Source organism: Schistocerca nitens, chromosome 11 (assembly GCF_023898315.1).
Source record: "Schistocerca nitens isolate TAMUIC-IGC-003100 chromosome 11, iqSchNite1.1, whole genome shotgun sequence".
NCBI classification, from domain to species: domain Eukaryota; kingdom Metazoa; phylum Arthropoda; class Insecta; order Orthoptera; family Acrididae; genus Schistocerca; species Schistocerca nitens.
The window spans coordinates 45,505,380-45,649,558 of NC_064624.1; positions in this window are offsets into that span (position 1 = coordinate 45,505,380).

Sequence of the window (144,179 nt, forward strand, 5' to 3'; positions counted from 1 at the left end):
CACTAGTTGTGTATCTTAAGGGACATATAGATACTTTTGCAAGGGGTTTCTTGAAGTTGGTGATGTGATTATGTTGGTGACGAGGCATTGGCTAACTTAAGAGAGTCATAGTGCTCCCTGCCAGTTGCTCACCCAAATACACATTTTTAGATACTGAGGCCAGTCTGCCTGAAGCGATACGCCACTAGTTGTGTATCTTAAGAGAAAAAAACGTTACTATTGCCAGCGTTTTCTTGACTTTGAAGATGTGATTATTCTGGTGACGAGATATTGGCTACCCTAAAAGAGTTACAGTGTTTCCTGCCAGTTGCTCACCCAAATACACATTCTTTAGATACTGTTTCCAGTGTGCCTGCAGAGATACGCCACTAGTTGTGTATCTTAAGGGACATATAGATACTTTTGCCAGGGGTTTCTTGAAGTTGCTGATGTGATTCTGCTGGTGACGAGTCATTGGCTACCTTAAGAGAGTCATAGTGCTTCCTGCCAGTTGCTCACCCAAATACACATTTTTAGATACTGTGGCCAGTCTGCCTGAGGCGATACGCCACTAGTTGTGTATCTTAAGAGAAAAAAACGTTACTATTGCCAGCGTTTTCTTGACTTTGAAGATGTGATTATTCTGGTGACGAGATATTGTCTACCCTAAAAGAGTCACAGTGTTTCCTGCCAGTTGCTCACCCAAATACACATTCTTTAGATACTGTTTCCAGTGTGCCTGCAGAGATACGCCACTAGTTGTGTATCTTAAGGGACATATAGATACTTTTGCCAGGGGTTTCTTGAATTTGCTGATGTGATTCTGCTGGTGACGATTTATTGGCTACCTTAAGAGAGTCATAGTGCTTCCTGCCAGTTGCTCACCCAAATACACATTTTTAGATACTGTGTCGTCTGCCTGAAGCGATACGTCACTAGTTGTGTATCTTAAGAGAAACATCGTTACTTTTGCCAGGGGTTTCTTGAAGTTGCTGATTTGATTCTGCTGGTGACGAGGCATTGGCTACCTCAAGAGAGTCATAGAGATTCCTGCCAGTTCTTCACACAAATACACATTTTTTAGATATTCTTTCCTGTCTGCCTGATAGATACGCCACTAGTTGTGTATCTTAAGAGTCATTGTAACTTTTGCCAGGGGTTTCTTGAAGTTGCTGATGTGATTATGCTGGTGACGAGGCATTGGCTACTTTATGAGTGTCATAGTGATTCCTGCTAGTTGCTCACCCAAATACACATTTTTTAGATACTTTGGCCAGTCTGCCTGAAGTGACACGCCACTAGCTGTGTATCTTATGAGAAGCTTCGTTACCTTTGCAAGGGGTTTCTTGAAGTTGGTGATGTGATTATGTTGGTGACGAGTCATTGGCTACCTTAAGAGAGTCATAGTGCTTCCTGCCAGTTGCTCACCCAAATACACATTTTTAGATACTGTGGCCAGTCTGCCTGAGGCGATACGCCACTAGTTGTGTATCTTAAGAGAAACATCGTTACTCTTGCCAGCGTTTTCTTGACTTTGAGAATGTGATTTTACTGGTGACGAGATATTGGCTACCCTAAGAGAGTCACAGTGTTTCCTGCCAGTTGCTCACCCAAATAAACATTCTTTAGATACTGCTTCCAGTGTGCCTGAAGAGATACGCCACTAGTTGTGTATCTTAAGGGACATATAGATACTTTTGCCAGGGGTTTCTTGAAGTTGCTGATGTGATTCTGCTGGTGACGATTTATTGGCTACCTTAAGAGAGTCATAGTGCTTCCTGCCAGTTGCTCACCCAAATACACATTTTTAGATACTGTGTCGTCTGCCTGAAGCGATACGTCACTAGTTGTGTATCTTAAGAGAAACATCGTTACTTTTGAAAGGGGTTTCTTGAAGTTGCTGATTTGATTCTGCTGGTAACGAGGCATTGGCTACCTCAAGAGAGAGTCATAGAGATTCCTGCCAGTTCTTCACACAAATACACATTTTTTAGATATTCTTTCCTGTATGCCTGATATCTACGCCACTAGTTGTGTATCTTAAGAGTCATTGTAACTTTTGCCAGGGGTTTCTTGAAGTTGCTGATGTGATTATGCTGGTGACGAGGCATTGGCTACCTTATGAGTGTCATAGTGATTCCTGCTAGTTGCTCACCCAAATACACATTTTTTAGATACTTTGGCCAGTCTGCCTGAAGTGACACGCCACTAGCTGTGTATCTTATGAGAAGCTTCGTTACCTTTGCAAGGGGTTTCTTGAAGTAGGTGATGTGATTATGTTGGTGACGAGGCATTGGCTACCTTAAGAGAGTCATAGTGCTTCCTGCCAGTTGCTCACCCAAATACACATTTTTAGATACTGTGGCCAGTCTGCCTGAGGCGATACGCCACTAGTTGGGTATCTTAAGAGAAACATCGTTACTCTTGCCAGCGTTTTCTTGACTTTGAAGATGTGATTTTACTGGTGACGAGATATTGGCTACCCTAAGAGAGTCACAGTGTTTCCTGCCAGTTGCTCACCCAAATACACATTCTTTAGATACTGTTTCCAGTGTGCCTGAAGAGATACGCCACTAGTTGTGTATCTTAAGGGACATATAGATACTTTTGCCAGGGGTTTCTTAAGTTTCTGATGTGATTCTGCTGGTGACGATTTATTGGCTACCTTAAGAGAGTCATAGTGCTTCCTGCCAGTTGCTCACCCAAATACACATTTTTAGATACTGTGTCGTCTGCCTGAAGCGATACATCACTAGTTGTGTATCTTAAGAGAAACATCGTTACTTTTGCCAGGGGTTTCTTGAAGTTGCTGATTTGATTCTGCTGGTGACGAGGAATTGGCTACCTCAAGAGAGTCATAGAGATTCCTACCAGTTCTTCACACAAATACACATTTTTAGATATTCTTTCCTGTCTGCCTGATAGATACACCATTAGCTGTGTATCTTAAGAGTCATTGTAACTTTTGCCAGGGGTTTCTTGAAGTTGCTGATGTGATTATGCTGGTGACGAGGCATTGGCTACCTTATGAGTGTCATAGTGATTCCTGCTAGTTGCTCACCCAAATACACATTTTCGAGATACTTTGGCCAGTCTGCCTGAAGTGACACGCCACTAGCTGTGCATCTTATGAGAAGCTTCGTTACCTTTGCAAGGGGTTTCTTGAAGTTGGTGATGTGATTATGTTGGTGACGAGGCATTGACTACCTTAAGAGAGTCATAGTGCTTCCTGCCAGTTGCTCACCCAAATACACATTTTTAGATACTGTGGCCAGTCTGCCTGAGGCGATACGCCACTAGTTGTGTATCTTAAGAGAAACATCGTTACTCTTGCCAGCGTTTTCTTGACTTTGAAGATGTGATTTTACTGGTGACGAGATATTGGCTACCCTAAGAGAGTCACAGTGTTTCCTGCCAGTTGCTCACCCAAATACACATTCTTTAGATACTGTTTCAAGTGTGGCCTGAAGAGATACGCCACTAGTTGTGTATCTTAAGGGACATATAGATACTTTTGCAAGGGGTTTCTTGAAGTTGGTGATGTGATTATGTTGGTGACGAGGCATTGGCTAACTTAAGAGAGTCATAGTGCTCCCTGCCAGTTGCTCACCCAAATACACATTTTTAGATACTGAGGCCAGTCTGCCTGAAGCGATACGCCACTAGTTGTGTATCTTAAGAGAAAAAAACGTTACTATTGCCAGCGTTTTCTTGACTTTGAAGATGTGATTATTCTGGTGACGAGATATTGGCTACCCTAAAAGAGTTACAGTGTTTCCTGCCAGTTGCTCACCCAAATACACATTCTTTAGATACTGTTTCCAGTGTGCCTGCAGAGATACGCCACTAGTTGTGTATCTTAAGGGACATATAGATACTTTTGCCAGGGGTTTCTTGAAGTTGCTGATGTGATTCTGCTGGTGACGATTTATTGGCTACCTTAAGAGAGTCATAGTGCTTCCTGCCAGTTGCTCACCCAAATACACATTTTTAGATACTGTGTCGTCTGCCTGAAGCGATACGTCACTAGTTGTGTATCTTAAGAGAAACATCGTTACTTTTGCCAGGGGTTTCTTGAAGTTGCTGATTTGATTCTGCTGGTGACGAGGCATTGGCTACCTCAAGAGAGTCATAGAGATTCCTGCCAGTTCTTCACACAAATAAAAATTTTTTAGATATTCTTTCCTGTCTGCCTGATTGATACGCCACTAGTTGTGTATCTTAAGAGTCATTGTAACTTTTGCCAGGGGTTTCTTGAAGTTGCTGATGTGATTATGCTGGTGACGAGGCATTGGCTACCTTATGAGTGTCATAGTGATTCCTGCTAGTTGCTCACCCAAATACACATTTTTTAGATACTTTGGCCAGTCTGCCTGAAGTGACACGCCACTAGCTGTGTATCTTATGAGAAGCTTCGTTACCTTTGCAAGGGGTTTCTTGAAGTTGGTGATGTGATTATGTTGGTGACGAGGCATTGGCTACCTTAAGAGAGTCATAGTGCTTCCTGCCAGTTGCTCACCCAAATACACATTTTTAGATACTGTGGCCAGTCTGCCTGAGGCGATACGCCACTAGTTGTGTATCTTAAGAGAAACATCGTTACTCTTGCCAGCGTTTTCTTGACTTTGAAGATGTGATTTTACTGGTGACGAGATATTGGCTACCCTAAGAGAGTCACAGTGTTTCCTGCCAGTTGCTCACCCAAATACACATTCTTTAGATACTGTTTCAAGTGTGCCTGAAGAGATACGCCACTAGTTGTGTATCTTAAGGGACATATAGATACTTTTGCCAGGGGTTTCTTAAGTTTCTGATGTGATTCTGCTGGTGACGATTTATTGGCTACCTTAAGAGAGTCATAGTGCTTCCTGCCAGTTGCTCACCCAAATACACATTTTTAGATACTGTGTCGTCTGCCTGAAGCGATACATCACTAGTTGTGTATCTTAAGAGAAACATCGTTACTTTTGCCAGGGGTTTCTTGAAGTTGCTGATTTGATTCTGCTGGTGACGAGGAATTGGCTACCTCAAGAGAGTCATAGAGATTCCTACCAGTTCTTCACACAAATACACATTTTTAGATATTCTTTCCTGTCTGCCTGATAGATACACCATTAGCTGTGTATCTTAAGAGTCATTGTAACTTTTGCCAGGGGTTTCTTGAAGTTGCTGATGTGATTATGCTGGTGACGAGGCATTGGCTACCTTATGAGTGTCATAGTGATTCCTGCTAGTTGCTCACCCAAATACACATTTTCGAGATACTTTGGCCAGTCTGCCTGAAGTGACACGCCACTAGCTGTGCATCTTATGAGAAGCTTCGTTACCTTTGCAAGGGGTTTCTTGAAGTTGGTGATGTGATTATGTTGGTGACGAGGCATTGACTACCTTAAGAGAGTCATAGTGCTTCCTGCCAGTTGCTCACCCAAATACACATTTTTAGATACTGTGGCCAGTCTGCCTGAGGCGATACGCCACTAGTTGTGTATCTTAAGAGAAACATCGTTACTCTTGCCAGCGTTTTCTTGACTTTGAAGATGTGATTTTACTGGTGACGAGATATTGGCTACCCTAAGAGAGTCACAGTGTTTCCTGCCAGTTGCTCACCCAAATACACATTCTTTAGATACTGTTTCAAGTGTGGCCTGAAGAGATACGCCACTAGTTGTGTATCTTAAGGGACATATAGATACTTTTGCAAGGGGTTTCTTGAAGTTGGTGATGTGATTATGTTGGTGACGAGGCATTGGCTAACTTAAGAGAGTCATAGTGCTCCCTGCCAGTTGCTCACCCAAATACACATTTTTAGATACTGAGGCCAGTCTGCCTGAAGCGATACGCCACTAGTTGTGTATCTTAAGAGAAAAAAACGTTACTATTGCCAGCGTTTTCTTGACTTTGAAGATGTGATTATTCTGGTGACGAGATATTGGCTACCCTAAAAGAGTTACAGTGTTTCCTGCCAGTTGCTCACCCAAATACACATTCTTTAGATACTGTTTCCAGTGTGCCTGCAGAGATACGCCACTAGTTGTGTATCTTAAGGGACATATAGATACTTTTGCCAGGGGTTTCTTGAAGTTGCTGATGTGATTCTGCTGGTGACGATTTATTGGCTACCTTAAGAGAGTCATAGTGCTTCCTGCCAGTTGCTCACCCAAATACACATTTTTAGATACTGTGTCGTCTGCCTGAAGCGATACGTCACTAGTTGTGTATCTTAAGAGAAACATCGTTACTTTTGCCAGGGGTTTCTTGAAGTTGCTGATTTGATTCTGCTGGTGACGAGGCATTGGCTACCTCAAGAGAGTCATAGAGATTCCTGCCAGTTCTTCACACAAATAAAAATTTTTTAGATATTCTTTCCTGTCTGCCTGATTGATACGCCACTAGTTGTGTATCTTAAGAGTCATTGTAACTTTTGCCAGGGGTTTCTTGAAGTTGCTGATGTGATTATGCTGGTGACGAGGCATTGGCTACCTTATGAGTGTCATAGTGATTCCTGCTAGTTGCTCACCCAAATACACATTTTTTAGATACTTTGGCCAGTCTGCCTGAAGTGACACGCCACTAGCTGTGTATCTTATGAGAAGCTTCGTTACCTTTGCAAGGGGTTTCTTGAAGTTGGTGATGTGATTATGTTGGTGACGAGGCATTGGCTACCTTAAGAGAGTCATAGTGCTTCCTGCCAGTTGCTCACACAAATACACATTTTTAGATACTGTGGCCAGTCTGCCTGAGGCGATACGCCACTAGTTGTGTATCTTAAGAGAAACATCGTTACTCTTGCCAGCGTTTTCTTGACTTTGAAGATGTGATTTTACTGGTGACGAGATATTGGCTACCCTAAGAGAGTCACAGTGTTTCCTGCCAGTTGCTCACCCAAATACACATTCTTTAGATACTGTTTCAAGTGTGCCTGAAGAGATACGCCACTAGTTGTGTATCTTAAGGGACATATAGATACTTTTGCAAGGGGTTTCTTGAAGTTGGTGATGTGATTATGTTGGTGACGAGGCATTGGCTACCTTAAGAGAGTCATAGTGCTCCCTGCCAGTTGCTCACCCAAATACACATTTTTGATACTGAGGCCAGTCTGCCTGAAGCGATACGCCACTAGTTGTGTATCTTAAGAGAAAAAAACGTTACTATTGCCAGCGTTTTCTTGACTTTGAAGATGTGATTATTCTGGTGACGAGATATTGGCTACCCTAAAAGAGTCACAGTGTTTCCTGCCAGTTGCTCACCCAAATACACATTCTTTAGATACTGTTTCCAATGTGCCTGCAGAGATACGCCACTAGTTGTGTATCTTAAGGGACATATAGATACTTTTGCCAGGGGTTTCTTGAAGTTGCTGATGTGATTCTGCTGGTGACGATTTATTGGCTACCTTAAGAGAGTCATAGTGCTTCCTGAAAGTTGCTCACCCAAATACACATTTTTAGATACTGTGGCCAGTCTGCCTGAGGCGATACGCCACTAGTTGTGTATCTTAAGAGAAACATCGTTACTCTTGACAGCTTTTTCTTGACTTTGAAGCTGTGATGTTACTGGTGACGAGATATTGGCTACCCTAAGAGAGTCACAGTGTTTCCTGCCAGTTTCTCACCCAAATACACATTTTTAGATACTGTGGCCAGTCTGCCTGAGGCGATACGCCACTAGTTGTGTATCTTAAGAGAAACATCGTTACTCTTGCCAGCGTTTTCTTGACTTTGAAGATGTGATTTTACTGGTGACGAGATATTGGCTACCCTAAGAGAGTCACAGTGTTTCCTGCCAGTTGCTCACCCAAATACACATTCTTTAGATACTGTTTCCAGTGTGCCTGAAGAGATACGCCACTAGTTGTGTATCTTAATGGACATATAGATACTTTTGCCAGGGGTTTCTTAAGTTTCTGATGTGATTCTGCTGGTGACGATTTATTGGCTACCTTAAGAGAGTCATAGTGCTTCCTGCCAGTTGCTCACCCAAATACACATTTTTAGATACTGTGTCGTCTGCCTGAAGCGATACGTCACTAGTTGTGTATCTTAAGAGAAACATCGTTACTTTTGCCAGGGGTTTCTTGAAGTTGCTGATTTGATTCTGCTGGTGACGAGGAATTGGCTACCTCAAGAGAGTCATAGAGATTCCTACCAGTTCTTCACACAAATACACATTTTTAGATATTCTTTCCTGTCTGCCTGATAGATACACCATTAGCTGTGTATCTTAAGAGTCATTGTAACTTTTGCCAGGGGTTTCTTGAAGTTGCTGATGTGATTATGCTGGTGACGAGGCATTGGCTACCTTATGAGTGTCATAGTGATTCCTGCTAGTTGCTCACCCAAATACACATTTTAGAGATACTTTGGCCAGTCTGCCTGAAGTGACACACCACTAGCTGTGCATCTTATGAGAAGCTTCGTTACCTTTGCAAGGGGTTTCTTGAAGTTGGTGATGTGATTATGTTGGTGACGAGGCATTGGCTACCTTAAGAGAGTCATAGTGCTTCCTGCCAGTTGCTCACCCAAATACACATTTTTAGATACTGTGGCCAGTCTGCCTGAGGCGATACGCCACTAGTTGTGTATCTTAAGAGAAACATCGTTACTCTTGCCAGCGTTTTCTTGACTTTGAAGATGTGATTTTACTGGTGACGAGATATTGGCTACCCTAAGAGAGTCACAGTGTTTCCTGCCAGTTGCTCACCCAAATACACATTCTTTAGATACTGTTTCAAGTGTGGCCTGAAGAGATACGCCACTAGTTGTGTATCTTAAGGGACATATAGATACTTTTGCAAGGGGTTTCTTGAAGTTGGTGATGTGATTATGTTGGTGACGAGGCATTGGCTACCTTAAGAGAGTCATAGTGCTCCCTGCCAGTTGCTCACCCACATACACATTTTTAGATACTGAGGCCAGTCTGCCTGAAGCGATACGCCACTAGTTGTGTATCTTAAGAGAAAAAAACGTTACTATTGCCAGCGTTTTCTTGACTTTGAAGATGTGATTATTCTGGTGACGAGATATTGGCTACCCTAAAAGAGTTACAGTGTTTCCTGCCAGTTGCTCACCCAAATACACATTCTTTAGATACTGTTTCCAGTGTGCCTGCAGAGATACGCCACTAGTTGTGTATCTTAAGGGACATATAGATACTTTTGCCAGGGGTTTCTTGAAGTTGCTGATGTGATTCTGCTGGTGACGATTTATTGGCTACCTTAAGAGAGTCATAGTGCTTCCTGCCAGTTGCTCACCCAAATACACATTTTTAGATACTGTGTCGTCTGCCTGAAGCGATACGTCACTAGTTGTGTATCTTAAGAGAAACATCGTTACTTTTGCCAGGGGTTTCTTGAAGTTGCTGATTTGATTCTGCTGGTGACGAGGCATTGGCTACCTCAAGAGAGTCATAGAGATTCCTGCCAGTTCTTCACACAAATACAAATTTTTTAGATATTCTTTCCTGTCTGCCTGATAGATACGCCACTAGTTGTGTATCTTAAGAGTCATTGTAACTTTTGCCAGGGGTTTCTTGAAGTTGCTGATGTGATTATGCTGGTGACGAGGCATTGGCTACCTTATGAGTGTCATAGTGATTCCTGCTAGTTGCTCACCCAAATACACATTTTTTAGATACTTTGGCCAGTCTGCCTGAAGTGACACGCCACTAGCTGTGTATCTTATGAGAAGCTTCGTTACCTTTGCAAGGGGTTTCTTGAAGTTGGTGATGTGATTATGTTGGTGACGAGGCATTGGCTACCTTAAGAGAGTCATAGTGCTTCCTGCCAGTTGCTCACCCAAATACACATTTTTAGATACTGTGGCCGGTCTGCCTGAGGCGATACGCCACTAGTTGTGTATCTTAAGAGAAACATCGTTACTCTTGCCAGCGTTTTCTTGACTTTGAAGATGTGATTTTACTGGTGACGAGATATTGGCTACCCTAAGAGAGTCACAGTGTTTCCTGCCAGTTGCTCACCCAAATACACATTCTTTAGATACTGTTTCAAGTGTGCCTGAAGAGATACGCCACTAGTTGTGTATCTTAAGGGACATATAGATACTTTTGCAAGGGGTTTCTTGAAGTTGGTGATGTGATTATGTTGGTGACGATTTATTGGCTACCTTAAGAGAGTCATAGTGCTTCCTGCCAGTTGCTCACCCAAATACACATTTTTAGATACTGTGTCGTCTGCCTGAAGCGATACGTCACTAGTTGTGTATCTTAAGAGAAACATCGTTACTTTTGCCAGGGGTTTCTTGAAGTTGCTGATTTGATTCTGCTGGTGACGAGGAATTGGCTACCTCAAGAGAGTCATAGAGATTCCTACCAGTTCTTCACACAAATACACATTTTTAGATATTCTTTCCTGTCTGCCTGATAGATACACCATTAGCTGTGTATCTTAAGAGTCATTGTAACTTTTGCCAGGGGTTTCTTGAAGTTGCTGATGTGATTATGCTGGTGACGAGGCATTGGCTACCTTATGAGTGTCATAGTGATTCCTGCTAGTTGCTCACCCAAATACACATTTTCGAGATACTTTGGCCAGTCTGCCTGAAGTGACACGCCACTAGCTGTGCATCTTATGAGAAGCTTCGTTACCTTTGCAAGGGGTTTCTTGAAGTTGGTGATGTGATTATGTTGGTGACGAGGCATTGACTACCTTAAGAGAGTCATAGTGCTTCCTGCCAGTTGCTCACCCAAATACACATTTTTAGATACTGTGGCCAGTCTGCCTGAGGCGATACGCCACTAGTTGTGTATCTTAAGAGAAACATCGTTACTCTTGCCAGCGTTTTCTTGACTTTGAAGATGTGATTTTACTGGTGACGAGATATTGGCTACCCTAAGAGAGTCACAGTGTTTCCTGCCAGTTGCTCACCCAAATACACATTCTTTAGATACTGTTTCAAGTGTGGCCTGAAGGGATACGCCACTAGTTGTGTATCTTAAGGGACATATAGATACTTTTGCAAGGGGTTTCTTGAAGTTGGTGATGTGATTATGTTGGTGACGAGGCATTGGCTACCTTAAGAGAGTCATAGTGCACCCTGCCAGTTGCTCACCCAAATACACATTTTTAGATACTGAGGCCAGTCTGCCTGAAGCGATACGCCACTAGTTGTGTATCTTAAGAGAAAAAAACGTTACTATTGCCAGCGTTTTCTTGACTTTGAAGATGTGATTATTCTGGTGACGAGATATTGGCTACCCTAAAAGAGTTACAGTGTTTCCTGCCAGTTGCTCACCCAAATACACATTCTTTAGATGCTGTTTCCAGTGTGCCTGCAGAGATACGCCACTAGTTGTGTATCTTAAGGGACATATAGATACTTTTGCCAGGGGTTTCTTGAAGTTGCTGATGTGATTCTGCTGGTGACGATTTATTGGCTACCTTAAGAGAGTCATAGTGCTTCCTGCCAGTTGCTCACCCAAATACACATTTTTAGATACTGTGTCGTCTGCCTGAAGCGATACGTCACTAGTTGTGTATCTTAAGAGAAACATCGTTACTTTTGCCAGGGGTTTCTTGAAGTTGCTGATTTGATTCTGCTGGTGACGAGGCATTGGCTACCTCAAGAGAGTCATAGAGATTCCTGCCAGTTCTTCACACAAATACAAATTTTTTAGATATTCTTTCCTGTCTGCCTGATAGATACGCCACTAGTTGTGTATCTTAAGAGTCATTGTAACTTTTGCCAGGGGTTTCTTGAAGTTGCTGATGTGATTATGCTGGTGACGAGGCATTGGCTACCTTATGAGTGTCATAGTGATTCCTGCTAGTTGCTCACCCAAATACACATTTTTTAGATACTTTGGCCAGTCTGCCTGAAGTGACACGCCACTAGCTGTGTATCTTATGAGAAGCTTCGTTACCTTTGCAAGGGGTTTCTTGAAGTTGGTGATGTGATTATGTTGGTGACGAGGCATTGGCTACCTTAAGAGAGTCATAGTGCTTCCTGCCAGTTGCTCACCCAAATACACATTTTTAGATACTGTGGCCAGTCTGCCTGAGGCGATACGCCACTAGTTGTGTATCTTAAGAGAAACATCGTTACTCTTGCCAGCGTTTTCTTGACTTTGAAGATGTGATTTTACTGGTGACGAGATATTGGCTACCCTAAGAGAGTCACAGTGTTTCCTGCCAGTTGCTCACCCAAATACACATTCTTTAGATACTGTTTCAAGTGTGCCTGAAGAGATACGCCACTAGTTGTGTATCTTAAGGGACATATATATACTTTTGCAAGGGGTTTCTTGAAGTTGGTGATGTGATTATGTTGGTGACGAGGCATTGGCTACCTTAAGAGAGTCATAGTGCTCCCTGCCAGTTGCTCACCCAAATACACATTTTTAGATACTGAGGCCAGTCTGCCTGAAGCGATACGCCACTAGTTGTGTATCTTAAGAGAAAAAAACGTTACTATTGCCAGCGTTTTCTTGACTTTGAAGATGTGATTATTCTGGTGACGAGATATTGGCTACCCTAAAAGAGTTACAGTGTTTCCTGCCAGTTGCTCACCCAAATACACATTCTTTAGATACTGTTTCCAGTGTGCCTGCAGAGATACGCCACTAGTTGTGTATCTTAAGGGACATATAGATACTTTTGCCAGGGGTTTCTTGAAGTTGCTGATGTGATTCTGCTGGTGACGATTTATTGGCTACCTTAAGAGAGTCATAGTGCTTCCTGCCAGTTGCTCACCCAAATACACATTTTTAGATACTGTGTCGTCTGCCTGAAGCGATACGTCACTAGTTGTGTATCTTAAGAGAAACATCGTTACTTTTGCCAGGGGTTTCTTGAAGTTGCTGATTTGATTCTGCTGGTGACGAGGCATTGGCTACCTCAAGAGAGTCATAGAGATTCCTGCCAGTTCTTCACACAAATACAAATTTTTTAGATATTCTTTCCTGTCTGCCTGATAGATACGCCACTAGTTGTGTATCTTAAGAGTCATTGTAACTTTTGCCAGGGGTTTCTTGAAGTTGCTGATGTGATTATGCTGGTGACGAGGCATTGGCTACCTTATGAGTGTCATAGTGATTCCTGCTAGTTGCTCACCCAAATACACATTTTTTAGATACTTTGGCCAGTCTGCCTGAAGTGACACGCCACTAGCTGTGTATCTTATGAGAAGCTTCGTTACCTTTGCAAGGGGTTTCTTGAAGTTGGTGATGTGATTATGTTGGTGACGAGGCATTGGCTACCTTAAGAGAGTCATAGTGCTTCCTGCCAGTTGCTCACCCAAATACACATTTTTAGATACTGTGGCCAGTCTGCCTGAGGCGATACGCCACTAGTTGTGTATCTTAAGAGAAACATCGTTACTCTTGCCAGCGTTTTCTTGACTTTGAAGATGTGATTTTACTGGTGACGAGATATTGGCCACCCTAAGAGAGTCACAGTGTTTCCTGCCAGTTGCTCACCCAAATACACATTCTTTAGATACTGTTTCAAGTGTGCCTGAAGAGATACGCCACTAGTTGTGTATCTTAAGGGACATATAGATACTTTTGCAAGGGGTTTCTTGAAGTTGGTGATGTGATTATGTTGGTGACGAGGCATTGGCTACCTTAAGAGAGTCATAGTGCTCCCTGCCAGTTGCTCACCCAAATACACATTTTTAGATACTGAGGCCAGTCTGCCTGAAGCGATACGCCACTAGTTGTGTATCTTAAGAGAAAAAAACGTTACTATTGCCAGCGTTTTCTTGACTTTGAAGATGTGATTATTCTGGTGACGAGATATTGGCTACCCTAAAAGAGTCACAGTGTTTCCTGCCAGTTGCTCACCCAAATACACATTCTTTAGATACTGTTTCCAGTGTGCCTGCAGAGATACGCCACTAGTTGTGTATCTTAAGGGACATATAGATACTTTTGCCAGGGGTTTCTTGAAGTTGCTGATGTGATTCTGCTGGTGACGATTTATTGGCTACCTTAAGAGAGTCATAGTGCTTCCTGAAAGTTGCTCACCCAAATACACATTTTTAGATACTGTGGCCAGTCTGCCTGAGGCGATACGCCACTAGTTGTGTATCTTAAGAGAAACATCGTTACTCTTGCCAGCGTTTTCTTGACTTTGAAGATGTGATTTTACTGGTGACGAGATATTGGCTACCCTAAGAGAGTCACAGTGTTTCCTGCCAGTTGCTCACCCAAATACACATTTTTAGATACTGTGGCCAGTCTGCCTGAGGCGATACGCCACTAGTTGTGTATCTTAAGAGAAACATCGTTACTCTTGCCAGCGTTTTCTTGACTTTGAAGATGTGATTTTACTGGTGACGAGATATTGGCTACCCTAAGAGAGTCACAGTGTTTCATGCCAGTTGCTCACCCAAATACACATTCTTTAGATACTGTTTCCAGTGTGCCTGAAGAGATACGCCACTAGTTGTGTATCTTAAGGGACATATAGATACTTTTGCCAGGGGTTTCTTAAGTTTCTGATGTGATTCTGCTGGTGACGATTTATTGGCTACCTTAAGAGAGTCATAGTGCTTCCTGCCAGTTGCTCACCCAAATACACATTTTTAGATACTGTGTCGTCTGCCTGAAGCGATACGTCACTAGTTGTGTATCTTAAGAGAAACATCGTTACTTTTGCCAGGGGTTTCTTGAAGTTGCTGATTTGATTCTGCTGGTGACGAGGAATTGGCTACCTCAAGAGAGTCATAGAGATTCCTACCAGTTCTTCACACAAATACACATTTTTAGATGTTCTTTCCTGTCTGCCTGATAGATACACCATTAGCTGTGTATCTTAAGAGTCATTGTAACTTTTGCCAGGGGTTTCTTGAAGTTGCTGATGTGATTATGCTGGTGACGAGGCATTGGCTACCTTATGAGTGTCATAGTGATTCCTGCTAGTTGCTCACCCAAATACACATTTTAGAGGTACTTTGGCCAGTCTGCCTGAAGTGACACGCCACTAGCTGTGCATCTTATGAGAAGCTTCGTTACCTTTGCAAGGGGTTTCTTGAAGTTGGTGATGTGATTATGTTGGTGACGAGGCATTGACTACCTTAAGAGAGTCATAGTGCTTCCTGCCAGTTGCTCACCCAAATACACATTTTTAGATACTGTGGCCAGTCTGCCTGAGGCGATACGCCACTAGTTGTGTATCTTAAGAGAAACATCGTTACTCTTGCCAGCGTTTTCTTGACTTTGAAGATGTGATTTTACTGGTGACGAGATATTGGCTACCCTAAGAGAGTCACAGTGTTTCCTGCCAGTTGCTCACCCAAATACACATTCTTTAGATACTGTTTCAAGTGTGGCCTGAAGAGATACGCCACTAGTTGTGTATCTTAAGGGACATATAGATACTTTTGCAAGGGGTTTCTTGAAGTTGGTGATGTGATTATGTTGGTGACGAGGCATTGGCTACCTTAAGAGAGTCATAGTGCTCCCTGCCAGTTGCTCACCCAAATACACATTTTTAGATACTGAGGCCAGTCTGCCTGAAGCGATACGCCACTAGTTGTGTATCTTAAGAGAAAAAAACGTTACTATTGCCAGCGTTTTCTTGACTTTGAAGATGTGATTATTCTGGTGACGAGATATTGGCTACCCTAAAAGAGTTACAGTGTTTCCTGCCAGTTGCTCACCCAAATACACATTCTTTAGATACTGTTTCCAGTGTGCCTGCAGAGATACGCCACTAGTTGTGTATCTTAAGGGACATATAGATACTTTTGCCAGGGGTTTCTTGAAGTTGCTGATGTGATTCTGCTGGTGACGATTTATTGGCTACCTTAAGAGAGTCATAGTGCTTCCTGCCAGTTGCTCACCCAAATACACATTTTTAGATACTGTGTCGTCTGCCTGAAGCGATACGTCACCAGTTGTGTATCTTAAGAGAAACATCGTTACTTTTGCCAGGGGTTTCTTGAAGTTGCTGATTTGATTCTGCTGGTGACGAGGCATTGGCTACCTCAAGAGAGTCATAGAGATTCCTGCCAGTTCTTCACACAAATACAAATTTTTTAGATATTCTTTCCTGTCTGCCTGATAGATACGCCACTAGTTGTGTATCTTAAGAGTCATTGTAACTTTTGCCAGGGGTTTCTTGAAGTTGCTGATGTGATTATGCTGGTGACGAGGCATTGGCTACCTTATGAGTGTCATAGTGATTCCTGCTAGTTGCTCACCCAAATACACATTTTTTAGATACTTTGGCCAGTCTGCCTGAAGTGACACGCCACTAGCTGTGTATCTTATGAGAAGCTTCGTTACCTTTGCAAGGGGTTTCTTGAAGTTGGTGATGTGATTATGTTGGTGACGAGGCATTGGCTACCTTAAGAGAGTCATAGTGCTTCCTGCCAGTTGCTCACCCAAATACACATTTTTAGATACTGTGGCCAGTCTGCCTGAGGCGATACGCCACTAGTTGTGTATCTTAAGAGAAACATCGTTACTCTTGCCAGCGTTTTCTTGACTTTGAAGATGTGATTTTACTGGTGACGAGATATTGGCTACCCTAAGAGAGTCACAGTGTTTCCTGCCAGTTGCTCACCCAAATACACATTCTTTAGATACTGTTTCAAGTGTGCCTGAAGAGATACGCCACTAGTTGTGTATCTTAAGGGACATATAGATACTTTTGCAAGGGGTTTCTTGAAGTTGGTGATGTGATTATGTTGGTGACGAGGCATTGGCTACCTTAAGAGAGTCATAGTGCTCCCTGCCAGTTGCTCACCCAAATACACATTTTTAGATACTGAGGCCAGTCTGCCTGAAGCGATACGCCACTAGTTGTGTATCTTAAGAGAAAAAAACGTTACTATTGCCAGCGTTTTCTTGACTTTGAAGATGTGATTATTCTGGTGACGAGATATTGGCTACCCTAAAAGAGTCACAGTGTTTCCTGCCAGTTGCTCACCCAAATACACATTCTTTAGATACTGTTTCCAGTGTGCCTGCAGAGATACGCCACTAGTTGTGTATCTTAAGGGACATATAGATACTTTTGCCAGGGGTTTCTTGAAGTTGCTGATGTGATTCTGCTGGTGACGATTTATTGGCTACCTTAAGAGAGTCATAGTGCTTCCTGAAAGTTGCTCACCCATATACACATTTTTAGATACTGTGGCAAGTCTGCCTGAGGCGATACGCCACTAGTTGTGTATCTTAAGAGAAACATCGTTACTCTTGCCAGCGTTTTCTTGACTTTGAAGATGTGATTTTACTGGTGACGAGATATTGGCTACCCTAAGAGAGTCACAGTGTTTCCTGCCAGTTGCTCACCCAAATACACATTTTTAGATACTGTGGCCAGTCTGCCTGAGGCGATACGCCACTAGTTGTGTATCTTAAGAGAAACATCGTTACTCATGCCAGCGTTTTCTTGACTTTGAAGATGTGATTTTACTGGTGACGAGATATTGGCTACCCTAAGAGAGTCACAGTGTTTCCTGCCAGTTGCTCACCCAAATACACATTCTTTAGATACTGTTTCAAGTGTGCCTGAAGAGATACGCCACTAGTTGTGTATCTTAAGGGACATATAGATACTTTTGCAAGGGGTTTCTTGAAGTTGGTGATGTGATTATGTTGGTGACGAGGCATTGGCTACCTTAAGAGAGTCATAGTGCTCCCTGCCAGTTGCTCACCCAAATACACATTTTTAGATACTGAGGCCAGTCTGCCTGAAGCGATACGCCACTAGTTGTGTATCTTAAGAGAAAAAAACGTTACTATTGCCAGCGTTTTCTTGACTTTGAAGATGTGATTATTCTGGTGACGAGATATTGGCTACCCTAAAAGAGTCACAGTGTTTCCTGCCAGTTGCTCACCCAAATACACATTCTTTAGATACTGTTTCCAGTGTGCCTGCAGAGATACGCCACTAGTTGTGTATCTTAAGGGACATATAGATACTTTTGCCAGGGGTTTCTTGAAGTTGCTGATGTGATTCTGCTGGTGACGATTTATTGGCTACCTTAAGAGAGTCATAGTGCTTCCTGAAAGTTGCTCACCCATATACACATTTTTAGATACTGTGGCAAGTCTGCCTGAGGCGATACGCCACTAGTTGTGTATCTTAAGAGAAACATCGTTACTCTTGCCAGCGTTTTCTTGACTTTGAAGATGTGATTTTACTGGTGACGAGATATTGGCTACCCTAAGAGAGTCACAGTGTTTCCTGCCAGTTGCTCACCCAAATACACATTTTTAGATACTGTGGCCAGTCTGCCTGAGGCGATACGCCACTAGTTGTGTATCTTAAGAGAAACATCGTTACTCATGCCAGCGTTTTCTTGACTTTGAAGATGTGATTTTACTGGTGACGAGATATTGGCTACCCTAAGAGAGTCACAGTGTTTCCTGCCAGTTGCTCACCCAAATACACATTCTTTAGATACTGTTTCAAGTGTGCCTGAAGAGATACGCCACTAGTTGTGTATCTTAAGGGACATATAGATACTTTTGCAAGGGGTTTCTTGAAGTTGGTGATGTGATTATGTTGGTGACGAGGCATTGGCTACCTTAAGAGAGTCATAGTGCTCCCTGCCAGTTGCTCACCCAAATACACATTTTTAGATACTGAGGCCAGTCTGCCTGAAGCGATACGCCACTAGTTGTGTATCTTAAGAGAAAAAAACGTTACTATTGCCAGCGTTTTCTTGACTTTGAAGATGTGATTATTCTGGTGACGAGATATTGGCTACCCTAAAAGAGTCACAGTGTTTCCTGCCAGTTGCTCACCCAAATACACATTCTTTAGATACTGTTTCCAGTGTGCCTGCAGAGATACGCCACTAGTTGTGTATCTTAAGGGACATATAGATACTTTTGCCAGGGGTTTCTTGAATTTGCTGATGTGATTCTGCTGGTGACGATTTATTGGCTACCTTAAGAGAGTCATAGTGCTTCCTGCCAGTTGCTCACCCAAATACACATTTTTAGATACTGAGGCCAGTCTGCCTGAAGCGATACGCCACTAGTTGTGTATCTTAAGAGAAACATCGTTACTCTTGCCAGCGTTTTCTTGACTTTGAAGATGTGATTATTCTGGTGACGAGATATTGGCTACCCTAAGAGAGTCACAGTGTTTCCTGCCAGTTGGTCACCCAAATACACATACTTTATATACTGTTTCCAGTGTGCCTGAAGAGATACACCACTAGTTGTGTATCTTAAGGGACATATCGATACTTTTGCCAGGGGTTTCTTGAAGTTGCTGATGTGATTCTGCTGGTGACGATTTATTGGCTACCTTAAGAGAGTCATAGTGCTTCCTGCCAGTTGCTCACCAAAATACACATTTTTAGATACTGTGTCGTCTGCCTGAAGCGATACGTCACTAGTTGTGTATCTTAAGAGAAACATCGTTACTTTTGCCAGGGGTTTCTTGAAGTTGCTGATTTGATTCTGCTGGTGACGAGGCATTGGCTACCTCAAGAGAGTCATAGAGATTCCTGCCAGTTCTTCACACAAATACACATTTTTTAGATATTCTTTCCTGTCTGCCTGATAGATACGCCACTAGTTGTGTATCTTAAGAGTCATTGTAACTCTTGCCAGGGGTTTCTTGAGGTTGCTGATGTGATTATGCTGGTGACGAGGCATTGGCTACCTTATGAGTGTCATAGTGATTCCTGCTAGTTGCTCACCCAAATACACATTTTTTAGATACTTTGGCCAGTCTGCCTGAAGTGACACGCCACTAGCTGTGTATCTTATGAGAAGCTTCGTTACCTTTGCAAGGGGTTTCTTGAAGTTGGTGATGTGATTATGTTGGTGACGAGGCATTGGCCACCTTAAGAGAGTCATAGTGCTTCCTGCCAGTTGCTCACCCAAATACACATTTTTAGATACTGAGGCCAGTCTGCCTGAAGCGATACGCCACTAGTTGTGTATCTTAAGAGAAACATCGTTACTCTTGCCAGCGTTTTCTTGACTTTGAAGATGTGATTATTCTGGTGACGAGATATTGGCTACCCTAAGAGAGTCACAGTGTTTCCTGCCAGTTGCTCACCCAAATACACATTCTTTAGATACTGTTTCAAGTGTGCCTGAAGAGATACGCCACTAGTTGTGTATCTTAAGGGACATGTAGATACTTTTGCAAGGGGTTTCTTGAAGTTGGTGATGTGATTATGTTGGTGACGAGGCATTGGCTACCTTAAGAGAGTCATAGTGCTTCCTGCCAGTTGCTCACCCAAATACACATTTTTAGATACTGAGGCCAGTCTGCCTGAAGCGATACGCCACTAGTTGTGTATCTTAAGAGAAACATCGTTACTCTTGCCAGCGTTTTCTTGACTTTGAAGATGTGATTATTCTGGTGACGAGATATTGGCTACCCTAAGAGAGTCACAGTGTTTCCTGCCAGTTGCTCACCCAAATACACATACTTTATATACTGTTTCCAGTGTGCCTGAAGAGATACACCACTAGTTGTGTATCTTAAGGGACATATCGATACTTTTGCCAGGGGTTTCTTGAAGTTGCTGATGTGATTCTGCTGGTGACGATTTATTGGCTACCTTAAGAGAGTCATAGTGCTTCCTGCCAGTTGCTCACCAAAATACACATTTTTAGATACTGTGTCGTCTGCCTGAAGCGATACGTCACTAGTTGTGTATCTTAAGAGAAACATCGTTACTTTTGCCAGGGGTTTCTTGAAGTTGCTGATTTGATTCTGCTGGTGACGAGGCATTGGCTACCTCAAGAGAGTCATAGAGATTCCTGCCAGTTCTTCACACAAATACACATTTTTTAGATATTCTTTCCTGTCTGCCTGATTGATACACCACTAGTTGTGTATCTTAAGAGTCATTGTAACTTTTGCCAGGGGTTTCTTGAAGTTGCTGATGTGATTATGCTGGTGACGAGGCATTGGCTACCTTATGAGTGTCATAGTGATTCCTGCTAGTTGCTCACTCAAATACACATTTTGTAGATACTTTGGCCAGTCTGCCTGAAGTGACACGCCACTAGCTGTGTATCTTATGAGAAGCTTTGTTACCTTTGCAAGGGGTTTCTTGAAGTTGGTGATGTGATTATGTTGGTGACGAGGCATTGGCTACCTTAAGATAGTCATAGTGCTTCCTGCCAGTTGCTCACCCAAATACACATTTTGTAGATACTTTGGCCAGTCTGCCTGATGTGACACGCCACTAGCTGTGTATCTTATGAGAAGCTTCGTTACCTTTGCAAGGGGTTTCTTGAAGTTGGTGATGCGATTATGTTGGTGACGAGGCATTGACTACCTTAAGAGAGTCATAGTGCTTCCTGCCAGTTGCTCACCCAAATACACATTTCTAGATACTGTGGCCAGTCTGCCTGAGGCGATACGCCACTAGTTGTGTATCTTAAGAGAAACATTGTTACTCTTGCCAGCGTTTTCTTGACTTTGAAGATGTGCTTTTACTGGTGACGAGATATTGGCTACCCTAAGAGAGTCACAGTGTTTCCTGCCAGTTGCTCACCCAAATACACATTCCTTAGATACTGTTTCAAGTGTGCCTGAAGAGATACGCCACTAGTTGTGTATCTTAAGGGACATATAGATACTTTTGCAAGGGGTTTCTTGAAGTTGGTGATGTGATTATGTTGGTGACGAGGCATTGGCTACCTTAAGAGAGTCATAGTGCTTCCTGCCAGTTGCTCACCCAAATACACATTTTTAGATACTGAGGCCAGTCTGCCTGAAGCGATGAGCCACTTGTTGTGTATCTTAAGAGAAAAAAACGTTACTCTTGCCAGCGTTTTCTTGACTTTGAAGATGTGATTATTCTGGTGACGAGATATTGGCTACCCTAAGAGAGTCACAGTGTTTCCTGCCAGTTGCTCACCTAAATACACATTCTTTAGATACTGTTTCCAGTGTGCCTGCAGAGATACGCCACTAGTTGTGTATCTTAAGGGACATATAGATAGTTTTGCCAGGGGTTTCCTGAAGTTGCTGATGTGATTCTGCTGTTGACGATTTATTGGCTACCTAAAGAGAGTCATAGTGCTTCCTGCTAGTTGCTCACCCAAATACACATTTTTTGATACTGTGTCGTCTGCCTGAAGCGATACGCCACTAGTTGTGTATCTTAAGAGAAACATCGTTACTCTTGCCAGCGTTTTCTTGACTTTGAAGATGTGATTTTACTGGTGACGAGATATTGGCTACCCTAAGAGAGTCACAGTGTTTCCTGCCAGTTGCTCACCCAAATACACATTCTTTAGATACTGTTTCCAGTGTGCCTGAAGAGATACGCCACTAGTTGTGTATCTTAAGGGACATATAGATACTTTTGACAGGGGTTTCTTGAAGTTGCTGATGTGATTCTGCTGGTGACGATTTATTGGCTACCTTAAGAGAGTCATAGTGCTTCCTGCCAGTTGCTCACCCAAATACACATTTTTAGATACTGTGTCGTCTGCCTGAAGCGATACGTCACTAGTTGTGTATCTTAAGAGAAACATCGTTACTTTTGCTAGGGGTTTCTTGAAGTTGCTGATTTGATTCTGCTGGTAACGAGGCATTGGCTACCTCAAGAGAGTCATAGAGATTCCTGCCAGTTCTTCACACAAATACACATTTTTTAGATATTCTTTCCTGTCTGCCTGATAGATACGCCACTAGTTGTGTATCTTAAGAGTCATTGTAACTTTTGCCAGGGGTTTCTTGAAGTTGCTGATGTGATTATGCTGGTGACGAGGCATTGGCTACCTTATGAGTGGTATAGTGATTCCTGCTAGTTGCTCACCCAAATACACATTTTTTAGATACTTTGGCCAGTCTGCCTGAAGTGACACGCCACTAGCTGTGTATCTTATGAGAAGCTTCGTTACCTTTGCAAGGGGTTTCTTGAAGTTGGTGATGTGATTATGTTGGTGACGAGGCATTGGCTACCTTAAGAGAGTCATAGTGCTTCCTGCCAGTTGCTCACCCAAATACACATTTTTAGATACTGTGGCCAGTCTGCCTGAGGCGATACGCCACTAGTTGTGTATCTTAAGAGAAACATCGTTACTCTTGCCAGCGTTTTCTTGACTTTGAAGATGTGATTATTCTGGTGACGAGATATTGGCTACCCTAAGAGAGTCACAGTGTTTCCTGCCAGTTGCTCACCCAAATACACATTCTTTAGATACTGTTTCCAGTGTGCCTGAAGAGATACGCCAGTAGTTGTGTATCTTAAGGGACATAGAGATACTTTTGCCAGGGGTTTCTTGAAGTTGCTGATGCGATTCTGCTGGTGACGATTTATTGGCTACCTTAAGAGAGTCATAGTGCTTCCTGCCAGTTGCTCACCCAAATACACCTTTTGTAGATACTGTGTCGTCTGCCCGAAGCGATACGACACTAGTTGTGTATCTTAAGAGAAACATCGTTACTTTTGCCAGGGGTTTCTTGAAGTTGCTGATTTGATTCTGCTGGTGACGAGGCATTGGCTACCTCAAGAGAGTCATAGAGATTCCTGCCAGTTCTTCACACAAATACACATTTTTTAGATATTCTTTCCTGTCTGCCTGATAGATACGCCACTAGTTTTGTATCTTAAGAGTCATTGTAACTTTTGCCAGGGGTTTTTTTGAAGTTGCTGATGTGATTATGCTGGTGACGAGGCATTGGCTACCTTATGAGTGTCATAGTGATTCCTGCTAGTTGCTCACCCAAATACACATTTTTTAGATACTTTGGCCAGTCTGCCTGAAGTGACACGCCACTAGCTGTGTATCTTATGAGAAACTTCGTTACCTTTGCAAGGGGTTTCTTGAAGTTGGTGATGTGATTATGTTGGTGACGAGGCATTGGCTACCTTAAGAGAGTCATAGTGCTTCCTGCCAGTTGCTCACCCAAATACACATTTTTAGATACTGTGGCCAGCCTGCCTGAGGCGATACGCCACTAGTTGTGTATCTTAAGAGAAACATCGTTACTCTTGCCAGCGTTTTCTTGACTTTGAAGATGTGATTTTACTGGTGACGAGATATTGGCTACCCTAAGAGAGTCACAGTGTTTCCTGCCAGTTGCTCACCCAAATACACATTCTTTAGATACTGTTTCCAGTGTGCCTGAAGTGATACGCCACTAGTTGTGTATCTTAAGCGACATATAGATACTTTTGCAAGGGGTTTCTTGAAGTTGGTGATGTGATTATGTTGGTGACGAGGCATTGGCTACCTTAAGAGGGTCATAGTGCTTCCTGCCAGTTGCTCACCCAAATACACGTTTTTAGATACTGTGTCGTCTGCCTAAAGCGATACGTCACTAGTTGTGTATCTTAAGAGAAACATCGTTACTTTTGCCAGTGGTTTCTTGAAATTGCTGATTTGATTCTGCTGGTGACGAGGCATTGGCTACCTCAAGAGAGTCATAGAGATTCCTGCCAGTTCTTCATACAAATACACATTTTTTAGATATTCTTTCCTGTCTGCCTGATAGATACGCCACTAGTTGTGTATCTTAAGAGTCATTGTAACTTTTGCCAGGGGTTTCTTGAAGTTGCTGATGTGATTATGCTGGTGACGAGGCATTGGCTACCTTATGAGTGTCATAGTGATTCCTGCTTGTTGCTCACCCAAATACACATTTTTTAGATACTTTGGCCAGTCTGCCTGAAGTGACACGCCACTAGCTGTGTATCTTATGAGAAGCTTCGTTACCTTTGCAAGGGGTTTCTTGAAGTTGGTGATGTGATTATGTTGGTGACGAGGCATTGGCTACATTAAGAGAGTCATAGTGCTTCCTGCTAGTTGCTCACCCAAATACACATTTTTAGATACTGTGGCCAGTCTGCCTGAGGCGATACGCCACTAGTTGTGTATCTTAAGAGAAACATCGTTACTCTTGCCAGCGTTTTCTTGACTTTGAAGATGTGATTTTACTGGTGACGAGATATTGGCTACCCTAAGAGAGTCACAGTGTTTCGTGCCAGTTGCTCACCCAAATACACATTCTTTAGATACTGTTTCCAGTGTGCCTGAAGAGATACGCCACTAGTTGTGTATCTTAAGGGACATATAGATACTTTTGGCAGGGGTTTCTTGAAGTTGCTGATGTGATTCTGCTGGTGACGATTTATTGGCTACCTTAAGAGAGTCATAGTGCTTCCTGCCAGTTGCTCACCCAAATACACATTTTTAGATACTGTGTCGTCTGCCTAAGGCGATACGTCACTAGTTGTGTATCTTACGAGAAACATCGTTACCTTTGCCAGGGGTTTCTTGAAATTGCTGATTTGATTCTGCTGGTGACGAGGCATTGGCTACCTCAAGAGAGTCATAGAGATTCCTGCCAGTTCTTCACACAAATACACAATTTTTAGATATTTTTTCCTGTCTGCCTGATAGATACGCCACTAGTTGTGTATCTTAAGAGTCATTGTAAGTTTTGCCAGGGGTTTCTTGAAGTTGCTGATGTGATTATGCTGGTGACGAGGCATTGGCTACCTTATGAGTGTCATAGTGATTCCTGCTAGTTGCTCACCCAAATACACATTTTTTAGATACTTTGGCCAGTCTGCCTGAAGTGACACGCCACTAGCTGTGTATCTTATGAGAAGCTTCGTTACCTTTGCAAGGGGTTTCTTAAGTTGGTGATGTGATTATGTTGGTGACGAGGCATTGGCTACCTTAAGAGAGTCATAGTGCTTCCTGCCAGTTGCTCACCCAAATACACATTTTTAGATAATGTGACCAGTCTGCCTGAGGCGATACGCCACTAGTTGTGTATCTTAAGAGAAACATCGTTACTCTTGCCAGCGTTTTCTTGACTTTGAAGATGTGATTTTACTGGTGACGAGATATTGGCTACCCTAAGAGAGTCATGGTGTTTCCTGCCAGTTGCTCACCCATATACACATTCTTTAGATACTGTTTCAAGTGTGCCTGAAGAGATACGCCACTAGTTGTGTATCTTAAGGGACATATAGATACTTTTGCAAGGGGTTTCTTGAAGTTGGTGATGTGATTATGTTGGTGACGAGGCATTGGCTACCTTAAGAGAGTCATAGTGCTTCCTGCCAGTTGCTCACCCAAATACACATTTTTTGATACTGAGGCGTCTGCCTGAAGCGATACGCCACTAGTCGTGTATCTTAAGAGAAACATCGTTACTCTTGCCAGCGTTTTCTTGACTTTCAAGATGTGATTATTCTGGTGACGAGATATTGGCTACCCTAAGAGAGTCACAGTGTTTCCTGCCAGTTGCTCACCCAAATACACATTCTTTAGATACTGTTTCAAGTGTGCCTGAAGAGATACGCCACTAGTTGTGTATCTTAAGCGACATATAGATACTTTTGCAAGGGGTTTCTTGAAGTTGGTGATGTGATTATGTTGGTGACGATGCATTGGCTACCTTAAGAGAGTCATAGTGCTTCCTGCCAGTTGCTCACCCAAATACACATTTTTAGATACTGAGGCCAGCCTGCCTGAAGCGATACGCCACTAGTTGTGTATCTTAAGAGAAACATCGTTACTCTTGCCAGCGTTTTCTTGACTTTGAAGATGTGATTATTCTGGTGACGAGATATTGGCTACCCTAAGAGAGTCACAGTGGTTCGTGCCAGTTGCTCACCCAAATACACATTCTTTAGATACTGTTTCCAGTGTGCCTGAAGAGATACGCCACTAGTTGTGTATCTTAAGGGACATATAGATACTTTTGGCAGGGGTTTCTTGAAGTTGCTGATGTGATTCTGCTGGTGACGATTTATTGGCTACCTTAAGAGAGTCATAGTGCTTCCTGCCAGTTGCTCACCCAAATACACATTTTTAGATACTGTGTCGTCTGCCTAAAGCGATACGTCACTAGTTGTGTATCTTAAGAGAAACATCGTTACTTTTGCCAGGGGTTTCTTGAAATTGCTGATTTGATTCTGCTGGTGACGAGGCATTGGCTACCTCAAGAGAGTCATAGAGATTCCTGCCAGTTCTTCACACAAATACACATTTTTTAGATATTCTTTCCTGTCTGCCTGATAGATACGCCACTAGTTGTGTATCTTAAGAGTCATTGTAAGTTTTGCCAGGGGTTTCTTGAAGTTGCTGATGTGATTATGCTGGTGACGAGGCATTGGCTACCTTATGAGTGTCATAGTGATTCCTGCTAGTTGCTCACCCAAATACACATTTTTTAGATACTTTGGCCAGTCTGCCTGAAGTGACACGCCACTAGCTGTGTATCTTATGAGAAGCTTCGTTACCTTTGCAAGGGGTTTTTTGAAGTTGGTGATGTGATTATGTTGGTGACGAGGCATTGGCTACCTTAAGAGAGTCATAGTGCTTCCTGCCGGTTGCTCACCCAAATACACATTTTTAGATACTGTGGCCAGTCTGCCTGAGGCGATACGCCACTAGTTGTGTATCTTAAGAGAAACATCGTTACTCTTGCCAGCGTTTTCTTGACTTTGAAGATGTGATTTTACTGGTGACGAGATATTGGCTACCCTAAGAGAGTCACAGTATTTCCTGCCAGTTGCTCACCCAAATACACATCCTTTAGATACTGTTTCCAGTGTGCCTGAAGAGATACGCCACTAGTTGTGTATCTTAAGAGTCATTGTAACTTTTGCCAGGGGTTTCTTGAAGTTGGTGATGTGATTATGCTGGTGACGATTTATTGGCTACCTTAAGAGAGTCATAGTGCTTCCTGCCAGTTGCTCACCCAAATACACATTTTTTGATACTGTGTCGTCTGCCTGAAGCGATACGTCACTAGTTGTGTATCTTAAGAGAAACATCGTTACTTTTGCCAGGGGTTTCTTGAAGTTGCTGATTTGATTCTGCTGGTGACGAGGCATTGGCTACCTCAAGAGAGTCATAGAGATTCCTGCCAGTTCTTCACACAAATACACATTTTTTAGACATTCTTTCCTGTCTGCCTGATAGATACGCCACTAGTTGTGTATCTTAAGAGTCATTGTAACTTTTGCCAGGGGTTTCTTGAAGTTGCTGATGTGATTATGCTGGTGACGAGGCATTGGCTACCTTATGAGTGTCATAGTGATTCCTGCTAGTTGCTCACCCATATACACATTTTTTAGATACTTTGGCCAGTCTGCCTGAAGTGACACGCCACTAGCTGTGCATCTTATGAGAAGCTTCGTTACCTTTGCAAGGGGTTTCTTGAAGTTGGTGATGTGATTATGTTGGTGACGAGGCATTGGCTACATTAAGAGAGTCATAGTGCTTCCTGCCAGTTGCTCACCGAAATACACATTTTTAGATACTGTGGCCAGTCTGCCTGAGGCGATACGCCACTAGTTGTGTATCTTAAGAGAAACATCGTTACTCTTGCCAGCGTTTTCTTGACTTTGAAGATGTGATTTTACTGGTGACGAGATATTGGCTACCCTAAGAGAGTCACAGTGTTTCCTGCCAGTTGCTCACTCAAATACACATTCTTTAGATACTGTTTCCAGTGTGCCTGAAGAGATACGCCACTAGTTGTGTATCTTAAGAGTCATTGTAACTTTTGCCAGGGGTTTCTTGAAGTTGCTGATGTGATTATGCTGGTGACGATTTATTGGCTACCTTAAGAGAGTCATAGTGCTTCCTGCCAGTTGCTCACCCAAATACACATTTTTTGATACTGTGTCGTCTGCCTGAAGCGATACGTCACTAGTTGTGTATCTTAAGAGAAACATCGTTACTTTTGCCAGGGGTTTCTTGAAGTTGCTGATTTGATTCTGCTGGTGACGAGGCATTGGCTACCTCAAGAGAGTCATAGAGATTCCTGCCAGTTCTTCACACAAATACACATTTTTTAGATATTCTTTCCTGTCTGCCTGATAGATACGCCACTAGTTGTGTATCTTAAGAGTCATTGTAAGTTTTGCCAGGGGTTTCTTGAAGTTGCTGATGTGATTATGCTGGTGACGAGGCATTGGCTACCTTATGAGTGTCATAGTGATTCCTGCTAGTTGCTCACCCAAATACACATTTTTTAGATACTTTGGCCAGTCTGCCTGAAGTGACACGCCACTAGCTGTGTATCTTATGAGAAGCTTCGTTACCTTTGCAAGGGGTTTCTTGAAGTTGGTGATTGGATTATGTTGGTGACGAGGCATTGGCTACCTTAAGAGAATCATAGTGCTTCCTGCCAGTTGCTCACCCAAATACACATTTTTAGATAATGTGACCAGTCTGCCTGAGGCGATACGCCACTAGTTGTGTATCTTAAGAGAAACATCGTTACTCTTGCCAGCGTTTTCTTGACTTTGAAGATGTGATTTTACTGGTGACGAGATATTGGCTACCCTAAGAGAGTCACAGTGTTTCCTGCCAGTTGCTCACCCAAATACACATTCTTTAGATACTGTTTCCAGTGTGCCTGAAGAGATACGCCACTAGTTGTGTATCTTAAGAGTCATTGTAACTTTTGCCAGGGGTTTCTTGAAGTTGCTGATGTGATTATGCTGGTGACGATTTATTGGCTACCTTAAGAGAGTCATAGTGCTTCCTGCCAGTTGCTCACCCAAATACACATTTTTTGATACTGTGTCGTCTGCCTGAAGCGATACGTCACTAGTTGTGTATCTTAAGAGAAACATCGTTACTTTTACCAGGGGTTTCTTGAAGTTGCTGATTTGATTCTGCTGGTGACGAGGCATTGGCTACCTCAAGAGAGTCATAGAGATTCCTGCCAGTTCTTCACACAAATACACATCTTTTAGATATTCTTTCCTGTCTGCCTGATAGATACGCCACTAGTTGTGTATCTTAAGAGTCATTGTAACTTTTGCCAGGGGTTTCTTGAAGTTGCTGATGTGATTATGCTGGTGACGAGGCATTGGCTACCTTATGAGTGTCATAGTGATTCCTGCTAGTTGCTCACCCAAATACACATTTTTTAGATACTTTGGCCAGTCTGCCTGAAGTGACACGCCACTAGCTGTGTATCTTATGAGAAGCTTCGTTACCTTTGCAAGGGGTTTCTTGAAGTTGGTGATTGGATTATGTTGGTGACGAGGCATTGGCTACCTTAAGAGAGTCATAGTGCTTCCTGCCAGTTGCTCACCCAAATACACATTTTTAGATAATGTGACCAGTCTGCCTGAGGCGATACGCCACTAGTTGTGTATCTTAAGAGAAACATCGTTACTCTTGCCAGCGTTTTCTTGACTTTGAAGATGTGATTTTACTGGTGACGAGATATTGGCTACCCTAAGAGAGCCATGGTGTTTCCTGCCAGTTGCTCACCCATATACACATTCTTTAGATACTGTTTCAAGTGTGCCTGAAGAGATACGCCACTAGTTGTGTATCTTAAGGGACATATAGATACTTTTGCAAGGGGTTTCTTGAAGTTGGTGATGTGATTATGTTGGTGACGAGGCATTGGCTACCTTAAGAGAGTCATAGTGCTTCCTGCCAGTTGCTCACCCAAATACACATTTTTAGATACTGAGGCGTCTGCCTGAAGCGATACGCCACTAGTCGTGTATCTTAAGAGAAACATCGTTACTCTTGCCAGCGTTTTCTTGACTTTCAAGATGTGATTATTCTGGTGACGAGATATTGGCTACCCTAAGAGAGTCACAGTGTTTCCTGCCAGTTGCTCACCCAAATACACATTCTTTAGATACTGTTTCAAGTGTGCCTGAAGAGATACGCCACTAGTTGTGTATCTTAAGCGACATATAGATACTTTTGCAAGGGGTTTCTTGAAGTTGGTGATGTGATTATGTTGGTGACGATGCATTGGCTACCTTAAGAGAGTCATAGTGCTTCCTGCCAGTTGCTCACCCAAATACACATTTTTAGATACTGAGGCAAGTCTGCCTGAAGCGATACGCCACTAGTTGTGTATCTTAAGAGAAACATCGTTACTCTTGCCAGCGTTTTCTTGACTTTGAAGATGTGATTATTCTGGTGACGAGATATTGGCTACCCTAAGAGAGTCACAGTGTTTCGTGCCAGTTGCTCACCCAAATACACATTCTTTAGATACTGTTTCCAGTGTGCCTGAAGAGATACGCCACTAGTTGTGTATCTTAAGGGACATATAGATACTTTTGGCAGGGGTTTCTTGAAGTTGCTGATGTGATTCTGCTGGTGACGATTTATTGGCTACCTTAAGAGAGTCATAGTGCTTCCTGCCAGTTGCTCACCCAAATACACATTTTTAGATACTGTGTCGTCTGCCTAAGGCGATACGTCACTAGTTGTGTATCTTAAGAGAAACATCGTTACCTTTGCCAGGGGTTTCTTGAAATTGCTGATTTGATTCTGCTGGTGACGAGGCATTGGCTACCTCAAGAGAGTCATAGAGATTCCTGCCAGTTCTTCACACAAATACACAATTTTTAGATATTCTTTCCTGTCTGCCTGATAGATACGCCACTAGTTGTGTATCTTAAGAGTCATTGTAAGTTTTGCCAGGGGTTTCTTGAAGTTGCTGATGTGATTATGCTGGTGACGAGGCATTGGCTACCTTATGAGTGTCATAGTGATTCCTGCTAGTTGCTCACCCAAATACACATTTTTTAGATACTTTGGCCAGTCTGCCTGAAGTGACACGCCACTAGCTGTGTATCTTATGAGAAGCTTCGTTACCTTTGCAAGGGGTTTCTTAAGTTGGTGATGTGATTATGTTGGTGACGAGGCATTGGCTACCTTAAGAGAGTCATAGTGCTTCCTGCCAGTTGCTCACCCAAATACACATTTTTAGATAATGTGACCAGTCTGCCTGAGGCGATACGCCACTAGTTGTGTATCTTAAGAGAAACATCGTTACTCTTGCCAGCGTTTTCTTGACTTTGAAGATGTGATTTTACTGGTGACGAGATATTGGCTACCCTAAGAGAGTCATGGTGTTTCCTGCCAGTTGCTCACCCATATACACATTCTTTAGATACTGTTTCAAGTGTGCCTGAAGAGATACGCCACTAGTTGTGTATCTTAAGGGACATATAGATACTTTTGCAAGGGGTTTCTTGAAGTTGGTGATGTGATTATGTTGGTGACGAGGCATTGGCTACCTTAAGAGAGTCATAGTGCTTCCTGCCAGTTGCTCACCCAAATACACATTTTTTGATACTGAGGCGTCTGCCTGAAGCGATACGCCACTAGTCGTGTATCTTAAGAGAAACATCGTTACTCTTGCCAGCGTTTTCTTGACTTTCAAGATGTGATTATTCTGGTGACGAGATATTGGCTACCCTAAGAGAGTCACAGTGTTTCCTGCCAGTTGCTCACCCAAATACACATTCTTTAGATACTGTTTCAAGTGTGCCTGAAGAGATACGCCACTAGTTGTGTATCTTAAGCGACATATAGATACTTTTGCAAGGGGTTTCTTGAAGTTGGTGATGTGATTATGTTGGTGACGATGCATTGGCTACCTTAAGAGAGTCATAGTGCTTCCTGCCAGTTGCTCACCCAAATACACATTTTTAGATACTGAGGCCAGCCTGCCTGAAGCGATACGCCACTAGTTGTGTATCTTAAGAGAAACATCGTTACTCTTGCCAGCGTTTTCTTGACTTTGAAGATGTGATTATTCTGGTGACGAGATATTGGCTACCCTAAGAGAGTCACAGTGGTTCGTGCCAGTTGCTCACCCAAATACACATTCTTTAGATACTGTTTCCAGTGTGCCTGAAGAGATACGCCACTAGTTGTGTATCTTAAGGGACATATAGATACTTTTGGCAGGGGTTTCTTGAAGTTGCTGATGTGATTCTGCTGGTGACGATTTATTGGCTACCTTAAGAGAGTCATAGTGCTTCCTGCCAGTTGCTCACCCAAATACACATTTTTAGATACTGTGTCGTCTGCCTAAAGCGATACGTCACTAGTTGTGTATCTTAAGATAAACATCGTTACTTTTGCCAGGGGTTTCTTGAAATTGCTGATTTGATTCTGCTGGTGACGAGGCATTGGCTACCTCAAGAGAGTCATAGAGATTCCTGCCAGTTCTTCACACAAATACACATTTTTTAGATATTCTTTCCTGTCTGCCTGATAGATACGCCACTAGTTGTGTATCTTAAGAGTCATTGTAAGTTTTGCCAGGGGTTTCTTGAAGTTGCTGATGTGATTATGCTGGTGACGAGGCATTGGCTACCTTATGAGTGTCATAGTGATTCCTGCTAGTTGCTCACCCAAATACACATTTTTTAGATACTTTGGCGAGTCTGCCTGAAGTGACACGCCACTAGCTGTGTATCTTATGAGAAGCTTCGTTACCTTTGCAAGGGGTTTTTTGAAGTTGGTGATGTGATTATGTTGGTGACGAGGCATTGGCTACCTTAAGAGAGTCATAGTGCTTCCTGCCGGTTGCTCACCCAAATACACATTTTTAGATACTGTGGCCAGTCTGCCTGAGGCGATACGCCACTAGTTGTGTATCTTAAGAGAAACATCGTTACTCTTGCCAGCGTTTTCTTGACTTTGAAGATGTGATTTTACTGGTGACGAGATATTGGCTACCCTAAGAGAGTCACAGTATTTCCTGCCAGTTGCTCACCCAAATACACATCCTTTAGATACTGTTTCCAGTGTGCCTGAAGAGATACGCCACTAGTTGTGTATCTTAAGAGTCATTGTAACTTTTGCCAGGGGTTTCTTGAAGTTGGTGATGTGATTATGCTGGTGACGATTTATTGGCTACCTTAAGAGAGTCATAGTGCTTCCTGCCAGTTGCTCACCCAAATACACATTTTTTGATACTGTGTCGTCTGCCTGAAGCGATACGTCACTAGTTGTGTATCTTAAGAGAAACATCGTTACTTTTGCCAGGGGTTTCTTGAAGTTGCTGATTTGATTCTGCTGGTGACGAGGCATTGGCTACCTCAAGAGAGTCATAGAGATTCCTGCCAGTTCTTCACACAAATACACATTTTTTAGACATTCTTTCCTGTCTGCCTGATAGATACGCCACTAGTTGTGTATCTTAAGAGTCATTGTAACTTTTGCCAGGGGTTTCTTGAAGTTGCTGATGTGATTATGCTGGTGACGAGGCATTGGCTACCTTATGAGTGTCATAGTGATTCCTGCTAGTTGCTCACCCATATACACATTTTTTAGATACTTTGGCCAGTCTGCCTGAAGTGACACGCCACTAGCTGTGCATCTTATGAGAAGCTTCGTTACCTTTGCAAGGGGTTTCTTGAAGTTGGTGATGTGATTATGTTGGTGACGAGGCATTGGCTACCTTAAGAGAGTCATAGTGCTTTCTGCCAGTTGCTCACCGAAATACACATATTTAGATACTGTGGCCAGTCTGCCTGAGGCGATACGCCACTAGTTGTGTATCTTAAGAGAAACATCGTTACTCTTGCCAGCGTTTTCTTGACTTTGAAGATGTGATTTTTCTGGTGACGAGATATTGGCTACCCTAAGAGAGTCACAGTGTTTCCTGCCAGTTGCTCACCCAAATACACATTCTTTAGATACTGTTTCCAGTGTGCCTGAAGAGATACGCCACTAGTTGTGTATCTTAAGAGTCATTGTAACTTTTGCCAGGGGTTTCTTGAAGTTGCTGATGTGATTATGCTGGTGACGATTTATTGGCTACCTTAAGAGAGTCATAGTGCTTCCTGCCAGTTGCTCACCCAAATACACATTTTTTGATACTGTGTCGTCTGCCTGAAGCGATACGTCACTAGTTGTGTATCTTAAGAGAAACATCGTTACTTTTGCCAGGGGTTTCTTGAAGTTGCTGATTTGATTCTGCTGGTGACGAGGCATTGGCTACCTCAAGAGAGTCATAGAGATTCCTGCCAGTTCTTCACACAAATACACATCTTTTAGATATTCTTTCCTGTCTGCCTGATAGATACGCCACTAGTTGTGTATCTTAAGAGTCATTGTAACTTTTGCCAGGGGTTTTTTGAAGTTGCTGATGTGATTATGCTGGTGACGAGGCATTGGCTACCTTATGAGTGTCATAGTGATTCCTGCTAGTTGCTCACCCAAATACACATTTTTTAGATACTTTGGCCAGTCTGCCTGAAGTGACACGCCACTAGCTGTGTATCTTATGAGAAGCTTTGTTACCTTTGCAAGGGGTTTCTTGAAGTTGGTGATGTGATTATGTTGGTGACGAGGCATTGGCTACCTTAAGAGAGTCATAGTGCTTCCTGCCAGTTGCTCACCCAAATACACATTTTTAGATAATGTGACCAGTCTGCCTGAGGCGATAAGCCACTAGTTGTGTATCTTAAGAGAAACATCGTTACTCTTGCCAGCGTTTTCTTGACTTTGAAGATGTGATTTTACTGGTGACGAGATATTGGCTACCCTAAGAGAGTCATGGTGTTTCCTGCCAGTTGCTCACCCATATACACATTCTTTAGATACTGTTTCAAGTGTGCCTGAAGAAATACGCCACTAGTTGTGTATCTTAAGGGACATATAGATACTTTTGCAAGGGGTTTCTTGAAGTTGGTGATGTGATTATGTTGGTGACGAGGCATTGGCTACCTTAAGAGAGTCATAGTGCTTCCTGCCAGTTGCTCACCAAAATACACATTTTTAGATACTGAGGCGTCTGCCTGAAGCGATACGCCACTAGTCGTGTATCTTAAGAGAAACATCGTTACTCTTGCCAGCGTTTTCTTGACTTTCAAGATGTGATTATTCTGGTGACGAGATATTGGCTACCCTAAGAGAGTCACAGTGTTTCCTGCCAGTTGCTCACCCAAATACACATTCTTTAGATACTGTTTCAAGTGTGCCTGAAGAGATACGCCACTAGTTGTGTATCTTAAGCGACATATAGATACTTTTGCAAGGGGTTTCTTGAAGTTGGTGATGTGATTATGTTGGTGACGATGCATTGGCTACCTTAAGAGAGTCATAGTGCTTCCTGCCAGTTGCTCACCCAAATACACATTTTTAGATACTGAGGCCAGTCTGCCTGAAGCGATACGCCACTAGTTGTGTATCTTAAGAGAAACATCGTTACTCTTGCCAGCGTTTTCTTGACTTTGAAGATGTGATTATTCTGGTGACGAGATATTGGCTACCCTAAGAGAGTCACAGTGTTTCGTGCCAGTTGCTCACCCAAATACACATTCTTTAGATACTGTTTCCAGTGTGCCTGAAGAGATACGCCACTAGTTGTGTATCTTAAGGGACATATAGATACTTTTGGCAGGGGTTTCTTGAAGTTGCTGATGTGATTCTGCTGGTGACGATTTATTGGCTACCTTAAGAGAGTCATAGTGCTTCCTGCCAGTTGCTCACCCAAATACACATTTTTAGATACTGTGTCGTCTGCCTAAAGCGATACGTCACTAGTTGTGTATCTTAAGAGAAACATCGTTACTTTTGCCAGGGGTTTCTTGAAGTTGCTGATTTGATTCTGCTGGTGACGAGGCATTGGCTACCTCAAGAGAGTCATAGAGATTCCTGCCAGTTCTTCACACAAATACACATTTTTTAGAAATTCTTTCCTGTCTGCCTGATAGATACGCCACTAGTTGTGTATCTTAAGAGTCATTGTAACTTTTGCAAGGGGTTTCTTGAAGTTGCTGATGTGATTATGCTGGTGACGAGGCATTGGCTACCTTATGAGTGTCATAGTGATTCCTGCTAGTTGCTCACCCATATACACATTTTTTAGATACTTTGGCCAGTCTGCCTGAAGTGACACGCCACTAGCTGTGCATCTTATGAGAAGCTTCGTTACCTTTGCAAGGGGTTTCTTGAAGTTGGTGATGTGATTATGTTGGTGACGAGGCATTGGCTACATTAAGAGAGTCATAGTGCTTCCTGCCAGTTGCTCACCGAAATACACATTTTTAGATACTGTGCCAGTCTGCCTGAGGCGATACGCCACTAGTTGTGTATCTTAAGAGAAACATCGTTACTCTTGCCAGCGTTTTCTTGACTTTGAAGATGTGATTTTACTGGTGACGAGATATTGGCTACCCTAAGAGAGTCACAGTGTTTCCTGCCAGTTGCTCACCCAAATACACATTCTTTAGATACTGTTTCCAGTGTGCCTGAAGAGATACGCCACTAGTTGTGTATCTTAAGAGTCATTGTAACTTTTGCCAGGGGTTTCTTGAAGTTGCTGATGTGATTATGCTGGTGACGATTTATTGGCTACCTTAAGAGAGTCATAGTGCTTCCTGCCAGTTGCTCACCCAAATACACATTTTTTGATACTGTGTCGTCTGCCTGAAGCGATACATCACTAGTTGTGTATCTTAAGAGAAACATCGTTACTTTTGCCAGGGGTTTCTTGAAGTTGCTGATTTGATTCTGCTGGTGACGAGGCATTGGCTACCTCAAGAGAGTCATAGAGATTCCTGCCAGTTCTTCACACAAATACACATCTTTTAGATATTCTTTCCTGTCTGCCTGATAGATACGCCACTAGTTGTGTATCTTAAGAGTCATTGTAACTTTTGCCAGGGGTTTCTTGAAGTTGCTGATGTGATTATGCTGGTGACGAGGCATTGGCTACCTTATGAGTGTCATAGTGATTCCTGCTAGTTGCTCACCCATATACACATTTTTTAGATACTTTGGCCAGTCTGCCTGAAGTGACACGCCACTAGCTGTGTATCTTATGAGAAGCTTCGTAACCTTTGCAAGGGGTTTCTTGAAGTTGGTGATTGGATTATGTTGGTGACGAGGCATTGGCTACCTTAAGAGAGTCATAGTGCTTCCTGCCAGTTGCTCACCCAAATACACATTTTTAGATACTGTGGCCAGTCTGCCTGAGGCGATACGCCACTAGTTGTGTATCTTAAGAGAAACATCGTTACTCTTGCCAGCGTTTTCTTGACTTTGAAGATGTGATTTTACTGGTGACGAGATATTGGCTACCCTAAGAGAGTCATGGTGTTTCCTGCCAGTTGCTCACCCATATACACATTCTTTAGATACTGTTTCAAGTGTGCCTGAAGAGATACGCCACTAGTTGTGTATCTTAAGGGACATATAGATACTTTTGCAAGGGGTTTCTTGAAGTTGGTGATGTGATTATGTTGGTGACGAGGCATTGGCTACCTTAAGAGAGTCATAGTGCTTCCTGCCAGTTGCTCACCCAAATACACATTTTTAGATACTGAGGCGTCTGCCTGAAGCGATACGCCACTAGTCGTGTATCTTAAGAGAAACATCGTTACTCTTGCCAGCGTTTTCTTGACTTTCAAGATGTGATTATTCTGGTGACGAGATATTGGCTACCCTAAGAGAGTCACAGTGTTTCTTGCCAGTTGCTCACCCAAATACACATTCTTTAGATACTGTTTCAAGTGTGCCTGAAGAGATACGCCACTAGTTGTGTATCTTAAGCGACATATAGATACTTTTGCAAGGGGTTTCTTGAAGTTGGTGATGTGATTATGTTGGTGACGATGCATTGGCTACCTTAAGAGAGTCATAGTGCTTCCTGCCAGTTGCTCACCCAAATACACATTTTTAGATACTGAGGCCAGTCTGCCTGAAGCGATACGCCACTAGTTGTGTATCTTAAGAGAAACATCGTTACTCTTGCCAGCGTTTTCTTGACTTTGAAGATGTGATTATTCTGGTGACGAGATATTGGCTACCCTAAGAGAGTCACAGTGTTTCGTGCCAGTTGCTCACCCAAATACACATTCTTTAGATACTGTTTCCAGTGTGCCTGAAGAGATACGCCACTAGTTGTGTATCTTAAGGGACATATAGATACTTTTGGCAGGGGTTTCTTGAAGTTGCTGATGTGATTCTGCTGGTGACGATTTATTGGCTACCTTAAGAGAGTCATAGTGCTTCCTGCCAGTTGCTCACCCAAATACACATTTTTAGATACTGTGTCGTCTGCCTAAAGCGATACGTCACTAGTTGTGTATCTTAAGAGAAACATCGTTACTTTTGCCAGGGGTTTCTTGAAATTGCTGATTTGATTCTGCTGGTGACGAGGCATTGGCTACCTCAAGAGAGTCATAGAGATTCCTGCCAGTTCTTCACACAAATACACATTTTTTAGATATTCTTTCCTGTCTGCCTGATAGATACGCCACTAGTTGTGTATCTTAAGAGTCATTGTAAGTTTTGCCAGGGGTTTCTTGAAGTTGCTGATGTGATTATGCTGGTGACGAGGCATTGGCTACCTTATGAGTGTCATAGTGATTCCTGCTAGTTGCTCACCCAAATACACATTTTTTAGATACTTTGGCCAGTCTGCCTGAAGTGACACGCCACTAGCTGTGTATCTTATGAGAAGCTTCGTTACCTTTGCAAGGGGTTTCTTGAAGTTGGTGATGTGATTATGTTGGTGACGAGGCATTGGCTACCTTAAGAGAGTCATAGTGCTTCCTGCCAGTTGCTCACCCAAATACACATTTTTAGATACTGTGGCCAGTCTGCCTGAGGCGATACGCCACTAGTTGTGTATCTTAAGAGAAACATCGTTACTCTTGCCAGCGTTTTCTTGACTTTGAAGATGTGATTTTACTTGTGACGAGATATTGGCTACCCTAAGAGAGTCACAGTATTTCCTGCCAGTTGCTCACCCAAATACACATTCTTTAGATACTGTTTCCGGTGTGCCTGAAGAGATACGCCACTAGTTGTGTATCTTAAGAGTCATTGTAACTTTTGCCAGGGGTTTCTTGAAGTTGGTGATGTGATTATGCTGGTGACGATTTATTGGCTACCTTAAGAGAGTCATAGTGCTTCCTGCCAGTTGCTCACCCAAATACACATTTTTTGATACTGTGTCGTCTGCCTGAAGCGATACGTCACTAGTTGTGTATCTTAAGAGAAACATCGTTACTTTTGCCAGGGGTTTCTTGAAGTTGCTGATTTGATTCTGCTGGTGACGAGGCATTGGCTACCTCAAGAGAGTCATAGAGATTCCTGCCAGTTCTTCACACAAATACACATTTTTTAGACATTCTTTCCTGGCTGCCTGATAGATACGCCACTAGTTGTGTATCTTAAGAGTCATTGTAACTTTTGCCAGGGGTTTCTTGAAGTTGCTGATGTGATTATGCTGGTGACGAGGCATTGGCTACCTTATGAGTGTCATAGTGATTCCTGCTAGTTGCTCACCCATATACACATTTTTTAGATACTTTGGCCAGTCTGCCTGAAGTGACACGCCACTAGCTGTGCATCTTATGAGAAGCTTCGTTACCTTTGCAAGGGGTTTCTTGAAGCTGGTGATGTGATTATGTTGGTGACGAGGCATTGGCTACCTTAAGAGAGTCATAGTGCTTCCTGCCAGTTGCTCACCCAAATACACATTTTTAGATACTGTGGCCAGTCTGTCTGAGGCGATACGCCACTAGTTGTTTATCTTAAGAGAAACATCGTTACTCTTGCCAGCGTTTTCTTGACTTTGAAGATGTGATTTTACTGGTGACGAGATATTGGCTGCCCTAAGAGAGTCACAGTATTTCCTGCCAGTTGCTCACCCAAATACACATTCTTTAGATACTCTTTCCAGTGTGGCTGAAGAGATACGCCACTAGTTGTGTATCTTAAGAGTCATTGTAACTTTTGCCAGGGGTTTCTTGAAGTTGGTGATGTGATTATGCTGGTGACGATTTATTGGCTACCTTAAGAGAGTCATAGTGCTTCCTGCCAGTTGCTCACCCAAATACACATTTTTTGATACTGTGTCGTCTGCCTGAAGCGATACGTCACTAGTTGTGTATCTTAAGAGAAACATCGTTACTTTTGCCAGGGGTTTCTTGAAGTTGCTGATTTGATTCTGCTGGTGACGAGGCATTGGCTACCTCAAGAGAGTCATAGAGATTCCTGCCAGTTCTTCACACAAATACACATTTTTTAGACATTCTTTCCTGTCTGCCTGATAGATACGCCACTAGTTGTGTATCTTAAGAGTCATTGTAACTTTTGCCAGGGGTTTCTTGAAGTTGCTGATGTGATTATGCTGGTGACGAGGCATTGGCTACCTTATGAGTGTCATAGTGATTCCTGCTAGTTGCTCACCCAAATACACATTTTTTAGATACTTTGGCCAGTCTGCCTGAAGTGACACGCCACTAGCTGTGTATCTTATGAGAAGCTTCGTTACCTTTGCAAGGGGTTTCTTGAAGTTGGTGATTGGATTATGTTGGTGACGAGGCATTGGCTACCTTAAGAGAGTCATAGTGCTTCCTGCCAGTTGCTCACCCAAATACACATTTTTAGATACTGTGGCCAGTCTGCCTGAGGCGATACGCCACTAGTTGTGTATCTTAAGAGAAACATCGTTACTCTTGCGAGCGTTTTCTTGACTTTGAAGATGTGATTTTACTGGTGACGAGATATTGGCTACCCTAAGAGAGTCACAGTGTTTCCTGCCAGTTGCTCACCCAAATACACATTCTTTAGATACTGTTTCCAGTGTGCCTGAAGAGATACGCCACTAGTTGTGTATCTTAAGAGTCATTGTAACTTTTGCCAGGGGTTTCTTGAAGTTGCTGATGTGATTCTGCTGGTGACGATTTATTGGCTACCTTAAGAGAGTCATAGTGCTTCCTGCCAGTTGCTCACCCAAATACACATTTTTAGATACTGTGTCGTCTGCCTGAAGCGATACGTCACTAGTTGTGTATCTTAAGAGAAACATCGTTACTTTTGCTAGGGGTTTCTTGAAGTTGCTGATTTGATTCTGCTGGTAACGAGGCATTGGCTACCTCAAGAGAGTCATAGAGATTCCTGCCAGTTCTTCACACAAATACACATTTTTTAGATATTCTTTCCTGTCTGCCTGATAGATACGCCACTAGTTGTGTATCTTAAGAGTCATTGTAACTTTTGCCAGGGGTTTCTTGAAGTTGCTGATGTGATTATGCTGGTGACGAGGCATTGGCTACCTTATGAGTGTCATAGTGATTCCTGCTAGTTGCTCACCCAAATACACATTTTTTAGATACTTTGGCCAGTCTGCCTGAAGTGACACGCCACTAGCTGTGTATCTTATGAGAAGCTTCGTTACCTTTGCAAGGGGTTTCTTGAAGTTGGTGATGTGATTATGTTGGTGACGAGGCATTGGCTACCTTAAGAGAGTCATAGTGCTTCCTGCCAGTTGCTCACCCAAATACACATTTTTAGATACTGTGGCCAGTCTGCCTGAGGCGATACGCCACTAGTTGTGTATCTTAAGAGAAACATCGTTACTCTTGCCAGCGTTTTCTTGACTTTGAAGATGTGATTTTACTGGTGACGAGATATTGGCTACCATAAAAGAGTCACAGTGTTTCCTGCCAGTTGCTCACCCAAATACACATTCTTTAGATACTGTTTCCAGTGTGCCTGAAGAGATACGCCACTAGTTGTGTATCTTAAGGGACATATAGATACTTTTGCCAGGGGTTTCTTGAAGTTGCTGATGTGATTCTGCTGGTGACGATTTATTGGCTACCTTAAGAGAGTCATAGTGCTTCCTGCCAGTAGCTCACCCAAATACACATTTTTAGATACTGTGTCGTCTCCCTGAAGCGATACGTCACTAGTTGTGTATCTTAAGAGAAACATCGTTACTTTTGCTGATTTGATTCTGCTGGTGACGAGGCATTGGCTACCTCAAGAGAGTCATAGAGATTCCTGCCAGTTCTACACACAAATACACATTTTTTAGATATTCTTTCCTGTCTGCCTGATAGATACACCACTAGTTGTGTATCTTAAGAGTCATTGTAACTTTTGCCAGGGGTTTCTTGAAGTTGCTGATGTGATTATGCTGGTGACGAGGCATTGGCTACCTTATGAGTGTCATAGTGATTCCTGCTAGTTGCTCACCCAAATACACATTTTGTAGATACTTTGGCCAGTCTGCCTGAAGTGACACGCCACTAGCTGTGTATCTTATGAGAAGCTTCGTTACCTTTGCAAGGGGTTTCTTGAAGTTGGTGATGTGATTATGTTGGTGACGAGGCATTGGCTACCTTATGAGTGTCATAGTGATTCCTGCTAGTTGCTCACACAAATACACATTTTTTAGATACTTTGGCCAGTCTGCCTGAAGTGACACGCCACTAGCTGTGTATCTTATGAGAAGCTTCGTTTCCTTTGCAAGGGGTTTCTTGAAGTTGGTGATGTGATTATGTTGGTGATGAGGCATTGGCTACCTTAAGAGAGTCATAGTGCTTCCTGCCAGTTGCTCACCCAAATACACATTTTTAGATACTGTGGCCAGTCTGCCTGAGGCGATACGCCACTAGTTGTGTATCTTAAGAGAAACATCGTTACTCTTGCCAGCGTTTTCTTGACTTTGAAGATGTGATTTTACTGGTGACGAGATATTGGCTACCCTAAGAGAGTCACAGTGTTTCCTGCCAGTTGCTCACCCAAATACACATTCTTTAGATACTGTTTCAAGTGTGCCTGAAGAGATACGCCACTAGTTGTGTATCTTAAGGGACATATAGATACTTTTGCAAGGGGTTTCTTGAAGTTGGTGATGTGATTATGTTGGTGACGAGGCATTGGCTACCTTAAGAGAGTCATAGTGCTTCCTGCCAGTTGCTCACCCAAATACACATTTTTAGATACTGAGGCCAGTCTGCCTGAAGCGATACGCCACTAGTTGTGTATCTTAAAAGAAACATCGTCACTCTTGCCAGCGTTTTCTTGACTTTGAAGATGTGATTATTCTGGTGACGAGATATTGGCTACCCTAAGAGAGTCACAGTGTTTCCTGCCAGTTGCTCACCCAAATACACATTCTTTAGATACTGTTTCCAGTGTGCCTGAAGAGATACGCCACTAGTTGTGTATCTTAAGGGACATATAGATACTTTTGCCAGGGGTTTCTTGAAGTTGCTGATGCGATTCTGCTGGTGACGATTTATTGGCTACCTTAAGAGAGTCATAGTGCTTCCTGCCAGTTGCTCACCCAAATACACATTTTTAGATACTGTGTCGTCTGCCCGAAGCGATACGACACTAGTTGTGTATCTTAAGAGAAACATCGTTACTTTTGCCAGGGGTTTCTTGAAGTTGCTGATTTGATTCTGCTGGTGACGAGGCATTGGCTACCTCAAGAGAGTCATAGAGATTCCTGCCAGTTCTCCGCACAAATACACATTTTTTAGATATTCTTTCCTGTCTGCCTGATAGATACGCCACTAGTTTTGTATCTTAAGAGTCATTGTAACTTTTGCCAGGGGTTTTTTTGAAGTTGCTGATGTGATTATGCTGGTGACGAGGCATTGGCTACCTTATGAGTGTCATAGTGATTCCTGCTAGTTGCTCACACAAATACACATTTTTTAGATACTTTGGCCAGTCTGCCTGAAGTGACACGCCACTAGCTGTGTATCTTATGAGAAACTTCGTTACCTTTGCAAGGGGTTTCTTGAAGTTGGTGATGTGATTATGTTGGTGACGAGGCATTGGCTACCTTAAGAGAGTCATAGTGCTTCCTGCAAGTTGCTCACCCAAATACACATTTTTAGATACTGAGGCGTCTGCCTGAAGCCATACGCCACTAGTCGTGTATCTTAAGAGAAACATCGTTACTCTTGCCAGCGTTTTCTTGACTTTGAAGATGTGATTATTCTGGTGACGAGATATTGGCTACCCTAAGAGAGTCACAGTGTTTCCTGCCAGTTGCTCACCCAAATACACATTCTTTAGATACTGTTTCCAGTGTGCCTGAAGAGGTACGCCACTAGTTGTGTATCTTAAGGGACATATAGATACTTTTGGCAGGGGTTTCTTGAAGTTGCTGATGTGATTCTGCTGGTGACGATTTATTGGTTACCTTAAGAGAGTCATAGTGCTTCCTGCCAGTTGCTCACCCAAATACACATTTTTAGATACTGTGTCGTCTGCCTAAAGCGATACGTCACTAGTTGTGTATCTTAAGAGAAACATCGTTACTTTTGCCAGGGGTTTCTTGAAATTGCTGATTTGATTCTGCTGGTGACGAGGCATTGGCTACCTCAAGAGAGTCATAGAGATTCCTGCCAGTTCTTCACACAAATACACATTTTTTAGATATTCTTTCCTGTCTGCCTGATAGATACGCCACTAGTTGTGTATCTTAAGAGTCATTGTAAGTTTTGCCAGGGGTTTCTTGAAGTTGCTGATGTGATTATGCTGGTGACGAGGCATTGGCTATCTTATGAGTGTCATAGTGATTCCTGCTAGTTGCTCACCCAAATACACATTTTTTAGATACTTTGGCCAGTCTGCCTGAAGTGACACGCCACTAGCTGTGTATCTTATGAGAAGCTTCGTTACCTTTGCAAGGGGTTTCTTGAAGTTGGTGATGTGATTATGTTGGTGACGAGGCATTGGCTACCTTAAGAGAGTCATAGTGCTTCCTGCCAGTTGCTCACCCAAATACACATTTTTAGATACTGTGGCCAGTCTGCCTGAGGCGATACGCCACTAGTTGTGTATCTTAAGAGAAACATCGTTACTCTTGCCAGCGTTTTCTTGACTTTGAAGATGTGATTTTACTGGTGACGAGATATTGGCTACCCTAAGAGAGTCACAGTATTTCCTGCCAGTTGCTCACCCAAATACACATTCTTTAGATACTCTTTCCAGTGTGCCTGAAGAGATACGCCACTAGTTGTGTATCTTAAGAGTCATTGTAACTTTTGCCAGGGGTTTCTTGAAGTTGGTGATGTGATTATGCTGGTGACGATTTATTGGCTACCTTAAGAGAGTCATAGTGCTTCCTGCCAGTTGCTCACCCAAATACACATTTTTTGATACTGTGTCGTCTGCCTGAAGCGATACGTCACTAGTTGTGTATCTTAAGAGAAACATCGTTACTTTTGCCAGGGGTTTCTTGAAGTTGCTGATTTGATTCTGCTGGTGACGAGGCATTGGCTACCTCAAGAGAGTCATAGAGATTCCTGCCAGTTCTTCACACAAATACACATTTTTTAGACATTCTTTCCTGTCTGCCTGATAGATACGCCACTAGTTGTGTATCTTAAGAGTCATTGTAACTTTTGCCAGGGGTTTATTGAAGTTGCTGATGTGATTATGCTGGTGACGAGGCATTGGCTACCTTATGAGTGTCATAGTGATTCCTGCTAGTTGCTCACCCATATACACATTTTTTAGATACTTTGGCCAGTCTGCCTGAAGTGACACGCCACTAGCTGTGTATCTTATGAGAAGCTTCGTTACCTTTGCAAGGGGTTTCTTGAAGTTGGTGATGTGATTATGTTGGTGACGAGGCATTGGCTTCCTTAAGAGAGTCATAGTGCTTCCTGCCAGTTGCTCACCCAAATACACATTTTTAGATACTGTGGCCAGTCTGTCTGAGGCGATACGCCACTAGTTGTGTAATTTAAGAGAAACATCGTTACTCTTGCCAGCGTTTTCTTGACTTTGAAGATGTGATTTTACTGGTGACGAGATATTGGCTACCCTAAGAGAGTCACAGTGTTTCCTGCCAGTTGCTCACCCAAATACACATTCTTTAGATACTGTTTCCAGTGTGCCTGAAGAGATACGCCACTAGTTGTGTATCTTAAGAGTCATTGTAACTTTTGCCAGGGGTTTCTTGAAGTTGCTGATGTGATTATGCTGGTGACGATTTATTAGCTACCTTAATAGAGTCATAGTGCTTCCTGCCAGTTGCTCACCCAAATACACATTTTTTGATACTGTGTCGTCTGCCTGAAGCGATACGTCACTAGTTGTGTATCTTAAGAGAAACATCGTTACTTTTGCCAGGGGTTTCTTGAAGTTGCTGATTTGATTCTGCTGGTGACGAGGCATTGGCTACCTCAAGAGAGTCATAGAGATTCCCACCAGTTCTTCACACAAATACACATATTTTAGATATTCTTTCCTGTCTGCCTGATAGATACGCCACTAGTTGTGTATCTTAAGAGTCATTGTAACTTTTGCCAGGGGTTTCTTGAAGTTGCTGATGTGATTATGCTGGTGACGAGGCATTGGCTACCTTATGAGTGTCATAGTGATTCCTGCTAGTTGCTCACCCATATACACATTTTTTAGATACTTTGGCCAGTCTGCCTGAAGTGATACGCCACTAGCTGTGTATCTTATGAGAAGCTTCGTTACCTTTGCAAGGGGTTTCTTGAAGTTGGTGATGTGATTATGTTGGTGACGAGGCATTGGCTTCCTTAAGAGAGTCATAGTGCTTCCTGCCAGTTGCTCACCCAAATACACATTTTTAGATACTGTGGCCAGTCTGTCTGAGGCGATACGCCACTAGTTGTGTAACTTAAGAGAAACATCGTTACTCTTGCCAGCGTTTTCTTGACTTTGAAGATGTGATTTTACTGGTGACGAGATATTGGCTACCCTAAGAGAGTCACAGTGTTTCCTGCCAGTTGCTCACCCAAATACACATTCTTTAGATACTGTTTCCAGTGTGCCTGAAGAGATACGCCACTAGTTGTGTATCTTAAGAGTCATTGTAACTTTTGCCAGGGGTTTCTTGAAGTTGCTGATGTGACTATGCTGGTGACGATTTATTAGCTACCTTAATAGAGTCATAGTGCTTCCTGCCAGTTGCTCACCCAAATACACATTTTTTGATACTGTGTCGTCTGCCTGAAGCGATACGTCACTAGTTGTGTATCTTAAGAGAAACATCGTTACTTTTGCCAGGGGTTTCTTGAAGTTGCTGATTTGATTCTGCTGGTGACGAGGCATTGGCTACCTCAAGAGAGTCATAGAGATTCCTGCCAGTTCTTCACACAAATACACATATTTTAGATATTCTTTCCTGTCTGCCTGATAGATACGCCACTAGTTGTGTATCTTAAGAGTCATTGTAACTTTTGCCAGGGGTTTCTTGAAGTTGCTGATGTGATTATGCTGGTGACGAGGCATTGGCTACCTTATGAGTGTCATAGTGATTCCTGCTAGTTGCTCACCCAAATACACATTTTTTAGATACTTTGGCCAGTCTGCCTGAAGTGACACGCCACTAGCTGTGTATCTTATGAGAAGCTTCGTTACCTTTGCAAGGGGTTTCTTGAAGTTGGTGATGTGATTATGTTGGTGACGAGGCATTGGCTACCTTAAGAGAGTCATAGTGCTTCCTGCCAGTTGCTCACCCAAATACACATTTTTAGATACTGTGGCCAGTCTGCCTGAGGCGATACGCCACTAGTTGTGTATCATAAGAGAAACATCGTTACTCTTGCCAGCGTTTTCTTGACTTTGAAGATGTGATTTTACTGGTGACGAGATATTGGCTACCCTAAGAGAGTCACGGTGTTTCCTGCCAGTTGCTCACCCAAATACACATTCTTTAGATACTGTTTCCAGTGTGCCTGAAGAGATACGCCACTAGTTGTGTATCTTAAGAGTCATTGTAACTTTTGCCAGGGGTTTCTTGAAGTTGCTGATGTGACTATGCTGGTGACGATTTATTAGCTACCTTAATAGAGTCATAGTGCTTCCTGCCAGTTGCTCACCCAAATACACATTTTTTGATACTGTGTCGTCTGCCTGAAGCGATACGTCACTAGTTGTGTATCTTAAGAGAAACATCGTTACTTTTGCCAGGGGTTTCTTGAAGTTGCTGATTTGATTCTGCTGGTGACGAGGCATTGGCTACCTCAAGAGAGTCATAGAGATTCCTGCCAGTTCTTCACACAAATACACATATTTTAGATATTCTTTCCTGTCTGCCTGATAGATACGCCACTAGTTGTGTATCTTAAGAGTCATTGTAACTTTTGCCAGGGGTTTCTTGAAGTTGCTGATGTGATTATGCTGGTGACGAGGCATTGGCTACCTTATGAGTGTCATAGTGATTCCTGCTAGTTGCTCACCCAAATACACATTTTTTAGATACTTTGGCCAGTCTGCCTGAAGTGACACGCCACTAGCTGTGTATCTTATGAGAAGCTTCGTTACCTTTGCAAGGGGTTTCTTGAAGTTGGTGATGTGATTATGTTGGTGACGAGGCATTGGCTACCTTAAGAGAGTCATAGTGCTTCCTGCCAGTTGCTCACCCAAATACACATTTTTAGATACTGTGGCCAGTCTGCCTGAGGCGATACGCCACTAGTTGTGTATCATAAGAGAAACATCGTTACTCTTGCCAGCGTTTTCTTGACTTTGAAGATGTGATTTTACTGGTGACGAGATATTGGCTACCCTAAGAGAGTCACGGTGTTTCCTGCCAGTTGCTCACCCAAATACACATTCTTTAGATACTGTTTCCAGTGTGCCTGAAGAGATACGCCACTAGTTGTGTATCTTAAGAGTCATTGTAACTTTTGCCAGGGGTTTCTTGAAGTTGCTGATGTGATTATGCTGGTGACGATTTATTGGCTACCTTAAGAGAGTCATAGTGCTTCCTGCCAGTTGCTCACCCAAATACACATTTTTTGATACTGTGTCGTCTGCCTGAAGCGATACGTCACTAGTTGTGTATCTTAAGAGAAACATCGTTACTTTTGCCAGGGGTTTCTTGAAGTTGCTGATTTGATTCTGCTGGTGACGAGGCATTGGCTACCTCAAGAGAGTCATAGAGATTCCTGCCAGTTCTTCACACAAATACACATTTTTTAGATATTCTTTCCTGTCTGCCTGATAGATACGCCACTAGTTGTGTATCTTAAGAGTCATTGTAACTTTTGCCAGGGGTTTCTTGAAGTTGCTGATGTGATTATGCTGGTGACGAGGCATTGGCTACCTTATGAGTGTCATAGTGATTCCTGCTAGTTGCTCACCCAAATACACATTTTTTAGATACTTTGGCCAGTCTGCCTGAAGTGACACGCCACTAGCTGTGTATCTTATGAGAAGCTTCGTTACCTTTGCAAGGGGTTTCTTGAAGTTGGTGATGTGATTATGTTGGTGACGAGGCATTGGCTACCTTAAGAGAGTCATAGTGCTTCCTGCCAGTTGCTCACCCAAATACACATTTTTAGATACTGTGGCCAGTCTGCCTGAGGCGATACGCCACTAGTTGTGTATCTTAAGAGAAACATCGTTACTCTTGCCAGCGTTTTCTTGACTTTGAAGATGTGATTTTACTGGTGACGAGATATTGGCTACCCTAAGAGAGTCACGGTGTTTCCTGCCAGTTGCTCACCCAAATACACATTCTTTAGATACTGTTTCCAGTGTGCCTGAAGAGATACGCCACTAGTTGTGTATCTTAAGGGACATATAGATACTTTTGGCAGGGGTTTCTTGAAGTTGCTGATGTGATACTGCTGGTGACGATTTATTGGCTACCTTAAGAGAGTCATAGTGCTTCCTGCCAGTTGCCCACCCAAATACACATTTTTTGATACTGTGTCGTCTGCCTGAAGCGATACGTCACTAGTTGTGTATCTTAAGAGAAACATCGTTACTTTTGCCAGGGGTTTCTTGAAGTTGCTGATTTGATTCTGCTGGTGACGAGGCATTGGCTACCTCAAGAGAGTCATAGAGATTCCTGCCAGTTCTTCACACAAATACACATTTTTTAGATATTCTTTCCTGTCTGCCTGATAGATACGCCACTAGTTGTGTATCTTAAGAGTCATTGTAACTTTTGCCAGGGGTTTCTTGAAGTTGCTGATGTGATTATGCTGGTGACGAGGCATTGGCTACCTTATGAGTGTCATAGTGATTCCTGCTAGTTGCTCACCCAAATACACATTTTTTAGATACTTTGGCCAGTCTGCCTGAAGTGACACGCCACTAGCTGTGTATCTTATGAGAAGCTTCGTTACCTTTGCAAGGGGTTTCTTGAAGTTGGTGATTGGATTATGTTGGTGACGAGGCATTGGCTACCTTAAGAGGGTCATAGTGCTTCCTGCCAGTTACTCACCCAAATACACATTTTTAGATACTGTGGCCAGTCTGCCTGAGGCGATACGCCACTAGTTGTGTATCTTAAGAGAAACATTGTTACTCTTGCCAGCGTTTTCTTGACTTTGAAGATGTGATTTTACTGGTGACGAGATATTGGCTACCCTAAGAGAGTCACAGTGTTTCCTGCCAGTTGCTCACCCAAATACACATTCTTTAGATACTGTTTCAAGTGTGCCTGAAGAGATACGTCACTAGTTGTGTATCTTAAGCGACATATAGATACTTTAGCAAGGGGTTTCTTGAAGTTGGTGATGTGATTATGTTGGTGACGAGGCATTGGCTACCTTAAGAGTGTCATAGTGCTTCCTGCCAGTTGCTCACCCAAATACACATTTTTAGATACTGAGGCCAGTCTGCCTGAAGCGATACGCCACTAGTTGTGTATCTTAAGAGAAACATCGTTACTCTTGCCAGCGTTTTCTTGACTTTGAAGATGTGATTATTCTGGTGACGAGATATTGGCTACCCTAAGAGAGACACAGTGTTTCCTGCCAGTTGCTCACCCAAATACACATTCTTTAGATACTGTTTCCAGTGTGCCTGAAGAGATACGCCACTAGTTGTGTATCTTAAGGGACATATAGATACTTTTGGCAGGGGTTTCTTGAAGTTGCTGATGTGATACTGCTGGTGACGATTTATTGGCTACCTTAAGAGAGTCATAGTGCTTCCTGCCAGTTGCTCACCCAAATACACATTTTTAGATACTGTGTCGTCTGCCTAAAGCGATACGTCCCTAGTTGTGTATCTTAAGAGAAACATCGTTACTTTTGCCTGGGGTTTCTTGAAATTGCTGATTTGATTCTGCTGGTGACGAGGCATTGGCTACCTCAAGAGAGTCATAGAGATTCCTGCCAGTTCTTCACACAAATACACATTTTTTAGATATTCTTTCCTGTCTGCCTGATAGATACGCCACTAGTTGTGTATCTTAAGAGTCATTGTAACTTTTGCCAGGGGTTTCTTGAAGTTGCTGATGTGATTATGCTGGTGACGAGGCATTGGCTACCTTATGAGTGTCATAGTGATTCCTGCTAGTTGCTCATCCAAATACACATTTTTTAGATACTTTGGCCAGTCTGCCTGAAGTGACACGCCACTAGCTGTGTATCTTATGAGAAGCTTCGTTACCTTTGCAAGGGGTTTCTTGAAGTTGGTGATGTGATTATGTTGGTGACGAGGCATTGGCTACCTTAAGAGAGTCATAGTGCTTCCTGCCAGTTGCTCACCCAAATACACATTTTTAGATACTGTGGCCAGTCTGCCTGAGGCGATACGCCACTAGTTGTGTATCTTAAGAGAAACATCGTTACTCTTGCCAGCGTTTTCTTGACTTTGAAGATGTGATTTTACTGGTGACGAGATATTGGCTACCCTAAGAGAGTCACAGTGTTTCCTGCCAGTTGCTCACCCAAATACACATTCTTTAGATACTGTTTCCAGTGTGCCTGAAGAGATACGCCACTAGTTGTGTATCTTAAGGGACATATAGATACTTTTGCCAGGGGTTTCTTGAAGTTGCTGATGTGATTCTGCTGGTGACGATTTATTGGCTACCTTAAGAGAGTCATAGTGCTTCCTGCCAGTTGCTCACCCAAATACACATTTTTAGATACTGTGTCGTCTGCCTGAAGCGATACGTCACTAGTTGTGTATCTTAAGAGAAACATCGTTACTTTTGCCAGGGGTTTCTTGAAGTTGCTGATTTGATTCTGCTGGTGACGAGGCATTGGCTACCTCAAGAGAGTCATAGAGATTCCTGCCAGTTCTTCACACAAATACACATTTTTTAGATATTCTTTCCTGTCTGACTGATAGATACGCCACTAGTTGTGTATCTTAAGAGTCATTGTAACTTTTGCCAGGGGTTTCTTGAAGTTGCTGATGTGATTATGCTGGTGACGAGGCATTGGCTACCTTATGTGTGTCATAGTGATTCCTGCTAGTTGCTCACCCAAATACACATTTGTTAGATACTTTGGCCAGTCTGCCTGAAGTGACACGCCACTAGCTGTGTATCTTATGAGAAGCTTCGTTACCTTTGCAAGGGGTTTCTTGAAGTTGGTGATGTGATTATGTTGGTGACGAGGCATTGGCTACCTTAAGAGAGTCATAGTGCATCCTGCCAGTTGCTCGCCCAAAAACACATTTTTAGATACTGTGGCCAGTCTGCCTGAGGCGATACGCCACTAGTTGTGTATCTTAAGAGAAACATCGTTACTCTTGCCAGCGTTTTCTTGACTTTGAAGATGTGATTTTACTGGTGACGAGATATTGGCTACCCTAAGAGAGTCACAGTGTTTCCTGCCAGTTGCTCACCCAAATACACATTCTTTAGATACTGTTTCCAGTGTGCCTGAAGAGATACGCCACTAGTTGTGTATCTTAAGGGACATATAGATACTTTTGCCAGGGGTTTCTTGAAGTTGCTGATGTGATTCTGCTGGTGACGATTTATTGGCTGCCTTAAGAGAGTCATAGTGCTTCCTGCCAGTTGCTCACCCAAATACACATTTTTAGATACTGTGTCGTCTGCCTGAAGCGATACGTCACTAGTTGTGTATCTTAAGAGAAACATCGTTACTTTTGCCAGGGGTTTCTTGAAGTTGCTGATTTTACTCTGCTGGTGACGAGGCATTGGCTACCTCAAGAGAGTCATAGAGGTTCCTGCCAGTTCTTCACACAAATACACATTTTTTAGATATTCTTTCCTGTCTGCCTGACAGATACGCCACTAGTTGTGTATCTTAAGAGTCATTGTAACTTTTGCCAGGGGTTTCTTGAAGTTGCTGATGTGATTATGCTGGTGACGAGGCATTGGCTACCTTATGAGTGTCATAGTGATTCCTGCTAGTTGCTCACCCAAATACACATTTTTTAGATACTTTGGCCAGTCTGCCTGAAGTGACACGCCAGTAGCTGTGTATCTTATGAGAAGCTTCGTTACCTTTGCAAGGGGTTTCTTGAAGTTGGTGATGTGATTATGTTGGTGACGAGGCATTGGCTACCTTAAGAGAGTCATAGTGCCTCTTGCCAGTTGCTCACCCAAATACACATTTTTAGATACTGTGGCCAGTCTGCCTGAGGCGATACGCCACTAGTTGTGTATCTTAAGAGTCATTGTAACTTTTGCCAGGGGTTTCTTGAAGTTGCTGATGTGATTATGCTGGTGACGAGGCATTGGCTACCTTATGAGTGTCATAGTGATTCCTGCTAGTTGCTCACCCAAATACACATTTTTTAGATACTTTCGCCAGTCTGCCTGAAGTGACACGCCACTAGCTGTGTATCTTATGAGAAGCTTCGTTACCTTTGCAAGGGGTTTCTTGAAGTTGGTGATGTGATTATGTTGGTGACGATGCATTGGCTACCTTAAGAGAGTCATAGTGCTTCTTGCCAGTTGCTCACCCAAATACACATTTTTAGATACTGTGGCCAGTCTGCCTGAGGCGATACGCCACTAGTTGTGTATCTTAAGAGAAACATCGTTACTCTTGCCAGCGTTTTCTTGACTTTGAAGATGTGATTTTACTGGTGACGAGATATTGGCTACCCTAAGAGAGTCACAGTGTTTCCTGCCAGTTGCTCACCCAAATACACATTCTATAGATACTGTTTCCAGTGTGCCTGAAGAGATACGCCACTAGTTGTGTATCTTAAGGGACATATAGATACTCTTGCCAGCGGTTTCTTGAAGTTGCTGATGTGATTCTGCTGGTGACGATTTATTGGCTACCTTAAGAGAGTCATAGTGCTTCCTGCCAGTTGCTCACCCAAATACACATTTTTAGATACTGTGTCGTCTGCCTGAAGCGATACGTCACTAGTTGTGTATCTTAAGAGAAACATCGTTACTTTTGCCAGGGGTTTCTTGAAGTTGCTGATTTGATTCTGCTGGTGACGAGGCATTGGCTACCTCAAGAGAGTCATAGAGATTCCTGCCAGTTGCTCACCCAAATACACATTATTAGATACTGAGGCCAGTCTGCCTGAGGCGATACGCCACTAGTTGTGTATCTTAAGAGAAACATCGTTACTCTTGCCAGCGCTTTCTTGACTTTGAAGATGTGATTATACAGGTGACGAGATGTTGGCTACCCTAAGAGAGTCACAGTGTTTCCTGCCAGTTGCTCACCCAAATATACATCTTTTAGATACTTTGGCCAGTCTGCCTGAAGTGACACGCCACTAGCTGTGTATCTTATGAGAAGCTTCGTTACCTTTGCAAGGCGTTTCTTGAAGTTGGTGATGGGATTATGTTGGTGACAAGGCATTGGCTACCTTAAGAGAGTCATAGTGCTTCCTGCCAGTTACTCACCCAAATACACATTTTTAGATACTGTGTCGTCTGCCTGAAGCGATTCGTCACTAGTTGTGCATCTTAAGAGAAACATCGTTACTTTTGCCAGGGGTTTCTTGAAGTTGCTGATGTGATTATGCTGGTGACGAGGTATTGGCTACCTTATGAGGGTCATAGTGATTCCTGCTAGTTGCTCACCCAAATAAACTTTTTTTAGATACTTTGGCCAGTCTGCCTGAAGTGACACGCCACTAGCTGTGTATCTTATGAGAAGCTTTGTTACCTTTGCAAGGGGTTTCTTGAAGTTGGTAATGTGATTATGTTGGTGACGAGGCATTGGCTACCTTAAGAGAGTCATAGTGCTTACTGCCAGTTGCTCACCCAAATACACATTTTTAGATACTGTGGCCAGTCTGCCTGAGGCGATACGCCACTATTTGTGTATCTTAAGAGAAACATCGTTACTCTTGCCAGCGTTTTATTGACTTTGAAGAAGTGATTTTACTGGTGACGAGGTATTGGCTACCCTAAGAGAGTCACAGTGTTTCCTGCCAGTTGCTCACCCAAATACACATTCTTTAGATACTGTTTCAAGTGTGCCTGAAGAGATACGCCACTAGTTGTGTATCTTAAGGGACATATAGATACTTTTGCAAGGGGTTTCATGAAGTTGGTGATGTGATTATGTTGGTGACGAGGAATAGGCTACCTTAAGAGAGTCATAGTGCTTCCTGCCAGTTGCTCACCCAAATACACATTTTTAGATACTGAGGCCAGTCTGCCTGAAGCGATACGCCACTAGTTGTGTATCTTAAGAGAAACATCGTTACTCTTGCCAGCGTTTTCTTGACTTTGAAGATGTGATTATACTGGTGACGAGATATTGGCTACCCTAAGAGAGTCACAGTGTTTCCTGCCAGTTGCTCAAACAAATACACATTTTTTAGATACTTTGGCCAGTCTGCCTGAAGTGACACGCCACTAGCTGTGTATCTTATGAGTAGCTTCGTTACCTTTGCAAGGGGTTTCTTGAAGTTGGTGATGTGATTATGTTGGTGACGAGGCATTGACTACCTTAAGAGAGTCATAGTGCTTCCTGCCAGTTGCTCACCCAAAAACACATTTTTAGATACTGTGGCCAGTCTGCCTGAGGCGATACGCCACTAGTTGTGTATCTTAAGAGAAACATCGTTACTCATGCCAGCGTTTTCTTGACTTTGAAGATGTGATTATACTGGTGACGAGATATTGGCTACCCTAAGAGAGTCACAGTGTTTCCTGCCAGTTGCTCACCCAAATACACATTCTTTAGATACTGTTTCCAGTGTGCCTGAAGAGATACGCCACTAGTTGTGTATCTTAAGGGACATATAGATACTTTTGCCAGGGGTTTCTTGAAGTTGCTGATGTGATTCTGCTGGTGACGATTTATTGGCAACCTTAAGAGAGTCATAATGCTTCCTGCCAGTTGCTCACCCAAATACACATTTTTAGATACTGTGTCGTCTGCTTGAAGCGATACGTCACTAGTTGTGTATCTTAAGAGAAACATCGTTACTTTTTCCAGGGGTTTCTAGAAGTTGCTGATTTGATTCTGCTGGTGACGAGGCATTGGCTACCTCAAGAGAGTCATAGAGATTCCTGCCAGTTGCTCACCCAAATACACATTTTTAGATACTGAGGCCAGAGTGCCTGAAGCGATACGCCACTAGTTGTGGATCTTAAGAGAAACATCGTTACTCTTGCCAGCGTTTTCTTGACTTTGAAGATGTGATTATACAGGTGACGAGATATTGGCTACCCTAAGAGAGTCACAGTGTTTCCTGCCAGTTGCTCACCCAAATACACTTTTTTTAGATACTTTGGCCAGTCTGCCTGAAGAGACACGCCACTAGCTCTGTATCTTATGAGAAGCTTCGTTACCTTTGCAAGGGGTTTCTTGAAGCTGGTGATGTGATTATGTTGGTGACGAGGCTTTGGCTTCCTTAAGAGAGTCATAGTGCTTCCTGGCAGTTGCTCACCTAAATACACATTTTTAGATACTGTGGCCAGTCTGCCTGAAGCGATACGCCACTAGTTATGTATCTTAAGAGAAACATCGTTACTCTTGCCAGCGTTTTATTGACTTTGAAGATGTGATTTTACTGGTGACGAGGTATGGGCTACCCTTAGAGAGTCACAGTGTTTCCTGCCAGTTGCTCACCCAAATACACATTCTTTAGATACTGTTTCAAGTGTGCCTGAAGAGATACGCCACTAGTTGTGTATCTTAAGGGACATATAGATACTTTTGCAAGGGGTTTCTTGAAGTTGGTGATGTGATTATGTTGGTGACGAGGCATTGGCTACCTTAAGAGAGACATAGTGCTTCCTGCCAGTTGCTCACCCAAATAAACTTTTTTTAGATACTTTGGCCAGTCTGCCTGAAGTGACACGCCACTAGCTGTGTATCTTATGAGAAGCTTCGTTACCTTTGCAAGGGGTTTCTTGAAGCTGGTGATGTGATTATGTTGGTGACGAGGCTTTGGCTTCCTTAAGAGAGTCATAGTGCTTCCTGGCAGTTGCTCACCTAAATACACATTTTTAGATACTGTGGCCAGTCTGCCTGAAGCGATACGCCACTAGTTATGTATCTTAAGAGAAACATCGTTACTCTTGCCAGCGTTTTCTTGACTTTGAAGATGTGATTATACTGGTGACGAGATATTGGCTACCCTAAGAGAGTCACAGTGTTTCCTGCCAGTTGCTCACCCAAATACACATTCTTTAGATACTGTTTCCAGTGTGCCTGAAGAGATACGCCACTAGTTGTGTATCTTAAGGGACATATAGATACTTTTGCCAGGGGTTTCTTGAAGTTGCTCATGTGATTCTGCTGGTGACGATTTATTGGCTACCTTAAGAGAGTCATAGTGCTTCCTGCCAGTTGCTCACCCAAATACACACTTTTAGATACTGTGTCGTCTGCCTGAAGCGATACGTCACTAGTTGTGTATCTTAAGAGAAACATCGTTACTTTTGCCAGGGGTTTCTAGAAGTTGCTGATTTGATTCTGCTGGTGACGAGGCATTGGCTACCTCAAGAGAGTCATAGAGATTCCTGCCAGTTCTTCACACAAATACACATTTTTTAGATATTCTTTCCTGTCTGCCTGATAGATACGCCACTAGTTGTGTATCTTAAGAGTCATTGTAACTTTTGCCAGGGGTTTCTTGAAGTTGCTGATGTGATTATGCTGGTGACGAGGCATTGGCTACCTTATGAGTGTCATAGTGATTCCTGCTAGTTGCTCACCCAAATACACATTTGTTAGATTCTTTGGCCAGTCTGCCTGAAGTGACACGCCACTAGCTGTGTATCTTATGAGAAGCTTTCTTACCTTTGCAAGGGGTTTCTTGAAGTTGGTAATGTGATTATGTTGGTGACGAGGCATTGGCTACCTTAAGAGAGTCATAGTGCTTCCTGCCAGTTGCTCACCCAAATACACATTTTTAGATACTGTGGCCAGTCTGCCTGAGGCGATACGCCACTAGTTGTGTATCTTAAGAGACACATCGTTACTCTTGCCAGCGTTTTATTGACTTTGAAGATGTGATTTACTGGTGACGAGGTATTGGCTACCCTTAGAGAGTCACAGTGTTTCCTGCCAGTTGCTCACCCAAATACACATTCTTTAGATACTGTTTCAAGTGTGCCTGAAGAGATACGCCACTAGTTGTGTATCTTAAGGGACATATAGATACGTTTGCAAGGGGTTTCTTGAAGTTGGTGATGTGATTATGTTGGTGACGAGGCATTGGCTACCTTAAGAGAGTCATAGTGCTTCCTGCCAGTTCTCACCCAAATACACATTTTTAGATACTGAGGCGTCTGCCTGAAGCGATACGCCACTAGTTGTGTATCTTAAGAGAAACATCGTTACTCTTGCCAGCGTTTTCTTGACTCTGAAGATGTGATTATACTGGTGACGAGATATTGGCTACCCTAAGAGAGTCACAGTGTTTCCTGCCAGTTGCTCACCCAAATACACATTTTTTAGATACTTTGGCCAGTCTGCCTGAAGTGACACGCCACTAGCTGTGTATCTTATGAGTAGCTTCGTTACCTTTGCAAGGGGTTTCTTGAAGTTGGTGATGTGATTATGTTGGTGACGAGGCATTGGCTACCTTAAGAGAGTCATAGTGCTTCCTGCCAGTTGCTCACCCAAAAACACATTTTTAGATACTGTGGCGTCTGCCTGAGGCGATACGCCACTAGTTGTGTATCTTAAGAGAAACATCGTTACTCATGCCAGCGTTTTCTTGACTTTGAAGATGTGATTATACTGGTGACGAGATATTGGCTACCCTAAGAGAGTCACAGTGTTTCCTGCCACTTGCTCACCCAAATACACATTCTTTAGATACTGTTTCCAGTGTGCCTGAAGAGATACGCCACTAGTTGTGTATCTTAAGGGACATATAGATACTTTTGCCAGGGGTTTCTTGAAGTTGCTGATGTGATTCTGCTGGTGACGATTTATTGGCTACCTTAAGAGAGTCATAGTGCTTCCTGCCAGTTGCTCACCCAAATACACATTTTTAGATACTGTGTCGTCTGCCTGAAGCGATACGTCACTATTTGTGTATCTTAAGAGAAACATCGTTACTTTTGCCAGGGGTTTCTAGAATTTGCTGATTTGATTCTGCTGGTGACGAGGCATTGGCTACCTCAAGAGAGTCGTAGAGATTCCTGCCAGTTGCTCACCCAAATACACATTTTTAGATACTGTGGCCAGTCTGCCTGAAGCGATACGCCACTAGTTGTGTATCTTAAGAGAAACATCGTTACTCTTGCCAGCGTTTTCTTGACTTTGAAGATGTGATTATACAGGTGACGAGATATTGGCTACCCTAAGAGAGTCACAGTGTTTCCTGCCAGTTGCTCACCCAAATACACATCTTTTAGATAGTTTGGCCAGTCTGCCAGAAGTGACACGCCACTAGCTGTGTATCTTATGAGAAGCTTCGTTACCTTTGCAAGGCGTTTCTTGAAGTTGGTGATGGGATTATGTTGGTGACCAGGCATTGGCTACCTTAAGAGAGTCATAGTGCTTCCTGCCAGTTACTCAAACAAATACACATTTTTAGATACTGTGTCGTCTGCCTGAAGCGATTCGTCACTAGTTGTGTATCTTAAGAGAAACATCGTTACTTTTGCCAGGGGTTTCTTGAAGTTGCTGATGTGATTATGCTTGTGACGAGGTATTGGCAACCTTATGAGGGTCATAGTGATTCCCGCTAGTTGCTCACCCAAATAAACTTTTTTTAGATACTTTGGCCAGTCTGCCTGAAGTGACACGCCACTAGCTGTGTATCTTATGAGAAGCTTCGTTACCTTTGCAAGGGGTTTCTTGAAGTTGGTGATGTGATTATGTTGGTGACGAGGCATTGGCTACCTTAAGAGAGTCATAGTGCTTCCTGCCAGTTGCTCACCCAAATACACATTTTTAGATACTGTGGCCAGTCTGCCTGAGGCGATACGCCACTTGTTGTGTATCTTAAGAGAAACATCGTTACTCTTGCCAGCGTTTTCTTGACTTTGAAGATGTGATTTTACTGGTGACGAGGTATTGGCTACCCTAAGAGAGTCACAGTGTTTCCTGCCAGTTGCTCACCCAAATACACATTCTTTAGATACTGTTTCAAGTGTGCCTGAAGAGATACGCCACTAGTTGTGTATCTTAAGGGACATATAGATACTTTTGCAAGGGGTTTCTTGAAGTTGGTGATGTGATTATGTTGGTGACGAGGCATTGGCTACCTTAAGAGAGTCATAGTGCTTCCTGCCAGTTGCTCACCCAAATACACATTTTTAGATACTGAGGCCCGTCTGTCTGAAGCGATACGCCACTAGTTGTGTATCTTAAGAGAAACATCGTTACTCTTGCCAGCGTTTTCTTGACTTTGAAGATGTGATTATACTGGTGACGAGATATAGGCTAACCTAAGAGAGTCACAGTGTTTCCTGCCAGTTGCTCACCCAAATACACATTTTTTAGATACTTTGGCCAGTCTGCCTGAAGTGACACGCCACTAGCTGTGTATCTTATGAGTAGCTTCGTTACCTTTGCAAGGGGTTTCTTGAAGTTGGTGATGTGATTATGTTGGTGACGAGGCATTGGCTACCTTAAGAGAGTCATAGTGCTTCCTGCCAGTTGCTCACCCAGAAACACATTTTTAGATACTGTGGCCAGTCTGCCTGAGGCGATACGCCACTAGTTGTGTATCTTAAGAGAAACATCGTTACTCATGCCAGCGTTTTCTTGACTTTGAAGATGTGATTATACTGGTGACGAGATATTGGCTACCCTAAGAGAGTCACAGTGTTTCCTGCCAGTTGCTCACCCAAATACACATTCTTTAGATACTGTTTCCAGTGTGCCTGAAGAGATACGCCACTAGTTGTGTATCTTAAGGGACATATAGATACTTTTGCCAGGGGTTTCTTGAAGTTGCTGATGCGACTCTGCTGGTGACGAGGTATTGGCTACCTTAAGAGAGTCATAGTGCTTCCTGCCAGTTGCTCACCCAAATACACATTTTTAGATACTGTGTCGTCTGCCTGAAGCGATACGTCACTAGTTGTGTATCTTAAGAGAATCATCGTTACTTTTGCCAGGGGTTTCTAGAAGTTGCTGATTAGATTATGCTGGTGACGAGGCATTAGCTACCTCAAAAGAGTCATAGAGATTCCTGCCAGTTCTTCACCCAAATACACGTTTTTTAGATACTCTCTCCTGTCTGTCTGATAGATACGCCACTAGTTGTGTATCTTAAGAGTCATTGTAACTTTTGCCAGGGGTTTCTTGAAGTTGCTGATGTGATTATGCTGGTGACGAGGTATTGGCTACCTTATGAGTGTCATAGTGATGCCTGCCAGTTGCTCACCCAAATACACATTCTTTAGATACTGTTTCCAGTCTGCCTGAAGCGATACGCCTCTAGTTGTGTATCTTAAGAGAAACATCGTCACTCTTCCCATCGTTTTCTTGACTTTGAAGATGTGATTATACTGGTGACGAGATATTGGCTACCCTAAGAGAGTCACAGTGTTTCTTGCCAGTTGCTCACCCAAATACACATTCTTTAGATACTGTTTCCAGTGTGCCAGAAGAGATACGCCACTAGTTGTGTATCTTAAGGGACATATAGATACTTTTGCCAGGGGTTTCTTGAAGTTGCTGATGCTACTCTGCGGGACCTTCACATTGACCATGAAACACAGAAATTGCATCGGGATTAAATACAAAAGGCACAATGCCGACCGAAGTACAAGAAGAGTGAATCTTCTAAGAGTTTGTGCTTTGTGCGTCTCCTGGGAGACCAGTATTAGCTTCCGATGCACCAGTGCAGGTTTTCTGTATCCGTTGGACCTTCAGATTGACCGTGAAACACAGAAATTGAATCGGGATTGAATACAAAAGGCACAATGCCGACTGAAGTACAAGAAGAGTGAATCTTCTTAGAGTTTGTGCTTTGAGCGGCTCCTGGGAGACCAGTATTAGCTTCCGATGCACCAGTGCAGGTTTACTGTATCACTTGGACCTTCACATTGACCATGAAACACAGAAATTGTATCGGGATTAAATACAAAAGGCACAATGCCGACTGAAGTACAAGAAAAGTGAGTCTTCTAAGAGTTTGTGATTTGAGCGGCTCCTGGGAGGCCAGTATTAGCTTGCAATGCACCAGTGCTGGTTTATTGTATCCCTTGGACCTTCATATTGAACATGAAACATATAAATTGCATCGGGATTAAATACAAAAGACACAATGCCGACTGAAGTTCAAGAAGAGTGAATCTTCTAAGAGTTTGAGCTTTGAGCGGCTCCTGGGAGACCAGTATTAGATTCCGATGCACCAGTGCAGGTTTACTGTATCCCTTGGACCTTCACATTGACCATGAAACACAGAAATTGCATCGGGATTAAATACAAAAGGCACAAGCCGACTGAGGTACAAGAAGAGTGAATCTTCTAAGAGTTTGTGCTTTGAGCGGCTCCTGGAAGACCAGTATTAGCTTCCGATGCACCAGTGCAGGTTTACTGTATCCCTTGGACCTTCACATTGACCATGAAACACAGAAATTGCATCGGGATTAAATACAAAACGCACAATGCCGATTGAAGTACAAGAAGAGTGAATCTTCTAAGAATTTGTGCTTTGAGCTGCTCCTGGAAGACCAGTATTACCTTCCGATGCACCAGTGCAGGTTTACTGTATCCCTTGGACCTTCACATTGACCATGAAACACAGAAATTGTATCGGGATTGAATACAAAAACACAATGCCGACTGAAGTACAAGAAAAGTGAATCTTCTAAGAGTTTGTGCTTTGAGCGGCTCCTGGGAGACCAGTGTTAGCTTCCGATGCACCAGTGTAGGTTTATTGTATCCCTTGGACCTTCATATTGAACATGAAACACAGAAATTGCATCGGGATTAAATACAAAAGGCACAATGCCGACTGAAGTACAAGAAGAGTGAATCTTCTAAGAGTTTGTGATTTGAGCTGCTCCTGGGAGACCAGTATTAGATTCCGATACACGAGTGCAGGTTTACTGTATCCCTTGGACCTTCACATTGACCATGAAACACAGAAATTGCATCGGGATTAAATACAAAAGGCACAATGCCGACTGAAGTACAAGAAGAGTAAATCTTCTAGGAGTTTGTGCTTTGAGCGCCTACTGGGAGACCAGTATTAGCTTCCGATGCATCAGTTCAGGTTTCTGTATCCCTTGGACTTTCACATTGACCATGAAAGACAGAAATTGTATCGGGATTAAATACAAGCAGCACAATGCCGATTGAAGTACAAGAAGTGTGAATCTTCTAAGAGTTTGTGATTTGAGCTGCTCCTGGGAGACCAGTATTAGATACCGATGCACCAGTGCAGGTTTACTGTATCCCTTGGACCTTCAAGTTGACCATGAAACACAGAAATTGTATCGAGATTGAATACAAAAGCACAATGCCGACTGAAGTACAAGAAGAGTGAATCTTCTAAGACTTTGTACTTTGAGCGGATCCTGGGAGACCAGTATTAGCTTCCGATGCACCAGTGCAGGTTTACTGTATCCCTTGGACCTTCACATTGACCGTGAAACACAGTAATTGCATCGGGATTAAATACAAAAGGCACAATGCCGATTGAAGTACAAGAAGAGTGAATCTTCTAAGAATTTGTGTTTTGAGCTGCTCCTGGGAGACCAGTATTAGCTTCCGATGCACCAGTGCAGGTTTACTGTATCCCTTGGACCTTCACATTGACCCTGAAACACAGAAATTGCATCGGGATTAAATACAAAAAGCACAATGCCGACTGAAGTACAAGAAAAGTGAATCTTCTAAGAGTTTGTGATTTGAGCGGCTCCTGGGAGACCAGTAATAGCTTCCGATGCACCAGTGCAGGTTTATTGTATCCCTTGGACCTTCATATTGAACATGAAACACAGAAAATACATCGGGATTAAATACAAAATGCACAATGCCGACTGAAGTACAAGAAGAGTGAATCTTCTAAGAGTTTGTGCTTTGAACGGCTCCTGGGAGACCAGTATTAGATTCCGATGCACCAGTGAAGGATTACTGTATCCCTTGGACCTTCACATTGACCATGAAACACAGAAATTGCATCGGGATTAAATACAAAAGGCACAAGCCGACTGAGGTACAAGAAGAGTGAATCTTCTGAGAGTTTGTACTTTGAGCGGGTCCTGGAAGACCAGTATTAGCTTCCGATGCACCAGTGCAGGTTTACTGTATCCCTTGGACCTTCACATTGACCATGAAACACAGCAATTGCATCGGGATTAAATACAAAAGGCACAATGCCGATTGAAGTACAAGAAGAGTGAATCTTCTAAGAGTTTGTGCTTTGAGCTGCTCCTGGGAGACCAGTATTAGATTCCAATGCTTCAGTGCAGGTTTACTGTATCCCTTGGACCTTCACATTGACCATGGAACACAGAAATTGTATCGGGATTGAAAACAAAAGCACAATGCCGACTGAAGTACAAGAAGCGTGAATCTTCTAAGAGTTTGTACTTTGAGCGGCTCCTGGGAGACCAGTATTAGCTTCCGATGCACCAGTGCAGGTTTATTGTATCCCTTGAACCTTCACATTGACCATGAAACACAGAAATTGCATCGGGATTAAATACAAAATGCACAATGCCGACTGAAGTACAAGAAGAGTGAATCTTCTAAGAGTTTGTGATTTGAGCGGCTCCTGGGAGACCAGTATTAGATTCCGATACACGAGTGCAGGTTTACTGTATCCCTTGGACCTTCACATTGACCATGAAACACAGAAATTGCATCGGGATTAAATACAAAAGGCACAATGCCGACTGAAGTACAAGAAGAGTGAATCTTCTAAGAGTTTGTGCTTTGAGCGGCTCCTGGGAGACCAGTATTAGCATCCGATGCACCAGTGCAGGTTTACTGTATCCCTTGGACCTTCACATTGACCATGAAACACAGCAATTGCATCGGGATTAAATACAAAAAGCACAATGCCGACTGAAGTACAAGAAAAGTGAATCTTCTAAGAGTTTGTGCTTTGAGCGGCTCCTGGGAGACCAGTATTAGCTTCCGATGCACCAGTGCAGGTTTATTGTATCCCTTGGACCTTCATATTGAACATGAAACATAGAAATTGCATCGGGATTAAATACAAAAGACACAATGCCGACTGAAGTTCAAGAAGAGTGAATCTTCTAAGAGTTTGTGCTTTGAGCGGCTCCTGGGAGACCAGTATTAGATTCCGATGCACCAGTGCAGGTTTACTGTATCCCTTGGACCTTCACATTGACCATGAAACACAGAAATTGCATCGGGATTAAATACAAAAGGCACAAGCCGACTGAGGTACAAGAAGAGTGAATCTTCTAAGAGTTTGTGCTTTGAGCGGCTCCTGGAAGACCAGTATTAGCTTCCGATGCACCAGTGCAGGTTTACTGTATCCCTTGGACCGTCACATTGACCATGAAACACAGAAATTGCATCGGGATTAAATACAAAACGCACAATGCCGATTGAAGTACAAGAAGAGTGAATCTTCTAAGAGTTTGTGCTTTGAGCTGCTCCTGGAAGACCAGTATTACCTTCCGATGCACCAGTGCAGGTTTACTGTATCCCTTGGACCTTCACATTGACCATGAAACACAGAAATTGTATCGGGATTAAATACAAAAAGCACAATGCCGACTGAAGTACAAGAAAAGTGAATCTTCTAAGAGTTTGTGCTTTGAGCGGCTCCTGGGAGACCAGTATTAGCTTCCGATGCACCAGTGTAGGTTTATTGTATCCCTTGGACCTTCATATTGAACATGAAACACAGAAATTGCATCGGGATTAAATACAAAAGGCACAATGCCGACTGAAGTACAAGAAGAGTGAATCTTCTAAGAGTTTGTGATTTGAGCTGCTCCTGGGAGACCAGTATTAGATTCCGATACACGAGTGCAGGTTTACTGTATCCCTTGGACCTTCACATTGACCATGAAACACAGAAATTGCATCGGGATTAAATACAAAAGGCACAATGCCGACTGAAGTACAAGAAGAGTGAATCTTCTAGGAGTTTGTGCTTTGAGCGCCTACTGGGAGACCAGTATTAGCTTCCGATGCATCAGTTCAGGTTTCTGTATCCCTTCGACTTTCACATTGACCATGAAAGACAGAAATTGTATCGGGATTAAATACAAGCAGCACAATGCCGATTGAAGTACAAGAAGAGTGAATCTTCTAAGAGTTTGTGCTTTGAGCTGCTCCTGGGAGACCAGTATTAGATACCGATGCACCAGTGCAGGTTTACTGTATCCCTTGGACCTTCAAGTTGACCATGAAACACAGAAATTGTATCGAGATTGAATACAAAAGCACAATGCCGACTGAAGTACAAGAAGAGTGAATCTTCTAAGACTTTGTACTTTGAGCGGATCCTGGGAGACCAGTATTAGCTTCCGATGCACCAGTGCAGTTTTATTGTATCCCTTGGACCTTCACATTGACCATGAAACACAGAAATTGCATCGGGATTAAATACAAAATGCACTATGCCGACTGAAGTACAAGAAGAGTGAATCTTCTAAGAGTTTGTGCTTTGAGCGGCTCCTGGGAGACCAGTATTACATTCAGATGCACCAGTGCAGGTTTACTGTATCCCTTGGACCTTCACATTGACCATGAAACACAGAAATTGCATCGGGATTAAATACAAAAGGCACAAGCCGACTGAGATACAAGAAGAGTGAATCTTCTAAGAGTTTGTGCTTAAAGCGGCTCCTGGAAGACCAGTATTAGCTTCCGATGCACCAGTGCAGGTTTACTGTATCCCTTGGACCTTCACATTGACCGTGAAACACAGTAATTGCATCGGGATTAAATACAAAAGGCACAATGCCGATTGAAGTACAAGAAGAGTGAATCTTCTAAGAATTTGTGTTCTGAGCTGCTCCTGGGAGACCAGTATTAGCTTCCGTTGCACCAGTGCAGGTTTACTGTATCCCTTGGACCTTCACATTGACCCTGAAACACAGGAATTGCATCGGGATTAAATACAAAAAGCACAATGCCGACTGAAGTACAAGAAAAGTGAATCTTCTAAGAGTTTGTGATTTGAGCGGCTCCTGGGAGACCAGTAATAGCTTCCGATGCACCAGTGCAGGTTTATTGTATCCCTTGGACCTTCATATTGAACATGAAACACAGAAAATACATCGGGATTAAATACAAAATGCACAATGCCGACTGAAGTACAAGAAGAGTGAATCTTCTAAGAGTTTGTGCTTTGAACGGCTCCTGGGAGACCAGTATTAGATTCCGATGCACCAGTGAAGGTTTACTGTATCCCTTGGACCTTCACATTGACCATGAAACACAGAAATTGCATCGGGATTAAATACAAAAGGCACAAGCCGACTGAGGTACAAGGAGAGTGAATCTTCTGAGAGTTTGTACTTTGAGCGGCTCCTGGAAGACCAGTATTAGCTTCCGATGCACCAGTGCAGGTTTACTATATCCCTTGGACCTTCACATTGACCATGAAACACAGCAATTGCATCGGGATTAAATACAAAAGGCACAATGCCGATTGAAGTACAAGAAGAGTGAATCTTCTAAGAGTTTGTGCTTTGAGCTGCTCCTGGGAGACCAGTATTAGATTCCGATGCTTCAGTGCAGGTTTACTGTATCCCTTGGACCTTCACATTGACCATGGAACACAGAAATTGTATCGGGATTGAAAACAAAAGCACAATGCCGACTGAAGTACAAGAAGCGTGAATCTTCTAAGAGTTTGTACTTTGAGCGGCTCCTGGGAGACCAGTATTAGCTTCCGATGCACCAGTGCAGGTTAATTGTATCCCTTGAACCTTCACATTGACCATGAAACACAGAAATTGCATCGGGATTAAATACAAAATGCACAATGCCGACTGAAGTACAAGAAGAGTGAATCTTCTAAGAGTTTGTGATTTGAGCGGCTCCTGGGAGACCAGTATTAGATTCCGATACACGAGTGCAGGTTTACTGTATCCCTTGGACCTTCACATTGACCATGAAACACAGAAATTGCATCGGGATTAAATACAAAAGGCACAATGCCGACTGAAGTACAAGAAGAGTGAATCTTCTAAGAGTTTGTGCTTTGAGCGGCTCCTGGGAGACCAGTATTAGCATCCGATGCACCAGTGCAGGTTTACTGTATCCCTTGGACCTTCACATTGACCATGAAACACAGCAATTGCATCGGGATTAAATACAAAAAGCACAATGCCGACTGAAGTACAAGAAAAGTGAATCTTCTAAGAGTTTGTGCTTTGAGCGGCTCCTGGGAGACCAGTATTAGCTTCCGATGCACCAGTGTAGGTTTATTGTATCCCTTGGACCTTCATATTGAACATGAAACACAGAAATTGCATCGGGATTAAATACAAAAGGCACAATGCCGACTGAAGTACAAGAAGAGTGAATCTTCTAAGAGTTTGTGATTTGAGCTGCTCCTGGGAGACCAGTATTAGATTCCGATACACGAGTGCAGGTTTACTGTATCCCTTGGACCTTCACATTGACCATGAAACACAGAAATTGCATCGGGATTAAATACAAAAGGCACAATGCCGACTGAAGTACAAGAAGAGTGAATCTTCTAGGAGTTTGTGCTTTGAGCGCCTACTGGGAGACCAGTATTAGCTTCCGATGCATCAGTTCAGGTTTCTGTATCCCTTGGACTTTCACATTGACCATGAAAGACAGAAATTGTATCGGGATTAAATACAAGCAGCGCAATGCCGATTGAAGTACAAGAAGAGTGAATCTTCTAAGAGTTTGTGCTTTGAGCTGCTCCTGGGAGACCAGTATTAGATACCGATGCACCAGTGCTGGTTTACTGTATCCCTTGGACCTTCAAGTTGACCATGAAACACAGAAATTGTATCGAGATTGAATACAAAAGCACAATGCCGACTGAAGTACAAGAAGAGTGAATCTTCTAAGACTTTGTACTTTGAGCGGATCCTGGGAGACCAGTATTAGCTTCCGATGCACCAGTGCAGCTTTATTGTATCCCTTGGACCTTCACATTGACCATGAAACACAGAAATTGCATCGGGATTAAATACAAAATGCACTATGCCGACTGAAGTACAAGAAGAGTGAATCTTCTAAGAGTTTGTGCTTTGAGCGGCTCCTGGGAGACCAGTATTACATTCAGATGCACCAGTGCAGGTTTACTGTATCCCTTGGACCTTCACATTGACCATGAAACACAGAAATTGCATCGGGATTAAATACAAAAGGCACAAGCCGACTGAGGTACAAGAAGAGTGAATCTTCTAAGAGTTTGTGCTTTGAGCGGCTCCTGGAAGACCAGTATTAGCTTCCGATGCACCAGTGCAGGTTTACTGTATCCCTTGGACCTTCACATTGACCGTGAAACACAGTAATTGCATCGGGATTAAATACAAAAGGCACAATGCCGATTGAAGTACAAGAAGAGTGAATCTTCTAAGAATTTGTGTTTTGAGCTGCTCCTGGGAGACCAGTAATAGCTTCCGATGCACCAGTGCAGGTTTATTGTATCCCTTGGACCTTCATATTGAACATGAAACACAGAAAATGCATCGGGATTAAATACAAAATGCACAATGCCGACTGAAGTACAAGAAGAGTGAATCTTCTAAGAGTTTGTGCTTTGAACGGCTCCTGGGAGACCAGTATTAGATTCCGATGCACCAGTGAAGGTTTACTGTATCCCTTGGACCTTCACATTGACCATGAAACACAGAAATTGCATCGGGATTAAATACAAAAGGCACAAGCCGACTGAGGTACAAGAAGAGTGAATCTTCTGAGAGTTTGTACTTTGAGCGGCTCCTGGAAGACCAGTATTAGCTTCCGATGCACCAGTGCAGGTTTACTGTATCCCTTGGACCTTCACATTGACCATGAAACACAGCAATTGCATCGGGATTAAATACAAAAGGCACAATGCCGATTGAAGTACAAGAAGAGTGAATCTTCTAAGAGTTTGTGCTTTGAGCTGCTCCTGGGAGACCAGTATTAGATTCCGATGCTTCAGTGCAGGTTTACTGTATCCCTTGGACCTTCACATTGACCATGGAACACAGAAATTGTATCGGGATTGAATACAAAAGCACAATGCCGACTGAAGTACAAGAAGCGTGAATCTTCTAAGAGTTTGTACTTTGAGCGGCTCCTGGGAGACCAGTATTAGCTTCCGATGCACCAGTGCAGGTTTATTGTATCCCTTGGACCTTCACATTGACCATGATACACAGAAATTGCATCGGGATTAAATACAAAATGCACAATGCCGACTGAAGTACAAGAAGAGTGAATCTTCTAAGAGTTTGTGATTTGAGCGGCTCCTGGGAGACCAGTATTAGATTCCGATACACGAGTGCAGGTGTACTGTATCCCTTGGACCTTCACATTGACCATGAAACACAGAAATTGCATCGGGATTAAATACAAAAGGCACAATGCCGACTGAAGTACAAGAAGAGTGAATCTTCTAAGAGATTGTGCTTTGAGCGGCTCCTGGGAGACCAGTATTAGCATCCGATGCACCAGTGCAGGTTTACTGTATCCCTTGGACCTTCACATTGACCATGAAACACAGCAATTGCATCGGGATTAAATACAAAAAGCACAATGCCGACTGAAGTACAAGAAAAGTGAATCTTCTAAGAGTTTGTGCTTTGAGCGGCTCCTGGGAGACCAGTATTAGCTTCCGATGCACCAGTGTAGGTTTATTGTATCCCTTGGACCTTCATATTGAACATGAAACACAGAAATTGCATCGGGATTAAATACAAAAGGCACAATGCCGACTGAAGTACAAGAAGAGTGAATCTTCTAAGAGTTTGTGATTTGAGCTGCTCCTGGGAGACCAGTATTACATTCCGATACACGAGTGCAGGTTTACTGTATCCCTTGGACCTTCACATTGACCATGAAACACAGAAATTGCATCGGGATTAAATACAAAAGGCACAATGCCGACTGTAGTACAAGAAGAGTGAATCTTCTAGGAGTTTGTGCTTTGAGCGCCTACTGGGAGACCAGTATCAGCTTCCGATGCATCAGTTCAGATTTCTGTATCCCTTGGACTTTCACATTGACCATGAAAGACAGAAATTGTATCGGGATTAAATACAAGCAGCACAATGCCGATTGAAGTACAAGAAGAGTGAATCTTCTAAGAGTTTGTGCTTTGAGCTGCTCCTGGGAGACCAGTATTAGATACCGATGCACCAGTGCAGGTTTACTGTATCCCTTGGACCTTCAAGTTGACCATGAAACACAGAAATTGTATCGAGATTGAATACAAAAGCACAATGCCGACTGAAGTACAAGAAGAGTGAATCTTCTAAGAGTTTGTGCGTTGAGCGGCTCCTGGGAGTCCAGTATTAGCTTCCGATGCACCAGTGCAGGTTTACTGTATCCCTTGGACCTTCACATTGACCATGAAAGACAGAAATTGTATCGGGATTAAATACAAAAGGCACAATGCTGATTGAAGTACAAGAAGAGTGAATCTTCTAAGAGTTTGTGCTTTGAGCGGCTCCTGGGAGACCATTATTAGCTTCCGATGCACCAGTGCAGGTTTACTGTATCCCTTGGACCTTCACATTGACCGTGAAACACAGAAATTGAATCGGGATTGAATACAAAAGGCATAATGCCGACTGAAGTACAAGAAGAGTGAATCTGCTAAGAGTTTGTGCTTTGAGCGGCTCCTGGGAGACCAGTATTAGCTTCCGATGCACCAGTGCAGGTTTACTGTATCCCTTGGACCTTCACATTGACCATGAAACACAGAAATTGTATCGGGATTAAATACAAAAAGCAAAATGCCGACTGAAGTACAAGAAAAGTGAATCTTCTAAGAGTTTGTGCTTTGAGCGGCTCCTGGGAGACCAGTATTAGCTTCTGATGCACCAGTGCAGGTTTATTGTACCCCTTGGACCTTCATATTGAACAAGTAACACAGAAATTGCATCGGGATTAAATACAAAAGACACAATGCCGACTGAAGTACAAGAAGAGTGAATCTTCTAAGAGTTTGTGCTTTGAGCGCCACCTGGGAGACCAGTATTAGCTTCCGATGCACCAGTGCAGGTTTACTGGATCCCTTGGACCTTCACATTGACCATGAAACACAGAAATTGCATCGGGATTAAATACAAAGTGCACAAGCCGACTGAGGTACAAGAAGAGTGAATCTTCTGAGAGTTTGTACTTTGAGCGGCTCTTGGAAGACCAGTATTAGCTTCCGATGCACCAGTGCAGGTTTACTGTATCCCTTGGACCTTCACATTGACCATGAAACACAGAAATTGCATCGGGATTAAATACAAAAGGCACAATGCCGACTGAAGTACAAGAAGAGTGAATCTTCTAAGAGTTTGTGCTTTGAGCGGCTCCTGGGAGTCCAGTATTAGATTCAGATGCATAAGTGCGGGTTTACTGTATCCCTTGGACCTTCACATTGACCATGAAACACAGAAATTGCATCGGGATTAAATACAAAAAGCACAATGCCGAATGAAGTACAAGAAGAGTGAATCTTCTAGGAGTTTGTGCTTTGAGCGCCTACTGGGAGACCAGTATTAGCTTCCGATGCATCAGTGCAGGTTTACTGTATCCCTTGGACTTTCACATTGACCATGAAAGACAGAAATTGTATCGGGATTAAATACAAGAAGCACAATGCCGATTGAAGTACAAGAAGAGTGAATCTTCTAAGAGTTTGTGCTTTGAGCTGCTCCTGGGAGACCAGTATTAGATACCGATGCACCAGTGCAGGTTTACTGTATCCCTTGGACCTTCAAGTTGACCATGAAACACAGAAATTGTATCGGGATTGAATACAAAAGCACAATGCCGACTGAAGTACAAGAAGAGTGAATCTTCTAAGAGTTTGTACTTTGAGCGGATCCTGGGAGACCAGTATTAGCTTCCGATGCACCAGTGCAGTTTTATTGTATCGCTTGGACCTTCACATTGACCATGAAACACAGAAATTGCATCGGGATTAAATACAAAATGCACTATGCCGACTGAAGTACAAGAAGAGTGAATCTTCTAAGAGTTTGTGCTTTGAGCGGCTCCTGGGAGACCAGTATTAGATTCAGATGCACCAGTGCAGGTTTACTGTATCCCTTGGACCTTCACATTGACCATGAAACACAGAAATTGCATCGGGATTAAATACAAAAGGCACAAGCCCACTGAGGTACAAGAAGAGTGAATCTTCTAAGAGTTTGTGCTTTGAGCGGCTCCTGGAAGACCAGTATTAGCTTCCGATGCACCAGTGCAGGTTTACTGTATCCCTTGGACCTTCACATTGACCGTGAAACACAGAAATTGCATCGGGATTAAATACAAAAGGCACAATGCCGATTGAAGTACAAGAAGAGTGAATCTTCTAAGAATTTCTGTTTTAAGCTGCTCCTGGGAGACCAGTATTAGCTTCCGATGCACCAGTGCAGGTTTACTGTATCCCTTGGACCTTCACATTGACCATGAAACACAGAAATTGTATCGGGATTAAATACAAAAAGCACAATGCCGACTGAAGTACAAGAAAAGTGAATCTTCTAAGAGTTTGTGATTTGAGCGGCTCCTGGGAGACCAGTAAAAGCTTCCGATGCACCAGTGCAGGTTTATTGTATTCCTTGGACCTTCATATTGAACATGAAACACAGAAATTTCATCGGGATTAAATACAAAAGGCACAATGCCGACTGAAGTACAAGAAGAGTGAATCTTCTAGGAGTTTGTGCTTTGAGCGCCTACTGGGAGACCAGTATTAGCTTCCGATGCATCAGTGCAGGTTTACTGTATCCCTTGGACTTTCACATTGACCATGAAAGACAGAAATTGTATCGGGATTAAATACAAGAAGCACAATGCCGATTGAAGTACAAGAAGAGTGAATCTTCTAAGAGTTTGTGCTTTGAGCTGCTCCTGGGAGACCAGTATTAGATACCGATGCACCAGTGCAGGTTTACTGTATCCCTTGGACCTTCAAGTTGACCATGAAACACAGAAATTGTATCGGGATTGAATACAAAAGCACAATGCCGACTGAAGTACAAGAAGAGTGAATCTTCTAAGAGTTTGTACTTTTAGCGGACCCTGGGAGACCAGTATTAGCTTCCGATGCACCAGTGCAGTTTTATTGTATACCTTGGACCTTCACATTGACCATGAAACACAGAAATTGCATCGGGATTAAATACAAAATGCACTATGCCGACTGAAGTACAAGAAGAGTGAATCTTCTAAGAGTTTGTGCTTTGAGCGGCTCCTGGGAGACCAGTATTAGATTCAGATGCACCAGTGCAGGTTTACTGTATCCCTTGGACCTTCACATTCACCATGAAACACAGAAATTGCATCGGGATTAAATACAAAAGGCACAAGCCGACTGAGGTACAAGAAGAGTGAATCTTCTAAGAGTTTGTGCTTTGAGCGGCTCCTGGAAGACCAGTATTAGCTTCCGATGCACCAGTGCAGGTTTACTGTATCCCTTGGACCTTCACATTGACCGTGAAACACAGAAATTGCATCGGGATTAAATACAAAAGGCACAATGCCGATTGAAGTACAAGAAGAGTGAATCTTCTAAGAATTTCTGTTTTGAGCTGCTCCTGGGAGACCAGTATTAGCTTCCGATGCACCAGTGCAGGTTTACTGTATCCCTTGGACCTTCACATTGACCATGAAACACAGAAATTGTATCGGGATTAAATACAAAAAGCACAATGCCGACTGAAGTACAAGAAAAGTGAATCTTCTAAGAATTTGTGATTTGAGCGGCTCCTGGGAGACCAGTAAAAGCTTCCGATGCACCAGTGCAGGTTTATTGTATCCCTTGGACCTTCACATTGACCATGAAACACAGCAATTGCATCGGGATTAAATACAAAAAGCACAATGCCGACTGAAGTACAAGAAAAGTGAATCTTCTAAGAGTTTGTGCTTTGAGCGGCTCCTGGGAGACCAGTATTAGCTTCCGATGCACCAGTGTAGGTTTATTGTATCCCTTGGACCTTCATATTGAACATGAAACACAGAAATTGCATCGGGATTAAATACAAAAGGCACAATGCCGACTGAAGTACAAGAAGAGTGAATCTTCTAAGAGTTTGTGATTTGAGCTGCTCCTGGGAGACCAGTATTAGATTCCGATACACGAGTGCAGGTTTACTGTATCCCTTGGACCTTCACATTGACCATGAAACACAGAAATTGCATCGGGATTAAATACAAAAGGCACAATGCCGACTGAAGTACAAGAAGAGTGAATCTTCTAGGAGTTTGTGCTTTGAGCGCCTACTGGGAGACCAGTATTAGCTTCCGATGCATCAGTTCAGGTTTCTGTATCCCTTGGACTTTCACATTGACCATGAAAGACAGAAATTGTATCGGGATTAAATACAAGCAGCGCAATGCCGATTGAAGTACAAGAAGAGTGAATCTTCTAAGAGTTTGTGCTTTGAGCTGCTCCTGGGAGACCAGTATTAGATACCGATGCACCAGTGCTGGTTTACTGTATCCCTTGGACCTTCAAGTTGACCATGAAACACAGAAATTGTATCGAGATTGAATACAAAAGCACAATGCCGACTGAAGTACAAGAAGAGTGAATCTTCTAAGACTTTGTACTTTGAGCGGATCCTGGGAGACCAGTATTAGCTTCCGATGCACCAGTGCAGCTTTATTGTATCCCTTGGACCTTCACATTGACCATGAAACACAGAAATTGCATCGGGATTAAATACAAAATGCACTATGCCGACTGAAGTACAAGAAGAGTGAATCTTCTAAGAGTTTGTGCTTTGAGCGGCTCCTGGGAGACCAGTATTACATTCAGATGCACCAGTGCAGGTTTACTGTATCCCTTGGACCTTCACATTGACCATGAAACACAGAAATTGCATCGGGATTAAATACAAAAGGCACAAGCCGACTGAGGTACAAGAAGAGTGAATCTTCTAAGAGTTTGTGCTTTGAGCGGCTCCTGGAAGACCAGTATTAGCTTCCGATGCACCAGTGCAGGTTTACTGTATCCCTTGGACCTTCACATTGACCGTGAAACACAGTAATTGCATCGGGATTAAATACAAAAGGCACAATGCCGATTGAAGTACAAGAAGAGTGAATCTTCTAAGAATTTGTGTTTTGAGCTGCTCCTGGGAGACCAGTAATAGCTTCCGATGCACCAGTGCAGGTTTATTGTATCCCTTGGACCTTCATATTGAACATGAAACACAGAAAATGCATCGGGATTAAATACAAAATGCACAATGCCGACTGAAGTACAAGAAGAGTGAATCTTCTAAGAGTTTGTGCTTTGAACGGCTCCTGGGAGACCAGTATTAGATTCCGATGCACCAGTGAAGGTTTACTGTATCCCTTGGACCTTCACATTGACCATGAAACACAGAAATTGCATCGGGATTAAATACAAAAGGCACAAGCCGACTGAGGTACAAGAAGAGTGAATCTTCTGAGAGTTTGTACTTTGAGCGGCTCCTGGAAGACCAGTATTAGCTTCCGATGCACCAGTGCAGGTTTACTGTATCCCTTGGACCTTCACATTGACCATGAAACACAGCAATTGCATCGGGATTAAATACAAAAGGCACAATGCCGATTGAAGTACAAGAAGAGTGAATCTTCTAAGAGTTTGTGCTTTGAGCTGCTCCTGGGAGACCAGTATTAGATTCCGATGCTTCAGTGCAGGTTTACTGTATCCCTTGGACCTTCACATTGACCATGGAACACAGAAATTGTATCGGGATTGAATACAAAAGCACAATGCCGACTGAAGTACAAGAAGCGTGAATCTTCTAAGAGTTTGTACTTTGAGCGGCTCCTGGGAGACCAGTATTAGCTTCCGATGCACCAGTGCAGGTTTATTGTATCCCTTGGACCTTCACATTGACCATGATACACAGAAATTGCATCGGGATTAAATACAAAATGCACAATGCCGACTGAAGTACAAGAAGAGTGAATCTTCTAAGAGTTTGTGATTTGAGCGGCTCCTGGGAGACCAGTATTAGATTCCGATACACGAGTGCAGGTGTACTGTATCCCTTGGACCTTCACATTGACCATGAAACACAGAAATTGCATCGGGATTAAATACAAAAGGCACAATGCCGACTGAAGTACAAGAAGAGTGAATCTTCTAAGAGATTGTGCTTTGAGCGGCTCCTGGGAGACCAGTATTAGCATCCGATGCACCAGTGCAGGTTTACTGTATCCCTTGGACCTTCACATTGACCATGAAACACAGCAATTGCATCGGGATTAAATACAAAAAGCACAATGCCGACTGAAGTACAAGAAAAGTGAATCTTCTAAGAGTTTGTGCTTTGAGCGGCTCCTGGGAGACCAGTATTAGCTTCCGATGCACCAGTGTAGGTTTATTGTATCCCTTGGACCTTCATATTGAACATGAAACACAGAAATTGCATCGGGATTAAATACAAAAGGCACAATGCCGACTGAAGTACAAGAAGAGTGAATCTTCTAAGAGTTTGTGATTTGAGCTGCTCCTGGGAGACCAGTATTACATTCCGATACACGAGTGCAGGTTTACTGTATCCCTTGGACCTTCACATTGACCATGAAACACAGAAATTGCATCGGGATTAAATACAAAAGGCACAATGCCGACTGTAGTACAAGAAGAGTGAATCTTCTAGGAGTTTGTGCTTTGAGCGCCTACTGGGAGACCAGTATCAGCTTCCGATGCATCAGTTCAGATTTCTGTATCCCTTGGACTTTCACATTGACCATGAAAGACAGAAATTGTATCGGGATTAAATACAAGCAGCACAATGCCGATTGAAGTACAAGAAGAGTGAATCTTCTAAGAGTTTGTGCTTTGAGCTGCTCCTGGGAGACCAGTATTAGATACCGATGCACCAGTGCAGGTTTACTGTATCCCTTGGACCTTCAAGTTGACCATGAAACACAGAAATTGTATCGAGATTGAATACAAAAGCACAATGCCGACTGAAGTACAAGAAGAGTGAATCTTCTAAGAGTTTGTGCGTTGAGCGGCTCCTGGGAGTCCAGTATTAGCTTCCGATGCACCAGTGCAGGTTTACTGTATCCCTTGGACCTTCACATTGACCATGAAAGACAGAAATTGTATCGGGATTAAATACAAAAGGCACAATGCTGATTGAAGTACAAGAAGAGTGAATCTTCTAAGAGTTTGTGCTTTGAGCGGCTCCTGGGAGACCATTATTAGCTTCCGATGCACCAGTGCAGGTTTACTGTATCCCTTGGACCTTCACATTGACCGTGAAACACAGAAATTGAATCGGGATTGAATACAAAAGGCATAATGCCGACTGAAGTACAAGAAGAGTGAATCTGCTAAGAGTTTGTGCTTTGAGCGGCTCCTGGGAGACCAGTATTAGCTTCCGATGCACCAGTGCAGGTTTACTGTATCCCTTGGACCTTCACATTGACCATGAAACACAGAAATTGTATCGGGATTAAATACAAAAAGCAAAATGCCGACTGAAGTACAAGAAAAGTGAATCTTCTAAGAGTTTGTGCTTTGAGCGGCTCCTGGGAGACCAGTATTAGCTTCTGATGCACCAGTGCAGGTTTATTGTACCCCTTGGACCTTCATATTGAACAAGTAACACAGAAATTGCATCGGGATTAAATACAAAAGACACAATGCCGACTGAAGTACAAGAAGAGTGAATCTTCTAAGAGTTTGTGCTTTGAGCGCCACCTGGGAGACCAGTATTAGCTTCCGATGCACCAGTGCAGGTTTACTGGATCCCTTGGACCTTCACATTGACCATGAAACACAGAAATTGCATCGGGATTAAATACAAAGTGCACAAGCCGACTGAGGTACAAGAAGAGTGAATCTTCTGAGAGTTTGTACTTTGAGCGGCTCTTGGAAGACCAGTATTAGCTTCCGATGCACCAGTGCAGGTTTACTGTATCCCTTGGACCTTCACATTGACCATGAAACACAGAAATTGCATCGGGATTAAATACAAAAGGCACAATGCCGACTGAAGTACAAGAAGAGTGAATCTTCTAAGAGTTTGTGCTTTGAGCGGCTCCTGGGAGTCCAGTATTAGATTCAGATGCATAAGTGCGGGTTTACTGTATCCCTTGGACCTTCACATTGACCATGAAACACAGAAATTGCATCGGGATTAAATACAAAAAGCACAATGCCGAATGAAGTACAAGAAGAGTGAATCTTCTAGGAGTTTGTGCTTTGAGCGCCTACTGGGAGACCAGTATTAGCTTCCGATGCATCAGTGCAGGTTTACTGTATCCCTTGGACTTTCACATTGACCATGAAAGACAGAAATTGTATCGGGATTAAATACAAGAAGCACAATGCCGATTGAAGTACAAGAAGAGTGAATCTTCTAAGAGTTTGTGCTTTGAGCTGCTCCTGGGAGACCAGTATTAGATACCGATGCACCAGTGCAGGTTTACTGTATCCCTTGGACCTTCAAGTTGACCATGAAACACAGAAATTGTATCGGGATTGAATACAAAAGCACAATGCCGACTGAAGTACAAGAAGAGTGAATCTTCTAAGAGTTTGTACTTTGAGCGGATCCTGGGAGACCAGTATTAGCTTCCGATGCACCAGTGCAGTTTTATTGTATCGCTTGGACCTTCACATTGACCATGAAACACAGAAATTGCATCGGGATTAAATACAAAATGCACTATGCCGACTGAAGTACAAGAAGAGTGAATCTTCTAAGAGTTTGTGCTTTGAGCGGCTCCTGGGAGACCAGTATTAGATTCAGATGCACCAGTGCAGGTTTACTGTATCCCTTGGACCTTCACATTGACCATGAAACACAGAAATTGCATCGGGATTAAATACAAAAGGCACAAGCCCACTGAGGTACAAGAAGAGTGAATCTTCTAAGAGTTTGTGCTTTGAGCGGCTCCTGGAAGACCAGTATTAGCTTCCGATGCACCAGTGCAGGTTTACTGTATCCCTTGGACCTTCACATTGACCGTGAAACACAGAAATTGCATCGGGATTAAATACAAAAGGCACAATGCCGATTGAAGTACAAGAAGAGTGAATCTTCTAAGAATTTCTGTTTTAAGCTGCTCCTGGGAGACCAGTATTAGCTTCCGATGCACCAGTGCAGGTTTACTGTATCCCTTGGACCTTCACATTGACCATGAAACACAGAAATTGTATCGGGATTAAATACAAAAAGCACAATGCCGACTGAAGTACAAGAAAAGTGAATCTTCTAAGAGTTTGTGATTTGAGCGGCTCCTGGGAGACCAGTAAAAGCTTCCGATGCACCAGTGCAGGTTTATTGTATTCCTTGGACCTTCATATTGAACATGAAACACAGAAATTTCATCGGGATTAAATACAAAAGGCACAATGCCGACTGAAGTACAAGAAGAGTGAATCTTCTAGGAGTTTGTGCTTTGAGCGCCTACTGGGAGACCAGTATTAGCTTCCGATGCATCAGTGCAGGTTTACTGTATCCCTTGGACTTTCACATTGACCATGAAAGACAGAAATTGTATCGGGATTAAATACAAGAAGCACAATGCCGATTGAAGTACAAGAAGAGTGAATCTTCTAAGAGTTTGTGCTTTGAGCTGCTCCTGGGAGACCAGTATTAGATACCGATGCACCAGTGCAGGTTTACTGTATCCCTTGGACCTTCAAGTTGACCATGAAACACAGAAATTGTATCGGGATTGAATACAAAAGCACAATGCCGACTGAAGTACAAGAAGAGTGAATCTTCTAAGAGTTTGTACTTTTAGCGGACCCTGGGAGACCAGTATTAGCTTCCGATGCACCAGTGCAGTTTTATTGTATACCTTGGACCTTCACATTGACCATGAAACACAGAAATTGCATCGGGATTAAATACAAAATGCACTATGCCGACTGAAGTACAAGAAGAGTGAATCTTCTAAGAGTTTGTGCTTTGAGCGGCTCCTGGGAGACCAGTATTAGATTCAGATGCACCAGTGCAGGTTTACTGTATCCCTTGGACCTTCACATTCACCATGAAACACAGAAATTGCATCGGGATTAAATACAAAAGGCACAAGCCGACTGAGGTACAAGAAGAGTGAATCTTCTAAGAGTTTGTGCTTTGAGCGGCTCCTGGAAGACCAGTATTAGCTTCCGATGCACCAGTGCAGGTTTACTGTATCCCTTGGACCTTCACATTGACCGTGAAACACAGAAATTGCATCGGGATTAAATACAAAAGGCACAATGCCGATTGAAGTACAAGAAGAGTGAATCTTCTAAGAATTTCTGTTTTGAGCTGCTCCTGGGAGACCAGTATTAGCTTCCGATGCACCAGTGCAGGTTTACTGTATCCCTTGGACCTTCACATTGACCATGAAACACAGAAATTGTATCGGGATTAAATACAAAAAGCACAATGCCGACTGAAGTACAAGAAAAGTGAATCTTCTAAGAATTTGTGATTTGAGCGGCTCCTGGGAGACCAGTAAAAGCTTCCGATGCACCAGTGCAGGTTTATTGTATCCCTTGGACCTTCATATTGAACATGAAACACAGAAATTGCATCGGGATTAAATACAAAAGGCACAATGCCGACTGAAGTAAAAGAAGAGTGAATCTTCTAAGAGTTTGTGCTTTGAACTGCTCCTGGGAGACCAGTATTAGATTCCGAAGCACCAGTGAAGGTTTACTGTATCCCTTGGACCTTCACATTGACCATGAAACACAGAAATTGCATCGGGATTAAATACAAAAGGCACAAGCCGACTGAGGTACAAGAAGAGTGAATCTTCTGAGTGTTAGTAATTTGAGCGGCTCCTGGAAGACCAGTATTAGCTTCCGATGCACCAGTGCAGGTTTACTGTATCCCTTGGACCTTCACATTGACCATGAAACACAGCAATTGCATCGGGATTAAATACAAAAGACACAATGCCGATTGAAGTACAAGAAGAGTGAATCTTCTAAGAGTTTGTGCTTTGAGCTGCTCCTGGGAGACCAGTATTAGATTCCGATGCTTCAGTGCAGGTTTACTGTATCCCTTGGACCTTCACATTGACCATGAAACACAGAAATTGCATCGGGATTAAATACAAAAGGCACAATGCCGACTGAAGTACAAGAAGAGTGAATCTTCTAAGAGTTTGTGCTTTGAGCGGCTCCTGGGAGACCAGTATTAGATTCAGATGCACCAGTGCGGGTTTACTGTATCTTTTGGACCTTCACATTGACCATGAAACACAGAAATTGCATCGGGATTAAATACAAAAGGCCCAATGCTGAGTGAAGTATAAGAAGAGTGTATCTTCTAGGAGTTTGTGCTTTGAGCGGCTACTGGGAGACCAGTATTAGCTTCCGATGCACCAGTGCAGGTTTACTGTATCCCTTCGAACTTCACATTGACCATGAAAGACAGAAATTGTATCGGGATTAAATACAAAAGGCACAATGCCGATTGAAGTACAAGAAGAGTGAATATTCTAAGAGTTTGTGCTTTGAGCTGCTCCTGGGAGACCAGTATTAGATTCCGATGCACCAGTGCAGGTTTACTGTATCCCTTGGACCTTCACATTGATCTTGAAACACAGAAATTGTATCGGGATTGAACACAAAAGCACAATGCCGACTGAAGTACAAGAAGAGTGAATCTTCTAAGAGTTTGTACTTTGAGCGGATCCTGGGAGACCAGTATTAGCTTCCTATGCACCAGTGCAGGTTTATTGTATCCCTTGGACCTTCAAATTCATCATGAAACACAGAAATTGCATCGGGATTAAATACAAAAGGCACAATGCCGACTGAAGTACAAGAAGAGTGAATCCTCTAAGAGTTTGTGCTTTGAGCGGCTCCTGGGAGACCAGTATTAGCTTCCGATGCACCAGTGCAGGTTTACTGTATCCCTTGGACCTTCACATTGACAGTGAAACACAGAAATTGAATCGGGATTGAATACAAAAGGCATAATGCCGACTGAAGTACAAGAAGAGTGAATCTTCTAAGAGTTTGTGCTTTGAGCGGCTCCTGGGAGACCAGTATTAGCTTCCGATGCACCAGTGCAGGTTTACTGTATCCCTTGGACCTTCACATTGACCATGAAACACAGAAATTGTATCGGGATTAAATACAAAAGGCAAAATACCGACTGAAGTACAAGAAAAGTGAATCTTCTAAGAGTTTGTGCTTTTAGCGGCTCCTGGGAGACCAGTATTAGCTTCCGATGCACCAGTGCAGGTTTATTGTACCCCTTGGACCTTCATATTGAACAAGTAACACAGAAATTGCATCGGGATTAAATACAAAAGACACAATGCCGACTGAAGTACAAGAGGAGTGAATCTTCTAAGAGTTTGTGCTTTGAGCGCCTCCTGGGAGTTCAGTATTAGCTTCCGATGCACCAGTGCAGGTTTACTGTATCCCTTGGACCTTCACATTGACCATGAAACACAGAAATTGCATCGGGATTAAATACAAAAGGCACAAGCCGACTGAGGTACAAGAAGAGTGAATCTTCTAAGAGTTTGTGCTTTGAGCGGCTCCTGGAAGACCAGTATTAGCTTCCGATGCACCAGTACAGATTGGCTGTATCCCTTGAACCTTCACATTGACCATGAAACACAGAAATTGCATCGGTATTAAATACAAAAGGCACAATGCCGATTGAAGTACAAGAAGAGTGAATCTTCTAAGAGTTTGTGCTTTGAGCTGCTCCTAAGACACCAGTATTAGATTCCGATGTACCAGTGCAGATTTACTGTATCCCTTGGACCTTCACATTGACCATGAAACACAGAAATTTTATCGGGATTGATACAAAAGCACAATGCCGACTGAAGTACAAGAAGAGTGAATCTTCTAGGAGTTTGTGCTTTGAGCGGCTCCTGGGAGACCAGTATTAGCTTCCGATGCACCAGTGCAGGTTTATTGTTTCCCTTGGACCTTCACATTGACCATGAAACACAGAAATTGCATCGGGATTAAATACAAAAGGCACAATGCCGACTGAAGTACAAGAAGAGTGAATCTTCTAAGAGTTTGTGCTTTGAGCGGCTCCTGGGAGACCAGTATTAGCTTCCGATGCACCAGTGCAGGTTTATTGTATCCCTTTGACCTTCACATTGACCATGAAACACAGAAATTGCATCGGGATTAAATACAAAAGGCACAATGCCGACTGAAGTACAAGAAGAGTGAATCTTCTAAGAGTTTGTGCTTTGAGCGGCTCCTGGGAGACCAGTATTAGCTTCCGATGCACCAGTGCCGGTTTACTGTATCCCTTGGACCTTCATATTGACCGTGAAACACAGAAATTGAATCGGGATTGAATACAAAAGGCACAATGCCGACTGAAGTACAAGAAGAGTGAATCTTCGAAGAGTTTGTGGTTTGAGCGGCTCCTGGGAGACCAGTATTAGCTTCCGATGCACCAGTGCAGGTTTATTGTATCCCTTGGACCTTCATATTGAACATGAAACACAGAAATTGCATCGGGATTAAATACAAAAGACACAATGCCAACAGAAGTACAAGAAGAGTGAATCTTCTAAGAGTTTGTGCTTTGAGCTGCTCCTAAGAGACCAGTATTGGATTCCGATGCACCAGTGCAGGTTTACTGTATCCCTTGGACCTTCACATTGACCATGAAGCACAGAAATTTTATCGGGAGTGAATACAAAAGCATAATGCCGAATGAAGTACAAGAAGAGTGAATCTTCTAAGAGTTTGTACTTTGAGCGGCTCCTGGGAGAGCAGTATTAGCTTCCGATGCACCAGTGCAGGTTTACTGTATCCCTTGGACCTTCACATTGACCATGAAGCACAGAAATTGCATCGGGATTAAATACAAAAGCACAATGCCGACTGAAGTACAGGAAGAGTGAATCTTCTAAGAGTTTCTGCTTTGAGCGGCTCCTGGGAGACCAGTATTAGCTTCCGATGCACCAGTGTAGGTTTATTTTATCCCTTGGACCTTCACATTGACCATGAAACACAGAAATTGCATCGGGTTTAAATACAAAAGGCACAATGCCGACTGAAGTACAAGAAGAGTGAATCTTCTAAGAGTTTGTGCTTTGAGCGGCTCCTGGGAGACCAGTATTAGCTTCCGATGCACCAGTGCAGGTTTATTGTATCCCTTTGACCTTCACATTGACCATGAAACACAGAAATTGCATCGGGATTAAATACAAAAGGCACAATGCCGACTGAAGTACAAGAAGAGTGAATCTTCTAAGAGTTTGTGCTTTGAGCGGCTCCTGGGAGACCAGTATTAGCTTCCGATGCACCAGTGCCGGTTTACTGTATCCCTTGGACCTTCATATTGACCGTGAAACACAGAAATTGAATCGGGATTGAATACAAAAGGCACAATGCCGACTGAAGTACAAGAAGAGTGAATCTTCTAAGAGTTTGTGGTTTGAGCGGCTCCTGGGAGACCAGTATTAGCTTCCGATGCACCAGTGCAGGTTTATTGTATCCCTTGGACCTTCATATTGAACATGAAACACAGAAATTGCATCGGGATTAAATACAAAAGACACAATGCCAACAGAAGTACAAGAAGAGTGAATCTTCTAAGAGTTTGTGCTTTGAGCTGCTCCTAAGAGACCAGTATTGGATTCCGATGCACCAGTGCAGGTTTACTGTATCCCTTGGACCTTCACATTGACCATGAAGCACAGAAATTTTATCGGGAATGAATACAAAAGCATAATGCCGAATGAAGTACAAGAAGAGTGAATCTTCTAAGAGTTTGTACTTTGAGCGGCTCCTGGGAGAGCAGTATTAGCTTCCGATGCACCAGTGCAGGTTTACTGTATCCCTTGGACCTTCACATTGACCATGAAGCACAGAAATTGCATCGGGATTAAATACAAAAGCACAATGCCGACTGAAGTACAGGAAGAGTGAATCTTCTAAGAGTTTCTGCTTTGAGCGGCTCCTGGGAGACCAGTATTAGCTTCCGATGCACCAGTGTAGGTTTATTTTATCCCTTGGACCTTCACATTGACCATGAAGCACAGAAATTTTATCGGGAATGAATACAAAAGCACAATGCCGACTGAAGTACAAGAAGAGTGAATCTTCTAAGAGTTTGTACTTTGAGCGGCTCCTGGGAGACCAGTATTAGCTTCCGATGCACCAGTGCAGGTTTATTGTATCCCTTGGACCTTGACATTGACCATGAAACACAGAAATTGCATCGGGATTAAATACAAAATGCACAATGCCGACTGAAGTACAAGAAGAGTGAATCTTCTAAGAGTTTGTGATTTGAGCGGCTCCTGGGAGACCAGTATTAGATTCCGATGCACGAGTGCAGGTTTACTGTATCCCTTGGACCTTCACATTGACCATGAAACACAGAAATTGCATCGGGATTAAATACAAAAGGCACAATGCCGACTGAAGTACACGAAGAGTGAATCTTCTAAGAGTTTGTGCTTTGAGCGGCTCCTGGGAGACCAGAATTAGATTCCGATGCACCAGTGCAGGTTTACTGTATTTCTTGGACCTTCACATTGAACATGAAACACAGAAATTGCATCGGGATTAAATACAAAAGGCAAAATGCCGACTGAAGTACAAGAAGGGTGAATCTTCTAAGAGTTTGTGCTTTGAGCGGCTCCTGGAAGACCAATTTTAGATTCCGATGCACCAGTGCAGGTTTATTGTATCCCTTGGACCTTCACATTGACCGTGAAACACAGAAATTGCATCGGGATTATATACAAAGGAACATTGCCGACTGAAGTACAAGAAGAGTGAATCCTCTAAGAGTTTGTGCTTTGAGCGGCTCCTGGGAGACCAGTATTAGCTTCCGATGCACCAGTGCAGGTTTACTGTATCCCTTGGACCTTCACATTGACCATGAAGCACAGAAATTGCATCGGGATTAAATTCAAAAGCACAATGCCGACTGAAGTACAGGAAGAGTGAATCTTCTAAGAGTTTGTGCTTTGAGCGGCTCCTGGGAGACCAGTATTAGCTTCCGATGCACCAGTGTAGTTTTATTTTATCCCTTGGACCTTCACATTGACCATGAAACACAGAAATTGCATCGGGATTAAATACAATAGGCACAATGCCGACTTAAGTACAAGTTGAGTGAATTTTCTAAGAGTTTGTGTTTGAGCGGCTCCTGGGAGACCAGTATTAGATTCCGATGCACGAGTGCAGGTTTACTGTATCCCTTGGACCTTCACATTGACCATGAAAGACAGAAATTAAATCGGGATTAAATACAAAAGGCACAATGCCGACTGAAGTACACGAAGAGTGAATCTTCTAAGAGTTTGTGCTTTGAGCGGCTCCTGGGAGACCAGAATTAGATTCCGATGCACCAGTGCAGGTTTACTGTATTTCTTGGACATTCACATTGAACATGAAACACAGAAATTGCATCGGGATTAAATACAAAAGGCAAAATGCCGACTGAAGTACAAGAAGAGTGAATCTTCTAAGAGTTTGTGCTTTTAGCGGCTCCAGGAAGACCAGTTTTAGATTCCGATGCACCAGTGCAGGTTTACTGTATCCCTTAGACCTTCACATTGACCATGAAACACAGAAATTGCATCGGGATTATATACAAAAGGAACATTGCCGACTGAAGTACAAGAAGAGTGAATCTTCTAAGAGTTTGTGCTTTGAGCGGCTCCTGGGAGACCAGTATTAGCTTCCGATGCACCAGTGTATGTTTATTTTATCCCTTGGACCTTCACATTGACCATGAAACACAGAAATTGCATCGGGATTAAATACAATAGGCACAATGCCGACTTAAGTTCAAGTAGAGTGAATTTTCTAAGGGTTTGTGTTTGAGCGGCTCCTGGGAGACCAGTATTAGCTTCCGATGCACCAGAGCAGACTTATTGTATCGCTTGGACCTTCACAGTGACCATGAAACACAGAAATTGCATCGGGATTAAATACAAAAGGCACAATGCCGACTGAAGTACAAGAAGATTGAATCTTCTGAGAGTTTGTGCTTTGAGCGCCTCCTGGGAGATCAGTATTAGCTTCCGATGCACCAGTGCAGGTTTACTGTATCCCTTGGACCTTCACATTGACCATGAAACACAGAAATTGCATCGGGATTAAATACAAAAGGTACAATGCCGACTGAAGTAGAAGAAGAGTGACGCTTCTAGGAGTTTGTGCTTTGAGCTGCTCCTGGGAGACCAGTATTAGCTTCCGATGCACCAGTGCAGGTTTATTGTATCCCTTGGACCTTCACATTGACCATGATACACAGAAATTGCATCGGGATTAAATACAAAAGGCACAATGCCGACTGAAGTACAAGAAGAGTGAATCTTCTAAGAGTTTGTGCTTTGAGCGGCTCCTGGGAGACCAGAATTAGATTCCGATGCACCAGTGCAGGTTTACTGTATCCCTTGGACCTTCACATTGACCATGAAGCACAGAAATTGCATCGGGATTAAATACAAAAGGCACAATGCCGACTGAAGTACACAAGAGTGAATCTTCTAAGAGTTTGTGCTTTGAGCGGCTCCTGGGAGACCAGAATTAGATTCCGATGCACCAGTGCAGGTTTACTGTATTTCTTGGACCTTCACATTGAACATGAAACACAGAAATTGCATCGGGATTAAATACAAAAGGCAAAATGCCGACTAAAGTACAAGAAGAGTGAATCTTCTAAGAGTTTGTGCTTTTAGCGGCTCCTGGAAGACCAGTTTTAGATTCCGATGCACCAGTGCAGGTTTACTGTATCCCTTGGACCTTCACATTGACCATGAAACACAGAAATTGCATCGGGATTATATACAAAGGAACATTGCCGACTGAAGTACAAGAAGAGTGAATCTTCTAAGAGTTTGTGCTTTGAGCGGCTCCTGGGAGACCAGTATTTGCTTCCGATGCACCAGTGCAGGTTTACTGTATCCCTTGGACCTTCACATTGACCATGAAGCACAGAAATTGCATCGGGATTAAATACATAAGCACAATGACGATTGAAGTACAGGAAGAGTGAATCTTCTAAGAGTTTGTGCTTTGAGCGGCTCCTGGGAAACCAGTATTAGCTTCCGATGCACCAGTGTAGTTTTATTTTATCCCTTGGACCTTCACATTGACCATGAAACACAGAAATTACATCGGGATTAATTACAATAGGCACAATGCCGACTTAAGTACAAGTTGAGTGAATTTTCTAAGAGTTTGTGTTTGAGCGGCTCCTGGGAGACCAGTATTAGCTTCCGATGCACCAGAGCAGGTTTATTGTATCCCTTGGACCTTCACATTGACCATGAAACACAGAAATTGCATCGGGATTAAATACAAAAGGCACAATGCCGAGTTAAGTACAAGAAGATTGAATCTTCTAAGAGTTTGTGCTTTGAGCGCCTACTGGGAGATCAATATTAGCTTCCGATGCACCAGTGCAGGTTTACTGTATCCCTTGGACCTTCACATTGACCATGAAACACAGAAATTGCATCGGGATTAAATACAAAAGGTACAATGCAAATTGAAGTAGAAGAAGAGTGACTCTTCTAGGAGTTTGTGCTTTGAGCGGCTCCTGGGAGACCAGTATTAGCTTCCGATGCACCAGTGTAGGTTTATTTTATCCCTTGGACCTTCACATTGACCATGAAAAACAGAAATTGCATCGGGATTAAATACAATAGGCACAATGCCGACTTAATTACAAGTAGAGTGAATTTTCTAAGAGTTTGTGTTTGAGCGGCTCCTGGGAGACCAGTATTAGCTTCCGATGCACCAGAGCAGGTTTATTGTATCCCTTGGACCTTCACATTGACCATGAAACACAGAAATTGCATCGGGATTAAATACAAAAGCACAATGCCGACTGAAGTAAAGGAAGAGTGAATCTTCTAAGAGTTTGTGCTTTGAGCGGCTCCTGGGAGACCAGTATTAGCTTCCGATGCACCAGTGTAGGTTTATTTTATCCCTTGGACCTTCACATTGACCATGAAACACAGAAATTGCATCGGGATTAAATACAAAAGGCACAATGCCGACTTAAGTACAAGATGATTGAATCTTCTAAGAGTTTGTGCTTTGAGCGCCTCCTGGGAGATCAGTATTAGCTTCCGATGCACGAGTGCAGGTTTACTGTATCCCTTAACCCTTCACATTGACCATGAAACAGAGAAATTGCATCGGGATTAAATACAAAAGGCACAAGGCGACTGAGGTACAAGATGAGTGAATCTTCTAAGAGTTTGTGCTTTGAGCGGCTCCTGGAAGACCAGTATTAGCTTCCGATGCACCAGTGCAGGTTTATTGTACCCCTTGGGCCTTCACATTGACCATGAAACACAGAAATTGCATCGGGATTAAATACAAAATGCACAATGCCGACTGAAGTACAAGAACAGTGAATCTTCTAAGAGATTGTGATTTGAGCGGTTCCTGGGAGACCAGTATTAGATTCCGATGCACGAGTGCAGGTTTACTGTATCCCTTGGACCTTCACATTGACCATGAAACACAGAAATCGCTCGGGATTAAATACAAAAGGCACAATGCCGACTGAAGTACACGAAGAGTGAATCGTCTAAGAGTTTGTGTTTTGAGCGGCTCCTGGGAGACCAGAATTAGATTCCGATGCACCAGTGCAGGTTTACTGTATTTCTTGGACCTTCACATTGAACATGAAACACAGAAATTGCATCGGGATTAAATACAAAAGGCAAAATGCAGACTGAAGTACAAGAAGAGTGAATGTTCTAAGAGTTTGTGCTTTGAGCGGCTCCTGGAAGACCAGTTTTAGATTCCGATGCACCAGTGCAGGTTTACTGTATCCCTTGGACCTTCACATTGACCATGAAGCACAGAAATTGCATCGGGATTAAATACAAAAGGAACATTGCCGACTGAAGTACAAGAAGAGTGAATCTTCTAAGAGTTTGTGCTTTGAGCGGCTCCTGGGAGAGCAGTATTAGCTTCCGATGCACCAGTGCAGGTTTACTGTATCCCTTGGACCTTCACAGTGACCATGAAGCAAAGAAATTGCATCGGGATTAAATACAAAAGCACAATGCCGACTGAAGTACAGGAAGAGTGAATCTTCTAAGAGTTTGTGCTTTGAGCGGCTCCTGGGAGACCAGTATTAGCTTCCGATGCACCAGTGTAGTTTTATTTTATCCCTTGGACTTTCGCATTGACCATGAAACACAGAAATTGCATCGGGATTAAATACAATAGGCACAATGCCGACTTAAGTACAAGTAGAGTGAATTCTCTAAGAGTTTGTGTTTGAGCGGCTCCTGGGAGACCAGTATTAGCTTCCGATGCACCAGAGCATGTTTATTGTATCCCTTGGACCTTCACATTGACCATGAAACACAGAAATTGCATCGGGATTAAATACAAATGCACAATGCCGACTTAAGTACAAGAAGATAGAATCTTCTAAGAGTTTGTGTTTTTAGCGCCTCCTGGGAGATCAGTATTAGCTTCCGATACACCAGTGCAGGTTTACGGTATCCCTTGGACCTTCACATTGACCATGAAACACAGAAATTGCATCGGGATTAAATACAAAAGGTACAATGCCGACTGAAGTAGAAGAAGAGTGACTCTTCTAGGAGTTTGTGCTTTGAGCGGCTCCTGGGAGACCAGTATTAGCTTCCGATGCACCAGTGCAGGTTTATTGTATCCCTTGGACCTTCACATTGACCATGAAACACAGAAATTGCATCGGGATTAAATACAAAAGGCACAATGCCGACTGAAGTACAAGAAGAGTGAATCTTCTAAGAGTTTGTGCTTTGAGCGTCTCCTGGGAGACCAGTATTAGCTTCCGATGCACCAGTGCAGGTTTACTGTGTCCCTTGGACCTTCACATTGACCATGAAACACAGAAATTGCATCGGGATTAAATACAAAAGGCACAATGCCGACTGAAGTACAAGAAAAGTGAATCTTCTAAGAGTTTGTGATTTGACCAGCTCCTGGGAGACCAGTATTAGCTTCCGATGCACCAGTGTAGGTTTATTTTATCCCTTGGACCTTCACATTCACCATGAAACACAGAAATTGCATCGGGATTAAATACAAAAGGCACAATGCCGACTGAAGTACAAGAAGAGTGAATCTTCTAAGAGTTTGTGCTTTGAGCGTCTCCTGGGAGACCAGTATTAGCTTCCGATGCACCAGTGCAGGTTTACTGTGTCCCTTGGACCTTCACATTGACCATGAAACACAGAAATTGCATCGGGATTAAATAGAAAAGGTACAATGCCGACTGAAGTAGAAGAAGAGTGACTCTTCTAGGAGTTTGTGCTTTGAGCGGCTCCTGGGAGACCAGTATTAGCTTCCGATGCACCAGTGCAGGTTTATTGTATCCCTTGGACCTTCACATTGACCATGAAACACAGAAATTGCATCGGGATTAAATACAAAAGGCACAATGCCGACTGAAGTACAAGAAGAGTGAATCTTCTAAGAGTTTGTGCTTTGAGCGTCTCCTGGGAGACCAGTATTAGCTTCCGATGCACCAGTGCAGGTTTACTGTGTCCCTTGGACCTTCACATTGACCATGAAACACAGAAATTGCATCGGGATTAAATACAAAAGGTACAATGCCGACTGAAGTAGAAGAAGAGTGACTCTTCTAGGAGTTTGTGCTTTGAGCGGCTCCTGGGAGACCAGTATTAGCTTCCGATGCACCAGTGCAGGTTTATTGTATTCCTTGGACCTTCACATTCACCATGAAACACAGAAATTGCATCGGAATTAAATACAAAAGCACAATGCCGACTGAAGTACAGGAAGAGTGAATCTTCTAAGAGTTTGTGCTTTGAGCGGCTCCTGGGAGACCAGTATTAGCTTCCGATGCACCAGTGTAGGTTTATTTTATCCCTTGGACCTTCACATTGACCATGAAACACAGAAATTGCATCGGGATTAAATACAAAATGCACAATGCCGACTGAAGTACAAGAACAGTGAATCTTCTAAGAGTTTGTGATTTGAGCGGCTCCTGGGAGACCAGTATTAGATTCCGATGCACGAGTGCAGGTTTACTGTATCCCTTGGACCTTCACATTGACCATGAAACACAGAAATTGTATCGGGGTTAAATACAAAAGGCACAAGGCGACTGAGGTACAAGATGAGTGAATCTTCTAAGAGTTTGTGCTTTGAGCGGCTCCTGGAAGACCAGTATTAGCTTCTGATGCACCAGTGCAGGTTTATTGTACCCCTTGGGCCTTCACATTGACCATGAAACACAGAAATTGCATCGTGATTAAATACAAAATGCACAATGCCAACTGAAGTACAAGAACAGTGAATCTTCTAAGAGATTGTGATTTGAGCGGTTCCTGGGAGACCAGTATTAGATTCCGATGCACGAGTGCAGGTTTACTGTATCCCTTGGACCTTCACATTGACCATGAAACACAGAAATTGCTCGGGATTAAATACAAAAGGCACAATGCCGACTGAAGTACACGAAGAGTGAATCTTCTAAGAGTTTGTGTTTTGAGCGGCTCCTGGGAGACCAGAATTAGATTCCGATGCACCAGTGCAGGTTTACTCTATTTCTTGGACCTTCACATTGAACATGAAACACAGAAATTGCATCGGGATTAAATACAAAAGGCAAAATGCAGACTGAAGTACAAGAAGAGTGAATCTTCTAAGAGTTTGTGCTTTGAGCTGCTCCTGGAAGACCAGTTTTAGATTCCGATGCACCAGTGCAGGTTTACTGTATCCCTTGGACCATCACATTGACCATGAAGCACAGAAATTGCATCGGGATTAAATACAAAAGGAACATTGCCAACTGAAGTACAAGAAGAGTGAATCTTCTAAGAGTTTGTGCTTTGAGCGGCTCCTGGGAGACCAGTATTAGCTTCCGATGCACCAGTGCAGGTTTACTGTATCCCTTGGACCTTCACATTGACCATGAAGCAAAGAAATTGCATCGGGATTAAATACAAAAGCACAATGCCGACTGAAGTACAGGAAGAGTGAATCTTCTAAGAGTTTGTGCTTTGAGCGGCTCCTGAGAGACCAGTATTAGCTTCCGATGCACCAGAGCAGGTTTATTGTATCCCTTGGACCTTCACATTGACCATGAAACACAGAAATTGCATCGGGATTAAATACAAATGCACAATGCCGACTTAAGTACAAGAAGATAGAATCTTCTAAGAGTTTGTGTTTTTAGCGCCTCCTGGGAGATCAGTATTAGCTTCCGATGCACCAGTGCAGGGTTACTGTATCCCTTAGTCCTTCACATTGACCATGAAAGACAGAAATTGCATCGGGATTAAATACAAAAGGAACATTGCAGACTGAAGTACAAGAAGAGTGAATCTTCTAAGAGTTTGTGCTTTGAGCGGCTCCTGGGAGACCAGTATTAGCTTCCGATGCACCAGTGCAGGTTTACTGTATCCCTTGGATCTTCACATTGACCATGAAACACAGAAATTGCTCGGGATTAAATACAAAAGGCACAATGCCGACTGAAGTACACGAAGAGTGAATCTTCTAAGAGTTTGTGTTTTGAGCGGCTCCTGGGAGACCAGAATTAGATTCCGATGCACCAGTGCAGGTTTACTCTATTTCTTGGACCTTCACATTGAACATGAAACACAGAAATTGCATCGGGATTAAATACAAAAGGCAAAATGCAGACTGAAGTACAAGAAGAGTGAATCTTCTAAGAGTTTGTGCTTTGAGCTGCTCCTGGAAGACCAGTTTTAGATTCCGATGCACCAGTGCAGGTTTACTGTATCCCTTGGACCATCACATTGACCATGAAGCACAGAAATTGCATCGGGATTAAATACAAAAGGAACATTGCCAACTGAAGTACAAGAAGAGTGAATCTTCTAAGAGTTTGTGCTTTGAGCGGCTCCTGGGAGACCAGTATTAGCTTCCGATGCACCAGTGCAGGTTTACTGTATCCCTTGGACCTTCACATTGACCATGAAGCAAAGAAATTGCATCGGGATTAAATACAAAAGCACAATGCCGACTGAAGTACAGGAAGAGTGAATCTTCTAAGAGTTTGTGCTTTGAGCGGCTCCTGAGAGACCAGTATTAGCTTCCGATGCACCAGAGCAGGTTTATTGTATCCCTTGGACCTTCACATTGACCATGAAACACAGAAATTGCATCGGGATTAAATACAAATGCACAATGCCGACTTAAGTACAAGAAGATAGAATCTTCTAAGAGTTTGTGTTTTTAGCGCCTCCTGGGAGATCAGTATTAGCTTCCGATGCACCAGTGCAGGGTTACTGTATCCCTTAGTCCTTCACATTGACCATGAAAGACAGAAATTGCATCGGGATTAAATACAAAAGGAACATTGCAGACTGAAGTACAAGAAGAGTGAATCTTCTAAGAGTTTGTGCTTTGAGCGGCTCCTGGGAGACCAGTATTAGCTTCCGATGCACCAGTGCAGGTTTACTGTATCCCTTGGACCTTCACATTGACCATGAAGCACAGAAATTGCATCGGGATTAAATACAAAAGCACAATGCCGACTGAAGTACAGGAAGAGTGAATCTTCTAAGAGTTTCTGCTTCGAGAGGCTCCTAAGAGACCAGTATTAGCTTCCGATGCACCAGTGTACGTTTATTTTATCCCTTGGACCTTCACATTGACCATGAAACACAGAAATTGCATCGGGATTAAATACAATAGGCACAATGCCGACATAAGTACAAGTAGAGTGAATTTTCTAAGAGTTTGTGTTTGAGCGGCTCCTGGGAGACCACTATTAGCTTCCGATGCACCAGAGCAGGTTTATTGTATCCCTAGGACCCTCACATTGACCATGAAACACAGAAATTGCATCGGGATTAAATGCAAAAGGCACAATGCCGACATAAGTACAAGAAGAGTGAATCTTCTAAGAGTTTGTGCTTTGACCAGCTCCTGGGAGACCAGTATTAGCTTCCGATGCACCAGTGCAGGTTTATTGTATCCCTTGGACCTTCATATTTAACATGAAACACAGAAATTGCATCGGTATTAAATACAAAAGACACAATGCCGACTGAAGTACAAGAAGAGTGAATCTTCTAAGAGTTTGTGCTTTGAGCGGCTCCTGGGAGACCAGTATTAGATTCTGATGCACCAGTTCAGGTTTACTGTATCCCTTGGACCTTCACATTGACTATGAAACACAGAAATTGCATCGGGATTAAATACAAAAGGCACAAGCCGACTGAGGTACAAGAAGAGTGAATCTTCTAAGAGTTTGTGCTTTGAGCGGCTCCTGTAAGACCAGTATTAGCTTCCGATGCACCAGTGCAGGTTTACTGTATCCCTTGGACCTTCACATTCACCATGAAACACAGAAATTGTATCGGGATTAAATACAAAATGCACAATGCCGATTGAAGTACAAGAAGAGTGAATCTTCTAAGAGTTTGTGCTTTGAGCTGCTCCTGGGAGACCAGTATTAGATTCCGATGCACCAGTGCAGGTTTACTGTATCCCTTGGACCTTCACATTGACCATGAAACACAGAAATTGTATCGGGATTGAATACAAAAGCACAATGCCGACTGAAGTACAATAAGAGTGAATCTTCTAAGGGTTTGTACTTTGAGCGGCTCCTGGGAGACCAGTATTAGCTTCCGATGCACCAGTGCAGGTTTATTGTACCCCTTGGACCTTCACATTGACCACGAAACACAGAAATTGCATCGGGATTAAATGCAAAAGGCACAATGCCGACTGAAGTACAAGAAGAGTGAATCTTCTAAGAGTTTGTGTTTGACCAGCTCCTGGGAGACCAGTATTAGCTTCCGATGCACCAGTGCAGGTTTATTGTATCCCTTGGACCTTCATATTTAACATGAAACACAGAAATTGCATCGGTATTAAATACAAAATACACAATGCCGACTGAAGTACAAGAAGAGTGAATCTTCTAAGAGTTTGTGCTTTGAGCGGCTCCTGGGAGACCAGTATCAGATTCTGATGCACCAGTTCAGGTTTACTGTATCCCTTGGACCTTCACATTGACCATGAAACACAGAAATTGCATCGGGATTAAATACAAAAGGCACAAGCCGACTGAGGTACAAGAAGAGTGAATCTTCTAAGAGTTTGTGCTTTGAGCGGCTCCTGTAAGACCAGTATTAGATTCTGATGCACCAGTTCAGGTTTACTGTATCCCTTGGACCTTCACATTGACTATGAAACACAGAAATTGCATCGGGATTAAATACATAAGGCACAATGCCGACTTAAGTACAAGTAGAGTGAATTTTCTAAGAGTTTGTATTTGAGCGGCACCTGGGAGACCAGTATTAGCTTCCGATGCACCAGAGCAGGTTTATTGTATCCCTTGGACCTTCACATTGACCATGAAACACAGAAATTGCATCGGGATTAAATACAAAAGGCACAATGCTGACTTAAGTACAAGAAGATTGAATCTTCTAAGAGTTTGTGTTTGAGCGGCTCCTGGGAGACCAGTATTAGCTTCCGATGCACCAGAGCAGGTTTATTGTATCCCTTGGACCTTCACATTGACCATGAAACACAGAAATTGCATCGGGATTAAATACAAAAGGCACAATGCCGACTTAAGTACAAGAAGATTGAATCTTCTAAGAGTTTGTGCTTTGAGCGCCTACTGGGAGATCAGTATTAGCTTCCGATGCACCAGTGCAGGTTTACTGTATCCCTTGGACCTTCACATTGACCATGAAGCACAGAAATTGCATCGGGATTAAATCCAAAAGCACAATGACGATTGAAGTACAGGAAGAGTGAATCTTCTAAGAGTTTGTGCTTTGAGCGGCTCCTGGGAGACCAGTATTAGCTTCCGATGCACCAGTGTAGTTTTATTTTATCCCTTGGACCTTCACATTGACCATGAAACACAGAAATTGCATCGGGATTAAATACAATAGGCACAATGCCGACTTAAGTACAAGTTGAGTGAATTTTCTAAGAGTTTGTGTTTGAGCGGCTCCTGGGAGACCAGTATTAGCTTCCGATGCACCAGAGCAGGTTTATTGTATCCCTTGGACCTTCACATTGACCATGAAACACAGAAATTGCATCGGGATTAAATACAAAAGGCACAATGCCGACTTAAGTACAAGAAGATTGAATCTTCTAAGAGTTTGTGCTTTGAGCGCCTACTGGGAGATCAGTATTAGCTTCCGATGCACCAGTGCAGGTTTACTGTATCCCTTGGACCTTCACATTGACCATGAAACACAGAAAATGCATCGGGATTAAATACAAAAGGTCCAATGCCGACTGAAGTAGAAGAAGAGTGACTCTTCTAGGAGTTTGTGCTTTGAGCGGCTCCTGGGAGACCAGTATTAGCTTCCGATGCACCAGTGCAGGTTTATTGTATCCCTTGGACCTTCACATTGACCATGAAACACAGAAATTGCATCGGGATTAAATACAAAAGGCACAATGCCGACTGAAGTACAAGAAGAGTGAATCTTCTAAGAGTTTGTGCTTTGAGCGGCTCCTGGGAGACCAGTATTAGCTTCCGATGCACCAGTGCAGGTTTACTGTATCCCTTGGACCTTCACATTGACCATGAAACACAGAAATTGCATCGGGATTAAATACAATAGGCACAATGCCGACTTAAATACAAGTAGAGTGAATTTTCTAAGAGTTTGTGTTTGAGCGGCTCCTGGGAGACCAGTATTAGCTTCCGATGCACCAGAGCAGGTTTATTGTATCCCTTGGACCTTCACATTGACCATGAAACACAGAAATTGCATCGGGATTAAATACAAAAGGCACAATGCCGACTTAAGTACAAGAAGATTGAATCTTCTAAGAGTTTGTGCTTTGAGCGCCACCTGGGAGATCAGTATTAGCTTCCGATGCACCAGTGCAGGTTTACTGTATCCCTTGGACCTTCACATTGACCATGAAACACAGAAATTGCATCGGGATTAAATACAAAAGGCACAAGGCGACTGAGGTACAAGAAGAGTGAATCTTCTAAGAGTTTGTGCTTTGAGCGGCTCCTGGAAGACCAGTATTAGCTTCCGATGCACCAGTGCAGGTTTATTGTACCCCTTGGACCTTCACATTGACCATGAAACACAGAAATTGCGTCGGGATTAAATACAAAATGCACAATGCCGACTGAAGTACAAGAACAGTGAATCTTCTAAGAGTTTGTGATTTGAGCGGCTCCTGGCCGACCAGTATTAGATTCCGATGCACGAGTGCAGGTTTACTGTATCCCTTGGACATTCACATTGACCATGAAACACAGAAATTGCATCGGGATTAAATACAAAAGGCAAAATGTCGACTGAAGTACAAGAAGAGTGAATCTTCTAAGAGTTTGTGCTTTGAGCGGCTCCTGGGAGACCAGTATTAGCTTCCGATGCACCAGTGTAGGTTTATTTTATCCCTTGGACTTTCGCATTGACCATGAAACACAGAAATTGCATCGGGATTAAATACAAAAGGCACAAGCCGACTGAGGTACAAGAAGAGTGAATCTTCTAAGAGTTTGTGCTTTGAGCGGCTCCTGTAAGACCAGTATTAGCTTCCGATGCACCAGTGCAGGTTTACTGTATCCCTTGGACCTTCACATTGACCATGAAAAAAAGAAATTGAATGGGGATTAAATACAAAAGCACAATGCCGACTGAAGTACAATAAGAGTGAACCTTCTAAGAGTTTGTACTTTGAGCGGCTCCTGGGAGACCAGTATTAGCTTCCGATGCACCAGTGCAGGTTTATTGTACCCCTTGGACCTTCACATTGACCATGAAACACAGAAATTGCATCGGGATTAAATCCAAAAGCACAATGACGATTGAAGTACAGGAAGAGTGAATCTTCTAAGAGTTTGTGCTTTGAGCGGCTCCTGGGAGACCAGTATTAGCTTCCGATGCACCAGTGTAGTTTTATTTTATCCCTTGGACCTTCACATTGACCATGAAACACAGAAATTGCATCGGGATTAAATACAATAGGCACAATGCCGACTTAAGTACAAGTTGAGTGAATTTTCTAAGAGTTTGTGTTTGAGCGGCTCCTGGGAGACCAGTATTAGCTTCCGATGCACCAGAGCAGGTTTATTGTATCCCTTGGACCTTCACATTGACCATGAAACACAGAAATTGCATCGGGATTAAATACAAAAGGCACAATGCCGACTTAAGTACAAGAAGATTGAATCTTCTAAGAGTTTGTGCTTTGAGCGCCTACTGGGAGATCAGTATTAGCTTCCGATGCACCAGTGCAGGTTTACTGTATCCCTTGGACCTTCACATTGACCATGAAACACAGAAAATGCATCGGGATTAAATACAAAAGGTACAATGCCGACTGAAGTAAAAGAAGAGTGACTCTTCTAGGAGTTTGTGCTTTGAGCGGCTCCTGGGAGACCAGTATTAGCTTCCGATGCACCAGTGCAGGTTTATTGTATCCCTTGGACCTTCACATTGACCATGAAACACAGAAATTGCATCGGGATTAAATACAAAAGGCACAATGCCGACTGAAGTACAAGAAGAGTGAATCTTCTAAGAGTTTGTGCTTTGAGCGGCTCCTGGGAGACCAGTATTAGCTTCCGATGCACCAGTGCAGGTTTACTGTATCCCTTGGACCTTCACATTGACCATGAAACACAGAAATTGCATCGGGATTAAATACAATAGGCACAATGCCGACTTAAATACAAGTAGAGTGAATTTTCTAAGAGTTTGTGTTTGAGCGGCTCCTGGGAGACCAGTATTAGCTTCCGATGCACCAGAGCAGGTTTATTGTATCCCTTGGACCTTCACATTGACCATGAAACACAGAAATTGCATCGGGATTAAATACAAAAGGCACAATGCCGACTTAAGTACAAGAAGATTGAATCTTGTAAGAGTTTGTGCTTTGAGCGCCACCTGGCAGATCAGTATTAGCTTCCGATGCACCAGTGCAGGTTTACTGTATCCCTTGGACCTTCACATTGACCATGAAACACAGAAATTGCATCGGGATTAAATACAAAAGGCACAAGGCGACTGAGGTACAAGAAGAGTGAATCTTCTAAGAGTTTGTGCTTTGAGCGGCTCCTGGAAGACCAGTATTAGCTTCCGATGCACCAGTGCAGGTTTATTGTACCCCTTGGACCTTCACATTGACCATGAAACACAGAAATTGCGTCGGGATTAAATACAAAATGCACAATGCCGACTGAAGTACAAGAACAGTGAATCTTCTAAGAGTTTGTGATTTGAGCGGCTCCTGGCCGACCAGTATTAGATTCCGATGCACGAGTGCAGGTTTACTGTATCCCTTGGACATTCACATTGACCATGAAACACAGAAATTGCATCGGGATTAAATACAAAAGGCAAAATGCCGACTGAAGTACAAGAAGAGTGAATCTTCTAAGAGTTTGTGCTTTGAGCGGCTCCTGGGAGACCAGTATTTGCTTCCGATGCACCAGTGTAGGTTTATTTTATCCCTTGGACTTTCGCATTGACCATGAAACACAGAAATTGCATCGGGATTAAATACAATAGGCACAATGCCGACTTAAGTACAAGTAGAGTGAATTTTCTAAGAGTTTCTGTTTGAGCGGCTCCTGGGAGACCAGTATTAGCTTCCGATGCACCAGAGCAGGTTTATTGTATCCCTTGGACCTTCACATTGACCATGAAACACAGAAATTGCATAGGGATTAAATACAAAAGGCACAATGCCGACTGAAGTACAAGAAGAGTGAATCTTCTAAGAGTTTGTGCTTTGACCAGCTCCTGGGAGACCAGTATTAGCTTCCGATTCACCAGTGCAGGTTTATTGTATCCCTTGGACCTTCATATTTAACATGAAACACAGAATTTGCATCGGTATTAATTCCAAAGACACAATGCCGACTGAAGTACAAGAAGAGTGAATCTTCTAAGAGTTTGTGCTTTGAGCGGCTCCTGGGAGACCAGTATTAGATTCCGATGCACCAGTTCAGGTTTACTGTATCCCTTGGACCTTCACATTGACTATGAAACATAGAAATTGCATCGGGATTAAATACAAAAGGCACAAGCCGACTGAGGTACAAGAAGAGTGAATCTTCTAAGAGTTTGTGCTTTGAGCGGCTCCTGTAAGACCAGTATTAGCTTCCGATGCACCAGTGCAGGTTTACTGTATCCCTTGGCCCTTCACATTGACCATGAAAAACAGAAATTGAATCGGGATTAAATACAAAATGCACAATGCCAATTGAAGTACAAGAAGAGTGAATCTTCTAAGAGTTTGTGCTTTGAGCTGCTCCTGGGAGACCAGTATTAGATTCCCATGCACCAGTGCAGGTTTACTGTATCCCTTGGACCTTCACATTGACCATGAAACACAGAAATTGTATCGGGATTGAATACAAAAGCACAATGCCGACTGAAGTACAATAAGAGTGAACCTTCTAAGAGTTTGTACTTTGAGCGGCTCCTGGGAGACCAGTATTAGCTTCCGATGCACCAGTGCAGGTTTATTGTACCCCTTGGACCTTCACATTGACCATGAAACACAGAAATTGCATCGGGATTAAATACAAAATGCACAATGCCGACTGAAGTACAAGAACAGTGAATCTTCTAAGAGTTTGTGATTTGAGCGGCTCCTGGGAGAACAGTATTAGATTCCGATGCACGAGTGCAGGTTTACTGTATCCCTTGGACCTTCACATTGACCATGAAACACAGAAATTGCTCGGGATTAAATACAAAAGGCACAATGCCGACTGAAGAACAAGAAGAGTGAATGTTCTAAGAGTTTGTGCTTTGAGCGGCTCCTGGGAGACCAGAATTAGATTCCGATGCACCAGTGCAGGTTTACTGTATCCCTTGGACCTTCACATTGAACATGAAACACAGAAATTGCATCGGGATTAAATACAAAAGGCAAAATGCCGACTGAAGTACAAGAAGAGTGAATCTTCTAAGAGTTTGTGCTTTGAGCGGCTCCTGGAAGACCAGTTTTAGATTCCGATGCACCAGTGCAGGTTTACTGTATCCCTTGGACCTCACATTGACCATGAAACACAGAAATTGCATCGGGATTAAATACAATAGGCACAATGCCGACATAAGTACAAGTAGAGTGAATTTTCTAAGAGTTTGTGTTTGAGCGGCTCCTGGGAGACCACTATTAGATTCCGATGCACCAGAGCAGGTTTATTGTATCCCTTGGACCCTCACATTGACCATGAAACACAGAAATTGCATCGGGATTAAATGCAAAAGGCACAATGCCGACATAAGTACAAGAAGAGTGAATCTTCTAAGAGTTTGTGCTTTGACCAGCTCCTGGGAGACCAGTATTAGCTTGCGATGCACCAGTGCAGGTTTATTGTATCCCTTGGACCTTCATATTTAACATGAAACACAGAAATTGCATCGGTATTAAATACAAAAGACACAATGCCGACTGAAGTACAAGAAGAGTGAATCTTCTAAGAGTTTGTGCTTTGAGCGGCTCCTGGGAGACCAGTATTAGATTCTGATACACCAGTTCAGGTTTACTGTATCCCTTGGACCTTCACATTGACTATGAAACACAGAAATTGCATCGGGATTAAATACAAAAGGCACAAGCCGACTGAGGTACAAGAAGAGTGAATCTTCTAAGAGTTTGTGCTTTGAGCGGCTCCTGTAAGACCAGTATTAGCTTCCGATGCACCAGTGCAGGTTTACTGTATCCCTTGGACCTTCACATTGACCATGAAACACAGAAATTGTATCGGGATTAAATACAAAATGCACAATGCCGATTGAAGTACAAGAAGAGTGAATCTTCTAAGAGTTTGTGCTTTGAGCTGCTCCTGGGAGACCAGTATTAGATTCCGATGCACCAGTGCAGGTTTACTGTATCCCTTGGACCTTCACATTGACCATGAAACACAGAAATTGTATCGGGATTGAATACATAAGCACAATGCCGACTGAAGTACAATAAGAGTGAATCTTCTAAGGGTTTGTACTTTGAGCGGCTCCTGGGAGACCAGTATTAGCTTCCGATGCACCAGTGCAGGTTTATTGTACCCCTTGGACCTTCACATTGACCACGAAACACAGAAATTGCATCGGGATTAAATGCAAAAGGCACAATGCCGACTGAAGTACAAGAAGAGTGAATCTTCTAAGAGTTTGTGCTTTGACCAGCTCCTGGGAGACCAGTATTAGCTTCCGATGCACCAGTGCAGGTTTATTGTATCCCTTGGACCTTCATATTTAACATGAAACACAGAAATTGCATCGGTATTAAATACAAAAGACACAATGCCGACTGAAGTACAAGAAGAGTGAATCTTCTAAGAGTTTGTGCTTTGAGCGGCTCCTGGGAGACCAGTATCAGATTCTGATGCACCAGTTCAGGTTTACTGTATCCCTTGGACCTTCACATTGACCATGAAACACAGAAATTGCATCGGGATTAAATACAAAAGGCACAAGCCGACTGAGGTACAAGAAGAGTGAATCTTCTAAGAGTTTGTGCTTTGAGCGGCTCCTGTAAGACCAGTATTAGATTGTGATGCACCAGTTCAGGTTTACTGTATCCCTTGGACCTTCACATTGACTATGAAACACAGAAATTGCATCGGGATTAAATACAATAGGCACAATGCCGACTTAAGTACAAGTAGAGTGAATTTTCTAAGAGTTTGTGTTTGAGCGGCACCTGGGAGACCAGTATTAGCTTCCGATGCACCAGAGCAGGTTTATTGTATCCCTTGGACCTTCACATTGACCATGAAACACAGAAATTGCATCGGGATTAAATACAAAAGGCACAATGCTGACTTAAGTACAAGAAGATTGAATCTTCTAAGAGTTTGTGTTTGAGCGGCTCCTGGGAGACCAGTATTAGCTTCCGATGCACCAGAGCAGGTTTATTGTATCCCTTGGACCTTCACATTGACCATGAAACACAGAAATTGCATCGGGATTAAATACAAAAGGCACAATGCCGACTTAAGTACAAGAAGATTGAATCTTCTAAGAGTTTGTGCTTTGAGCGCCTACTGGGAGATCAGTATTAGCTTCCGATGCACCAGTGCAGGTTTACTGTATCCCTTGGACCTTCACATTGACCATGAAGCACAGAAATTGCATCGGGATTAAATCCAAAAGCACAATGACGATTGAAGTACAGGAAGAGTGAATCTTCTAAGAGTTTGTGCTTTGAGCGGCTCCTGGGAGACCAGTATTAGCTTCCGATGCACCAGTGTAGTTTTATTTTATCCCTTGGACCTTCACATTGACCATGAAACACAGAAATTGCATCGGGATTAAATACAATAGGCACAATGCCGACTTAAGTACAAGTTGAGTGAATTTTCTATGAGTTTGTGTTTGAGCGGCTCCTGGGAGACCAGTATTAGCTTCCGATGCACCAGAGCAGGTGTATTGTATCCCTTGGACCTTCACATTGACCATGAAACACAGAAATTGCATCGGGATTAAATACAAAAGGCACAATGCCGACTTAAGTACAAGAAGATTGAATCTTCTAAGAGTTTGTGCTTTGAGCGCCTACTGGGAGATCAGTATTAGCTTCCGATGCACCAGTGCAGGTTTACTGTATCCCTTGGACCTTCACATTGACCATGAAACACAGAAAATGCATCGGGATTAAATACAAAATGTACAATGCCGACTGAAGTAGAAGAAGAGTGACTCTTCTAGGAGTTTGTGCTTTGAGCGGCTCCTGGGAGACCAGTATTAGCTTCCGATGCACCAGTGCAGGTATATTGTATCCCTTGGACCTTCACATTGACCATGAAACACAGAAATTGCATCGGGATTAAATACAAAAGGCACAATGCCGACTGAAGTACAAGAAGAGTGAATCTTCTAAGAGTTTGTGCTTTGAGCGGCTCCTGGGAGACCAGTATTAGCTTCCGATGCACCAGTGCAGGTTTACTGTATCCCTTGGACCTTCACATTGACCATGAAACACAGAAATTGCATCGGGATTAAATACAATAGGCACAATGCCGACTTAAATACAAGTAGAGTGAATTTTCTAAGAGTTTGTGTTTGAGCGGCTCCTGGGAGACCAGTATTAGCTTCCGATGCACCAGAGCAGGTTTATTGTATCCCTTGGACCTTCACATTGACCATGAAACACAGAAATTGCATCGGGATTAAATACAAAAGGCACAATGCCGACTTAAGTACAAGAAGATTGAATCTTCTAAGAGTTTGTGCTTTGAGCGCCACCTGGGAGATCAGTATTAGCTTCCGATGCACCAGTGCAGGTTTACTGTATCCCTTGGACCTTCACATTGACCATGAAACACAGAAATTGCATCGGGATTAAATACAAAAGGCACAAGGCGACTGAGGTACAAGAAGAGTGAATCTTCTAAGAGTTTGTGCTTTGAGCGGCTCCTGGAAGACCAGTATTAGCTTCCGATGCACCAGTGCAGGTTTATTGTACCCCTTGGACCTTCACATTGACCATGAAACACAGAAATTGCGTCGGGATTAAATACAAAATGCACAATGCCGACTGAAGTACAAGAACAGTGAATCTTCTAAGAGTTTGTGATTTGAGCGGCTCCTGGCCGACCAGTATTAGATTCCGATGCACGAGTGCAGGTTTACTGTATCCCTTGGACATTCACATTGACCATGAAACACAGAAATTGCATCGGGATTAAATACAAAAGGCAAAATGCCGACTGAAGTACAAGAAGAGTGAATCTTCTAAGAGTTTGTGCTTTGAGCGGCTCCTGGGAGACCAGTATTAGCTTCCGATGCACCAGTGTAGGTTTATTTTATCCCTTGGACTTTCGCATTGACCATGAAACACAGAAATTGCATCGGGATTAAATACAATAGGCACAATGCCGACTTAAGTACAAGTAGAGTGAATTTTCTAAGAGTATGTGTTTGAGCGGCTCCTGGGAGACCAGTATTAGCTTCCGATGCACCAGAGCAGGTTTATTGTATCCCTTGGACCTTCACATTGACCATGAAACACAGAAATTGCATCGGGATTAAATACAAAAGGCACAATGCCGACTGAAGTACAAGAAGAGTGAATCTTCTAAGAGTTTGTGCTTTGACCAGCTCCTGGGAGACCAGTATTAGCTTCCGATGCACCAGTGCAGGTTTATTGTATCCCTTGGACCTTCATATTTAACATGAAACACAGAAATTGCATCGGTATTAATTCCAAAGACACAATGCCGACTGAAGTACAAGAAGAGTGAATCTTCTAAGAGTTTGTGCTTTGAGCGGCTCCTGGGAGACCAGTATTAGATTCCGATGCACCAGTTCAGGTTTACTGTATCCCTTGGACCTTCACATTGACTATGAAACATAGAAATTGCATCGGGATTAAATACAAAAGGCACAAGCCGACTGAGGTACAAGAAGAGTGAATCTTCTAAGAGTTTGTGCTTTGAGCGGCTCCTGTAAGACCAGTATTAGCTTCCGATGCACCAGTGCAGGTTTACTGTATCCCTTGGACCTTCACATTGACCATGAAAAACAGAAATTGAATCGGGATTAAATACAAAATGCACAATGCCGATTGAAGTACAAGAAGAGTGAATCTTCTAAGAGTTTGTGCTTTGAGCTGCTCCTGGGAGACCAGTATTAGATTCCCATGCACCAGTGCAGGTTTACTGTATCCCTTGGACCTTCACATTGACCATGAAACACAGAAATTGTATCGGGATTGAATACAAAAGCACAATGCCGACTGAAGTACAATAAGAGTGAACCTTCTAAGAGTTTGTACTTTGAGCGGCTCCTGGGAGACCAGTATTAGCTTCCGATGCACCAGTGCAGGTTTATTGTACCCCTTGGACCTTCACATTGACCATGAAACACAGAAATTGCATCGGGATTAAATACAAAATGCACAATGCCGACTGAAGTACAAGAACAGTGAATCTTCTAAGAGTTTGTGATTTGAGCGGCTCCTGGGAGAACAGTATTAGATTCCGATGCACGAGTGCAGGTTTACTGTATCCCTTGGACCTTCACATTGACCATGAAACACAGAAATTGCTCGTGATTAAATACAAAAGGCACAATGCCGACTGAAGAACAAGAAGAGTGAATGTTCTAAGAGTTTGTGCTTTGAGCGGCTCCTGGGAGACCAGAATTAGATTCCGATGCACCAGTGCAGGTTTACTGTATCCCTTGGACCTTCACATTGAACATGAAACACAGAAATTGCATCGGGATTAAATACAAAAGGCAAAATGCCGACTGAAGTACAAGAAGAGTGAATCTTCTAAGAGTTTGTGCTTTGAGCGGCTCCTGGAAGACCAGTTTTAGATTCCGATGCACCAGTGCAGGTTTACTGTATCCCTTGGACCTCACATTGACCATGAAACACAGAAATTGCATCGGGATTAAATACAAAAGGCACAATGCCGACTGAAGTACAAGAAGAGTGAATCTTCTAAGAGTTTGTGCTTTGACCAGCTCCTGGGAGACCAGTATTAGCTTCCGATGCACCAGTGCAGGTTTATTGTATCCCTTGGACCTTCATATTTAACATGAAACACAGAAATTGCATCGGTATTAAATACAAAAGACACAATGCCGACTGAAGTACAGGAAGAGTGAATCTTCTAAGAGTTTGTGCTTTGAGCGGCTCCTGGGAGACCAGTATTAGATTCTGATGCACCAGTTCAGGTTTACTGTATCCCTTGGACCTTCACATTGACTATGAAACACAGAAATTGCATCGGGATTAAATACAAAAGGCACAAGCCGACTGAGGTACAAGAAGAGTGAATCTTCTAAGAGTTTGTGCTTTGAGCGGCTCCTGTAAGACCAGTATTAGCTTCCGATGCACCAGTGCAGGTTTACTGTATCCCTTGGACCTTCACATTGACCATGAAACACAGAAATTGCATCGGGATTAAATACAAAATGCACAATGCCGATTGAAGTACAAGAAGAGTGAATCTTCTAATCCCTTGGACCTTCACATTGACCATGAAACACAGAAATTGTATCGGGATTGAATACAAAAGCACAATGCCGACTGAAGTACAATAAGAGTGAATCTTCTAAGAGTTTGTACTTTGAGCGGCTCCTGGGTGACCAGTATTAGCTTCCGATGCACCAGTGCAGGTTTACTGTATCCCTTGGACCTTCACATTGACCATGAAACACAGAAATTGTATCGGGATTAAATACAAAATGCACAATGCCGATTGAAGTACAAGAAGAGTGAATCTTCTAAGAGTTTGTGCTTTGAGCTGCTCCTGGGAGACCAGTATTAGATTCCGATGCACCAGTGCATTTTTACTGTATCCCTTGGACCTTCACATTGACCATGAAACACAGAAAATATATCGGGATTGAATACAAAAGCACAATGCCGACTGAAGTACAATAAGAGTGAATCTTCTAAGAGTTTGTACTTTGAGCGGCTCCTGGGAGACCAGTATTAGCTTCCGATGCACCAGTGCAGGTTTATTGTACCCCTTGGACCTTCACATTGACCATGAAACACAGAAATTGCATCGGGATTAAATGCAAAAGGCACAATGCCGACTGAAGTACAAGAAGAGTGAATCTTCAAAGAGTTTGTGCTTTGACCAGCTCCTGGGAGACCAGTATTAGCTTCCGATGCACCAGTGCAGGTTTATTGTATCCCTTGGACCTTCATATTTAACATGAAACACAGAAATTGCATCGGTATTAAATACAAAAGACACAATGCCGACTGAAGTACAAGAAGAGTGAATCTTCTAAGAGTTTGTGCTTTGAGCGGCTCCTGGGAGACCAGTATTAGATTCTGATGCACCAGTTCAGGTTTACTGTATCCCTTGGACCTTCGCATTGACTATGAAACACAGAAATTGCATCGGGATTAAATACAAAAGGCACAATGCTGACTTGAGTACAAAAAGCTTGAATCTTCTAAGAGTTTGTGTTTTGAGCGCTTCCTGGGAGATCAGTGTTAGGTTCCGATGCACCAGTGCAGGTTTACTGTATCCCTTTGACCTTCACATTGACAATGAAACACAGAAATTGTATCGGGATTAAATACAAAATGCACAATGCCGATTGAAGTACAAGAAGAGTGAATCTTCTAAGAGTTTGTGCTTTGAGCTGCTCCTGGGAGACCAGTATTAGATTCCGATGCACCAGTGCAGGTTTATTGTATCCCTTGGACCTTCATATTTAACATGAAACACAGAAATTGCATCGGTATTAATTCCAAAGACACAATGCCGACTGAAGTACAAGAAGAGTGAATCTTCTAAGAGTTTGTGCTTTGAGCGGCTCCTGGGAGACCAGTATTAGATTCCGATGCACCAGTTCAGGTTTACTGTATCCCTTGGACCTTCACATTGACTATGAAACATAGAAATTGCATCGGGATTAAATACAAAAGGCACAAGCCGACTGAGGTACAAGAAGAGTGAATCTTCTAAGAGTTTGTGCTTTGAGCGGCTCCTGTAAGACCGGTATTAGCTTCCGATGCACCAGTGCAGGTTTACTGTATCCCTTGGACCTTCACATTGACCATGAAAAACAGAAATTGAATCGGGATTAAATACAAAATGCACAATGCCGATTGAAGTACAAGAAGAGTGAATCTTCTAAGAGTTTGTGCTTTGAGCTGCTCCTGGGAGACCAGTATTAGATTCCCATGCACCAGTGCAGGTTTACTGTATCCCTTGGACCTTCACATTGACCATGAAACACAGAAATTGTATCGGGATTGAATACAAAAGCACAATGCCGACTGAAGTACAATAAGAGTGAACCTTCTAAGAGTTTGTACTTTGAGCGGCTCCTGGGAGACCAGTATTAGCTTCCGATGCACCAGTGCAGGTTTATTGTACCCCTTGGACCTTCACATTGACCATGAAACACAGAAATTGCATCGGGATTAAATACAAAATGCACAATGCCGACTGAAGTACAAGAACAGTGAATCTTCTAAGAGTTTGTGATTTGAGCGGCTCCTGGGAGAACAGTATTAGATTCCGATGCACGAGTGCAGGTTTACTGTATCCCTTGGACCTTCACATTGACCATGAAACACAGAAATTGCTCGGGATTAAATACAAAAGTCACAATGCCGACTGAAGAACAAGAAGAGTGAATGTTCTAAGAGTTTGTGCTTTGAGCGGCTCCTGGGAGACCAGAATTAGATTCCGATGCACCAGTGCAGGTTTACTGTATCCCTTGGACCTTCACATTGAACATGAAACACAGAAATTGCATCGGGATTAAATACAAAAGGCAAAATGCCGACTGAAGTACAAGAAGAGTGAATCTTCTAAGAGTTTGTGCTTTGAGCGGCTCCTGGAAGACCAGTTTTAGATTGCGATGCACCAGTGCAGGTTTACTGTATCCCTTGGACCTCACATTGACCATGAAACACAGAAATTGCATCGGGATTAAATACAATAGGCACAATGCCGACATAAGTACAAGTAGAGTGAATTTTCTAAGAGTTTGTGTTTGAGCGGCTCCTGGGAGACCAGTATTAGATTCCGATGCACCAGAGCAGGTTTATTGTATCCCTTGGACCTTCACATTGACCATGAAACACAGAAATTGCATCGGGATTAAATACAAAAGGCACAATGCCGACTGAAGTACAAGAAGAGTGAATCTTCTAAGAGTTTGTGCTTTGACCAGCTCCTGGGAGACCAGTATTAGCTTCCGATGCACCAGTGCAGGTTTATTGTATCCCTTGGACCTTCATATTTAACATGAAACACAGAAATTGCATCGGTATTAAATACAAAAGACACAATGCCGACTGAAGTACAGGAAGAGTGAATCTTCTAAGAGTTTGTGCTTTGAGCGGCTCCTGGGAGACCAGTATTAGATTCTGATGCACAAGTTCAGGTTTACTGTATCCCTTGGACCTTCACATTGACTATGAAACACAGAAATTGCATCGGGATTAAATACAAAAGGCACAAGCCGACTGAGGTACAAGAAGAGTGAATCTTCTAAGAGTTTGTGCTTTGAGCGGCTCCTGTAAGACCAGTATTAGCTTCCGATGCACCAGTGCAGGTTTACTGTATCCCTTGGACCTTCACATTGACCATGAAACACAGAAATTGCATCGGGATTAAATACAAAATGCACAATGCCGATTGAAGTACAAGAAGAGTGAATCTTCTAAGAGTTTGTGCTTTGAGCTGCTCCTGGGAGACCAGTATTAGATTCCGATGCACCAGTGCAGGTTTACTGTATCCCTTGGACCTTCACATTGACCATGAAACACAGAAATTGTATCGGGATTGAATACAAAAGCACAATGCCGACTGAAGTACAATAAGAGTGAATCTTCTAAGAGTTTGTACTTTGAGCGGCTCCTGGGTGACCAGTATTAGCTTCCGATGCACCAGTGCAGGTTTACTGTATCCCTTGGACCTTCACATTGACCATGAAACACAGAAATTGTATCGGGATTAAATACAAAATGCACAATGCCGATTGAAGTACAAGAAGAGTGACTCTTCTAAGAGTTTGTGCTTTGAGCTGCTCCTGGGAGACCAGTATTAGATTCCGATGCACCAGTGCAGGTTTACTGTATCCCTTGGACCTTCACATTGACCATGAAACACAGAAAATGTATCGGGATTGAATACAAAAGCACAATGCCGACTGAAGTACAATAAGAGTGAATCTTCTAAGAGTTTGTACTTTGAGCGGCTCCTGGGAGACCAGTATTAGCTTCCGATGCACCAGTGCAGGTTTATTGTACCCCTTGGACCTTCACATTGACCATGAAACACAGAAATTGCATCGGGATTAAATGCAAAAGGCACAATGCCGACTGAAGTACAAGAAGAGTGAATCTTCAAAGAGTTTGTGCTTTGACCAGCTCCTGGGAGACCAGTATTAGCTTCCGATGCACCAGTGCAGGTTTATTGTATCCCTTGGACCTTCATATTTAACATGAAACACAGAAATTGCATCGGTATTAAATACAAAAGACACAATGCCGACTGAAGTACAAGAAGAGTGAATCTTCTAAGAGTTTGTACTTTGAGCGGCTCCTGGGAGACCAGTATTAGCTTCCGATGCACCAGTGCAGGTTTATTGTATCCCTTGGACCTTCACATTGACCATGAAACACAGAAATTGCATCGGGATTAAATACAAAATGCACAATGCCGACTGAAGTACAAGAACAGTGAATCTTCTAAGAGTTTGTGATTTGAGCGGCTCCTGGGAGACCAGTATTAGATTCCGATGCACGAGTGCAGGTTTACTGTATCCCTTGGACCTTCACATTGACCATGAAACACAGAAATTGCTCGGGATTAAATACAAATGGCACAATGCCGACTGAAGTACAAGAAGAGTGAATCTTCTAAGAGTTTGTGCTTTGAGCGGCTCCTGGGAGACCAGAATTAGATTCCGATGCACCAGTGCAGGTTTACTGTATTTCTTGGACCTTCACATTGACCATGAAACACAGAAATTGCATCGGGATTAAATACAAAAGGAACATTGCAGACTGAAGTACAAGAAGAGTGAATCTTCTAAGAGTTTGTGCTTTGAGCGGCTCCTGGGAGACCAGTATTAGCTTCCGATGCACCAGTGCAGGTTTACTGTATCCCTTGGACCTTCACATTGACCATGAAGCACAGAAATTGCATCGGGTTAAATACAAAAGCACAATGCCGACTGAAGTACAGGAAGAGTGAATCTTCTAAGAGTTTCTGCTTTGAGCGGCTCCTGGGAGACCAGTATTAGCTTCCGATGCACCAGTGTAGGTTTATTTTATCCCTTGGACCTTCACATTGACCATGAAACACAGAAATTGCATCGGGATTAAATACAATAGGCACAATGCCGACATAAGTACAAGTAGAGTGAATTTTAAAAGAGTTTGTGTTTGAGCGGCTCCTGGGAGACCAGTATTAGCTTCCGATGCACCAGAGCAGGTTTATTGTATCCCTTGGACCTTCACATTGACCATGAAACACAGAAATTGCATCGGGATTAAATACAAAAGGCACAATGCTGACTTAAGTACAAGAAGCTTGAATCTTCTAAGAGTTTGTGTTTTGAGCGTCTCCTGGGAGATCAGTGTTAGGTTCCGATGCACCAGTGCAGGTTTACTGTATCCCTTGGACCTTCACATTGACCATGAAACACAGAAATGGCATCGGGATTAAATACAAAAGGTACAATGCCGACTGAAGTAGAAGAAGAGTGACTCCTCTAGGAGTTTGTGCTTTGAGCGGCTCCTGGGAGACCAGTATTAGCTTCCGATGCACCAGTGCAGGTTTATTGTATCCCTTGGACCTTCACATTGACCATGAAACACAGAAATTGTATCGGGATTAAATACAAAATGCACTATGCCGATTGAAGTACAAGAAGAGTGAATCTTCTAAGAGTTTGTGCTTTGAGCTGCTCCTGGGAGACCAGTATTAGATTCCGATGCACCAGTGCAGGTTTACTGTATCCCTTGGACCTTCACATTGACCATGAAACACAGAAATTGTATCGGGATTGAATACAAAAGCACAATGCCCACTGAAGTACAATAAGAGTGAATCTTCTAAGAGTTTGTACTTTGAGCGGCTCCTGGGAGACCAGTATTAGCTTCCGATGCACCAGTGCAGGTTTATTGTACCCCTTGGACCTTCACATTGACCATGAAACACAGAAATGGCATCGGGATTAAATGCAAAAGGCACAATGCCGACTGAAGTACAAGAAGAGTGAATCTTCAAAGAGTTTGTGCTTTGACCAGCTCCTGGGAGACCAGTATTAGCTTCCGATGCACCAGTGCAGGTTTATTGTATCCCTTGGACCTTCATATTTAACATGAAACACAGAAATTGCATCGGTATTAAATACAAAAGACACAATGCCGACTGAAGTACAAGAAGAGTGAATCTTCTAAGAGTTTGTACTTTGAGCGGCTCCTGGGAGACCAGTATTAGCTTCCGATGCACCAGTGCAGGTTTATTGTATCCCTTGGACCTTCACATTGACCATGAAACACAGAAATTGCATCGGGATTAAATACAAAATGCACAATGCCGACTGAAGTACAAGAACAGTGAATCTTCTAAGAGTTTGTGATTTGAGCGGCTCCTGGGAGACCAGTATTAGATTCCGATGCACGAGTGCAGGTTTACTGTATCCCTTGGACCTTCACATTGACCATGAAACACAGAAATTGCTCGGGATTAAATACAAATGGCACAATGCCGACTGAAGTACAAGAAGAGTGAATCTTCTAAGAGTTTGTGCTTTGAGCGGCTCCTGGGAGACCAGAATTAGATTCCGATGCACCAGTGCAGGTTTACTGTATTTCTTGGACCTTCACATTGACCATGAAGCACAGAAATTGCATCGGGATTAAATACAAAAGGCATAATGCAGACTGAAGTACAAGAAGAGTGAATCTCCTAAGAGTTTGTGCTTTGAGCGGCTCCTGGAAGACCAGTATTAGCTTCCGATGCACCAGTGCAGGTTTACTGTATCCCTTAGTCCTTCACATTGACCATGAAACACAGAAATTGCATCGGGATTAAATACAAAAGGAACATTGCAGACTGAAGTACAAGAAGAGTGAATCTTCTAAGAGTTTGTGCTTTGAGCGGCTCCTGGGAGACCAGTATTAGCTTCCGATGCACCAGTGCAGGTTTACTGTATCCCTTGGACCTTCACATTGACCATGAAGCACAGAAATTGCATCGGGATTAAATACAAAAGCACAATGCCGACTGAAGTACAGGAAGAGTGAATCTTCTAAGAGTTTCTGCTTTGAGCGGCTCCTGGGAGACCAGTATTAGCTTCCGATGCACCAGTGTAGGTTTATTTTATCCCTTGGACCTTCACATTGACCATGAAACACAGAAATTGCATCGGGATTAAATACAATAGGCACAATGCCGACATAAGTACAAGTAGAGTGAATTTTAAAAGAGTTTGTGTTTGAGCGGCTCCTGGGAGACCAGTATTAGCTTCCGATGCACCAGAGCAGGTTTATTGTATCCCTTGGACCTTCACATTGACCATGAAACACAGAAATTGCATCGGGATTAAATACAAAAGGCACAATGCTGACTTAAGTACAAGAAGCTTGAATCTTCTAAGAGTTTGTGTTTTGAGCGTCTCCTGGGAGATCAGTGTTAGGTTCCGATGCACCAGTGCAGGTTTACTGTATCCCTTGGACCTTCACATTGACCATGAAACACAGAAATTGCATCGGGATTAAATACAAAAGGTACAATGCCGACTGAAGTAGAAGAAGAGTGACTCCTCTAGGAGTTTGTGCTTTGAGCGGCTCCTGGGAGACCAGTATTAGCTTCCGATGCACCAGTGCAGGTTTATTGTATCCCTTGGACCTTCACATTGACCATGAAACACAGAAATTGCATCGGGATTAAATACAAAAGGCACAATGCCGACTGAAGTACAAGAAGAGTGAATCTTCTAAGAGTTTGTGCTTTGAGCGGCTCCTGGGAGACCAGTATTAGCTTCCGATGCACCAGTGCAGGTTTACTGTATCCTTTGGACCTTCACATTGACAGTGAAACTCAGAAATTGAATCGGGATTGAATACAAAAGGCACAATGCCGACTGAAGTACAAGAAGAGTGAATCTTCTAAGAGTTTGTGCTTTGAGCGGCTCCTGGGAGACCAGTATTAGCTTCCGATGCACCAGTGCAGGTTTACTGTATCCCTTGGACCTTCACATTGACAATGAAACACAGAAATTGTATCGGGATTAAATACAAAAGGCACAATGCCGACAGAAGTACAAGAAAAGTGAATATCCCAAGAAATTGTGCTTTGACCAGCTCCTGGGAGACCAGTGTTAGCTTCCGATGCACCAGTGCAGGTTTATTGTATCCCTTGGACCTTCATATTGCACATGAAAGACAGAAATTGCATCGGGATTAAATACAAAAGACACAATGCCGACTGAAGTACGAGAAGAGTGAATCTTCTAAGAGTTTGTGCTTTGAGCGGCTCCTGGGAGACCAGTATTAGATTCCGATGCACCAGTACAGGTTTACTGTATCCCTTGGACCTTCACATTGACTATGAAACACAGAAATTGCATCGGGATTACATATAAAAGGCACAAGCCGACTGAGGTACAAGAAGAGTGAATCTTCTAAGAGTTTGTGCTTTGAGCGGCTCCTGTAAGACCAGTATTGGCTTCCGATGCACCAATGCAGGTTTACTGTATCCCTTGGACCTTCACATTGACCATGAAACACAGAAATTGCATCGGGATTAAATACAAAAGGCACAATGCCGATTGAAGTACAAGAAGAGTGAATCTTCTAAGAGTTTGTGCTTTGAGCTGCTCCTGGGAGACCAGTATTAGCTTCCGATGCACCAGTGCAGGTTTACTGTATCCCTTGGACCTTCACATTGACCATGAAACACAGAAATTGTATGGGGATTTAAAACAAAAGCACAATGCCGACTGAAGTACAAGAAAAGTGAATCTTCTAAGAGTTTGTGCTTTGAGCGGCTCCTGGGAGACCAGTATTAGATTCCGATGCACCAGTGCAGGTTTACTGTATACCTTGGACCTTCACATTGACCATGAAGGACAGAAATTGTGTCGGGATTAAATACAAAAGGCACAAGCCGACTGAGGTACAAGAAGAGTGAATCTTCTAAGAGTTTGTGCTTTGCGCGGTTCCTGGGAGACCAGTATTAGCTTCCGATGCACCAGTGCAGGTTTACTGTATCCCTTGGACCTTCACATTGACCATGAAACACAGAAATTGTATCGATATTAAATACAAAAAGCACAATGCCGACTGAAGTACAAGAAAAGTGAATCTTCTAAGAGTTTGTGCTTTGAGCGGCTCCTGGGAGACCAGTATTAGATTCCGGTGCACCAGTGCAGATTTATTGTATCCCTTGGACCTTCATATTGAACATGAAACACAGAAATTGTATCGGGATTAAATACAAAATGCACAATGCCGATTGAAGTACAAGAAGAGTGAATCTTCTAAGAGTTTGTGCTTTGAGCTGCTCCTGGGAGACCAGTATTAGATTCCGATGCACCAGTGCAGGTTTATTGTATCCCTTGGACCTTCATATTTAACATGAAACACAGAAATTGCATCGGTATTAAATACAAAAGACACAATGCCGACTGAAGTACAAGAAGAGTGAATCTTCTAAGAGTTTGTGCTTTGAGCGGCTCCTGGGAGACCAGTATTAGATTCTGATGCACCAGTTCAGGTTTACTGTATCCCTTGGACCTTCACATTGACTATGAAACACAGAAATTGCATCGGGATTAAATACAAAAGGCACAATGCTGACTTAAGTACAAGAAGCTTGAAGCTTCTAAGAGTTTGTGTTTTGAGCGCCTCCTGGGAGATCAGTGTTAGGTTCCGATGCACCAGTGCAGGTTTACTGTATCCCTTGGACCTCCACATTGACCATGAAACACAGAAATTGTATCGGGATTAAATACAAAATGCACAATGCCGATTGAAGTACAAGAAGAGTGAATCTTCTAAGAGTTTGTGCTTTGAGCTGCTCCTGGGAGACCAGTATTAGATTCCGATGCACCAGTGCAGGTTTACTGTATCCCTTGGACCTTCACATTGACCATGAAACACAGAAATTGTATCGGGATTGAATACAAAAGCACAATGCCGACTGAAGTACAAGAAGAGTGAATCTTCTAAGAGTTTGTACTTTGAGCGGCTCCTGGGAGACCAGTATTAGCTTCCGATGCACCAGTGCAGGTTTATTGTACCCCTTGGACCTTCACATTGACCATGAAACACAGAAATTGCATCGGGATTAAATACAAAATGCACAATGCCGACTGAAGTACAAGATCAGTGAATCTTCTAAGAGTTTGTGATTTGAGCGGCTCCTGGGAGACCAGTATTAGATTCCGATGCACGAGTGCAGGTTTACTGTATCCCTTGGACCTTCACATTGACCATGAAACACAGAAATTGCTCGGGATTAAATACAAATGGCACAATGCCGACTGAAGTACAAGAAGAGTGAATCTTCTAAGAGTTTGTGCTTTGAGCGGCTCCTGGGAGACCAGAATTAGATTCCGATGCACCAGTGCAGGTTTACTGTATTTCTTGGACCTTCACATTGACCATGAAACACAGAAATTGCATCGGGATTAAATACAAAAGGCATAATGCAGACTGAAGTACAAGAAGAGTGAATCTCCTAAGAGTTTGTGCTTTGAGCGGCTCCTGGAAGACCAGTATTAGCTTCCGATGCACCAGTGCAGGGTTACTGTATCCCTTAGTCCTTCACATTGACCATGAAACACAGAAATTGCATCGGGATTAAATACAAAAGGAACATTGCAGACTGAAGTACAAGAAGAGTGAATCTTCTAAGAGTTTGTGCTTTGAGCGGCTCCTGGGAGACCAGTATTAGCTTCCGATGCACCAGTGCAGGTTTACTGTATCCCTTGGACCTTCACATTGACCATGAAGCACAGAAATTGCATCGGGATTAAATTCAAAAGCACAATGCCGACTGAAGTACAGGAAGAGTGAATCTTCTAAGAGTTTCTGCTTTGAGCGGCTCCTGGGAGACCAGTATTAGCTTCCGATGCACCAGTGTAGGTTTATTTTATCCCTTGGACCTTCACATTGACCATGAAACACAGAAATTGCATCGGGATTAAATACAATAGGCACAATGCCGACATAAGTACAAGTAGAGTGAATTTTAAAAGAGTTTGTGTTTGAGCGGCTCCTGGGAGACCAGTATTAGCTTCCGATGCACCAGAGCAGGTTTATTGTATCCCTTGGACCTTCACATTGACCATGAAACACAGAAATTGCATCGGGATTAAATACAAAAGGCACAATGCTGACTTAAGTACAAGAAGCTTGAATCTTCTTAGAGTTTGTGTTTTGAGCGCCTCCTGGGAGATCAGTGTTAGGTTCCGATGCACCAGTGCAGGTTTACTGAATCCCTTGGACCTTCACATTGACCATGAAACACAGAAATTGCATCGGGATTAAATACAAAAGGTACAATGCCGACTGAAGTAGAAGAAGAGTGACTCCTCTAGGAGTTTGTGCTTTGAGCGGCTCCTGGGAGACCAGTATTAGCTTCCGATGCACCAGTGCAGGTTTATTGTATCCCTTGGACCTTCACATTGACCATGAAACACAGAAATTGCATCGGGATTAAATACAAAGGGCACAATGCCGACTGAAGTACAAGAAGAGTGAATCTTCTAAGAGTTTGTGCTTTGAGCGGCTCCTGGGAGACCAGTATTAGCTTCCGATGCACCAGTGCAGGTTTACTGTATCCTTTGGACCTTCACATTGACAGTGAAACTCAGAAATTGAATCGGGATTGAATACAAAAGGCACAATGCCGACTGAAGTACAAGAAGAGTGAATCTTCTAAGAGTTTGTGCTTTGAGCGGCTCCTGGGAGACCAGTATTAGCTTCCGATGCACCAGTGCAGGTTTACTGTATCCCTTGGACCTTCACATTGACAATGAAACACAGAAATTGTATCGGGATTAAATACAAAAGGCACAATGCCGACAGAAGTACAAGAAAAGTGAATATCCCAAGAAATTGTGCTTTGACCAGCTCCTGGGAGACCAGTGTTAGCTTCCGATGCACCAGTGCAGGTTTATTGTATCCCTTGGACCTTCATATTGCACATGAAAGACAGAAATTGCATCGGGATTAAATACAAAAGACACAATGCCGACTGAAGTACGAGAAGAGTGAATCTTCTAAGAGTTTGTGCTTTGAGCGGCTCCTGGGAGACCAGTATTAGATTCCGATGCACCAGTACAGGTTTACTGTATCCCTTGGACCTTCACATTGACTATGAAACACAGAAATTGCATCGGGATTACATATAAAAGGCACAAGCCGACTGAGGTACAAGAAGAGTGAATCTTCTAAGAGTTTGTGCTTTGAGCGGCTCCTGTAAGACCAGTATTGGCTTCCGATGCACCAATGCAGGTTTACTGTATCCCTTGGACCTTCACATTGACCATGAAACACAGAAATTGCATCGGGATTAAATACAAAAGGCACAATGCCGATTGAAGTACAAGAAGAGTGAATCTTCTAAGAGTTTGTGCTTTGAGCTGCTCCTGGGAGACCAGTATTAGCTTCCGATGCACCAGTGCAGGTTTACTGTATCCCTTGGACCTTCACATTGACCATGAAACACAGAAATTGTATGGGGATTTAAAACAAAAGCACAATGCCGACTGAAGTACAAGAAAAGTGAATCTTCTAAGAGTTTGTGCTTTGAGCGGCTCCTGGGAGACCAGTATTAGATTCCGATGCACCAGTGCAGGTTTACTGTATACCTTGGACCTTCACATTGACCATGAAAGACAGAAATTGTGTCGGGATTAAATACAAAAGGCACAAGCCGACTGAGGTACAAGAAGAGTGAAACTTCTAAGAGTTTGTGCTTTGCGCGGTTCCTGGGAGACCAGTATTAGCTTCCGATGCACCAGTGCAGGTTTACTGTATCCCTTGGACCTTCACATTGACCATGAAACACAGAAATTGTATCGATATTAAATACAAAAAGCACAATGCCGACTGAAGTACAAGAAAAGTGAATCTTCTAAGAGTTTGTGCTTTGAGCGGCTCCTGGGAGACCAGTATTAGATTCCGGTGCACCAGTGCAGATTTATTGTATCCCTTGGACCTTCATATTGAACATGAAACACAGAAATTGTATCGGGATTAAATACAAAATGCACAATGCCGATTGAAGTACAAGAAGAGTGAATCTTCTAAGAGTTTGTGCTTTGAGCTGCTCCTGGGAGACCAGTATTAGATTCCGATGCACCAGTGCAGGTTTACTGTATCCCTTGGACCTTCACATTGACCATGAAACACAGAAATTGTATCGGGATTGAATACAAAAGCACAATGCCGACTGAAGTACAATAAGAGTGAATCTTCTAAGAGTTTGTACTTTGAGCGGCTCCTGGGAGACCAGTATTAGCTTCCGATGCACCAGTGCAGGTTTATTGTACCCCTTGGACCTTCACATTGACCATGAAACACAGAAATTGCATCGGGATTAAATGCAAAAGGCACAATGCCGACTGAAGTACAAGAAGAGTGAATCTTCAAAGAGTTTGTGCTTTGACCAGCTCCTGGGAGACCAGTATTAGCTTCCGATGCACCAGTGCAGGTTTATTGTATCCCTTGGACCTTCATATTTAACATGAAACACAGAAATTGCATCGGTATTAAATACAAAAGACACAATGCCGACTGAAGTACAAGAAGAGTGAATCTTCTAAGAGTTTGTGCTTTGAGCGGCTGCTGGGAGACCAGTATTAGATTCTGATGCACCAGTTCAGGTTTACTGTATCCCTTGGACCTTCACATTGACTATGAAACACAGAAATTGCATCGGGATTAAATACAAAAGGCACAATGCTGACTTAAGTACAAGAAGCTTGAAGCTTCTAAGAGTTTGTGTTTTGAGCGCCTCCTGGGAGATCAGTGTTAGGTTCCGATGCACCAGTGCAGGTTTACTGTATCCCTTGGACCTCCACATTGACCATGAAACACAGAAATTGTATCGGGATTAAATACAAAATGCACAATGCCGATTGAAGTACAAGAAGAGTGAATCTTCTAAGAGTTTGTGCTTTGAGCTGCTCCTGGGAGACCAGTATTAGATTCCGATGCACCAGTGCAGGTTTACTGTATCCCTTGGACCTTCACATTGACCATGAAACACAGAAATTGTATCGGGATTGAATAAAAAAGCACAATGCCGACTGAAGTACAAGAAGAGTGAATCTTCTAAGAGTTTGTACTTTGAGCGGCTCCTGGGAGACCAGTATTAGCTTCCGATGCACCAGTGCAGGTTTATTGTACCCCTTGGACCTTCACATTGACCATGAAACACAGAAATTGCATCGGGATTAATTACAAAATGCACAATGCCGACTGAAGTACAAGAACAGTGAATCTTCTAAGAGTTTGTGATTTGAGCGGCTCCTGGGAGACCAGTATTAGATTCCGATGCACGAGTGCCGGTTTACTGTATCCCTTGGACCTTCACATTGACCATGAAACACAGAAATTGCTCGGGATTAAATACAAATGGCACAATGCCGACTGAAGTACAAGAAGAGTGAATCTTCTAAGAGTTTGTGCTTTGAGCGGCTCCTGGGAGACCAGAATTAGATTCCGATGCACCAGTGCAGGTTTACTGTATTTCTTGGACCTTCACATTGACCATGAAACACAGAAATTGCATCGGGATTAAATACAAAAGGCATAATGCAGACTGAAGTACAAGAAGAGTGAATCTCCTAAGAGTTTGTGCTTTGAGCGGCTCCTGGAAGACCAGTATTAGCTTCCGATGCACCAGTGCAGGGTTACTGTATCCCTTAGTCCTTCACATTGACCATGAAACACAGAAATTGCATCGGGATTAAATACAAAAGGAACATTGCAGACTGAAGTACAAGAAGAGTGAATCTTCTAAGAGTTTGTGCTTTGAGCGGCTCCTGGGAGACCAGTATTAGATTCCGATGCACCAGTGCAGGTTTACTGTATACCTTGGACCTTCACATTGACCATGAAAGACAGAAATTGTGTCGGGATTAAATACAAAAGGCACAAGCAGACTGAGGTACAAGAAGAGTGAATCTTCTAAGAGTTTGTGCTTTGCGCGGTTCCTGGGAGACCAGTATTAGCTTCCGATGCACCAGTGCAGGTTTACTGTATCCCTTGGACCTTCACATTGACCATGAAACACAGAAATTGTATCGGGATTAAATACAATAGGCACAATGCCGACATAAGTACAAGTAGAGTGAATTTTAAAAGAGTTTGTGCTTTGAGCGGCTCCTGGGAGACCAGTATTAAATTCCGGTGCACCAGTGCAGATTTATTGTATCCCTTGGACCTTCATATTGAACATGAAACACAGAAATTGTATCGGGATTAAATACAAAATGCACAATGCCGATTGAAGTACAAGAAGAGTGAATCTTCTAAGAGTTTGTGCTTTGAGCTGCTCCTGGGAGACCAGTATTAGATTCCGATGCACCAGTGCAGGTTTACTGTATCCCTTGGACCTTCACATTGACCATGAAACACAGAAATTGTATCGGGATTGAATACAAAAGCACAATGCCGACTGAAGTACAATAAGAGTGAATCTTCTGAGAGTTTGTACTTTGAGCGGCTCCTGGGAGACCAGTATTAGCTTCCGATGCACCAGTGCACGTTTATTGTACCCCTTGGACCTTCACATTGACCATGAAACACAGAAATTGCATCGGGATTAAATGCAAAAGGCACAATGCCGACTGAAGTACAAGAAGAGTGAATCTTCAAAGAGTTTGTGCTTTGACCAGCTCCTGGGAGACCAGTATTAGCTTCCGATGCACCAGTGCAGGTTTATTGTATCCCTTGGACCTTCATATTTAACATGAAACACAGAAATTGCATCGGTATTAAATACAAAAGACACAATGCCGACTGAAGTACAAGAAGAGTGAATCTTCTAGGAGTTTGTGCTTTGAGCGGCTCCTGGGAGACCAGTATTAGATTCTGATGCACCAGTTCAGGGTTACTGTATCCCTTGGACCTTCACATTGACTATGAAACACAGAAATTGCATCGGGATTAAATACAAAAGGCACAATGCTGACTTAAGTACAAGAAGCTTGAAGCTTCTAAGAGTTTGTGTTTTGAGCGCCTCCTGGGAGATCAGTGTTAGGTTCCGATGCACCAGTGCAGGTTTACTGTATCCCTTGGACCTCCACATTGACCATGAAACACAGAAATTGTATCGGGATTAAATACAAAATGCACAATGCCGATTGAAGTACAAGAAGAGTGAATCTTCTAAGAGTTTGTGCTTTGAGCTGCTCCTGGGAGACCAGTATTAGATTCCGATGCACGAGTGCAGGTTTACTGTATCCCTTGGACCTTCACATTGACCATGAAACACAGAAATTGCTCGGGATTAAATACAAAAGGCACAATGCCGACTGAAGTACAAGAAGAGTGAATCTTCTAAGAGTTTGTGCTTTGAGCGGCTCCTGGGAGACCAGAATTAGATTCCGATGCACCAGTGCAGGTTTACTGTATTTCTTGGACCTTCACATTGACCATGAAACACAGAAATTGCATCGGGATTAAATACAAAAGGCATAAGGCCGACTGAAGTACAAGAAGAGTGAATCTCCTAAGAGTTTGTGCTTTGAGCGGCTCCTGGAAGACCAGTTTTAGATTCCGATGCACCAGTGCAGGTTTACTGTATCCCTTGGACCTCACATTGACCATGAAACACAGAAATTGCATCGGGATTAAATACAAAAGGAACATTGCAGACTGAAGTACAAGAAGAGTGAATCTTCTAAGAGTTTGTGCTTTGAGCGGCTCCTGGGAGACCAGTATTAGCTTCCGATGCACCAGTGCAAGTTTACTGTATCCCTTGGACCTTCACATTGACCATGAAACACAGAAATTGCATCGGGATTAAATACAAAAGGCACAATGCCGACAGAAGTACAAGAAAAGTGAATATCCCAAGAAATTGTGCTTTGACCAGCTCCTGGGAGACCAGTGTTAGCTTCCGATGCACCAGTGCAGGTTTATTGTATCCCTTGGACCTTCATATTGCACATGAAAGACAGAAATTGCATCGGGATTAAATACAAAAGACACAATGCCGACTGAAGTACGAGAAGAGTGAATCTTCTAAGAGTTTGTGCTTTGAGCGGCTCCTGGGAGACCAGTATTAGATTCCGATGCACCAGTACAGGTTTACTGTATCCCTTGGACCTTCACATTGACTATGAAACACAGAAATTGCATCGGGATTACATATAAAAGGCACAAGCCGACTGAGGTACAAGAAGAGTGAATCTTCTAAGAGTTTGTGCTTTGAGCGGCTCCTGTAAGACCAGTATTGGCTTCCGATGCACCAATGCAGGTTTACTGTATCCCTTGGACCTTCACATTGACCATGAAACACAGAAATTGCATCGGGATTAAATACAAAAGGCACAATGCCGATTGAAGTACAAGAAGAGTGAATCTTCTAAGAGTTTGTGCTTTGAGCTGCTCCTGGGAGACCAGTATTAGCTTCCGATGCACCAGTGCAGGTTTACTGTATCCCTTGGACCTTCACATTTACCATGAAACACAGAAATTGTATGGGGATTTAAAACAAAAGCACAATGCCGACTGAAGTACAAGAAAAGTGAATCTTCTAAGAGTTTGTGCTTTGAGCGGCTCCTGGGAGACCAGTATTAGATTCCGATGCACCAGTGCAGGTTTACTGTATACCTTGGACCTTCACATTGACCATGAAAGACAGAAATTGTGTCGGGATTAAATACAAAAGGCACAAGCCGACTGAGGTACAAGAAGAGTGAAACTTCTAAGAGTTTGTGCTTTGTGCGGTTCCTGGGAGACCAGTATTAGCTTCCGATGCACCAGTGCAGGTTTACTGTATCCCTTGGACCTTCACATTGACCATGAAACACAGAAATTGTATCGATATTAAATACAAAAAGCACAATGCCGACTGAAGTACAAGAAAAGTGAATCTTCTAAGAGTTTGTGCTTTGAGCGGCTCCTGGGAGACCAGTATTAGATTCCGGTGCACCAGTGCAGATTTATTGTATCCCTTGGACCTTCATATTGAACATGAAACACAGAAATTGTATCGGGATTAAATACAAAATGCACAATGCCGATTGAAGTACAAGAAGAGTGAATCTTCTAAGAGTTTGTGCTTTGAGCTGCTCCTGGGAGACCAGTATTAGATTCCGATGCACCAGTGCAGGTTTACTGTATCCCTTGGACCTTCACATTGACCATGAAACACAGAAATTGTATCGGGATTGAATACAAAAGCACAATGCCGACTGAAGTACAATAAGAGTGAATCTTCTAAGAGTTTGTACTTTGAGCGGCTCCTGGGAGACCAGTATTAGCTTCCGATGCACCAGTGCAGGTTTATTGTACCCCTTGGACCTTCACATTGACCATGAAACACAGAAATTGCATCGGGATTAAATGCAAAAGGCACAATGCCGACTGAAGTACAAGAAGAGTGAATCTTCAAAGAGTTTGTGCTTTGACCAGCTCCTGGGAGACCAGTATTAGCTTCCGATGCACCAGTGCAGGTTTATTGTATCCCTTGGACCTTCATATTTAACATGAAACACAGAAATTGCATCGGTATTAAATACAAAAGACACAATGCCGACTGAAGTACAAGAAGAGTGAATCTTCTAAGAGTTTGTGCTTTGAGCGGCTGCTGGGAGACCAGTATTAGATTCTGATGCACCAGTTCAGGTTTACTGTATCCCTTGGACCTTCACATTGACTATGAAACACAGAAATTGCATCGGGATTAAATACAAAAGGCACAATGCTGACTTAAGTACAAGAAGCTTGAAGCTTCTAAGAGTTTGTGTTTTGAGCGCCTCCTGGGAGATCAGTGTTAGGTTCCGATGCACCAGTGCAGGTTTACTGTATCCCTTGGACCTCCACATTGACCATGAAACACAGAAATTGTATCGGGATTAAATACAAAATGCACAATGCCGATTGAAGTACAAGAAGAGTGAATCTTCTAAGAGTTTGTGCTTTGAGCTGCTCCTGGGAGACCAGTATTAGATTCCGATGCACCAGTGCAGGTTTACTGTATCCCTTGGACCTTCACATTGACCATGAAACACAGAAATTGTATCGGGATTGAATAAAAAAGCACAATGCCGACTGAAGTACAAGAAGAGTGAATCTTCTAAGAGTTTGTACTTTGAGCGGCTCCTGGGAGACCAGTATTAGCTTCCGATGCACCAGTGCAGGTTTATTGTACCCCTTGGACCTTCACATTGACCATGAAACACAGAAATTGCATCGGGATTAATTACAAAATGCACAATGCCGACTGAAGTACAAGAACAGTGAATCTTCTAAGAGTTTGTGATTTGAGCGGCTCCTGGGAGACCAGTATTAGATTCCGATGCACGAGTGCCGGTTTACTGTATCCCTTGGACCTTCACATTGACCATGAAACACAGAAATTGCTCGGGATTAAATACAAATGGCACAATGCCGACTGAAGTACAAGAAGAGTGAATCTTCTAAGAGTTTGTGCTTTGAGCGGCTCCTGGGAGACCAGAATTAGATTCCGATGCACCAGTGCAGGTTTACTGTATTTCTTGGACCTTCACATTGACCATGAAACACAGAAATTGCATCGGGATTAAATACAAAAGGCATAATGCAGACTGAAGTACAAGAAGAGTGAATCTCCTAAGAGTTTGTGCTTTGAGCGGCTCCTGGAAGACCAGTATTAGCTTCCGATGCACCAGTGCAGGGTTACTGTATCCCTTAGTCCTTCACATTGACCATGAAACACAGAAATTGCATCGGGATTAAATACAAAAGGAACATTGCAGACTGAAGTACAAGAAGAGTGAATCTTCTAAGAGTTTGTGCTTTGAGCGGCTCCTGGGAGACCAGTATTAGATTCCGATGCACCAGTGCAGGTTTACTGTATACCTTGGACCTTCACATTGACCATGAAAGACAGAAATTGTGTCGGGATTAAATACAAAAGGCACAAGCAGACTGAGGTACAAGAAGAGTGAATCTTCTAAGAGTTTGTGCTTTGCGCGGTTCCTGGGAGACCAGTATTAGCTTCCGATGCACCAGTGCAGGTTTACTGTATCCCTTGGACCTTCACATTGACCATGAAACACAGAAATTGTATCGGGATTAAATACAATAGGCACAATGCCGACATAAGTACAAGTAGAGTGAATTTTAAAAGAGTTTGTGCTTTGAGCGGCTCCTGGGAGACCAGTATTAAATTCCGGTGCACCAGTGCAGATTTATTGTATCCCTTGGACCTTCATATTGAACATGAAACACAGAAATTGTATCGGGATTAAATACAAAATGCACAATGCCGATTGAAGTACAAGAAGAGTGAATCTTCTAAGAGTTTGTGCTTTGAGCTGCTCCTGGGAGACCAGTATTAGATTCCGATGCACCAGTGCAGGTTTACTGTATCCCTTGGACCTTCACATTGACCATGAAACACAGAAATTGTATCGGGATTGAATACAAAAGCACAATGCCGACTGAAGTACAATAAGAGTGAATCTTCTAAGAGTTTGTACTTTGAGCGGCTCCTGGGAGACCAGTATTAGCTTCCGATGCACCAGTGCACGTTTATTGTACCCCTTGGACCTTCACATTGACCATGAAACACAGAAATTGCATCGGGATTAAATGCAAAAGGCACAATGCCGACTGAAGTACAAGAAGAGTGAATCTTCAAAGAGTTTGTGCTTTGACCAGCTCCTGGGAGACCAGTATTAGCTTCCGATGCACCAGTGCAGGTTTATTGTATCCCTTGGACCTTCATATTTAACATGAAACACAGAAATTGCATCGGTATTAAATACAAAAGACACAATGCCGACTGAAGTACAAGAAGAGTGAATCTTCTAGGAGTTTGTGCTTTGAGCGGCTCCTGGGAGACCAGTATTAGATTCTGATGCACCAGTTCAGGGTTACTGTATCCCTTGGACCTTCACATTGACTATGAAACACAGAAATTGCATCGGGATTAAATACAAAAGGCACAATGCTGACTTAAGTACAAGAAGCTTGAAGCTTCTAAGAGTTTGTGTTTTGAGCGCCTCCTGGGAGATCAGTGTTAGGTTCCGATGCACCAGTGCAGGTTTACTGTATCCCTTGGACCTCCACATTGACCATGAAACACAGAAATTGTATCGGGATTAAATACAAAATGCACAATGCCGATTGAAGTACAAGAAGAGTGAATCTTCTAAGAGTTTGTGCTTTGAGCTGCTCCTGGGAGACCAGTATTAGATTCCGATGCACGAGTGCAGGTTTACTGTATCCCTTGGACCTTCACATTGACCATGAAACACAGAAATTGCTCGGGATTAAATACAAAAGGCACAATGCCGACTGAAGTACAAGAAGAGTGAATCTTCTAAGAGTTTGTGCTTTGAGCGGCTCCTGGGAGACCAGAATTAGATTCCGATGCACCAGTGCAGGTTTACTGTATTTCTTGGACCTTCACATTGACCATGAAACACAGAAATTGCATCGGGATTAAATACAAAAGGCATAAGGCCGACTGAAGTACAAGAAGAGTGAATCTCCTAAGAGTTTGTGCTTTGAGCGGCTCCTGGAAGACCAGTTTTAGATTCCGATGCACCAGTGCAGGTTTACTGTATCCCTTGGACCTCACATTGACCATGAAACACAGAAATTGCATCGGGATTAAATACAAAGGGAACATTGCAGACTGAAGTACAAGAAGAGTGAATCTTCTAAGAGTTTGTGCTTTGAGCGGCTCCTGGGAGACCAGTATTAGCTTCCGATGCACCAGTGCAAGTTTACTGTATCCCTTGGACCTTCACATTGACCATGAAGCACAGAAATTGCATCGGGATTAAATACAAAAGCACAATGCCGACTGAAGTACAGGAAGAGTGAATCTTCTAAGAGTTTCTGCTTTGAGCGGCTCCTGGGTGCCCAGTATTAGCTACCGATGCACCAGTGTAGGTTTATTTTATCCCTTGGACCTTCACATTGACCATGAAACACAGAAATTGCATCGGGATTAAATACAATAGGCACAATGCCGACATAAGTACAAGTAGAGTGAATTTTATAAGAGTTTGTGTTTGAGCGGCTCCTGGGAGACCAGTATTAGCTTCCGATTCACCAGAGCAGGTTTATTGTATCCCTTGGACCTTCACATTGACCATGAAACACAGAAATTGCATCGGGATTAAATACAAAAGGCACAATGCTGACTTAAGTACAAGAAGCTTGAATCTTCTAAGAGTTTGTGTTTTGAGCGCCTCCTGGGAGATCAGTGTTAGGTTCCGATGCACCAGTGCAGGTTTACTGTATCCCTTGGACCTTCACATTGACCATGAAACACAGAAATTGCATCGGGATTAAATACAAAAGGTACAATGCCGACTGAAGTAGAAGAAGAGTGACTCCTCTAGGAGTTTGTGCTTTGAGCGGCTACTGGGAGACCAGTATTAGCTTCCGATGCACCAGTGCAGGTTTATTGTATCCCTTGGACCTTCACATTGACCATGAAACACAAAAATTGCATCGGGATTAAATACAAAAGGCACAATGCCGACTGAAGTACAAGAAGAGTGAATCTTCTAAGAGTTTGTGCTTTGAGCGGCTCCTGGGAGACCAGTAATAGCTTCCGATGCACCAGTGCAGGTTTACTGTATCCTTTGGACCTTCACATTGACCGTGAAACTCAGAAATTGAATCGGGATTGAATACAAAAGGCACAATGCCAACTGAAGTACAAGAAGAGTGAATCTTCTAAGAGTTTGTGCTTTGAGCGGCTCCTGGGAGACCAGTATTAGCTTCCGATGCACCAGTGCAGGTTTACTGTATCCCTTGGACCTTCACATTGACCATGAAACACAGAAATTGTATCGGGATTAAATACAAAAGGCACAATGCCGACAGAAGTACAAGAAAAGTGAATATCCTAAGAGTTTGTGCTTTGACCAGCTCCTGGGAGACCAGTGTTAGCTTCCGATGCACCAGTGCAGGTTTATTGTATCCCTTGGACCTTCATATTGCACATGAAAGACAGAAATTGCATCGGGATTAAATACAAAAGACACAATGCCGACTGAAGTACGAGAAGAGTGAATCTTCTAAGAGTTTGTGCTTTGAGCGGCTCCTGGGAGACCAGTATTAGATTCCGATGCACCAGTACAGGTTTACTGTATCCCTTGGACCTTCACATTGACTATGAAACACAGAAATTGCATCGGGATTACATATAAAAGGCACAAGCCGACTGAGGTACAAGAAGAGTGAATCTTCTAAGAGTTTGTGCTTTGAGCGGCTCCTGTAAGACCAGTATTGGCTTCCGATGCACCAATGCAGGTTTACTGTATCCCTTGGACCTTCACATTGACCATGAAACACAGAAATTGCATCGGGATTAAATACAAAAGGCACAATGCCGATTGAAGTACAAGAAGAGTGAATCTTCTAAGAGTTTGTGCTTTGAGCTGCTCCTGGGAGACCAGTATTAGCTTCCGATGCACCAGTGCAGGTTTACTGTATCCCTTGGACCTTCACATTGACCATGAAACACAGAAATTGTATGGGGATTTAATACAAAAGCACAATGCCGACTGAAGTACAAGAAAAGTGAATCTTCTAAGAGTTTGTGCTTTGAGCGGCTCCTGGGAGACCAGTATTAGATTCCGATGCACCAGTGCAGGTTTACTGTATACCTTGGACCTTCACATTGACCATGAAAAACAGAAATTGTGTCGGGATTAAATACAAAAGGCACAAGCCGACTGAGGTACAAGAAGAGTGAATCTTCTAAGAGTTTGTGCTTTGCGCGGTTCCTGGGAGACCAGTATTAGCTTCCGATGCACCAGTGCAGGTTTACTGTATCCCTTGGACCTTCACATTGACCATGACACACAGAAATTGTATCGATATTAAATACAAAAAGCACAATGCCGACTGAAGTACAAGAAAAGTGAATCTTCTATGAGTTTGTGCTTTGAGCGGCTCCTGGGAGATCAGTATTAGATTCCGGTGCACCAGTGCAGATTTATTGTATCCCTTGGACCTTCATATTGAACATGAGACACAGAAATTGCATCGGGATTAAATACAAAAGGCACAATGCCGACTGAAGTACAAGAAGAGTGAATCTTCTAAGAGTTTGTGCTTTGAGCGGCTCCTGGGAGACCAGTATTAGATTCCGATGCACCAGTGCAGGTTTACTGTATCCCTTGGACCTTCAAATTGACCATGAAACACAGACATTGCATCGGGATTAAATACAAAAGGCACAAGCCGACTGAGGTACAAGAAGAGTGAATCTTCTAAGAGTTTGTGCTTTGAGCGGCTCCTGGAAGACCAGTATTAGCTTCCGATGCACCAGTGCAGGTTTACTGTATACCTTGGACCTTCACATTGACCATGAAACACAGAAATTGTATCGGGATTAAATACAAAAGGCACAATGCCGATTGAAGTACAAGAAGAGTGAATCTTCTAAGAGTTTGTGATTTGAGCGGCTCCTGGGAGACCAGTATTAGATTCCGATACACGTTTGCAGGTTTACTGTATCCCTTGGACCTTCACATTGACCAGGAAACACAGAAATTGCATCGGGATTAAATACAAAAGGCACAATGCCGACTGAAGTGCAAGAAGAGTGAATCTTCTAAGAGTTTGAGCTTTGAGCGTCTCCTGGGAGACCAGTATTAGATTCACATGCACCACTGCGGGTTTACTGTATCCCTTGGACCTTCACATTGACCTTGAAACACAGAAATTGCATCGGGATTCTATACAAAAGGCACAATGCCGAGTGAAGTACAAGAAGAGTGAATCTTCTACGAGTTTGTGCTTTGAGCGGCTACTTGGAGACCAGTATTAGCTTCCGATGCTCCAGTGCAGGTTTACTGTATCCCTTGGACCTTCACATTGACCATGAAACACAGAAATTGTATCGGGATTAAAAACAAAAGGCACAATGCCGATTAATGTACAAGAAGAGTGATTCTTCTAAGAGTTTGTGCTTTGAGCTGCTCCTGGGAGGGCAGTATTAGATTCCGATGCACCAGTGCAGGTTTACTGTATCCCTTGGACCTTCACATTGACCATGAAACACAGAAATTGCATCGCGATTAAATACAAAATGCACTATGCCGACTGAAGTACAAGAAGAGTGAATCTTCTAAGAGTTTGTGCTTTTAGCGGCTCCTGGGAGACCAGTATTAGATTCCGATGCACCAGTGCAGGTTTACTGTATCCCTTGGACCTTCACATTGACCATTAAACACAGAAATTGCATCGGGATTAAATACAAAAGGCACAAGCCGACTGAGGTACAAGAAGAGTGAATCTTCTAAGAGTTTGTGCTTTGAGCGGCTCCTGGAAGACCAGTACTAGCTTCCGATGCACCAGTGCAGGTTCACTGTATCCCTTGGACCTTCACATTGACCATGAAACACAGAAATTGCATTGGGATTAAATACAAATAGCACAATGCCGATTGAAGTACAAGATGAGTGAATCTTCTAAGAGTTTGTGCTTTGAGCGGCTCCTGGGAGACCAGTATTAGCTTCCGATGCACCAGTGCAGGTTTACTGTATCCCTTGGACCTTCACATTGACCATGAAACACAGAAATTGTATCGGGATTAAATACAAAAAGCACAATGCCGACTGAAGTACAAGAAAAGTGAATCTTCTAAGAGTTTGTGCTTTGAGCGGCTCCTCGGAGACCAGTATTAGCTTCCGATGCACCAGTGCAGGTTTATTGTATCCCTTGGACCTTCATATTGAACATGAAACACAGAAATTGCATCAAGATTAAATACAAAAGGCACAATGCCGACTGAAGTACAAGAAGAGTGAATCTTCTAAGAGTTTGTGCTTTGAGCGGCTCCTGGGAGACCAGTATTAGATTCCGATGCACCAGTGCAGGTTTACTGTATCCCTTGGACCTTCACATTGACCATGAAACACAGAAATTGCATCGGGATTCAATACAAAAGGCACAAGCCGACTGAGGTACAAGAAGAGTGAATCTTCTAAGAGTTTGTGCTTTGAGCGGCTCCTGGAAGACCAGTATTAGCTTCTGATGCACCACTGCAGGTTTACTGCATCCCTTGGACCTTCACATTGACCATGAAAGACAGAAATTGTATCGGGATTAAATACAAAAGGCACAATGCCGATTGAAGTACAAGAAGAGTGAATCTTCTAAGAGTTTGTTCTTTGAGCTGCTCCTGGGAGACCAGTATTAGATTCCGATGCACTAGTGCAGGTTTACTGTATCCCTTGGACCTTCACATTGACCATGAAACACAGAAATTGTATCGGGATTGAATACAAAAGCACAATGCCGACTGAAGTACAAGAAGAGTGAATCTTCTAAGAGTTTGTACTTTGAGCGGATCCTGGGAGAGCAGTATTAGCTTCCGATGCACCAGTGCAGGTCTATTGTATCCCTTGGACCTTCACATTAACCATGAAACACAGAAATTGTATCGGGAATGAATACAAAAGGCAGAATGCCGACTGAAGTACAAGAAGAGTGAATCTTCTAAGAGTTTGTGCTTTGAGCGGCTCCTGCGAGACCAGAATTAGATTCCGATGCACCACTGCAGGTTTACTGTATTTCTTGGACCTTCACATTGAACATGAAACACAGAAATTCCATCGGGATTAAATACAAAAGGCAAAATGCCGACTGAAGTACAAGAAGAGTGAGTCTTCTAAGAGTTTGTGCTTTGAGCGGCTCCTGGAAGACCAGTTTTAGATTCCGATGCACCAGTGGAGGTATACTGCATCCCTTGGACCTTCACATTGACCATGAAACACAGAACTTGCATCGGGATTAAATACAAAAGGAACATTGCCGACTGAAGTACAAGAAGAGTGAATCTTCTAAGAGTTTGTGCTTTGAGCGGCTCCTGGGAGACCAGTATTAGCTTCCGATGCACCAGTGCAGGTTTACTGTATCCCTTGGACCTTCACATTGACCATGAAGCACAGAAATTGCATCGGGATTAAATACAAAAGCACAATGCCGACTGAAGTACAGGAAGAGTGAATCTTCTAAGAGTTTGTGCTTTGAGCGGCTCCTGGGAGACCAGTATTAGGTTCCGATGCAACAGTGTAGGTTTATTGTATCCCTTGGACCTTCACATTGACCATGAAACACAGAAATTGCATCGGGATTAAATACAAAAGGCACAAGCCGACTGAGGTACAAGAAGAGTGAATCTTCTAAGAGTTTGTGCTTTGAGCGGCTCCTGGAAGACCAGTACTAGCTTCCGATGCACCAGTGCAGGTTTACTGTATCCCTTGGACCTTCACATTGACCATGAAACACAGAAATTGCATTGGGATTAAATACAAAAAGCACAATGCCGATTGAAGTACAAGAAGAGTGAATCTTCTAAGAGTTTGTGCTTTGAGCGGCTCCTGGGAGAGCAGTATTAGCTTCCGATGCACCAGTGCAGGTTTACTGTATCCCTTGGACCTTCACATTGACCATGAAACACAGAAATTGTAGCGGGATTAAATACAAAAAGCACAATGCCGACTGAAGTACAAGAAAAGTGAATCTTCTAAGAGTTTGTGCTTTGAGCGGCTCCTCGGAGACCAGTATTAGATGCAGATGCACCACTGCGGGTTTACAGTATCCCTTGGACCTTCACATTGACCTTGAAACACAGAAATTGCATCGGGATTAAATACAAAAGGCACAATGCCGAGTGAAGTACAAGAAGAGTGAATCTTCTAAGAGTTTGTGCTTTGAGCTGCTCCTGGGAGAGCAGTATTAGATTCCGATGCACCAGTGCAGGTTTACTGTATCCCTTGGACCTTCACATTGACCATGAAACACAGAAATTGCATCGCGATTAAATACAAAATGCACTATGCCGACTGAAGTACAAGAAGAGTGAATCTTCTAAGAGTTTGTGCTTTTAGCGGCTCCTGGGAGACCAGTATTAGATTCCGATGCACCAGTGCAGGTTTACTGTATCCCTTGGACCTTCACATTGTCCATTAAACACAGAAATTGCATCGGGATTAAATACAAAAGGCACAAGCCGACTGAAGTACAAGAAGAGTGAATCTTCTAAGAGTTTGTGCTTTTAGCGGCTCCTGGGAGACCAGTATTAGATTCCGATGCACCAGTGCAGGTTTACTGTATCCCTTGGACCTTCACATTGTCCATTAAACACAGAAATTGCATCGGGATTAAATACAAAAGGCACAAGCCGACTGAGGTACAAGAAGAGTGAATCTTCTAAGAGTTTGTGCTTTGAGCGGCTCCTGGAAGACCAGTACTAGCTTCCGATGCACCAGTGCAGGTTTACTGTATCCCTTGGACCTTCACATTGACCATGAAACACAGAAATTGCATTGGGATTAAATACAAAAAGCACAATGCCGATTGAAGTACAAGAAGAGTGAATCTTCTAAGAGTTTGTGCTTTGAGCGGCTCCTGGGAGACCAGTATTAGCTTCCGATGCAGCAGTGCAGGTTTACTGTATCCCTTGGACCTTCACATTGACCATGAAACACAGAAATTGTATCGGGATTAAATACAAAATGCACAATGCCGACTGAAGTACAAGAAAAGTGAATCTTCTAAGAGTTTGTGCTTTGAGCGGCTCCTCGGAGACCAGTATTAGCTTCCGATGCACCAGTGCAGGTTTATTGTATCCCTTGGACCTTCATATTGAACATGAAACACAGAAATTGCATCGGGATTAAATACAAAAGCACAATGCCGACTGAAGTACAAGAAGAGTGAATCTTCTAAGCGTTTGTACTTTGAGCGGATCCTGGGAGAGCAGTATTAGCTTCCGATGCACCAGTGCAGGTCTATTGTATCCCTTGGACCTTCACATTAACCATGAAACACAGAAATTGCATCGGGATTCAATACAAAAGGCACAAGCCGACTGAGGTACAAGAAGAGTGAATCTTCTAAGAGTTTGTGCTTTGAGCGGCTCCTGGAAGACCAGTATTAGCTTCTGATGCACCACTGCAGGTTTACTGCATCCCTTGGACCTTCACATTGACCATGAAAGACAGAAATTGTATCGGGATTAAATACAAAAGGCACAATGCCGATTGAAGTACAAGAAGAGTGAATCTTCTAAGAGTTTGTTCTTTGAGCTGCTCCTGGGAGACCAGCATTAGATTCCGATGCACTAGTGCAGGTTTACTGTATCCCTTGGACCTTCACATTGACCATGAAACACAGAAATTGTATCGGGATTGAATACAAAAGCACAATGCCGACTGAAGTACAAGAAGAGTGAATCTTCTAAGAGTTTGTACTTTGAGCGGATCCTGGGAGAGCAGTATTAGCTTCCGATGCACCAGTGCAGGTCTATTGTATCCCTTGGACCTTCACATTAACCATGAAACACAGAAATTGTATCGGGAATGAATACAAAAGGCAGAATGCCGACTGAAGTACAAGAAGAGTGAATCTTCTAAGAGTTTGTGCTTTGAGCGGCTCCTGCGAGACCAGAATTAGATTCCGATGCACCATTGCAGGTTTAATGTATTTCTTGGACCTTCACATTGAACATGAAACACAGAAATTCCATCGGGATTAAATACAAAAGGCAAAATGCCGACTGAAGTACAAGAAGAGTGAGTCTTCTAAGAGTTTGTGCTTTGAGCGGCTCCTGGAAGACCAGTTTTAGATTCCGATGCACCAGTGGAGGTATACTGCATCCCTTGGACCTTCACATTGACCATGAAACACAGAACTTGCATCGGGATTAAATACAAAAGGAACATTGCCGACTGAAGTACAAGAAGAGTGAATCTTCTAAGAGTTTGTGCTTTGAGCGGCTCCTGGGAGACCAGTATTAGCTTCCGATGCACCAGTGCAGGTTTACTGTATCCCTTGGACCTTCACATTGACCATGAAGCACAGAAATTGCATCGGGATTAAATACAAAAGCACAATGCCGACTGAAGTACAGGAAGAGTGAATCTTCTAAGAGTTTGTGCTTTGAGCGGCTCCTGGGAGACCAGTATTAGGTTCCGATGGAACAGTGTAGGTTTATTGTATCCCTTGGACCTTCACATTGACCATTAAACACAGAAATTGCATCGGGATTAAATACAAAAGGCACAAGCCGACTGAGGTACAAGAAGAGTGAATCTTCTAAGAGTTTGTGCTTTGAGCGGCTCCTGGAAGACCAGTACTAGCTTCCGATGCACCAGTGCAGGTTTACTGTATCCCTTGGACCTTCACATTGACCATGAAACACAGAAATTGCATTGGGATTAAATACAAAAAGCACAATGCCGATTGAAGTACAAGAAGAGTGAATCTTCTAAGAGTTTGTGCTTTGAGCGGCTCCTGGGAGACCAGTATTAGCTTCCGATGCACCAGTGCAGGTTTACTGTATCCCTTGGACCTACACATTGACCATGAAACACAGAAATTGTATCGGGATTAAAAACAAAAGTCACAATGCCGATTAAAGTACAAGAAGAGTGATTCTTCTAAGAGTTTGTGCTTTGAGCTGCTCCTGGGAGAGCAGTATTAGATTCCGATGCACCAGTGCAGGTTTACTGTATCCCTTGGACCTTCACATTGACCATGAAACACAGAAATTGCATCGCGATTAAATACAAAATGCACTATGCCGACTGAAGTACAAGAAGAGTGAATCTTCTAAGAGTTTGTGCTTTTAGCGGCTCCTGGGAGACCAGTATTAGATTCCGATGCACCAGTGCAGGTTTACTGTATCCCTTGGACCTTCACATTGTCCATTAAACACAGAAATTGCATCGGGATTAAATACAAAAGGCACAAGCCGACTGAGGTACAAGAAGAGTGAATCTTCTAAGAGTTTGTGCTTTGAGCGGCTCCTGGAAGACCAGTACTAGCTTCCGATGCACCAGTGCAGGTTTACTGTATCCCTTGGACCTTCACATTGACCATGAAACACAGAAATTGCATTGGGATTAAATACAAAAAGCACAATGCCGATTGAAGTACAAGAAGAGTGAATCTTCTAAGAGTTTGTGCTTTGAGCGGCTCCTGGGAGACCAGTATTAGCTTCCGATGCAGCAGTGCAGGTTTACTGTATCCCTTGGACCTTCACATTGACCATGAAACACAGAAATTGTATCGGGATTAAATACAAAATGCACAATGCCGACTGAAGTACAAGAAAAGTGAATCTTCTAAGAGTTTGTGCTTTGAGCGGCTCCTCGGAGACCAGTATTAGCTTCCGATGCACCAGTGCAGGTTTATTGTATCCCTTGGACCTTCATATTGAACATGAAACACAGAAATTGCATCGGGATTAAATACAAAAGGCACAATGCCGACTGAAGTACAAGAAGAGTGGATCTTCTAAGAGTTTGTGCTTTGAGCGGCTCCTGGGAGACCAGTATTACATTCCGATGCACCAGTGCAGGTTTACTGTATCCCTTGGACCTTCACATTGACCATGAAACACAGAAATTGCATCGGGATTCAATACAAAAGGCACAAGCCGACTGAGGTACAAGAAGAGTGAATCTTCTAAGAGTTTGTGCTTTGAGCGGCTCCTGGAAGACCAGGATTAGCTTCTGATGCACCACTGCAGGTTTACTGCATCCCTTGGACCTTCAAATTGACCATGAAAGACAGAAATTGTATCGGGATTAAATACAAAAGGCACAATGCCGATTGAAGTACAAGAAGAGTGAATCTTCTAAGAGTTTGTTATTTGAGCTGCTCCTGGGAGACCAGTATTAGATTCCGATGCACTAGTGCAGGTTTACTGTATCCCTTGGACCTTCACATTGACCATGAAACACAGAAATTGTATCGGGATTGAATACAAAAGCACAATGCCGACTGAAGTACAAGAAGAGTGAATCTTCTAAGAGTTTGTACTTTGAGCGGATCCTGGGAGAGCAGTATTAGCTTCCGATGCACCAGTGCAGGTCTATTGTATCCCTTGGACCTTCACATTAACCATGAAACACAGAAATTGTATCGGGAATGAATACAAAAGGCAGAATGCCGACTGAAGTACAAGAAGAGTGAATCTTCTAAGAGTTTGTGCTATGAGCGCCTCCTGCGAGACCAGAATTAGATTCCGATGCACCACTGCAGGTTTACTGTATTTCTTGGACCTTCACATTGAACATGAAACACAGAAATTCCATCGGGATTAAATACAAAAGGCAAAATGCCGACTGAAGTACAAGAAGAGTGAATCTTCTAAGAGTTTGTGCTTTGAGCGGCTCCTGGAAGACCAGTTTTAGATTCCGATGCACCAGTGCAGGTATACTGCATCCCTTGGACCTTCACATTGACCATGAAACACAGAACTTGCATCGGGATTAAATACAAAAGGAACATTGCCGACTGAAGTACAAGAAGAGTGAATCTTCTAAGAGTTTGTGCTTTGAGCGGCTCCTGGGAGACCAGTATTAGCTTCCGATGCACCAGTGCAGGTTTACTGTATCCCTTGGACCTTCACATTGACCATGAAGCACAGAAATTGCATCGGGATTAAATACAATAGCACAATGCCGACTGAAGTACAGGAAGAGTGAATCTTCTAAGAGTTTGTGCTTTGAGCGGCTCCTGGGAGACCAGTATTAGGTTCCGATGCAACAGTGTAGGTTTATTTTATCCCTTGGACCTTCACATTGACCATGAAACACAGAAATTGTATCGTGATTAAATACAAAAGGCACAATGCCGACTGAAGTACAAGCAGAGTGAATTTTCTAAGAGTTTTAGCGGCTCCTGGGAGACCAGTATTAGCTTCCGATGCACCAGAGCAGGTTTATTGTATCCCTTGGACCTTCACATTGACCATAAAACACAGAAATTGCATCGGGATTAAATACAAAAGGCGCAATGCCGACTGAAGTACCAGAAGATTGAATCTTCTAAGAGTTTGTGCTTTGAGCGCCTCCTGGGAGATCAGTTTTAGCTTCCGATGCACCAGTGCAGGTTTACTGTATCCCTTGGACCTTCACATTGACCATGAAACACAGAAATTGCATCGGGATTAAATACAAAAGGTACAATGCCGACTGAAGTAGAAGAAGAGTGACTCTTCTAGGAGTTTGTACATTGAGCGGCTCCTGGGAGACCAGTATTAGCTTCCGATGCACCAGTGCAGGTTTATTGTATTCCTTGGACCTTCACATTGACCGTGAAACACAGAAATTGCATCGGGATTAAATACAAAAGCACAATGCCGACTGAAGTACAGGAAGAGTGAATCTTCTAATTGTTTGTGCTTTGAGCGGCTCCTGGGAGACCAGTATTAGGTTCCGATGCAACAGTGTAGGTTTATTTTATCCCTTGGACCTTCACATTGACCATGAAACACAGAAATTGTATCGGGATTAAATACAAAAGACAATGGTTCAAATGGCTCTGAGCACTATGGGACTCAACTGCTGAGGTCATTAGTCCCCTAGAACTTAGAACTAGTTAAACCTAACTAACCTAAGGACATCACAAACATCCATGCCCGAGGCAGGATTCGAACCTGCGACCGTAGCGGTCTTGCAGTTACAGACTGCAGCGCCGTTAACCGCACGGCCACTTCGGCCGGCCTACAAAAGACACAATGCCGACTTAAGTACAAGTAGAGTGAATTTTCTAAGAGTTTGAGCGGCTCCTAGGAGACCAGTATTAGCTTCCGATGCACCAGAGCAGGTTTATTGTATCCCTTGGACCTTCACATTGACCATGAAATACAGAAATTGCATCGGGATTAAATACAAAAGGCGCAATGCCGACTGAAGTAAAAGAAGATTGAATCTTCTAAGAGTTTGTGCTTTGAGCGCCTCCTGGGAGATCAGTTTTAGCTTCCGATGCAACAGTGCAGGTTTACTGTATCCCTTCGACCTTCACATTCACCATGAAACACAGATATTGCATCGGGATTAAATACAAAAGGTACAATGCCGACTGAAGTAGAAGAAGAGTGACTCTTCTAGGAGTTTGTACTTTGAGCGGCTCCTGGGAGACCAGTATTAGCTTCCGATGCACCAGTGCAGGTTTATTGTATCCCTTGGACCTTCACATTGACCGTGAAACACAGAAACTGCATCGGGATTAAATACAAAAGCACAATGCCGACTGAAGTACAGGAAGAGTGAATCTTCTAAGAGTTTGTGCTTTGAGCGGCTCCTGGGAGACCAGTATTAGGTTCCGATGCAACAGTGTAGGTTTATTTTATCCCTTGGACCTTCACATTGACCATGAAACACAGAAATTGTATCGGGACTAAATATTAAAGGCACAATGCCGACTTAAATACAAGTAGAGTGAATCTTCTAAGAGTTTGTACTTTGAGCGGCTCCTGGGAGACCAGTATTAGCTTCCGATGCACCAGTGCAGGTGTACTGTATCCCTTGGACCTTCACATTGACCATGAAGCACAGAAATTGCATCGGGATTAAATACAAAAGCACAATGCCGACTGAAGTACAGGAAGAGTGAATCTTCTAAGAGTTTGTGCTTTGAGCGGCTCCTGGGAGACCAGTATTAGGTTCTGATGCAACAGTGTAGGTTTATTTTATCCCTTGGACCTTCACATTGACCATGAAACACAGAAATTGTATCGGGATTAAATACAAAAGGCACAATGCCGACTTAAGTACAAGTAGAGTGAACTTTCTAAGAGTTTGAGCGGCTCCTGGGAGACCAGTATTAGCTTCCGATGCACCAGAGCAGGTTTATTGTATCCCTTGGACCTTCACATTGACCATGAAACACAGAAATTGCATCGGGATTAAATACAAAAGGCGCAATGCCGACTGAAGTACAAGAAGATTGAATCTTCTAAGAGTTTGTGCTTTGAGCGCCTCCTGGGAGATCAGTTTTAGCTTCCGATGCACCAGTGCAGGTTTACTGCATCCCTTGGACCTTCACATTGACCATGAAACACAGAAATTGCATCGGGATTAAATACAAAAGGTACAATTCCGACTGAAGTAGAAGAAGAGTGACTCTTCTAGGAGTTTGTGCTTTGAGCGGCTCCTGGGAGACCAGTATTAGCTTCCGATGCACCAGTGCAGGTTTGT